Source organism: Bos grunniens, chromosome 28 (assembly GCF_055505025.1).
Source record: "Bos grunniens cultivar Pamir isolate PY7600 chromosome 28, Bosgru_T2T1.0, whole genome shotgun sequence".
NCBI classification, from domain to species: domain Eukaryota; kingdom Metazoa; phylum Chordata; class Mammalia; order Artiodactyla; family Bovidae; genus Bos; species Bos grunniens.
The window spans coordinates 44,698,692-44,820,435 of NC_141192.1; the positions used below are offsets into that span (position 1 = coordinate 44,698,692).

The window sequence follows — 121,744 nt, forward strand, 5'->3', positions numbered from 1 at the left end:
AAAAACGCAAAGCTGTGCCTTCTCTGGAGGATGCTCAATCCATCCAAGACCAAAGACCACCCGTCTGTGGTCTGAAAAGGTCTGAGCCACAGGGGCCCTCTTTCACTTGGATGGGTTCCATGCATGGCTTATCATGGTGGAGTCTGGCAAGGTTGCTGCAGCGTCATGTTGGGCCACACAGCCAAAGTTCTGGCTGTCCTGCCTGACCTTAGGATGAGTTTACTAACCCTGCCCTGCCCCAGCCTCCTCATCTATAAATGCAAATTATGATATTAAAATTAATAAGGCCCCAGGTGACTCTAGTGGTAAAGAATCTGCCTGCAATGCAGGAGAACTGGGTTTGATTCCTGGGTTGGGAAGATCCACTGGAGAAGGAAATGGCTACCCATGCCAGTATTTTTGCCTGGAGAATTCCATGGGTAGAGGAGCATGGTGGGCTCCAGTCCATGGGACTGCAAAGAGTCAGACATGACTGAATGACTGAGCACCCTTTATAGGGTTACTGTGAATCTCAAATGAGTTACTATACCTAAAACATGTCCAGAACATAGAAAATATAATGGAAGTGCTTGTTAAGTTTGTAGAGTACTGTCTAGTAATTAGGCACAAATGACCATTAGTTCAAAAAATGGTTGTAATCACCATTAATTTTACCCACTGACATGGTTCTTAGTTGCTCAGTCTTGTCCAACTCTTTGCAACCCCATAGACTGTAGTCCACCAGGCTCCTCTGTCCATGGAATTCTCCAGGCAAGACTACTGGAGTAGGGAGCCATTTCCTTCTCCAAGGGATCTTCCCAACCTAGGGATTGAACCCAGCTCTGCCTGTATTGCAGGCAGATTCTTTACCATCTAAGCCACTAGTTTTTCTTTCTTCTTTTAAAATTTATTTATTTTTAATTGAAGGGTAGTTGCTTTACAGTATTGCATTGCTTTCTACCAAACATCAACATGAATCAGCCATAGGTTCACCCACGTCCCCTCCCACCTGAACGCCCCACCCGCTTCCCTCCCCATCCCACCCCACTAGGCTGTTACCTTCTCAAGCCTCAAACATTCATTTTCAGACCCTTATTGAGTAGTCCCTCAGTGCCAGGATCTGAACTACTCCCTGGAGATTTCTAACCCAATGTGTCAGTAGGGGATAGCGGCAGTCATTTGCTGAAAATTTACTAAGCATCAGATCATGCGTTAAATGCTTGGCACAGGTGAGCTGGCATAACCCTGCCACATGATCACAGGATGTCTTTAGTCCCATTTTACACACAAGGGAGTTGGGGCTGGCAGGGCACTGCACTTGCCCACGTCAACAGTGATGTGGTCTGACCAATGTTGACCTGGGCACACATAGCATGGTGAATTTTACCCAGATGGGGAGACAGAACCTTCAAGGTTTCCAGGAAGTGTGACTCCTGACCTGAGTTTTGAAGAATGCACTGGTGTTATCCCAGCCAGCAAAGATGAATGCAGTCTGGGCAGAGGAAAATTGTGGGCACAAAGTGAAGTGCTGGGCAGCTGAATACCTGGATGACCCCAGTGTACCTGTGAAACCTGAGGGATGCTGCTGGAGAGGTGCCAGGGGACAGGCCATTCTCTAGAAGTTACCAGAAGAGTCCAGAATTCATTCTCAGGGGCCAAATTCTGTATACCTTTGTCATCTGAAATGGCCAAAATTCCAACCACAAACATATGAGACAATTTCCCATCACCTGCCTTTCAGATGACACAGACCAGATCTTGAAATAAAGGCCTGCCTTTGGTTTAATGGAAAAATACCAAGTGCTCTGACTCCATAGGACCAGATGTTCTTTGAATCTAAACGCCTCTCCCAACTTCACTGCTCAAGGGACAGGTTAGGCTGGGAATGAAGGGAGACCATAGGTGGCAAGGTGGCCCTGACCCAGCAGGAGAGCCCGGCTGCAGATCAATCCCAGCCTCACAGCCTGTGGGGCCACACCCAGCAGTTGCAGCTGGTTATTTGGGACAGCATCTCCCCAGTGTGATCAGCAAAGGTGAGGATGAGCTGGGGTATGTGCCAGTTGGGTGAGGTGGTTCCCACTGCCTCATCCTCCAGCTCTGATCTCACCATCCACCATGAGCCAACATAGGGCTGCCTCCCACAAGCACTTCCCCCAGCAGAAAAAGGGGCCCTAGATGAGCTCTCAGCCCTGGCTGCCCAGTATTACCCAGAAACTTCTGATTCAGAGAGACTAGGTGGGCCGTGCCCCTCAGAGGCACAGAGCTCCACTGCCGTCGGAAGTGCAGTCTGGACTCTCCTCCAACTGCCCTGCCTCAGTCTCTGACAGGACACACAGGAGGGAGCCAGCCCCTCTCAGCCCCTGTGAGCCAAATGCAGTTCCCACATGTCTCAGGAGGACACACCTGATAAGAAGCACAGCAAGGACAGTAACCACATTTGCATACTGGTCTAGACACACTCTCTCTAGTCTAATCCCACATCCTTGGAAGAGATATTTGAGGACAAGTATTTACCCATCAATTCCTCAACTATGGCTTAAGTAAAGAACAGTAATTGGCCTATATTAACTGTCTTTTTCTTGTCCAGTGACTGTAACAAGGGAGACATGATCACACACTGGAGGTAGCTACAGGATGCCAACATCATTACAGTGTGGATTTGAGGGACAGAAGAGATTAAAAAAAATAAGAGGTGTCCGCTATGGTGAGTGGGAAGCATCAGAATATAAACAATAACACTGTACTACTGTTCGGTGGTAAGCACAGGGGACGGTGCAGAGGGGCCCCGACGTCTACACAGTGGGACAGAGAGGGGCACACCGTTTTGAATAAAGCAGCTGCACACAAGCTTGGGCTATATACATTTGTTTGTTTATTCATTCATTGGTTCATTTGTTTGTTTTCTAAAGCCAGAACCAAGAAAGACAGTCCTAGCAAGGCAGTGATTGGAAACTCAAGACTTGAAGGTGGTCCATGGGAACCAGAAAGATTTACAGTTCAAGTTCACACAGCTGGTAACTTGCAGATTGAGTGCTGAGGCCAACCCTATCCAATTTCAAAGCCTATGCTCTTTCCTTTGCTCCTCACTATAGCTCTTTAGGTAGAAAAATATTTTGCCAGTCTAAGCAAGTACGAAAAAAAGCTCATAAAGCTATTCATTGGTTTGTTTGCTGATATAATGACTTGGTTTTTTAAGGTTTCTTAGAGGCATACAAAAACACATAATTTTCAAAAATTACTTATTAAGCATTTACCATGCCAGCAGGCACATGCTAGAGCTTTTACCTACACCATTGCATTTTATCTACAATAGCCCTTTGGTAGGCAGTATTATTATCTCCATTTTTGGGGATTAAAAAAATGGGATTTAAAGAGACATTAATTTGCACAATGTGATACAGTTAGTATGCAGTAAAGCTAGAATTCAAGTCAGGTCCAAGGCCTTAAGCTCTTAACTGTTAGATTAAATAGCTGAAAAGTCAAGGTAAAGGAAAAACATAATTAAGAAATTGCAGCCTGATTATACCCTAGAATTGCATTCCATATCATCCTGATTGGAAGTCAGGAATGAGCCAGAAATACTGAAGATTCCCAGCAGACAAAGCAAAAATGAATATTGATTATGAGTCACAATATCCTTAAGATAAAAACAAATTTAGGACAGCCCAACTTTTGTGATATTGTGAATTTTACCCACGAGTCTTCACAAAGAGAATAATAGTGTATGATGTCATGGATAATGTCCTGACCAAACCTTTGCAATGAATACAATGATAAGCTTTATACGTCTTACACTTGCAATTCACACACTTCACCACAGTTAGGATAAAACAAAAGAATGTGTGAGTTTGAGAAGTTCTGTGTGAGGCCAAACCATTGCAATCCAATTCACAGCTCTCTGAGGAACTGATCTGAGCCAGGGTGTGTGTGTGTGTGTGTGTGTGTGTGTGTGTTCAGCCTGCACTTCTTTCAAGGGATCCTCTGTATGTATTTGACTGGGAGTTATACAGGGAGCCCTTGTTGTGATTTCTGTTAAAATTAAGGTGCTAAGGAAGGTGGACCCGGGTGGATGGTCGCCCTGTCTACGTGGAATAATTTGGTTTTGATCACTGTTATTCTCTGGTGGCTCAGCGGTAAAGAATCTGCCTGCAGTGTAGGAGTCTCAGGAAGATTGCCTGGAGAAGGAAATGGCAACCCACTCCAGTATTCTTGCCTGGGAAATCCCATGGACAGAGGAGACTGGCGGGTTACAGTCAGTGGGGTCGCAAAAGAGTCAGAAACGACTTAGCAACTAAACAACAACAGTTTTATAAATATTGTTTTTAAATATCAATAAGCAATGTAAAGTCATTCACAGGAGACCAAATTTAAGACAGCAGTCACTGCCTGCTACTTCAGTAAAAGGCCCCGGGAGTCCACTTCTTGAATGTTTGTCAGAATGTCTTCTGATCCCTCATCCATCATTTCCCATTGAGAATATAGAAAAGTTCTCAAAGAATGAAGGTATTTTAAGAAAGGAGGTGCTATTGCATGTGTAGCTTCAAGCCTCGAATATCTCAGAGTAAATCACTTTCCTTTTTTGCCTTCACCCCTACCTAAGTGGGGCTTCTCCAGTAGCTCAATGGTAAAAGAATCTACCTGCAATGCAGGAGACCGGGGTTTAATCCCTGGGTCAGGAAGAACCCACGAAGAAGGAAATGGCAACCCGCTCCGCTATTCTTGCCCAGGAAATCCCATGGACAGAGGAGCCTGGCCGGCTATAGTTCATGGAGTCGCAAAGAGTCAGACACAACTGAAGTGACTAAGCAAGCAAGCAAAATTCTCTGAATTTTGAATTAATATGAATTTTTTTGAATTCTATGAAATTCTATGAATTGTTCTTTTAAGAACAATATATGAAATACAAATTCACATGCCAATGCTACTTTGTGTTCTCTCAATTGTTTTGAAAATAAAGTAGTGATTCTTACTGTTTAATTCTAAATAGAAAAGTATTTTAGGACTTCTCTCATGGTCCAGTGGTTGAGAATCTGCCTACCAACGCAGTGTACATGGGCTCAATCCCTGGTCCAGGAAGATCTCACATACTGTGGGGCAACTAAGCCTGTACGCCACAACTGCTGAGCCTGAGCTCCACAGTCCATGCATGACAGCTAGAGAAAGCCCATGTAGAGCAACAAAGACCCGGTGCAGCCAAAAACAATAAACAAGAAAAGAAAAAATAGCATTTTAATAATCTAATAAACAATGGCCAGTGTGAGCAGTTGAATTATAGATGGAAGCAAATGAGGCAGCTCCCTTTAAAGTATAGCTTTGATCATGCAATAAAGAATTGTTTGATTTTCCTCTCTTCTTTATAATGGAAACAAAGTGCCTTATAAATGAAGCTTTTATTAAGAATTGAAAGAAAGCAATGAGAACAAAAGGAACTTGGAATGCGGTGGAATTGGTGAGGAAGACATATTAGTAGAAAGTACATCAAAATATATGAAAATGTCAAATAAAATATGACTTGGAATGTCAGCTTGGTAGTATTCAGCATATAGCTTAAAACTGGAAACAAAATATTCTCATGTTTCTATTTAAGTCAGGAATGAAATGAAAAACTAGTAGGCCTATTAGCATGAAGTGAAGAATTTACAATTTGGCTCATCAAAAAGAATTTCTGGATTTCAATGTAAAAGAAAACTATTAAATTCATTTTAGAATCATCTGTGATAGTTTTTGCTCGTGAAATGGTGTTCATAATACAGACTGAATTTAATGGTGGCTAAGATCCAACTCTGCAAAAAATGAATGGCGTGTATATTTAATGAGAAAAAATGGGATAATGATTAGTGAAAATGGGCTGATGTCTTTATGACACCAATTACAGAAACCAGAAAAAATTCATTGAATAAAAATATGGAACTTAAAAACATCTTTACTGCTGTGACATACAGTTATATATTGATGTTTAAGTTAGGATGCACACTTTAGGTGAATTCATCCATTTTTAGTTTTTTAGTTCTAGTTTTAACTAGAATGAAAATAACTTGGTTAAACACTTTCCTTTTCTTTTGACCTCACTCACATTTGCCCTTGTGATCACAGCCGAACGGTATGTTGCTCCCAGTTGCACCACTGAGAAGACTTGTCTGTCTGATTCTCTCTTATACCCCCAGCACCTAGAACAGTGCACACAATTGCGGTTTAAGAAGCATTTGATAAAAGAATAAACCGTTTTGAATGAGTGAATGAATATCATTTAGATACAGAAGTAAATGCCTCAAAAACTTGGAAACAAATTGACTCTCTGAAAATGACATTAATAAGATATACAGTGGTAAAGAATTGCCTGCCAATGCAGGAGATGTGGGTTTGATCCCTGGGTCAGGAAGATGAAGGAAATGGCAACCCACTCCAGTATTCTTGCCTGGGAAATCCCACAGGAGCCTGGACACAGGAGCCTGGCAAGTTATGGTCCATGGGGTCAAAAAAGGAGTTGGACATGACTTAGCAACTAAACAAAAACAACAAAATATAATCAAGATATGGGTTATGTACTAGGGAGTTATGACATAACATGATGGCAGCCAAGAAAATAAAAGACTAATTTTTATATGTTGCTGTAAAAAATTAAGTAACAGAATGGGATCTGGTAAATAGGGGGTGTCAATGATTAAGAATTTTTTTTCCCCTGGCTACCTTAATAGTAAGAAAATAAGCTCCATGAGAGCAGAGACTTTTTTTGGTTTGGATGGATGGATGGATGAAGGGATATATGGGTGGGTGGGTTCATGGATGGGTAGATGAAGGAATGGACAGATGATTCATTCATCCATGTAGTAAAGAACTGTAGGGGTTTCCCTAGTGGCTCAGACGGTACAGAATCTTCCTGCAATGCAGACCTGGGTTCGATCCCTCAGTTGGGAAGATCCCCTGGAGAAGGGAATGGCTAACCACTCCAGTATGCTTGCCTGGAGGATTCCATGGACAGAGGAGCCTGGCCGGCCACAGTCCACAACATCGCAAAGAGTCAGACACGCCTGAGAGACTAACACTTTCACTTTTCAAAGACTTGTCCACACTAATCCAAATGGTAAGAGACTCACTGCATCCCAAGCCCCCTGTTCCCCATGCCTGCATCTCCACCAGCTGCAGGGGCCTCATAGGAGAGGTGCACATCCTGGAAGACTGAGCATGGCTGTGTCTCGCTGCCAGGGAAAGGCGGGCATGAGAACATGAGGTGAACTGTGACCCCCACCTTCCAGCTCTGCAAGAACAGACAGATGCTCACGGGCATCACCCAGCTCTTCTGCCTGGTCACCTGCTTACCCCCAGGTATATCTCTTGTCTACCTGGCTGCACTCCAGGTAACAGGAAAAGAACCCAGTCTACTTTCTCCTGGAGAATGACCAGGCAGATGCACATACAACTTCAGTTCGTGAGTCAGTAGCCACATGGCCACACCAAGTAGGCTGGGAAGCACAGTCTTTATGCTGTGTGGCCACATCCCTGGTGAATCTCTTCCTCTGCAAAGGGAAGATAGATACAGAAGGACAGCATCGGTCCTTTACTGGTGTGGTGGGGCCATTTGTGGGCTATTTTGCAGGGGAAGGTAATCTGGCACCAGTAAAATTAAAATGTTGATGTTTGTAAATAAGTTGTTGCAGTTTGCCAATTATATCTCTCCTTGATTGTCTTTCATTTCAACAGGACTCTGAATGATGATCAAGGCAGAGAGCTGTGGTTGGCACACCTGTGTAAATGAATAAGGCTTTGATGGCCCGTGGACTCCATCAGACAAGCATGTGACAGCAGGGATAGGGAAGGGGAGAAAGGCACAGACCACATTTTAATGCTGGGGTTGGGGGAGAGTGCAGAAGCCTGGGCTAGACAGCCAGGTGGGAGTCCAGGAGCAAGTTGGGACTGTCAGCATTTGAAGCTCAGAGGAATGATGTAAAGACCCATGTGAAGGACCTTGCAGATCCCTTTACACAAAAATCACCCACAGGATGAGAACAAGCTTCCCAAGGACTCTGAAACTGGGTAGGGGTTCATACATTCAGTAAGAATCACCATCAACAGATCTGTCCCCTGTAAACCTCTTCCAAGTTTGGGGATCATAACATTGTGAGTTAACTCAGAAACTAGCTGACACTTGGCTCACTGACACAGTGAAGGTTCCCAAGCTAGCATGAATGTATGTCATCAGATCACAGGGGAACCCTGGGTTAGGGGTCCGACCCACCGCAAGCCCTGCCCATACGAGTGACCTGCTTGTTACCACCTCAGCATTTCTATCACTGGCATGACTCATGGCAACAGAATTAGCCTAACACCAAGCATGTGACCTCATGGCTTAAACATGTGTGTTTATACCAGGATGACTGCCTACCAACTAGAAAATGCAACAGAATGGGCACACCTGGCCATACAGCCATCCATGTGGGACACAGGTGAAACTCTGGTCACCAAGAATCACAGAAACTCTCAGGGCAAATAAACACAGAAAATCCCCGAATACCTTTTCCCCAGCACTAAAAAATTAAGACTATTCCAATATTTCTGATTTAACATGGCTGATTTGAGATTCACATCTCAGGAGAGGAAAAAATGACAAATCTCTTGCCAACAGCTACAATGGAAATAAAATAACAAAACTTTACAAAAATATCCAAATCAGAAATACACTGTAAATATAATCAAAGGTATATAGTGCTCTGCCTATCAATTTGCTTAAGTGATCTTTTCATTTTCAGTGAAAATTATACACATAGCATTCTCAACAAATGTGTAATTTGGATGGAGAAAAGCCCAGAGCTAGTGTAAAATTCATCTCCATCAGTTGGTGTTTAGCTATTTCTAAAATGAAATAGAACAGAAACAATTTCAAAGCTCCCAAAAAGTTACTGGATTCAAAGAAGTATCAAATAAAAAGGAAACACGTGCAAAACCCCCAGCATCCAGCCCTCAGAGGATGTTCTGATTCCATTAGATTGTGTCCACTTTAGGAACCCAAATGTCTTTCTATCTACATATTAAAATATTTTGCGTTGCCTGGAGTGAAGACTATCAGTTTAAGTATATGACCTAAGGGCAAAGACCACTAAGATAGTAATGGCTATGAAGGTCAAGGCTTTTCATAAATTTTGCATTTTCTTTTACTGGTTCTGTTATTAAACCCCAAGTTCTGATACTTTCAAAAGCAACTTCAGTGTCCAAAAGGAAAACCCACCAAACTCCAACTTCATGCAAGGGGATCCCTCAACATAAACATCCTTTCCCTGTGCCTCTCCGGCCCAGGGATGGGATGGATCTTGTCTGGTCAACTCTAGGTGACCAAACATTAATATATTAAAATGTCAGCATCCCAGTTTCCAGTGGAAATCTTCAAAAGAGCCACAACAAATAACAAGCCCCTCTTAAACTCCCTATGTTGTCCTCACCAAATACAGAGCATGCCCATCACTACCCAGTTCTTGTTTAACTTTATTTTTTTTTAATTTATTTATTTTAGTTGGAGGCTAATTACTTTACAGTATTGTAGTGGTTTTTGCCATACATTGATATGAATGTATCATATCCATGGAGTGGTGGCTGCATGGGTGCAGGAGGGCCTAGAGGAGCTACTCCACATTCAAGGTCATGAGGGGCGACAGTGAGGAGATACCCCTCGTCCAAGGTAAGGAGCAGCCGTGAAGAGATACCCCATGTCCAAGGTAAGGGAAACCCAAGTAAGATGGTAAGTGTTCCAAGAAGGCATCAGAGGGCAGACACACTGAAACCATAATTACAGAAAACTAGTCAATCTAATCACACTAGGACCACAGCCTTGTCTAACTCAATGAAACTAAGCCATGCCTGTGGGGCCACCCAAGACGGGTGGGTCATGGTGGAGAGGTCTGACAGAATGTGGTCCACTAGAGAAGGGAATGGCAAACCACTTCAGTATTCTTGCCTTGAGAACCCCATTAGCAGTATGAAAAGGCAAAATGATAGGATACTGAAAAAGGAACTCCCCAGGTCAGTAGGTGCCCAATATGCTACTGGAGATCAATGGAGAAATAACTCCAGAAAGAATGAAGGGGTGAAGCCAAAGCAAAAACAACACCCAGTTGTGGATGTGACTGGTGATAGAAACAAGGTCCGATGCTGTAAAGAGCAATATTGCATAGGAACCTGGAATGTCAGGCCCATGAATCAAGGCAAATTGGAAGTGGTCAAACAGGAGACGGCAAGAGTGAACATCAACATTATAGGAATCAACGAACTAAGATGGACTGGAATGGGTGAATTTAACTCAGATGACCATTATATCTACTACTGTGGGCAGGAACCCCTTAGAAGAAATGGAGTAGCCATCATAGTCAACAAAAGAGTCTGAAATGCAGTACTTGGATGCAATCTCAAAAACGACAGAATGATCTCTGTTCATTTCCAAGGCAAACCATTCAATATCATGGTAATCCAAGTCTATGCCCCAACCACCAATGCTGAAGAAGCTGAACAGTTCTGTGAAGACCTGCAAGACCTTTTAGAACTAACACCCCAAAAGGATGTCCTTTTCATTATAGGGGACTGGAATGCAAAAGTAGGAAGTCAAGAAACACCTGGAGTAACAGGCAAATTTGGCCTTGGAATACAGAATGAAGCAGGACAAAGGCTAATAGAGTTTTGCCAAGAGAATGCATTGGTCATAGCAAACACCCTCTTCCAACAACACAAGAGAAGACTCTACACATGGACATCACCAGATGGTCAACACCAAAATCAGATTGATTATATTCTTTGCAGCCAAAGATGGAGAAGCTCTATACAGTCAGCAAAAACAAGACCGGGAGATGACTGTGGCTCAGATCATGAATCCCTTATTGCCAAATTCAGACTTAAATTGAAGAAAGCAGGGAAAACCACTAGACCATTCAGGTATGACCGAAATCAAATCCCTTATGATTATACACTGGAAGTGAGAAATAGATTTAAGGGACTAGATCTGATAGATAGAGTGCCTCATGAACTATGGACTGAGGTTCATGACATTGTACAGGAGACAGGGATCAAAATAATCCCCATAGAAAAGAAATGCAAAAAAGCAAAATGGCTGTCTGGGGAGGCCTTACAAATAGCTGTGAAAAGAAGAGAAGCAAAAAGCAAAGGAGAAAAGGAAAGATATAAGCATCTGAATGCAGAGTTCCAAAGAATAGCAAGAAGAGATAAGAAAGCCTTCCTCAGCAATCAATGCAAAGAAATAGAGGAGAACAACAGAATTGGAAAGACTAGAAATCTCTTCAAGAATATTAGAAATACCAAGGGAACATTTCATGCAAAGATGGGCTCGATAAACGACAGAAATGGTATGGACCTAACAGGAGCAGAAGATATTAAGAAGAGGTGGCAGGAATACACAGAACTGTACAGAAAAGATCTTCATGACCAAGATAATCACGATGGTATGATCACTCACCTAGAGCCAGACATCCTGGAATGTGAAGTTAAGTGGGCCTTAGAAAGCATCACTATGAACACAGCTAGTGGAGGTGATGGAATTCCAGTGGAGCTATTTCAAATCCTGAAAGATGATGCTGTGAAAGTGCTGCACTCAATATGCCAGCAAATTTGGAAAACTCAGCAGTGGCCACAGGACTGGAAAAGGATTTTCATTCTAATCCCAAAGAAAGGCAATGCCAAAGAACGCTCGAACTACCGCACAATTGCATTCATCTCACACGCTAGTAAAGTAATGCTCAAAATTCTCCAAGCTAGGCTTCAGCAATATGTGAACCGTGAACTTCCAGATGTTCAAGCTGGTTTTAGAAAAGGCAGAGGAACCAGAGATCAAATTGCCAACATCTGCTGAATCATGGAAAAAGCAAGACAGTTCCAGAAAAACATCTATTTCTGCTTTATTGGCTATGCCAAAGCCTTTGACTGTGTGGATCACAATAAACTGTGGAAAATTCTGAAAGAGATGGGAATACCAGACCACCTGACCTGCGTCCTGAGAAACCTATATGCAGGTCATGAGGCAACAGTTAGAACTGGACATGGAACAACAGACTGGTTCCAAATCGGGAAAAGGAGTATGTCAAGGCTGTATATTATCACCCTGCTTATTTAACTTATATGCAGAGTACATCATGAGAAACGCTGGGCTGGAAGAAGCACAAGCTGGAATCAAGATTGCCGGGAGAAACATCAATAACCTCAGATATGCAGATGACACCACCCTTATGGCAGAAAGTGAAGAGGAACTAAAAAGCCTCTTGATGAAAGTGGAGAGTGAAAAAGTTGGCTTAAAGCTCAACATTCAGAAAACGAAGATCATGGCATCTGGTCCCATCACTTCATGGGAAATAGATGGGGAAACAGAGGAAACAGTGTCAGACTTTATTTTTGGGGGCTCCAAAATCACTGCAGATGGTGATTCCAGCCATGAAATTAAAAGATGCTTACTCCTTGGAAGGCATGTTATGACCATGCTAGAGAGCATATTGAAAAACAGAGACATTACTTTGCCAACAAAGGTCCGTCTAGTCAAGGCTGTGGTTTTTCCAGTGGTCATGTATGGATGTGAGAGTTGGACTGTGAAGAAAGCTGAGCACTGAAGAATTGATGCTTTTGAACTGTGGTGTTGGAGAAGACTCTTGCAAGTCCCTTGGACTGCAAGGAGATCCAACCAGTCCATTCTGAAGGAGATCAGCCCTGGGTGTTCTTTGGAAGGAATGATGCGAAAGCTGAAACTCCAGTACTTTGGCCACCTCATGCAAAGAGATGACTCATTGGAAAAAACTCTGATGCTGGGAGGGATTGGGGGCAGGAGGAGAAGGGGACGACAGAGGATGAGATGGCTGGATGGCATCACCGACTCGATAGATGTGAGTCTGAGCGAACTCTGAGAGTTGGTGATGGACAGGGAGGCCTGGTGTGCTGCGATTCATGGGGTCGCAAAGCGTCGGACACGACTGAGTGACTGAACTGAACTGAACTGAACTGATATGAATCAGCCACGGGTGTACATGTGTTCCCCATCCTGAACCCCCACCCCATCCCTCTGGGTCATCCCAGTGCACCAGCCCTGAGCACCCTGTATCATGTATCGAACCTGGACTGGCGATCTGTTTCATATATGATAATATACATGTTTCAGTGCTATTCTCTCAGATCTTCCTACTCTCGCCTTCTCCCATAGAGTCCAGAAGACTGTTCTGTACATATTGTGTCTCTTTTGCTGTGTCATATACAGGTTTATCATTACCATCTTTCTAAATTCCATATATATGTGTTAGTATACTGTATTGGTGTTTTTCTTTCTGGCTTACTTCACTCATAGGCTCGTTTCATCCACCTCATTAGAACTGATTCAAATGTATTCTTTTTAATGGCTGAGTAATATTCCATTGTGGGTATGTACCTGTTTATCTTTAATCATAACGTTTTCTAAGAATGTTTCTTGTGACTTTCTGTTTGGTTATAGGAGCACAGAGCTGTTTGGTTGCTTTTGTCATGGGACCTAATCCAGATTCAAGGATTGCTTATTTTATTTCAGTAATTTCTTAATCTAGAATATCCTCTTTTTCTTTTTTCAGGACATTCACTTTTTGATGAGCTTTCTAGAATGTCCCAAATTCTTGTTTTGTCAGACTGTTTTCTTGCAGTGTCACTTAAGTTGTTCCTCGAATCCTCAACTTTCTGAAAGTTAGATCTAGAACAGTGCTGACCAATAGAAGTATGATGTGTATCACACATGATTCTAAATTTGCCTGTTTCCCCACTAAAACATTTTTTAAAACAGGTGAAGTTACTGTTAATAACATACTGATGTCCCATAACTAAACTCTTTTCATAACTAAAAATCATTTTAGCACTTAGTGTTTTTAGATTAATAATGAAATATTTTACATTATTTCTTCATACTAAATTTTCAAAACATGAAACATTTTTTAATTTATTTAATTGGAGGCTAATTACTTTACAATATTGTAGTGGTTTTTGCCATACATTGAATGAATCAGCCATGGGTATACATTACACGTGTTTTTTTATACTTAGAGCACATCTCAAGCACATATGACTGGCTTGTGGCTACCATATTAAATAGTACAGGTCTGGAGACTTGACTGGATTCTGGCAGCAATATTTCTCAGGAGATAACATGTCAGCAGGTCACTACTTAGTGGTGGTATGTTAACATGGCCAGATCTCTCTTTCACCAAAGACTTTTTTACCAGATCTCTTTACCAAAGATTCCTTCCTCCCTCCTGTACTCAGCAAGTAGTCCTTGGGAGGATATTTCACATCATTCTTGGGACAACAGGAATAATTTTAATATAGACTGACGTTAAATGATTTTATAGAATTATTTTAACTTTTCTTATGTGTGATAAGGGGATTGTGGCTATGCAGAAGAATCACATTATTAGGAGCAGGATAAAGTTTTTAGGAGTGAAACATCATGATGTTGGCAACTTCCTTTTACACTATATTAGCAAAAGTTTTATATATGTAGATACAGATAAATCTGACACATTTACAGAGAGATAAAGTAAATATGTCTAAATATTTACATTTTTCAATCCAGGTGCAGAGCATATGAGTGCTTATTGTACTATACTTTGATCTTTCTATAATTCTGAAATATTTTACAAGAAAGATTTGAGGGCAAGTTTTTTGAAATAATGATAATAGCACTTATTCTCTTCCGAGGACTATGCTAAAATGTACTAAAAGTCCATCGTCACATTTACTCCCTGAAACAACTAGACAAGGTAGGTGCTATTATTGTCCCACTTTTCCTGACAGGAGAACCAAGGAACAGAGAAGTTAGGTGATTTGCATAAATTCACTCAGTTTAATAAATGACAAGGATGGTTGAAATTAAGTACGTCTAACTTGGACTCTGTGTTCTGAACCAGAAAAATGCATTGTCTCCTCAGCATTCACAACAAAGAATCAACATTTGGAAAAGGCATTTTCCTAGGTATTTATTCTGAGGATCCAGCAGCAGTAGGATATGAACTTAGAAAACTCAAACCTTGATTCAGGACCCTGATGTTGACAGCACCCAAGGGCAGACCTGCTCACAGCACCAGAGGTGCCTTGTCCCCTGACATCAATGGGGCTTTGCACTTGCTTGGTCTATTGTCTCTAAGAACTATGATGATCATCTCCATCCTAGAACAGACACAAGTTAATTCAAATACTACTGGTTCTAAAGCTAAATCGGATTTCAGCTCATTTCTCTCTCATTGGTAGTAGAATAGTGACGATATTGAGAACAGTTACTGCTTACTGAACACTTGCTGGTGCCAATCAGTCTTGTGAATGCTCTCACATACTACCTAACTCAATCCTCCAACCACTCTGTGAGCTGTGTTCTGGGAGGAAAATGACGCACCAAAGCCTCAGGCAGTAAGCAAAGCCTTGGAGCATAGTTCCAGAACATGCTTTTCACCACAGCAGGGCAGGGTGGGAGGTGCCATCCCCAAAGAGCTTGTCACACAGAAACAGGGTAAAGGCAGGGCTGGCTGTGAGTACCCTGGCAGTGGCCATGGCATCATATTACTCTCTGAGGAGGAGACAGGGGATTGGCAGGGGAGAATACCCATACCTGTTGAACTTCCACGGCTGATAGCAGGTGTAGTCCTTTAATACCCATTGTCCTGCTTAAGATGCAGGACCCCTCTGGGGTAAATAATAATTATCTCCATGTCACAGAGGAGAAAATGAAACTTGGGAAATTAGGTCACTTCCCCAGAATCTCACCACTAAGAAATGGTTCTTGCTACACAAAGTTAACAAGTGTTTGCTGAATGAAAGCACAAATATATAGTTTCATAATTTAAAAATAAAAACACAGAAGCTGTCAGATTCCATAAGCTAGATGTATTGACAACCCTACCATGGGCACACTGGGAGGGTATGGTGGATGAAGGGAAAGAACTCAGAGCCAAATTCTCACATCTAAACAGTCACAGGAAACCCAAGGCAATACCAGCTGACTCTGAGAAGCAGGTTCTAGAACCAAACTTGGAGCAGTTGGTGCACACCCATGAGCACTCAGTGCAGAGTCCACTCAGGAGGAGGTGTCTGAGCTGGAGCAGAAGGCAAAGGCAGTCTGGGTGACCCCACTGGTCACTCTGGAAAAGCAGGTGAGGAGGATCCCCTCAGAGCTGAGAGAAAAAGGCTTTTAGCTGTGGGTGGGCACAGGTCCCTGGACACAGGCTCAGCAAACAGAACTCAGATCAGGAAATTTGGCGCAGTGCACCAACTGTACATCTGTACACAGTAGCCCTGAAGGTAGACAGATAGTTGGAGAATCTCTTTCAGAGCCTCTGGACCCTGGACACTACCTGTCTCCTGGTCCAGCTCTGTGTGGACTGTGACCTCCTGCTGATACAAGCTGGCCTCACTGAGCATCCTACCCCTGAGCTTCTCTGGACAGAGGCCTCCTCCCCATCTCCCACCTGAAGCCTAACAAAGCAGGTGCAGCCCAAGGGACAGGAGCAGACACAATTTCCTTTCTAATCTCTCTCTCTGCTTCATGGTCCTGCCCTAGCTCCTGCTCCCTGGATCATAGTCCAGAAATAAAGTAAGATCACACATGTCCTCTGTCTCACACTCTGCTTTCTAGTGAGCCCAGGCTAAGAGAGAATCAACAGAAGCCCCCTTCCCCAGAAAAATGCACATGCAAGCAAACTGAGGCATGGTGTCTCCGTGGGTTTATGGTTCCCCTGTGGGCCAGGTTAAGACCTTCCATCTTAGGGGGGTAGGTAGTAGTTTCAGTTTCTAAGTAGACACATACTTTGCTTCTCTTATTCATGAAGACACTCCAGGACTTCTGACACTGGGAAAGCTCAAGAGTTAATCATGGGAAGGGGAGCTCATCAAAGCACAGAGAAGCCTCAAAACAGCACAAGAAGCAGAAAGCAGATGGTAGTGAGGCTCCCGAAGAGCTGGAGGGAGGTTTGAAATGAATCTGAGATGGGAAAGTGTGTTCCTGTCCGACTGCTCAGCCCTTGACCAATCTCAGCTCACATGGTCTTTTCCCAAAAATGCCCTTTGTATCAGCAAGAAGCATCAACATTGTTCAATAAGATGAAAATTTCATTACAAAACTTTTCACGGTCCAGAAGCCCACCAACAGGAAGGGCTACTCGCCCAGACCACAGCTCCTCCAGCCATCCCACATGACCAGACACCTAAACCACTGCACCCCTCCCCCAACACCCTGTATCCACGCCCTACCACCTGGGATGTGGGTGGGTTTTGTTATTAGATGGCTGACATTTTAAGATATTGAGGTTTGGTCACCTAGAGTTTACCAGAGACATTGAAAGACCTGAAGGTTCTCCCTCATCCTAAGGAGGGAAGAAGCAGCCCCACGGCTAGGTGCCTGTCTCTACGAGGATGTGCTTGGAAGGAGCTGGAGGAAATTATCAGCAATTGCCAGACACACAGCTAATAGACATGCAGGCTAATCATTTTGAGAGCCTGTCACCAGCAGCAACATCCAAAAGCTACGCAGAGAACCTCCAAGGGGCAAGTAAGCACTCAGATCTGCCCGGTGCCCCTATTTTGTGCAAAGTCACTACAGACAGACAGGCCGGCTGCTTTTAACCCACTTCAGCTCCTCTGGATACGTGCTCAGCTTTTCACATCCCCATTGCAAAGTGAGCCACCAGCCCCCGCATTTCCAGCCCTGCGAGGTGACGAGCCAGCAGCAGGACGTGTGGCCAGGAGCCTCACAGGAATTCAAATTCAGCACAGCTGTCTTCTGCCTGGTCTCAAATCTAAATAACAGCAAAAACTAGGCACCTGGCAGACAGGTTCAGAAAACCTCAGCCTCTGCAGCTGAAAGCACCCTCCTGACATATGCCAGATTACAGATGATGGATCTGGAAATTGCAACAATTAAGAAGCTAAAAAATACAATGCTGGCATCACATTTCCAGATGTGACTAAAATGTAAGCTGTGGGTGGGCTTTAAGTGGAAGGAGGCTGCAGTAAAGCTTCCCTGTGGTAAATAGCAACCTCAGAGGTTCAAGCCACACAGCATCAGCCCACTCGCTCATTCTCTCAAATATTTATTCTACAAAGACACTTACATTGACATTTGTGGAAGCAGGAAGTGGGAGAGCAGGCTTTTAAACTGCTCTGCTAAAAACCCAGAATATCCAAGAGGCTTTCATTAACAAACATGAACCAAGCACCTACTATGTGCTGGCACTGTCCCTGGTGCTGAAACAGCAGCAAACAGCACAGTCCCTGTTCAAGTGGAGTTCAACTTCTACCAGACAGAATTAGCCCATAAAACACGTATAAATTGGGAGTAATAAATACTGAGGGAAAAGGGATAATGCAGCAAAGGGAACAGGACATTCAAAGTGGGGAGTCCGGAGCTCTAGTTTGGGTTCCTAGAGAAGGCTTCCCAGAGAAGAGACTTTCAAGTAAAGCTCTGAAAGAAAAGGAGACCCTGGTGATCCAATAAGGGTAGTAGGGGGAGAAGGAGGCAGAGCCAGGAAACTATGGGGTAGACGAAGGTGAGAGGAGGGAGGGGTGGGGAGGAAAGAACCAGAAAGGAAGGGCAGAGCCTGGGAAGGGGGAGGGAGGCTGAGCCAGAAGAAGCAGGGAACTGGGAAAGGAAGAGAGGGCAGAGCAAGCTGTGCCATGTACCCAGGCATTTCATTGTGGTAACCCTATTTTCATCTGTTAAAATTACAGGTGATTTTGCATTGGAAAATCATTCACTGTTAAAGGAAGGGAGGAACAGTTTGAAAACACCTTTCAGCCATGTGGTATGAAAGCCTTTGGAATAAGATGGTGCTGGGTTCAGTCCCCAGGTCTGTCATTCGTGGCCTGAGCATCCTGCAGCTCTGACTTACATCTGACCCTCCCTTTCTGCCCACCTAGTAGAGGGGGCTTGGAGAAAGAGCACCTGGCATAGAGTTTGCAACTTACCAGGACTCAGAGGACTGATTCCCTGATCCTCCTCTACCACGGTCAGGCTGGGCTTGAGAGATGCACAGATTGGGAACTGCCTTCAAGGAACCACAGCCAGGAAGCGAAGTGAGGGAGTACACAGGGACATGGTAAAAGGCAGCATCAGGCTGCTAGTGAGCTAGAGATCTAACCTACAGAAACCTGTTTTCAGCTACAGGGACCGGGAGAGGCAATGAATTAGGGAGGGCACTGGGGTGGAGGGAACGAGCTGCAGGTTTAATAAGTAGGGTGTGTTGGAGGACAGCAGACACCTTGCTGAAGGTCTGTCCTTGACAGCTAGAAAGGCTGTCAATGGACTGTAGTCAGATCACAGAGAACCTCTGGTGCCAGGATTAGACAGTGATTTTTAGAAGAAAAAGGGTTCTTAAAGGTTTTTAAGGTGAGGTTTTTAAGGTCTGAACCATTTAGACACAATGTGTGGGACAGATGACCAGAGGGAGTATGAGACAGGGGGATGACAGGGGCTGGTGTGTAGCGTGGACGCTGGTGGTGGGTGCTTGGGGCACAGCAGGGTTAGGTAACAGTCCAGGCAGCCGACAGAACAGCCGCCCTGCCCTCTATGGTCATCAACTCCAGAGAAAAGGCAACTCAAGGAGTAGAAACTGGAAATTCTGAGACGGACTTTGCTCAGAGCAAATTGCTGATAGAGGAGGGATGGAAAGGAAGCAGCTGAGACTGGGAGTGGCCCCTGGGGACATGGGGTCGAGGGAGAGTGAGCACCTGGGGCCCTGGAGCTGAAGGAGGCAGAAAAGCCAAAGGTGCCTGAAGATGAGGAAGAGGGGCCAACCCGGGAGCCCTAGGATCATCTCAAGAGCAGCTTCAGCAGGAAGGATGTCAAGGTAAATAGGAACCACAAGTGTAGACTACTCCTTATATCTGGTTAGTGGTCAGAAGAGGCTGGGGTGATTTGGGTGATTATTGGACTTCCCTGGTAGCTCAGACGGTAAAGCGTCTGCCTACAATGCAGGAGACCCAGGTTCAATCCCTGGGTTGAGAAGATCCCCTGGAGAAGGAAATGGCAACCCACTGCAGTACTCTTGCCTGGAAAATCCCAGGGACGGAGGAGTCTGGTGGGCTACAGTCCATGGGGTCGCAAAGAGTTGGACACAACTGAGCAATGTCACTTTCTTTCATAGGATCAGTAATCAAGTTTATTAAATTAAGGATATTCTGGGTCCATCGGTAAACAGAAAGGAAAATGCTGAGCAGAGAGACAGAGGATGTGGTGAGAAGATTGGGAAAAGGCTTGTTTGACTCATTTGTGTGTGTGTGTGCTCAGTCATTCAGTCATGTCCGACTTGCTGCAACCCTTTGGACTGTAGCCCGCCAGGCTCCTCTGTCCATGGGATTTTTCAGGCAGGAATACTGGAGCAGGTTGTCATTTCCTCCCCCAGGGGACATTTCTGATTCAGGGATCAAATCCATGTTTCCTGCACTGCAGGAACTCTTTACCACTGAGTCATTGGAGAAGCCCGTTTGACTAATTTAACCTGTGACAAAAGCTCAGAATACAGAAGATAGAGAAGATACCAGTCAGAGAAGATACCAGCCAGAGACCCAGGACACTGCATGCTGTGGGCACCCACATCTGAACACACAAGGGCGGTCACCTCAGTCCTGAAAGTGGCCTCGGTGGCCAGTTCAGCATGGCCACGTGCTACACACTGACTGCCATGGCTGCCCTCATGCTTGCTGTGGAGTTCATCACCACTGTGGCATCCACCAGGCATGCTCTGCTGGGAACTTCATGGTTCTGTTTTCCTGAATACGTTTCTCATCCCAAAGCCTGTGGAGCCTGGTCCAGCCGCCTGCAGCATGCCTGGCGCCCATTCTGATGAGTCGCAGCCTTGGCACTCCTTTGTAACAAGAACCCTGTCCTACTCAACTCAGCTGCATTCAGGATGAACCTTTGTCAAACCTTTCTCTCATCCATGACATTTATGTCCTACAATCAGCCTCAACCTCATACAGAATCATTACCACAGTCCAGGAACCATTAATTCAGACCACTGCAAAGCTGTGCTGCCTCAGACGCACATCTCCCTCTAAGGAAGACATTTTCCTCCCAACAGGTGGGCCCAGATGAGGATTGAGAATAGGATTTTGTGGAGAACCACTGTGCTTGTTACTTCCTCCTGCCACGGTTTGCTGCCCCCTGGAGTGGGAGTGGGCACAAGACAACCAGAGAACAACAAAGGAGAGGATGTTTGTGAGAGTATGGTGGGCACACGGGTGGAAGGACGACAGGCAGGCCGAGACAGGGCGTGTGGAGGGGAGGCGACACTGAGGACAAGCCCTTGGCGTGTGGAGGCTTCTGAGGGAGGGCAAACTGCTGGCGCCTGGTGGCCAATGGGAACAGACATGGCGACCCCAGAAGTGGGGCCAGGGGCTGGGGAGGATCCTCAGCTACAAAGAACAGTGGCAGGAAACCGGAGGGACGGGATAGAGCCACATCGCCGGCAAGTGGGAGGGGCTTGGAGGGAGCGGGAGTGGAGGGAGGGCAGAGTCCACAACAAGTCAACCAGGGTGCTCCAGCCCAGGGCCCAGGATGACACAAGTGACACCCATCAGAGAGAGAACTTTCCACACAGGGTGAGGAGAGACAGAGACAGGCGTGAAACCCTCAGAAAGGAAAGTGAAATGAGAAAGAGAAACAAGAGAGTTAGGAACACACAAGAGGGAACAGAGAGTCAAAAGTGATCTAGCCCTGGCCTCTGCAGTAGACATAAAACTCAAAGCATAAAGCTGATTAGACAGAAGAGGCAGGGTTGCAGCTGAATTATTTTGAAGATAACATGAGGAACCAGGCAAGTGAAACTTTTAACCCAAATCCCTCCCAGGAAAGCATGAGCCTTTCTTGACCTGATGCTGGGGAGCTGTGGAGGAAGAACACAGGTCATGAAGGCCCAGCTGCTTTGGTCCATAGGGTGTGGTACAGCCAGGGCTTTGCTCCCCAGGACAGCCAGAGCAGCCCCACAAAATCACACCCCAGGCAGAGCCCCCACACTAATCCTCTCTACCCAACTCCCAACACCTCTGACTCACCCTTCAGGTGCCTGTCTTTGGCCAAACCAGTGAGACAAGTGACATCTGTGCAGCCTCCTGAAGGCCCCTATTGGCTCCTAGTCATTCAGGCAAGTCTCAACTCAGATGTCACTTGCCCAGGGGAGCCTTGCCTCACCCCGTGCCTGCACTCATGCCCCCTGCAATGACCCTGCTTACCTAGTGGCGGGCTCAGTCATCCAGCTCCACAAAGAGCAGCACCACTTGGCACAGATGGACTGATGCCCGCTTGTTGGGGCCACCTCTCTCCCCATGAGGTCTAGTCTGTTGCTGTTTAGTCGCTGAGTCATGTCCAACTCTTTGGCAACCCCATGGACTGTAGCCCACCAGGTTCCTCTGTCCATGGGATTTCCCAGGCAAGAATACTGGAGTGGGTTGCTATTTCCTACTTCAGGAGAGCTTACTGACCCAGAGATCAAACCTGAGTCTCCTGCATTGGCAGCCAGATTCTCTACCACTGAGCCACCAGTGAAGCCCAGAAGTCTAGTCTACTAAAGTAAAAATGAGCACAGCTGAGCTCCCATGATTATCACTAAGAATGTGGTTTTCTCTTCCCTGTTATAACCACAACAGAGTGGAAAATTTTTCCTCCTCCAAGGAAGATTTAGAGTCCAAGCAGAGATGACTGAGGAAATGATGGGGCAGGTGGGAGTGGGGTCATTCGCTCCAGGGATACCTGGATCCATAGACCCCTCATCCCCTCTCCCAGACTGCAGGCACCTCTGAGCCTGGAGCGTGGCCCTGCAGTTCCACCACCAGGACGCCCATGGAACAGCTCCAGGCCTGAGCCCTCAGACAGTCCCAAAGCAGGAGGGATTCCTGAACTTCTGGCAGAGGAAAAAATAGGCGCAAATCTGTGAGGGTCTTGGAGACCAGTGACTCTCCTGCTGGGGTATTTGACCAGGAGGCTAAGCCAAAAATATGGTTTTAATTCCAGCTCTGTTTATAATCTGTGTCCTTGAAAGTTCCCCCACCAGCTCTAGCACACCATTTCCAGGTGTGAAGAGAAGTAACATCATCAACCCCTCAGAGGATGATGCAGAGAACCAGACACATGGACAGAATTCCGCCAACACAGAGCATGAAGTAAAAAATGGGAGAGCCCTGGACCCACCTCCAGTAAAGCACTACACAGGCTCAGTTACCCAACACAAGAAATACAATCAAATCTGAGGCCTGAACATGGGGTATTTCCGTTAGGCAGCCAAAAAATCCATTTTATACTGTCTGCTACAGGTGCTTGAAAAATTAGCACTAAAATAAAAAGCCTTTTGCTTAGTGATGATCCTTCAAATAATTCAAGTTTATATTTTGGCTGACTAAAAAAGGGATATCAAGAGAATTCCAACATAAATTCCACAAAGAAAATGTGTAAGAAAAAAAGCAAATATCCCAATTGAGAAATAGGCCAATATTACATAAGAAACATAATTGCATAATTTAAGATAATCACGATGGTGTAATCACTCACCTAGAGCCAGACATCCTGGAATGTGAAGTCAAGTGGGCCTTACAAAGCATCACTACGAACAAAGCTAGTGGAGGTGATGGAATTCCAGTTGAGCTATTTCAAATCCTGAAAGATGATGCTGTGAAAGTGCTGCACTCAATATGCCAGCAAATTTGGAAAACTCAGCAGTGGCCACAGGACTGGAAAAGGTCAGTTTTCATTCCAATCCCGAAGAAAGGCAATGCCAAAGAATGCTCAAACTACCGCACAATTGCACTCATCTCACACACTAGTAAAGTAATGCTCAAAAATCTCCAAGCCAGGCTTCAGCAATATGTGAACCATGAACTTCCAGATGTTCAAGCTGGTTTTAGAAAAGGCAGAGGAACCAGAGTTCAAATTGCCAACATCCGATGGATCATGGAAAAAGCAAGAGAGTTCCAGAAAAGCATCTATTTCTGCTTTATTGACTATGCCAAAGCCTTTGACTGTGTGGATCACAATAAACTGTGGAAAATTCTGAAAGAGATGGGAATACCAGACCACCTGATCTGCCTCTTGAGAAATTTGTATGCAGGTCATGAGGCAACAGTTAGAACTGGACATGGAACAACAGATTGGTTCCAAATAGGAAAAGGAGTTCGTCAAGGCTTATTTAACTTCTATGCAGAGTACATCATGAGAAACGCTGGGCTGGAAGAAACACAAGCTGGAATCAAGATTGTCGGGAGAAATATCAATAACCTCAGATATGAAGATGACACCACCCTTATGGCAGAAAGTGAAGAGGAACTCAAAAGCCTCTTGATGAAGGTGAAAGAGAGTGAAAAAGTTGGCTTAAAGCTCAACATTCAGAAAACGAAGATCATAGCATCCAGTCCCATCACTTCATGGGAAATAGATGGGGAAACAGTGGAAACAGTGTCAGACTTTATTTTTCTGGGCTCCAAAATCACTGCAGATGATGACTGCAGCCATGAAATTAAGAGACGCTTAGTCCTTGGAAGTAAAGTTATGACCAACCTAGACAACATATTCAAAAGCAGAGACATTACTTTGCCAACAAAGGTTCGTCTAGTCAAGGCTATGGTTTTTCCTGTGGTCATGTATGGATGTGAGAGTTGGACTGTGAAGAAGGCTGATCACAGAAGAATTGATGCTTTTGAACTGTGGTGTTGGAGAAGACTCTTGAGAGTCCCTTGGACTTCAAGGAGATCCAACCAGTCCATTCTGAAGGAGATCAACCCTGGGATTTCTTTGGAAGGAATGATGCTAAAGCTGAAACTCCAGTACTTTGGCCACCTCATGCAAAGAGTTGACTCATTGGAAAAGACTCTGATGCTGGGAGGAATTGGGGGCAGGAGAAGGGGATGACAGAGGATGAGATGGCTGGATGGCATCACTGACTCGATGGACGTGAGTCTGAGTGAACTCTGGGAGTTGGTGATGGACAGGGAGGTCTGGCATGCTGCGATTCATGGGGTCGCAAAGAGTCGGACACAACTAAGTGACTGAACTGAACTGAACTGAAGAAATAAAATGGTAAGACATAAAAAATGAAAAATCTCTTAGTAATTAGAGAAATTCAAAACAAAACATTGCACCATCAAAGAGGCATCAAAAGAAAGAAAATCAATAAAGTTGATTCACTGGAGGGAAAATAAATTTGTACACTTTCTGGAGGACAATTTGCCAATATTTACATAAATCCTTAAAAACCAACAGGATTTTGACAATACAACTTATGGGAATTTATCTTATAGAAATAATTAAAGACAGAAGTAAAGAATTGGCTGCAAGCATCATCTGTAAAAGAAAATTTGGAAAGAATCTGACATCTATCATCGGGGATTTATTAAATAAAACAGCTGCATCTGCTCAGCAGATTACTATGTAGCCTCTACAAAGTGTGTCTGGTATCTGTATAGTCCTCAAGATGTTACTAAAATATTACCCAGGAAAAAAAGCCTGGTAAGTACAACAAAAAAATACATTTATGATCTAATTCGGCAACTACACATTTACTTAAACACATATCTGCTGGTGCTGCTGCCGCTAAGTCACTTCAGTTGTGTCCGACTCTGTGTGACCCCATAGACAGCAGCCCACCAAGTTCCCCCGTCCCTGGGATTCTCTAGGCAAGAACACTGGAGTGGGTTGCCATTTCCTTCTCCAAAACACGTATCTACATATATATATGTGTGTAGGTGGAATGATGATTGTGGCTGTCCGGGAAGCTAAGACAGAGGATATTTCTACATTTTTTCCTTTATTTTTATTTTCTGAGGTTGCTACATATTGCTTAGGCAATATGAGAAAAAAGAGTATTTAATACTAAATTAAAATTTAAAAAATAAGAAAATAAAATTCCAAAATAAACTTCTGTGTGCGGAAGCAGGAAGAACATGGAACCCCAGGCCTAGAATCTTCTCACCAAGCATCCACTTGCACAGTAGGGGCCACTATCCCTGCCTGGAGCAGCCACCCGGCTGACGCCAACCACGTCTCAACGCTCCTATTTGCCCAGCTCCATCCAAGGGTGCAGGAGGAGGGCACCTCCTTGGAAGGAGGGCAGAAAAGCTGTGTTTTAAGAACATGCCCCATGTTTCTTGAAGAATGTAAAAGGCAAAGAGATTTAAATTGGACTTCATTATATAACCATGTACCTGAAGTGAAAAAAACAAGTTCTACATAATTCCTAGGGACTTCGCAGGTAGCACAGTGGTTAAGAATCTGCCTACCAATGAAAGAGACACAGGAGACGTGGGTTCGATCTCTGGGCTGGGAAGAGCCCCTGGAGTAGGAAATGACAACCCACTTCAGTATTCTCGCCTGGAAAAATCCATGGACAGAGGAGCCTGGCAGGTTACAGTCCATAGGGTTGCAAAGAGTCTGACATAACTGAGCAACTGAGCATACAGTTCCTAGTGGGAAGAGGGGACCTTAAACCACTGGACTAAGACAAAGAACCACATTTAGAACAGCCACAAGGGAGATCTGGCAATTTTTATTCAACCCACCAGGATCTATTTTCAGGATGCTATTGTAATGTTTTTGGAGAAGGCAATGGCACCCCACTCCAGGACTCTTTCCTGGAAAACCCCATGGGCGGAGGAGCCTGGTAGGCTGCAGTCCATTGGGTCGCTAAGAGTCTGACACGACTGAGCGACTTGACTTTCACTTTTCACTTTCATGCATTGGAGAAGGAAATGGCAACCCACTCCAGTGTTCTTGCCTGGAGAATCCCGGGGACGGGGGTTGGCTGACGTCTATGGGGTCACGCAGAGTCGGACATGACTAAAGCGACTTAGCAGCAGCAGCAGCATTGTAATGTTTACTGCATTAAAAAAATACGTTAGAAAATATTTGGTGTGAAAAAATCAGTGTAAAAGGCAATACATATTTTATAAACCCCAAAGGATTTTGCACACATTTCAATGCTGTGAATTTAAGCATCTGAAGCCCGACATCCTCCAGCTCGCCCAGGCCCAGGGCCACGGTGGCATGTCCTGGCGCAGCTTAGACAGCGTATCTTTTCTCCCCCTCGCGCTTGGCCTTATGGTGCTTCACATAGTCGCTGTGCAGCTCCTTGAAGACGTCTCTCACCCCCAGTTGCAGTGAGGCCCGCAGGAACTGGATGTCGGACTCAATGCACAGGTCCAGGATGAGGTAGATACCCTCTTGCAGGAGGACTTTCACCGCTGGATACAAAGTGACCTGGGATGAGGGAATACACTTGTCTGTGAGAGCAAACAGGCAGATGCCAGGCCCTAGAATACCTGATGAGGGAGTCCAACTTTGGCTGCCAATTTGAGAAAAGATGCTCCTTTTAAAATGTCATTTTGCACCTTAACTTAATTGAATATTCATATCTCAAAAGTTTATATTTGGAGGAAATAGAGGTCAATTCAAGCCAACAAAAACCTGTAGCAAAACATCATGAAATCACAGAGGTAGCTTTGCTATTCAGTAAATGATGCTTCTGTGCTTACCAGGGGTATTTAAAAACTGGAAGCTTTAGATTTAAAAATCTTATAGTAAAAGTCACCTTATGGGTCCCATTCTTCCATGTGGCCAATCTTACTGGAAGCTATCCTACCTGTGGGATGAGGGCAGCAAAGTGACCACTTTCCCCCAGAGCAGGGCAGGTGGGCAGCATTCTCCAAGCAGATCCCTGATAGATCTTGTCACAGGGCCCAACGTCAGATGTGATTTCTGATTTCTAATTACCATTTAATAGGTTTTTAGTTCTTTCAACAATAACACAATGGGCCCTAAATCCCTAAATGCCCAGAATAATTTAATCGGTCCCTATATTCAAAGAGGCAATCCTTCCAAAGAATCTGGGTTAACCAAAATCTGGGCTGCAGCAGGAGAAGTGGGCAGTCCAGCCCTGGTGTGACCACATCTGCTACTGGCACAAACTTTCAGATCAGAGATTCAGACTGGTATCTGGACAAAAAGGCCAAGACAGCAGGCACTGCTCACCCTGCAAGGGCCTCAGAGGCTTCAGCTGGACCTGGGCTGCACAGCATCTGCACACCACAGCAGCAGCAACCAGAAGCTGCAGGAAGGTTCGAGCCGACAAGCCTGGGGGGTGGCCGGTTCTTTATTAGTGTCCTGATGACCTAGCAGCTCATGCCTCTCTGCAGACATGCAGCTTCTAGCGAGGATACAGTTTATTAACTAGAAGAAGCGTGATTCACCAAGGTAACCTCTGGGAGGCATAGTCCTAAAGAGGCGATTTGTTTCTACTGCTAATGATGCTATTCTTCACAGTTATGGTTATTTTCATATGATAGCTCAAAAAGCATTTGACAGATGATTACCTTAATTAAATTTTACTATTTTATAGATGATAAGAACATTCAAGGACGGCAGGAGTGACTGGTCTGTGATTCCATACTAAGGTATTAGGGAAGGAAAGAAAAAATGAAACAGACAAACTAAAAACAGAAGTCTTTAACCTCACTAGCTGGGGTGAGGACCTGCTCACTCATTCACTGAATCATCACTCACGAAACAAATAATCCCCCTTCCAATGGCAAGAAGAGGCACAGTAATTTCCCCAGTGGCAGAACAGATATCTGAACTAAGTGCTGGAGTTCAGATGTCACAATCCTTTTACCTGGCGTCTCCTGGTGAAGGCAAAGCCCAGAGCACAGGGTGGGGTGGGGTGGGGGAACAGGAAGGCAGTAGGATCAGAACACCACAAGCCCTGCACACCTTTACTTTAGACAACTTATTTAGAAAACAAGGGGGGGAAGCCAGTTTCTACAACATTGGCCAATGAATGAAAACACTTCTAGGTAACTTTTAAAAGGCCCCTAGGCCAGGTGAGTAGGAGAAGGCAATGGCAACCCACTCTAGTACTCTCACCTGGAAAATCCCATGGACGGAGGAGCCTGGTAGGCTGCGGTCCATGGGATCGCTAGGAGTCGGACACGACTGAGCGACTTCACTTTCACTTTTCACTTTCATGCATTGGAGAAGGAAATGGCAACCCACTCCAGTGTTCTTGCCTGCAGAATCCCAGGGACGGGGGAGCCTGGTGGGCTGCCGTCGATGGGGTTGCACAGAAGTTGGACACAACTGAAGTGACTTAGCAGCAGCAGCAGGCCAGGTGAGTAGTGCAAACTATTTACCCAAAGCTATCAATAAAGAGGGAAAACTGTAAATCTGATCTACGGGTAAAAGAGAAGATAAAAGTGACCATAATTTCCCTGACACATACCCAGGGTAACACAACACTGCATGGAAGAAACAAGGTCTTCAGTAGCGGCTGCCTCCCCCTGACCGAGGCTGTCATCAGCCCCAATCACTGACACACCTTCACCCATGGCACCTGCCTCCAAAACGTGAGGGGAAGGCAAGTCACCCCACCATCCAGCTTGTAATTAAAACAACATGTCTTCCTGGTCACCAAAGATTTACGGTTCTCTCAGTAGAAGCTGCTAATGCACACAAAATACTTTCTTCATTACCAATTTTAAAAACAAATAAAAGGTAAAACACAGAGTGTCCTGCCAATGGATTCTGGGACACAACTCCCTAAGATAATTCCCAAAGCCTTTGGTCTTCAAGATTAAAAATTTAAAAATAACTGATAAGCATAAATTAGACATGTATAATGAGGCTGGGATGTGAAAGACTTTTCATACAGTAAATCTCAGGATGATAAACAGTGACTTCACACTTCAAATTAGACTCCCCTCTTGTCCTTAGGTAAGAGATACTGTGGTGTCTCATTCAGTTCTTCAGCTCATGTTCCAACAAAAGCTCACACAGTAATGACTGCTTGGGAAATATCAAGAGTCTATAAAAATGCTAAACAATTGCAAGGAAACCAAACTCCAAGCCCACATCTCATTCAAAGGATGACTTGAAGGGGCTCTTGCGTGCGGCTCTGGCTCCCATACACCTGCCTCCCGCCCACATGATGGGCATCTCCACTGACTGAGGGAGCAGAATCGGGGCTGTGGAAACGCCCTGAAACAGGGTCAGGACGGAAGCCAAGACCACGCCAGGCTTTCTGAGGAATCCCATTTAGATGACCCTCCTTGGAGGAAACACTGACTCCTCTAATTTAACACTTTACCAGCGACTCACCACCATTCTTAAGAGTCACAATAGGATATTCTATTGAGAGCAAGATATACTACACAAGTAGAGAGATATATACCTGAACATAGTGTACTCTAAGCCTCTGACTTTCCATTTAAACAAATAAGACTTATACAAAGAAGTCTTATAATGAACTTACTACACAGGTCACAGGGGGTCTTGTGGAATTACAAAAATAGCACATTGACACACCAAAGTGAGATCACTGTTGAAGAATGAATGAATTATCCCGAAGCCTAAAGTCAGATGAACTGGGATTACAGCCTTTAATCCAACTGAACAAGTCTACCGGGATCTTTCCCAGGTCACCTACTTGAGTGAGAGCAGCTGAGTCACATGCACAAAGAACCCTTGAGCCCCCTGCTGCTGAGGGACCCTAGGACCTCTTTCTGTCTCCTGCTCTAGGACTTGGGTAATATTTCATCTCCCTTATGACCCAAGAGACCAAGCAAAATAGGCCTAGGGTTTGTGCTGGAGCAAGAAAAGGCCTAACGGTGGCCGCAGAAGCCTGCAGGCCTCGCTGCCAGCCTCTGCATCTTTGTATGGCTCTCTCAGTGACCCTGCAGGGCTGCTGCACTCTCAGAGCAGCTGCCACCAGGGAGGACCACCAGGGCCCATGGGTCACACTGCCAGAAGGCCTGTGATCAAGGGCTGCGAACAGAAGCACCTGGGAAGGCAGGCGGCTCGGCCTACCTTCTGTGCCTCCACCACATACTGGGCCACCATGAAGGGGGAAAACACCCGGAACTCCTCGGCCCGCGCTGCCATGTGGCTGTACATCCTTTCCACGAGGCGGGCACACTCCAGTACTGCCGGCAGGTCCTCTGCACTTCCTGTGGAAGAAAAGTGTTTCCAAACTGATTAATTCAGAAACCATGTATTTTAACTCTCCTAATTTTACACTTTCAACATAGCCCCAATTATTCAAACCTTTTGTTTTTGTTTTGTTTTGTTTTTCCCTAGACGCTTTAATTGGCTCAATTTGAAGACAGAATTAGGGGGAGACAATGCATTCAAATATTTATCTATATTACAAAGAGAAGAAAACTTACAATACTCAAGAGTCCGTGATTGTTTTTTTAAGAGATGAACTAGAATAACCAAGATTTTAGGATGAATCTAGGATTGCTATTGTATTTAAAAAGGACATGAATATCTAAAAGAAAAATTTTAATGTGGAAAAAAAGAAAAACCATCTTAAAAAAAAGGTTTTTGATATCAAATGGTTCTAAAGATAAGATGGGTCTTTGCCTCATTAAGTTTCAGAAGTCGTCTAGGATTTTTCTTTCGTAGTCGGATATATATATATATATGTATATATGACTCAACTAACATTACTAGATCTACCCAGTTTTCCAGATTTATTTCAGACTCCTAGCTCTTCCCCTAGAGTGCCAGGATCACCCAGGCCTTAACAAACTCCTCCTCAGAATTCTAACAGTCTGAAATGTACCACAACCCAGGGTACATATGCCATCCCAAGTCTGTCACAGCAGGGTGGGCCGGGTACCCTGGCACAGCAGAGCAACCTCCCTGGTTTTCCCTCAGCAGAGTAATACACTGTTTTTATTAAATTCTAGAAAATGCAAATAAGCCTATAATGACAAAAAGCACATTGGCTGCTGCCAGGGGCTGGGGCTGGACCCCAAGAGGGCTCTTCTGTGGATGAAACAAATGCTGTTTTAATTGTCGTGGTGCTTTCCTGCATGAATTTATCCATCAAAACTCACTGAAGTATAAATTTCAAATGGATGCAGTTTCTCACACATATATATGCAACATTGAGCTTAATTTTTGGAATGCACAATAACCTTTTTTAAACATTGAATATACATACAAATATCTTACACATAAGCAATTTTTCTAGGTGAATGCTCTTTTATGAAAGTACATAAACTGTTAACATCACTCCACTGAACATTTCAATAAGTAATACTTATGAGTGAGCCTCTTTAGCTTCTAATCTATACCACATCTTCTCTCTTGAAACTCTGAAGACACATGCGGTTCACTCAGGAATTCCTGGCACCTGTTATTTCAGTCCAAATTTAACATGTGGTCATTAAAGAGTATTTTTTTTTTTAAGTCACTTGAGTTGTGTCCGACCCTGTGTGACCCCATAGACGGAAGCCCACCAGGCTCCCCCGTCCTTGGGATTCTCCAGGCAAGAACACTGGAGTGGGTTGCCATTGCCTTCTCCAATGCATGAAAGTGAAAAGTGAAAGGGAAGTTGCTCAGTCCTGTCCGACTCTTAGCGACCCCATGGACCATAGCCTACTAGGCTCCTCCATCCATGGGATTTTCCAGGCAAGAGTACTGGAGTGGGGTGCCATTGCCTCCTCCATAAAGAGTATAACCACCCACACACAAAAAAAATAACCAGCTAAGATGCTCTGCAATTAAGCCATGAACACATCAGAGAGCCCAGTCTGGCCTGATGGGAGGTGACTGGGCCACACCAGCAACGACGAGGCAGAACCCAGAGCCCAAGATCAAACTTGAGGCATGCTGATGACCACATGCTACACACACCCAATCCACCCTGACTGCCAGGCCAGGACCAGGTCTTCTGCCACAGTGGATGGCACAGCCAGAACCAGGCTCTTGCTCTTGAGTTCAGAACTGATCTCAGTGGCCTAAGCAAAGAGCTGGGGTCACGCCCAGGGGCAGGAACCTGTTTCCAAATCCTGTTGCCAGACAGACTCACAAAGCACAGGGGCAGGAACCTGTTTCCAAATCCTGTTGCCAGAAAGACTCACAAAGTCACATGAAAATGCAAAATACCTAATTGTGCTACTAGCTGACCCCAAAATTAGGCAAAATAATTTGGGAATTACAGTAATAACTCTACCTATTCTCTTTCTGCAAAAGGTAATTGGTTAAGTAGCTTAAATCTCCAAGTCTAAACCCATTAACCTGATTCACAAGTGGGGATTACCACCATATACTTGGGTGATTACCACCTATATATTTCTAGTTCAGAACTATTGCCTTGGGCTTTCCCCCCTGATGCCCTCCAAGCTGAGCTCTCAGGCCCTCCTTTGTAGTCCCGAGCACCCAGCACACCCACCCTTGTGCCAGGCACATCACATGGTATGTTCATGCCACACAAATTTGAAACAGCACAGTATAGAGCGCCTCACTTTATATGCAAATTTCTAAATAATGAGAATCTCCTACAAATTAGAAGTTTAGCAAGAATCAACCAACTTCAAGGCTGGAAAACCAGCTGTACACATAATTTATGCGATTGCCATATGGCAGTTTGCTTCACTGTTAAACAAACACGAACTTGCAGAGATACAGTGGGAATGGTGAGCTGCAGAGACTCCACCCTTTTAAAACATGAGTGATGAGCTGGCTCGGCCACTGCCTGCTCCCCTTTAATTTCCCCACTGACCTACGAGCTCCAGAAATAGTTCTTGAATCCACACACTTCTTTTCCTTCAGAAAAGAACTATTTCAATTAGGGGATATCAAATGCATTCACTGCTGTGGATATAGTAAAAACTGTGTTCTTGCCTGGAGAATCCCAGGGACAGGGGAGCCTGGTGGGCTGCCATCTCTGGGTTCACAGAGTTGGACACAACTGAAGCGACTTAGCAGCAGCAGCAATGACTTTTTTTTTTAATCTAACATTAAAAAAAACTGTTCTGAGTATTTCTTTAATGATCTGAACATGTATCTTATTTAAACTTCACTGGGTTGTTTAAGTTGGGTGGTTTTTTACCTTTGGTAACGTGTGGCCAGAGACTCCTGTAAAATAAACACATTTGAAATTGCGCATAATACCGTTTCTCTGAATTACCTTTATCTTTCTGCCGTCCTTCATGTATAATTGAACGCACCAATCTATGAAAACAGTTCAGGAAAGAAGGGATGGTTTTCAGCATTACCTGCAATAAGAGACAAAAGAATATAAAAATATGTAGGCAACTGTTTAAGTTCTACTTTAAAGGAAGTTGTATTTATTTCCTTCTTAACTTTATCCATCAGGATACTCAAAACAGTTGCAGCAACTCCTTCTAGCCAGGACTTTCTAGGGAAATGCTCACTCTACTTACTTAACTGCTTTACATCCTGTTTTCATGGTTGGAATAGGGCTCCCACACTGCCTAACTTTAGGAATCTAATGAAGCCATCCTGGTTTAGAATTTGCTGAATCTAAGTTGTTTCTGGTGCATTCTGGATATGGGTAGAAACAAATAACAAAAAGTACAGTAGCCAATGTATTCAAGTACAATGGGCACTAGAGAAAAAGGTTACATAAAGCAAACCCATTTAAAATGAGAAACAAAATTTCTCATTATTTAGCAATGAAAAGGTCTGGCTGAGACTTTATCTTGAAAAATGATATCTAAGTTATAAACAGGATTCTTTTATGCTCAACCATCCTGAGATCTCAAGGTTGCCAGGAGAAATATCAATAACCTCAGATATGCAGATGACACCACTCTTACGGCAGAAAGTGAAGAGGAACTAAAAAGCCTCTTGACGAAAGTGAAAGAGGAGAGTGAAAAAGTTGGCTTAAAGCTCAACATTCAGAAAACGAAGATCATGGCATCCAGTCTCATTACTTCATGGCAAATAGATGGGGAAACAATGGAAACAGTGACAGACTTTATTTTGGGGGCTCCAAAATCACTGCAGATGGTGACTGCAGCCATGAAATTAAAAGACACTTGCTCCTTGGAAGAAAAGCTATGACCAACCTAGACAGCATATTGAAAAGCAGACATTACTTTGCCAACAAAGGTCCATCTAGTCAAAGTTATGGTTTTTCCAGTAGTCACGTATGAGAGTTGGATTATAAAGAGAGCTGAGTGCTGAAGAACTGATACTTTTGAACTGTGGTGTTTAGAAAACAATCTTGAGAGTCCCTTGGACTGCAAGATCAAACCAGTCCATCCTAAAGGAAATCAGTCCTGAATATTCATTGGAAGGACTGATCTGAAGCTGAAACTCCAATTCTTTGGCCACCAGATGCGAAGAATTGACTTAATGGTAAAGACCCTGATGCTGGGAAAGATTGAAGGCAGGAGAAGGGGACGACAGAGGATGCGATGGTTAGATGGCATCACTGACTCAATGGACATGAGTTTGAACAAGCTCTGGGAGTTGGTGATGGACAGGAAAGCCTGGCGTGCTGCAGTCCATGGGGTCACAAAGGGTCGGACACGATTGAGAAAACCAAACTGAATTGAACTGATCCTGAGATCATAGTCAAAACAAGGCACTGTCAAATAAAGCAGCCAGAAGCCACATGTGGCTACTGAAATTTAAATTAAGTTAAAATTCAGTTCCTAGTCATACAATCTCTAGCCCAAATTTCACATGGTCAAGACATGGCCAACAGTTCCCCTGGGAGATGCAGGCACAAACACCGCCCCCCAGGAGAAGTTCTATTCGGCAGCACTGCTCTAAGGCTCAGGGTGAACAAAGAGTGAATCGAGTGCTGACTCTCTTCTTTGGTACAAGTTTATTCAAGCAAGGTCTGGAGAGCATAATATACCATTCTTTATGTCAAAACATCAACTTCCGCAACATGTTCAGAAAGAGGTCATCCTGCCAAGTCTTTCAGTGTGTCACCATGTTTCCTGAGGCCCTCGCTTCATCCTGACATCACAGTGATGAAAAGCACACAAATCCAAGGTCAGACCATCTGAGCTCACACCCCGCTTAACATGCAGTCCTAGACAGCGCTGAGTCTTTCCGCGCCCATTTCCTCATTTGCAAACTGAGGATAACAACAGGTTGTCATGAGGGTTAGATAAGGTAAAACATCAAAAGCTCAGAATGGCACCAGCTGCTGTACTGCTGGGTACCCTGGCTGGGCTCACTTTGTGCTGTTCCCTTCAGATTCACCCGAGCAGATTCTAGCCTGGGGTTTGTATCAACCCTTTTGTATCACCTACTGCATACATACATGACTCAACGCATGGGCCCTGCTCCCTGCAGTGTGCCCACAGGCTGTCACACGTCACGTCCTTCTTTATTGCAATGCCATGTTGTTATCCTTGCCAGCTCTCTTCTACTATTAAACGGTCTAATTCTGCTCAATGGTTTTTCATCATTGGTTTTGCAGGAGATGCACACAGCTTTCCAATGTTACTTTCAAAAACTGCATGAAACCCCACAGCTTTTGCAAGATCTGCAGTTCCAGTTTATAACTGATTGGTATTGACCTCTTCCCTGGTGGCTCACATGGTAAAGCGTCTGCCTATAATGCGGGAGACCCAGGTTCAATCCCTGGGTTGGGAAGATCTCCTGGAGAGGGAAATGGCAACCCACTCCAGTATTCTCGCCTGGAAAATCCCATGGACGGAGGAACCTGGTAGGCTACATTCCATGGGGCTGCAAAGAGTCGGACACGACTGAGCAACTTCACTTCCACTTTATTGTATGTATATTCTACAGTCACACAATAATCTAAGAATCAGCAGGGATCTAACAAACAAAGATGCTGACAAGATGGGCAGGGCCAAAGGTGATTGTTAAGTGGGGAGGACACTGGATGGAGTGCTTAGTTTACCAGAAAATAAATTTTTCAAAAACTACACTATTGGCAGGTCTCCAAACTTAGAGCATTAAAACATTTAAAAATATTTGAATGTGCCTATGAATATGTGCATCTGTCCTATTCAGAAGTTCCCATGTATCATGTTGAGCAGTGGCACAGCAAAATGAACATTGGTCAAAGAAATCCAGTCTTCTAGACAAAATTCAGACTCAGCGGGGTGACAGTGATCAAATCATTGAGCAGCCCTGAGCATCAGTTTCTCTGCCAATGAAATGGGATTGTCACTGACTACAGAAGTGCTGTAGGGGTGAAACAAGACACACAGAACATGTTCAGTAAATGTTAGCTGAACTGAAATCTTTTCTATGAAGCATTTGTTCCTAGTCTCATTTTATTTAAAAAGTGGCATACTATAAAACCAGAACTCAGGATGCCTCACTCACTATATCCAACTGAATTATAAACCCAAGATGATTATAAATTATAATTCATAATTTATATGAATTATAAACCTAAGCCAATGAGTGACATTTAAATATATGATCCCTGTGTCTCAGCAGTAATGAATCTGCCTGCAATGCAGGAGATGCAGGTTCAATCCCTGGGTTGGGAAGATCCCCTGGAGAAGGAAATGGCAATCTACTCCAGTATTCTTGTCTGGGAAATCCCATGGACAGAGAAGCCTGGTGGGCCACAGTCCAAGGGGTCACAAAGAGTCAGACACATCTTAGTGACTAAACAACAACTGCAAAAACAGAATAATTTCTAATGGGCTTCCAGAAACACCTACTACACAGACATGTTTCAAGTGTCAGATTCAACACAGCCTGATGTGAAGGTCACACACTCCTGTGCATGAGAAACCACTTGGGCCCTAGAAACCACTGGAAGCAAAAAGTTTGCCTTGCAAATCCTTACGCTCGTCCTCCTGCTGTTCTTCTGAGGGTTGCACTTCCCTGTCCACACGCACCCTGCCCTCCTCACCTTCGGGTGACACTGCAGGATTGAAAAGAGCACGTTGTGTGCCCTCGAGAAGATATGCCCATACTCAAGGGGCTTCAGGTGGTCCAAGGGCGCGGTCAGCAGGATGCTGAAGGCCAGGCTGACGTGGTGTGGGTTGCTGATGGCCCCTTCCCCCTGCCGCAGCAGCGCAGCCAGGACGTCCAAGACAGGCCCCACCAGAGCCAGGGCTGAGGGCTGCTCCTGACAAGCCTCTCGGGTCTGCAGCTACAGGGCAAGGAACAAGGGACAGAAAATGAAGGCAAATCTCCAAGGAAATAGCCCCAAACCCCAAGTGACAGAGGTAAGAAAGTCCAGACTCCAGCACTGACCAGGTCCCACCCTAATCTCCATCCACACCCCTACCCTCTTCCTCCTGATGCTCCCCCTACCCATACCTAAGTACAAATGGGCTTTGCCCACTAATGCAGGTTCCCAGTGAAACAATAAAGCAACAAAACAGAAGATCAGAGAGAAGGCTTAGACCCTATGCCCAGAGAATGTGCTAATCCAGGGCTATGCTCATGTAGCACAAGTTAGACTCGGAGCTGATAATGACGTAAGCACAAGCTGTGAGCACAGTGCTCACAGCTGACTTCAGGACACAGCCCCAGAAACACGCTCTGCATAAGAAAACCAGAGCATGACAGAAGCAGAAGCGACTGAAAGGCAGGGACAGGGGTATGCACAACCCAGAGGTACTCACCATCAGAGCCGTGACCATCTGCGGGCATGTGCGCCAGAATAAACTGGCCTTCTCTTCACTGCATGGACAGTTCAGGAGTAACTTAACCAATGTTGCAGCCGACAACACAGCCTAGGGGACAAGGGAAAATATTAGCAGTGGAAGGAGCTGGCTCCGGAAGGAGGCCCATCTCGGGAAGCAGGCCAGTCACGGTGCAGTGACAAAGCAGAGCCCGTTAGAGTCCCATGCTGGGGTGGGAATGAGACTTGGCTCTGGTCAAGTCCTGAGGGTGACGCCCTTTACACCACCTGAGGGAATACATGAACTAGGTGGGCAGAACTGTGGCAAAGGAAGAGCCTTCTCTGTAGCGCCTCACTAAACCAAACACAGAAACATGCCGGGACAGTGAAACAGAAGAGGTTGCAGACATTTTAATCAGAGGCCCAGTTCATCAAGGTGGTGTCAAAAGAGGAGGCCACTGTACCTTACCCAAGAGATCCATCTGTGCTCAGGGATAAAAAGCAGGGCCAGAAGAAAACACGGACAAAGTGTAACAATTAGACCAAGTGCCATGATGACAGGTGATGGTTTTAAACCATGAGAAGGGACGGAAAGTGACTATGACCCATATGGGCATCTCACACCGTGAACTCGAGCCTTATGGTGGCCCCTTCCTCCTCTCCTAATATTGTAGTCTCCCCCACCACGAAATCCTAGCTTCTGCGCTTTGCCCTTGCTCCCTCTGACCAGACACCCCCCTCTCTCTCTGCTGAGATCCACTCCCCTCTCCACCTCCCTGGAGGTTGTGTCTCCCCATCAAGGGTCTGCTCACTGCCCCAGCCCCTGCCATCCATCTCTCCACTCACATCCATTCCACCTTCCCCTGTCTCCACAGCAACATCCCCAGTTCCATTCAAATCTTCTTTATCTCTGAACTCAGCTCAGTCTTCACCTCTTCCACGACGTTCCTCTGACTAGCTGATGGGTATCTTTCTTTCTCTTTAATAAATAAATACTGCATGCAAGATCTGTTTCTTGACCAGGGATCAAATCCGAGCTCCCCACAGTAGAAGCACAGGGTCTTAACCACTGAACTGCCAGGGCAGTCCCTGACAGGTGTAAATGGAAATTCATGAGTTGTATTAGCTTGTTGGCTGAAGGAAAGCCCAGAGGCCTTCTCAAAGCTAGGCCTTCGGAGCTGCAGACAGGGGGCAGGGGGGCAGGGCTCACATGGAGAAGCAAGCTCCCTCTGTCGCCCCCAATCTGCCCCCAACCAGCTCTCCTCCCACTCACGTCAAAACCCACCTCTGGGTGCCAATTCTAACCAGGAGTCAAGAAAGCCCTCTGAAGCAGAGAGAGCCTGGGACCCAGTGAGCCCCTAGGTTTCCTCCTCCTGTGCAAGCGACAGCCTCCAGCCAGTCTGGTGCTCAGGTCAGGGGGCCAAACTCGAGCACTTTGGCTCTGCACAGAGGCTCCCTGGACACATTGACCTAGTGTGAAGTCAGGGCTTCGTTAGCAATGACCGAGTAGGCTGGGGGCAGAGGGCCCAAGGGCAGCTTGCTACCCTGAGAGATTCTCAAATGGGAGCTGGGCTATGTAACCAAACCAAGTAACATTTTCAAAAGTATGATGTGAGTGATATCAAACAATGGAGAGTAGAACTTAACTTTTTGTGTGTCAATATTATGCGTGTGTGCATGCTATGCATGCTAAGTCTCTTTAGTTGTGTCTGACTCTATGCGACCCTATGAACTGTAGCTTGCCAGGCTCCTCTGTCCATGGGATTCTCCAAGCAAGAATATTGGAGTGGCTTGCCATTTCCTTCTCCAGGGGATTTTCCCGACCCAGGGATGGAACTCACATCTCTTACATCATCTCCTGCACTGGCAAGCAGGTTCTTTACCACTAGCACCACCTGGGAAGTCCAATAGTATTCCATATGATAAGAACACAGTTGTAATTTGAAAGAGTTCCCCTTTGGAAAATACAGCCTCTGTGCATTGAGGACCTGGGCTCCCCTGAGTCCACAGCTTCGTCCCAAACTCCCGCAGTGCCTACAGTCGCTATCGGATTGATATTGCACATTTGTGTCATTTCAGCACTGACACAGCCATTTCTAACTTTTCCCATTGAAGCCAAAGGAGCAACCCACCTGCAGATCTGCTCTCCACAGGTTACTGACGTCCAGTCCCTGGAGGATACACTGCAGCCACATGCGGAAGTCCTCTGTCGTCCCAGCCTCTAACATTTGGGTGAACAAGGCTCCCAAGTGAGGCTCAATCTCCTCAACTATCTGAACCGGAATTGCAGGATCTGTGAGGGAAACAAGACTGCTAAGATATGGCAGACAAGGGGCAGGTTAAATAAACCATTTCAATAAGATGAAATGGTGTGCAGTCAGTAAAGGCCAGCATTTCGGAGACATGGGGACAGTTATGGTGCAAGTGAAAAAGCAGGGCACACTCACAGCCTGACACCACCCTCTCATACCCGGCCCTTGTGCCCTGCCCACAGCACCTGTGCACCCGTGTAGAGAGTCCAAGAGGATGATGATGGTGATGTTTAGCAGGGCTTATCTCTGGACTGTGGGAGACAGGTGACTGACAATTGCTTCATACTCTTTTCTACTTTTCTTATATTCTTTTATGAACTCAGTAGGGGCTCAGGGGTGGGGTGGTCTTTTACATAGATGGGGATGTTGAAGGGATGGAAAGAAGCCCAGGCTCATGGAGCCCACCTGCTGCAGTCACCCCAGTACCCCTATTAATGCAGGACAGTCTTACGAACTACACCCAGGGTCCACAGGTTCATCAGAGAGCCACAGTCAGTGGGCTCAAGGCCCTTTATGATCTAACCCCAGCATAACTGTTCCAGCCAGCAGATGAGCCCACCCTGAGCAAGTCCCTCCTGTGCCCCAATCTGTGTTTCCTACAGGCAGCACTGGGGGCGAGTGGACAGGCCCAAGGCTCATCCAGGTCCAAGTGTCCCACAGCTGCAGGATTCTGGAGGCACGACCTCCCTGAGCCTCAACTCTCTCGATCTGTGAAATGGGTGGGACAGCACCAACTCCTAGAGTTGGTCAAACACTGGACGGCTGAACGTCAGCACCGTGACCTCACTGCCCTCCCCTCACCCATCTCCCGCAGGAGGCCTTGTGTTGGGGGCCAGAGTGAGGTACTCCGCCCGTGACAAAGGTCATGAGGAAGGAGGCTCGACATACGCAAAGGCGGGATCGAGCCTCAGGAGTCCCCCTGGAAATCCTAGAGCGTCTACCCCCATAACCAGAGCCTGCCTACTTTACTACTTTGTGCTCTCACCTACATCTCTGACTTTACGGGGGGCTGTCCCCCACCACCTCTTTCGGAGAAGGAGTTAACCTAGAGCTCCAGTTAATAATAATTCCTGGGCGTGATAAGAGTGTTTTAACCTACAAACTCCTCTGAAGGTTCTCTAGCCTGCCTGACAGGCTTGTCCGGCCACATGTGATTGCTCACAGCCTCCCAACCGTGAGAGGCACGAGATGCTTTAAACCTTCTAAAAACAGGTTCCTTAGAAAAGTTAGAAAACTATTAGTATAAGTATAATGGGCTGATTAGAAATTGTATTGGTGAAGGGTTTTTCATTTGTTGAGCCAATGTTTGTTGCTAAGTCTCCACATCCCCTGCCCTTACACACATTAATGAATATATAGAAGAAATAAGTATTAACCTTTGATATTCATCACGTTAGACCTTAGGCTAAGTAAATTCTTTCCTTAACTAAAACCCACTACACCCTCACCCTGTAGGAATGTAACTTTATTTGGGTGGCGTCTGTTTTGAGAATAATCAGCCCTGGAGAAATAAGTGTCCTGATTGACTGACCGCTGTCACAAGGAGAGGGTCGTAAATTGTCAGCAGGCCCCCCTGGCCAGAAGATGATGTAACACCCCTAAGACCTCTGTATACATTTGTATGAAGCACCTGACTTTGATAAAAGTCAGGACTGCTGACCCCGCGTGACTTTTGCATAACATCTCAGTGTATAAAAACAGACTCTGGAAAATAAAGAATTGGGATCAGTTTCTCGAAATACTGGTCTCCCCATGTCGCTCTCTCTCTCACTCTGGTTGAGTCTCCATCTGGAGCGCGGAACCCACCATGCTTACTAATTATGCCTGGGCTTCTAAGATCCGACCGGGGAGGCCTCAGTGTCTCCTCTCCTTCGGGAGAACGGAAGGACGCCTGCGGCCTACGTAAGTGGTGCAAACTTCTTGTCTTGAAGTTTTATTGGTCTCCCGCGTAAACCAAGCTACTCAGCCTCTTTTCTCCACTGAATTTTCCTACTGAGCTATCCTTATTCTATTACTCTTTATATCCTTAATTAACGTTTAATTAAGCTATTGTTTCCTGATCTTCGCCTATGCCGTCTCTCCTTCGAATACCCTGGATCAGCCGGGGCTGGTCCCCGGCAGCCTTGCCTGCCAGAGTCCACTGTGCTGGTTGCTTCAAAGCCTTTCATCACCCTGTGACTCTGGTAACTTGTGTGAATGTCTGTTTACTAAATTAGGTCAAAGCCAACACCTCATTCATCTCCAGAGGAGGACACAGTTACACCCATATAGGAAGCATTTTTAAAAGTGATGGTTTTTTATAACTGAATCGAGGTAGTCAATTCTCCTGTCAGACAGCATTTCTTATAAATTCTCATTTTTCTGAGCTGAGACCTACTTGACTCACCCCCAAGGACCAAGGTGGTCACCTTAACCCTGTCTCTCCTAGCCCAAAGCCCCGGGCCACCCTCCTTGGCCTTTCCTCCAGACCTCTCACCACCCTGGTCCCTTCTAGAGGCGAATCTAGCAGCTCAGGTGCGTGAGGCCTGCCCCCATGGCAACACTGGCAATACTTAGGCCGGTGATCTGGGAGTGCAGTGGGGTATGAGGCCTCACCCCCTGACCCAGCTCTGTCTGGGGTACAAAGTACCACAAGTCCAGGGACACATAATTAGGACTCAGAGGCTGCCTCCAATCACAGGGGTCTCAGGGATAAAGGAAGACACTCCATTCTATTTAACAAAGGGGAAGGGGGCCAGAGCTTTAGACCACCAGCGGCCATTTCTTAGGACATTGGTTTTAAATGCTCTAACAGAACATGTTAAATGAGTTAACAGAAGACTGAATTTTACCCATTAACAAGGTGACACCATTCCCTGAGAGAGGCTGACAGAGTGAAACAGAACACGTGACCAAGGCCCCCCAGTCAGCCCATACCCAGAGCAGACCCTGGCCCTGCTCTGCCCTGGCCATGGCTCAGGAGGCCTCTCTTCCTACAAAGCCCAAGGACATCTGTGGGTGTGAGCATACCACAGCCCCCGCTCGCCACCACAGCCTCCCATCAGGGCACAGAGAGGTCGGTGTGCACTGAGGGCTGGGCTAGGCTGGCGGCCCCCGCCCCTCCTCAGACGATCCTAACCAGCCCCCACCTCAGGAACAAGCAAACGAGAAGCCAACAGGTCTATGGCAACTGGGACAGTGCTGCCCTGATGAGATCACGTTAGGGATGGACTCTGGTCTGCTGACCTCTGACCTGGGGACAGCAGGGAGTGAATTCTGCATGAAGACACTGGCCAGGTTTTTGGTCCTGATTAGCTGGCCTGCAAGGCTGACATCCAGCTAAAACACTGCAATGACATCATGGGCTGAGCCGCTGTCCAATCAGGACTCAGGGCCCCACAATGGCCAGGACCACAGAGACCTGGGGGACAACATCCGCCCTCACGGAATTTCATGAGGTTCCCTATAAATTAAGTCACCTGCAATTTTAAAAGGTTGGCAGGTTTAATCTTTCTTAAGTCCACTGGTGGTGCTGAAGATCTGATACTGGAGAGCCTACAAATAGGGATGAAGCTGTCTACGTTGACTTCTGGGGCCAAGACAGAAAGACTCAATCAGAGAAGAGTGACTCAAAACTATAAACTAGAACGACCTCCAAAATAAGTGAAGAACTAAAGCATGAAACAATACATCTAGAAGCCTGCTATTTGTGTAAAAAGCAGGGAAACAATTGTGAGTAACTGCTCACATGCACAAAGGGAGACACTAGAAATGAACACCAGAGAGGGCTTCTACCAGCTCCTGGTGTAGTACCCTCTGAAATGCATGCCTGTTTCAAAAAAGGGGGTGGGCAGAAAGTCACCTGGCTGCCACCCAGTGACCTTTCACCAAAAGCTCTACAGTACACAAGTAGCTCAAGAGAAAACATCTCACCTGCAAGGACTTTTCTCACAGAATGAAACACGGAGGTACACACAGAATCCTTCTGAGGATGTAGTTCTGGGACCAAAAAGAACAGAGTTAAAAACTGCACAGCTGCCTGGAAAGATGGGGGATCTCCCACTAGGGCTGGCAATTCCAACAGGATCTGAGCATAGATGGTCTGGTAGAGGGTGGTGTAGGCGGACAGCGCTTTGTCTGTCCCTTTCGAAACATCTGTCCAATTTTGCCTGGAACGCAGGGCCACATCGGCCTCCAAGAGTGAGCCCAAGGACGAGATGACAGCGGGAGGGAGGCGGCCCTGGGCCCCAGGGGCCATGCAGTGCTGGAGCAGGGCCCCCGCCTGCAGCACCACCTCCTTCAACAGCTTGGGCAGCACTTCTGGGGCCTCGTCCTGCTGCTTCTGCTCCTTGACTAAAGGCCCCAGCACTTGGCACACCTTAGATAAGGACACCAGCATGAGCTGCTGGCCCAGAGGAACCTGATCTTCTGACCGTTGGCCTGAAGTCACTTCATTGTGCAGTTGGTGCCCTGAGAGGAAGGCAAGGATTTTCCCAAAATTGAGCCCCAGACTGAGCTTTCTCTGGATAAGCATCTGCAGGAGCTGTTCTAAGAACGTTCCCACCACCTGGAGGAATTCCAGCCAAGAGGGGTCATTCACACTCACAAGAAACCTCCTACTGGCTCTGAACAAGGAGGTCAGTGTGACCTCAAAGATATCGCTAACATACATGACCCTAAGCACAGCCTGGGCACTCTTGCCTCTCTGCAGGCAACCGAGAAGCTGGTAGCACGTCCTCAAAACCCTGAGGGTGAGGGAGGAGGAGCAAGAGCTGCCTGGTGTGGTGACGGCCACAGACAGTAACAGAAGAAAACAATGCACATGATAGGGTGCCAGGAGGCTGTCCAGCTGTAGAGCAGAAAGAACTCCCAAAAGCTGCAGGATGCTCTCCAACTGCTCCCCCTCCAACTGAATGGGGGAGTCACCCCTGACCAACGAGAGTATGTTTTGGGCAATTTCTTCTCTTGGTTCTACACCTTCAGCTCCAACTTTGGCAAATCTGCTTTCCCAGTGAGCCATGACCATGTAATCCTCTTCAAAGAGCCAGGGCAGCTGCTGGCGGAGAAGAGCTGTCTCCCTCTGCGCAGCGGCACACAGGATGCTGCCGCAGCGTGCAGTCAAGCCCAGGAAGAACGCAGAGTGGAGGGACTGCATTTCGGGGAAGAGAGGGCTGTGGAGGACGGCCTGGGAGATCTTTCCAAGTGTGATATCTGGTTCCTCCTCCACTAAGCCTTCCTGGGCTTTGCTCACTGGTAAAGTTCTCAGCAGGATGCTGGCCAGGTACTGTAGGTCATCTGGACCAAGATATGATATTAAAATCATGATATTGGACATGACCAAGTGCCAGTGGGCAATGGGGTAGGTGAGCACACTCACTGTCCCGACCTGGCCATCCCAGGAAGCCGACATCCCCCGGGTCACACTCGCTCTCCCAGAGCCCAGGATGTAGGCGGCATCACGCCTCAGAGCACAGAGGGCTTCTTCAGACTGGAAACTGGCTTGCAGTAAGGTGTTCTTCATTCTCTGCAGGTGGAGCTGCTCCAAGCAGTACCGACTGAGGGAGTCGGACTGAACCGTGAACTCCTCTATCTCCTCCCAATGCTTGGCCTCGACGCCAGGGAGTAGCGGAAGGGGGCCTGAGGGCTCTGGGGTGGCGCCCGCCAAGGTCCCGGGCTCAGAGCGGTATGGGCTGCAGCTCAAGCGCAGCACGGTGTCCACCTGGGCCCAGGTGTGGGCAAGCAGAAGCGCAGAGTCGCCAACCTTCTGCTGCCAGAGCTCAGGCGTTGAGGGCCAGGGCTTGCGAAGAAGGTCCAGCAGGGGCTTCACGAGGCCCTGCAGCATCCCGTCCATGGCCTGCCGCATGCGCCTGACCATGGGCAGGGGTGAGCCAGCATCCAGGCTCCGCGCGTTGACCATGACACAGCACAGCAGCGAGCTCAGCGACAGGGACTTCAGGGCCATGTCCTCGTCACCCCTCAAGCCAGACAAGACCAGAGACTGGAACCGCTCCTGCACGAGGGCCCACGTGTCCAGGACCTGGCTCAGGGGCAGCTCCGGGAGGCACTCTTGGAGCACCGCAGCAGGGCCAGCAGTCAGCACTGGCAGCCTCAGCGCCTCGGCTGCGGGGCGACAGAGCACCCCCAGCACCTCCTCGAACAGCCGGGGTACCTGCCGGAGCTTGGCGTATGTCTGGAAGAGCGTGTGGATCAGTGCCTCCTGGGCTTTCTGGGTCCGCAACTCTGTGACTTCTGCATCGATCCATGCTGAAGCCAACAGGTCATCCAGGTCTGGCTCCAGGATCAAATGATTCAGGGAGAGCAAAACCTTCAGGCAGCGGAACCAGGCTGGCACAAGGGCCTGTGGGTGTTTTAGCAGCAACTCAGCCAGATGACGGTAAAAGTGGAACTGAGCCTCACCATGCCGGATTCGGTCAGCAGCGATGTTGTAGATAGTGTTACTGGCCACTGAGTTTAGAAGCTGTTCCACAACCAGGAGTTCTGTGGTCCAGTCGGACATGGACAGGGCTTGCCTCTGCTCCTCCAAGTGTGAAATTCTTAAGCAGCCAAAAAGTTGAGGGAGCACCTTGAAGCAAAGCAGTTGGTTCCCCTCCTTGAGGTAAGACTCAACAAAGAGTTTGTACAGCAAGGCCACAGAGTTGGCCACCACTGAAGCCTGAAGGGATGGGTCACAGTAGCCGGCATCCACCAGCCTGGCAATCATAGTGCCCAGGGGAGCTAGAAGATTCTTCATGGCCCCTATCTTTGAGTCGCCTTGCTGCTGATCCAAGAGCTCCTCTTTGTATGAAGGGAGCAGCTCAGGCTGAAAAGCTCCACCTTGAAGCACAGCCTCAATCTGATTCCTAATGTCCCGGCCTAGTGCTGGCCGCAGCTGGCCCTGGCCAGCCTGAGTCCATGTGCCCCCCAAGAGATAGTGTCTCAAGACCAGGCAGGGCTGGAGCAGGTGCCCAGTTACCTCCCCAAAGGCGCGTCTCGGGTTGACCTGCTGCTGCTGAAGTGAGAGGTAGTGGCTGAGGCTCAGGTGAATGACTTCAAACAACTGGGGTATTATGGCTCCTGGCTGCCGACAGGCCAACCAGCAGAGCTGGCTCAGCAGGTCAACTATCAGCTCCTGCCTGGCCGTGTAGATGACAGCAAGTGCAGGTGTCGAGAGGATACCCTGGCAGCAGCTCAGCACAACACAGATGTTCCTCTGGGATCCCAAAAGAGAGAACTCGGCTATCCTCTCATTGATGATCTGAGTATTGAGAAAGAAAGGAAACTTGTCACTGACCCTAAACCCGCAGACACTCAAAAAACACAACACAATGAGCAAACTCACTCCTTGCCCTGATTTTAATGAGAAAGAAATGCCCAGATTAGCACATCTAAATGAACCTGACTTTTCCTTAGCACATCAAAGTAAGGCAGAGGACCTGTCTTAATTCCTACACACATCCATCTCCTACCAATATAAATTAAGAAAAGGGCTCCATGCCTTTATATATCTGCTGACCCTTTCTAAATAGCAGAGTTTTATAAGGCTTAAAGTCCAAAGATTTCATGTTTTCTTAGAACCTAAACCTATAATTCAACTTAGATGCTACAGGTAGATGGGACAGTAGCCTTTGGTTATGATCCTGTGGTCCAAAACACATTTCTATAATCAGTAATACTGTTTGTACCTGAAAAAGCCAAAGCAAAAGGCATTCTTAAAAGAAGAAAACAAACGTTGCCAGTTACTACTTATGGTAATAGCAAACCCAGTCTATAGCTTTCAAAATTCTGAAATTCACAAAAAACAGAAATCACGAGGGCCAGGCAGATTCCAAAATTCACTTATGGGATATGCAACTTGCTTCCAGCCTCACAACATCTGAATATCAAATTTATCCCAGGTGCTAAGTTATGAGTAGCCCAATGACACACATGTGTTTATCTCCATCCATGTAACTGCTGGCTCCGGAAAAGCTGAACCAAAAATACTTTGTACTTAAATGCCAGCACTTTACTACAGTAATCTCCAAATATTTCTGATTATACAACTTTTTCCACTTTTATACCTGATAAGGTTATAAATTACACACATGCACCATAGTATGAGTATTTTATACAATTATAAAACATACATAAAAATTAAGGTGACCTTTTAAAAATCATATAAAGATGAAATAGTTTCTTCTCACATCCCCTAAGGACCATTCAGAATAATCCAGTTTGGTGACCACTGACCTATTATTTTATAAAGTGATATAATTCAGAGCATAATTTCAAGAACCACTAAAGCCTATAAACCATAAGGCATCAACCATTTAATTCCTCTGTTCCCAGCCTCTACTGCTTTTCTCCTGCCCACTGAGTCAAAAACCTTTGAGGAAATTCTCATCTAGATTTTGACCTTTGATTTCCCTCTAGTCCAGCAAAAAGGTGGGGGAAAAAAGTTATAAAGTAGCATCATTTGCTGGATACCTTTCGTAATTAAAAAGGTAATTAACCAGCTTATGAAAAATTTCTAATCTTTTATTCAATATTAAATAATATAAAGTGCTTAGTTCAGTCAGTAATGAAAGCCATGGCAGATGAAGCCTGCCCACCGCTCACCTCCTGCTGTGCAGCCCAGTTCCTAACTCCCAGGGGTTAGGGACACCTGGTATAGAGAATTTGATATGCATTCAATAAATATCAATCATTATTATAACTCTAAACATACTATTTTTTCTTCTCCCCTGCTGTTGTGCTGTGTGTGTGCTCAGTCGTTTCCGACTCTTTGCAACCCCAAAGACTCCAGGCTCCTCCATCCATGAAATTTTCCAGCAAGAATACTGGAGCGTGTTGCCATTTCCTACTCCACGAGATCTTCTAGACACAAGGATCAAACCTGAGTCTCATGCATCTCCTACATTGGCAGGTGGATTCTTTATCACTAGCACCACCTGGGAAGCCATCTCCCCTCCTACCTTGATATTTTCTGCATCTTGATATAATTAACCATAAGACAATTAAGCCTCTGGTATTAACAGGAAATCAACAGAGATACATGTAACACATACAGGATAACACAGGAAACTGTTAATTACCTTGATGAGGGAAATCTGAAGGTTAACTGTCTTTCCATTCTTGAGGAGGTTCTGCAGTTTTCTGCTATGTAGAATGTTATCTACATAGATCCAAAGCCTTTCAACAATGTCTTCCTTCAGTTCAAGTTTTTTCTTATAAAATGCAACCAACGACTGCCTTGCCCAATCAAGCAGTACCTAAATTTGGAAAAAAATATACTTAAAAATAAATGAATTTCTTTATCAAGAAAAACACTGGACATTTATAGGGACATCCCATGAATAACCAAATACAACTGCCAGGGGGAAAAACTTTCTTTAAAATTTATCTTTGGTAATATTATGTTTTGGTACCTTAAAATATGTTTATTAAACAATCAATTAAAAAAAAAACAAAACTAACTTTGGGGATTGCCCTGGTGGTCCAGTGGCTAAGACTCCATGCTCCCAATGCAGGGGGCATGGGTTCAATCCCTTGTCAGGGAATAGGATCCCACATGCCACAACTAAAAGATCCTGAATACTGCAACAAAGATCTTGTGTGCCCCAACTAAGACCCAGCACAGCCAAATAAATAAATTAAACAAAAAAGAAAAAAACTAATTTTGCCTTTACCTGGGGCCAATAAAAAGTTTCAAGTGAAACAGTTTCTTCTAACTAATCACTTCTAAATTTTAAAAGGTAAAAGCACAATTGCTCAGGATGGCCACAAAAAGAATGACACACAAACGCAAAGATGCAGAGTCAGGAGACCAGAGTTTGTGTCCTGGCTTCCTGAGTTACCTGCAGCTTCATCTCTAAACCTACTTATTGCATTCAGAAGACAGAGTCTTCTATGAATGACTCACAAATGCTGTATTAGGAGGAGGGCTGAACATGGATAGTTTTCATTATTGTGACATGATTCCTTATTCATAAACACAAGGAAAGGTGGTGAGGCCTCAGCTCAAGACACCAGAAATGTCCATGACAGCATGAATAGTGCAAATGCTAAAAGAAAAAAACTCTCCCGAGAAGGATAGGGGAAACCTTGATCAAATTGCCTGCCACAGCTGTCAGGTGACCCTCAGGCAGATTTAGACACTACTAGTTCTGCTGGTGCTGTACAAAATGGATCTCATCATTTCAACAGTGGTAATCCATCTTTGACACATTTTGAACTGCTTTATTGTTGTTGTTTAGTCACTAAGTTGTGTCTGATATCTTTTGCAACCCCATGTACTGTAGCCCACCAGACTCCTCTGTCCATGGGATTTCCCAGGCAAGAATACTGGAGTGGGTTGCCATTTCCTTCTTCAGGGGATCTTCCCAACCCAGAGATCGAACCTGTGTCTCCTGCATTGGCAGGTGACTTCTTTACTGATGAGGCACCAAATGACTGTATGTTAATCCAATTTAATGAGTTCATCATCCTGGTGTCTCCACTATATTAACAGTTTTTCTTAGTCAGATAAGTTTGAGAAATGTTAACAAAGAACGATGTCTTTCTTGCTTCCTAATCTGTTTCTAATCTATCACTTTATAATCTATTTCCCCTTGGGTTATTGCAAATGCTAAAGCTTCTCTACTTCCCAACCTTTGATTTATCAAGTTCCAAAGATGTTTAAAAAGCACCAATAAGAATTGCTTATGGAGCATCACTTAGGATTTACAAATAAATGAAACTGCCAACAGACTCAGAACCTAATTCCTGTAACCCAAGTCCAAATTTGTTCACTGATGCACATACTTAGGGCTTCCCAAGTGGCACCAGTGGTAAAGAACCTGCCTGCCAATGCAGGTGATATAGAGACGTGGGTTCAATCCCTGGGTTGGGAAGATCCCCTGGAGGAGGGCATGGCAACCCACTCCAGTATTCTTGCCTGGAGAATCCCATGGACAGAGGAGCCTGGCAGGCTACGGTCCATAGGGTCACAAAGAGTTGAACAGAGTTGAAGTAACTTAGCACACACCCACATAATTTGGAATATAAGAGATATTTTCAAACATAAAAGACATGCTGAGGTTTTGTAACAGAAAAAGTTTGTTAGTGAAATATCTATTAACTTTTTCTCACTGAAACTACTTTTAACTTTCTAACCATGCTTCCTTCTTCAGCCTTTTCCCTAATCTTTTAAAATTTTAACTAAACATCAATATGCAATTTAATAAGTGATCATTAGTTTAGGTCATAAAAATGTTACTTGTGCATTAAACTTACTTGTTCTTTATTTGGAAGAAGACACTGGTGGGAAATCCAAGCAAAGTGAGCTAGTTTTAGTTTATCTTCCCAGGACGTTGTCTTGCTTTTAAGTTTCACAGAAATGCCAGAATAAACAGCTGCCATTTCGGCACCTACAATTTAAAGCAATGGAAAATAATACATTATATAAAGGTCAAACTTAATAGGCACCAAAAATGAACATTATGTACCTTATTGTCTACATAACTTATACTCCTTTTAAAAAAATTCTTCAATGAATTAAAACACCATTGGGCAGAAGTCAATATATAAGATGCTTGAGTCCATGAGTTTTCTAGAAGAAAACTTTCATGCTTTTCACATGAAAGCAGACAGAAGATGGATTACACACACATGTACAAGTACTCCTGCTGTGATCCAATATGACATCCTCAGAAGTCAGTGTGCAGGAATTCACTGAAACAAAACCCAAAGTGTTCATATTACTTGCGAACACTCAAATTACTTTTATTTTCACACATGGCTTTAGATTGAAAGGGTTGTTACAGCAAAAATGTCCTAATACATACATACTGTAGAGTATGTATTAGGATCCACTCCTAATACATAGGAGTTTTAAACTTTAAACAGTTTAAAAAGATAAGCAGTATTTGGAAATGGTAATATTTCTCCAAGTTCAAAAGAAATAAAGTATAAACCCAGTGCCAATAGAAAGACTTATTTCAGTTGCAACAATAACTTCATTAACTTAGGAAAATACACTGCTTCTAAAGTCTCTACAGAATACACGTATACAATTAACGCTAGAAAAATACAATACAAAAAAATTATGACTAAAGCAGCAATACAAACATACCAACCACTTATAATCCTATAAAACTGAGGTAAATGTAGCTTTGAGTTTCCTAAAAGTCATAGTAAAAATGGAAAACATATCAGATTAAATCATTTTCATTATATAAAAGTAAACAAGTCAGTTACTCAAAGGAGAAAGTTTTTCATGATACTTAATACTGAAATAAAGAGATCCCAGGTGGCTCAGTGGGTAAAGAATATGCCTGCAATGTAGGACACACAGAGATGCCAAGTCCATCCCGGGGTCCAGAAGATCCCCTGGAGAAGGGCATGGCAACACACTTCAGTATTCTTGCCTGGAGAACCCCGTGGACAGAGGAACCTGGTGGACCACAGTCCACAGGGTCACAAAGAGTCTGACACGACTGAAGGACTGACCACAGCACTGCAAATAACAACAAAATAGGACCAATGAAATATGGAGAAAAAATCGCAGACTCACGATTCTATTTTAAATACTCTCAAACAAAAAGAGTTTGATCTACTGAGAGCTGGATCACTGGATTTTTTTAATCTAAGGGGTCCGAAATTCTCCAGACCTACCTTCAGAACTAATTCTCTATACGCATCTTTACAAGGGAATAGGAATGAAAGTACCCTTCCTCTGTTACAGAGACCAGAACAGTCAAAAGATGTCAGTCTGCCCGTGTGTCAAAACATCCAATATACATCCAACAGTTACTAACTTAACTGTTCAATTCAATGTTAGACAGCCATCACGACCGTCACGACAGCTACCAAGTACTTAAAAAGCGTCTGAAGAACTGGCTACAAAGACGCCCCAGACAACTCTTCTAGATCTGCCAACCTTGGGCTCCCGGTGACCGCAACGATCTCTGCGAACGCGCGTGGAAAGTCGGGTTGAGGACCACAAATCCACGAGGACAGCAAAGCCGCGTCCGTCTTTGCGCGTTCACACGCCGGAACCCTGAGGAACTCAAGGAAGCTAACAGCCGGGAGCCAGGCGAGAGGCCGCCGAAGGAGCGACCAGCGGGGAGGACCCTGCCTTGGTTGGGAGCTCACCTGGAGGGACGTGGTCACCTGGTAGGAGCCGCGATTGGGGCGGAAGGTCGGCCGGGAGGGGACTCACCTGTAGGCCACCCCAGGTGAGGAACTCACGCAGGCCCCGCCGGGAGGGGCAGCGGACTGGTCGGAGGGCAGTCCCCGAGTCGGGAACTCTCCCGGCGGTCAGTCCCGGATGGGAACCTCACGGGGACTGACAGCGACAACGGGACCCACTCCGGAGCTACCACGTGAGAGCCTCGCTTCTACCGCCCAAAGCCGGCCGCGCGGAGCTGGACGGCGCGGCGCTGGGAGGGGCGGAAGGAGCGCGGGGGCGGGGTGGCGCGCGCGCCAGGCATAGCCAGCCGAGCGCCGAGGCGCCGCGCCCATTGGCGGAGACAGCTGCGCGTCGAGGCCCAAACGGCCCGGCCCAGCCCGCGGCGGCTCCGCGTTAGTCAGTCATGGGGCGGCCGCCCAGAGCCGCCGCGGGGGCGGCGGGGCTCGGGGCTCGGGGGTCCGGCTGAGCCGGCCGCGGATAGCGAGCCTGCCGCGAAGGCGACGGAGGCGGACGCGGGGCGACCCCGGCGGCAGCGGCGGCGGGGGAAGCGAGAGCCGCCTGGGATGTTCAGTGAGTGCGGGCGGCGGGCGCGGGTGGCGGCGCGGCCTAGGCAGTGGGGGCGGGGCGGGCCGGCGTGGCTGCGGGCGGCGGCCCCGCCCGGAGCGCGGGCCCGCTCTCTCGGGCGTTTAAGCTGGAGGAGTGTCTCTAGGCCAAAGTCGGGCTGAAACTTGGCACATGGTGGCGGGGAGGGCGCTGACGAGCGCGGCGGTCCCCACCTGCAAGGGCGCCCTCGAGGCGGCCGCACCCCTGACAGCCGGCTGCGGGCTGTGAGCCGCGGAGCCCGGAGGCCGCGGAGCGCCTGGGCGAGGCGTGGGCGGGGAGCCGAAGGTGAGCAAGCCGGCATCCCGGGCTCGGCGGAAGTGCGGCCCTTCAGACTGCGGCGGGGGGCCCCGGGTCGGCCCCCAGCGTCGGCCCGCTGAGCTCTGAGCTCTGACCTCTCACCTTGCAGGTGGAGGTCTCGGAGCTGAAAGCGGGCCTGCGGGACCCGGGCCGCGCCGGGAGGGGCGTGCGGGGACTGTGTGCTCCTAGGTGACCCAGCGTTGCCGGGTAGGGGGAAGGGGACTGCGGTGGCCGATCTCGGTCTGGGTCCCAGCCCTGCTTGAGGGTGGAAGTCTGAAGAGGAGTTCGGGCCGTGTCCTTACACTCAGGGAAGCTTCTCGTAGTGGATGGGCTTGGTGTCTACATCGGCCTTCTGTGGAAACCATGTACCTACCTGTAATCTCTATGAGCATTCGTTTCTTCTTTTGGGGTATTGACTGATAACTTAAAAGTGGACTTTTTAAAGGATACCCCAAAAAGGAATAACGTATATGAAAATGCCTGACAAATAGGATGTGTTCTATTAATACTAGTTATCGGCTATTACAATTACTTTTTTGGTAGAGTACTTGGTAGGTTCCTTGTGGGCGTGGGTTTTTTGCATTAAATGTGAGGTATGCTAACTTTTGATTTTTATGAATTATAAATATTTCCTGCCTTAAGAATCCGTATTAAGCTGGGAAACCAAAAAGTGGGCTTACCTTGAGCATTTTTTTTGTTTGTTTTGGTCGTCAACAGTAAATCAGTGTGTTTGGGAGTGATTTTGATGCTTCTGCCTCTAAATGTGTTAATACTTGGTTCTGTCACTGGAAAATTAGGTAAAGTCCTCCCTTAACTATGCAGTCAACCAATTTTTTGGTTTTACTTTTGCAAACAGACATCCTTCATAATACCTATGAAGGACATGTTTGGAGAAAGGGTTTTTGTTTGATGATTCAGCTGGAAGGAGGCCCCAAAGATGCTGTTAAACAGCATTACCCAGGACAGTGCTAGAAGCCCTTCTAGCCTCTCTGACAGGTAGCTTCTCAGGTAGTAACTATTCTGATCATGCCTTCAACAAGCATGTGGTAAGTTCTCACTGTTCTGTTCCCCAAGAGAACCCTTGGAGCAGCAAGACATAAAGGGGAAGAGCTCAGACCCAGCAGCCAGGTGACCCAAGCGCCCCCCCTCAACCTGGGCACTGTGGACCCCACGGCACCTGTCTGACTTCTGTGAGCCTCAACTTTCTCATCTGAGGAATGTTCCCTCCCCTATGGTCAGTAAGTGCTAGGTATTAGTATAATGGTGGTGTAGGAAACTAATAGTGTGGTGATTCCCAGGATAGAAGTTTGTTCCAGGGTTTGGTGGACAGAGAGAATCAGGCTTGAGGAAGAGATGGCCAAGCTGGGCTGTGAAGCCTGAGTGAGACTTAGGTAAACCAGATAGGAGTGCCAGTTTGGGGAGAGGGAAAGGGGACGGGTTCCTCCAATTAAAGAAGGAGAATTTGACCAAAGCCCCTAAGGCTAGACAGCGGGGTGGTACCCACCTGTTTTGTAAACAGACAGATCAGAGTAACCTTGAGATGACTAGATGGAGATGGGATTTTTTTTTTATCTTCCCCACTGGTGGAGGAAGGAGAAAGTTTTTAAGCTCAGCACAGATGGCATCAGATTAGCTTTTTGGAAAGATTATACCTGTAGTAATGTGGAATTGAAAGTAGGGAAGGCTCAGCCACTTGTCCTGGTAGCTTTGTGTCTGCCTTTGACTCTGAAAGGAAAAGGACTGCTTACTGGAGGCAGGTATTTTAATCCAAATCTGGAAGCTTGGAGAGCACTTTGAGAAGGCATGAAGAAACCTGGAGACCATTCCAGGCAACTTTTTCTCTTGAAAAGATCTTCAGGGATATATTTTATATGCCTAACTACAAGACAGGATCTCCCCCCCACCTCCCCCATGAAGTTCAGTTCAGTTGCTCAGTCGTGTCCGACTCTTTGCAACCCCATGAACCGCAGCACACCAGGCCTCCCTGTCCATCACCAACTCCTGGAGTCCACCCAAACCTATGTCCATTGAGTTGGTGGTGCCATCCAACCATCTCATCCTCTGTCGTCCCCTTCTCCTCCTCCCCTGAATCTTTCTCAGCATCGGGGTCTTTTCCAGTGAGTCAGCTCTTCGCATCAGGTGGCCAAAGTATTGGAGTTTCAGCTTCAGCATCAGTCCTTCCAATGAACACCCACGACTGATCTCCTTTAGGATGGACTGGTTGGATCTCCTTGCAGTCCAAGGGACTCTTAAGAGTCTTCTCCAATACCACAGTTCAAAAGCATCAATTCTTCGGTGCTCAGCTTTCTTTATAGTCCAACTCTCACATCCATACATGACTACTGGAAAAACCATAGCTTTGACTAGACGGACCTTTGTTGACAAAATATCCCTGAAAGTATCCCACTTAAAAGAAAGTGTCACCACACGCTTAAGTGTCTCCTATTACAAACACTGTAATTACGCTTTCCAACAACTAAGGTGCCGTTTGGGAAATGTACTGGACTGAAACAATCTCAGTCAATGCTAGTTTGGGATTTTTTATACAATCAGTATAGTATTAATAAGTGATAAGTAAAACAGGTATACCTACCTGAATGGGTATTGATGGCTTTGTTGACATTTCCAGTGATGTGCGGGTTCAAGAAGTGCTCTGTCATAGGTGATTTGATAGATACGAAGGTGATGTGTTCTAGAAAATGGAATTGATGATTCAGGGTGGCTAAAGTGACCACAGAGGCATAGATGTTGAAGATATAAATGGATGCTTGCGTGCATGCTAAGTCGCTTCAGTGGTGTCTGCCTCTCTGCTGGTCAGTAGTTTCTGACTCTATAGACTAGAGCCTGCCAGGCTCTTCTGTCCATAGGGTTCTCCAGGCAAGAACACTGCAGTGGATTGCCATGCTCTCCTCCAGGGGATCTTCCTGATCCAGGAATGGAACCTTTTTTTTTTTTAAGTTAACCAAATATTTTTCTTTATTAATTTTCTTATTGCAAGGGTAAAGTTGTCTTAGGTTTGAGCTTGCTTTTATTTGAATGTTTTACAGACAGTAACTGCTGCTCTGTTTGTTTACTGAAACAAATTCCTTTTTCCTTTCTCATTTTTTTTTTAACTTGAAGATGGTTTAAAGAACTTTGTGTATTGGCAAGCTTTAGAAAATATTATAGAAAATTCCTATTCATAAATCTTTGTTTAGCAATCAGATAAGATATCTTTCTGGTAAGATGTATTTAAATGTATCTGTATCTTAGTAACCTTATAGGGTTTGATAATAAGAAAAAGGTAGTACCATTTTTACAAGCAAAATACTAAACTTTTGGAGATTTGGCAGTTCAGTAATCAGAAGTATTTTGCAAAACTTTGTGAATTGACATTTTTAAGTCATGATACTGCTGCTTTATTTTCACAAAATAATACCATGCTCTGGAACTGTGTTCAATACAGTAAGCATTGGCCACGTGTGGTTGCTTTAATTAAAATGAAAACTTCAATTCTTCAGTTGCATTAGTCACATTTTAATTGCTAAATAGCCCTTTGTGGCTGGTGGCTACCGCGCTGAACAGTGCAGAGGTACAGCATTTCCATCATTACAGGAAGTCCTATGGGCAGTACTGTTGTTGTAGTTGTTAAGTCATGTCCCAGTCTTTTGTGATCCCATGGACTATAGCCCGCCAGGCTCCTCTGTCCATGGGATTTCCCAGGCAGGAATACTGAAGTGGTTGTCATTTACTTCTCCAAGGGATCTTCCCGACCCAGGAATTGAACCCACATCTCCTGCACTGGCAGACTGGGAAGCCCATGGGCAGTACTATAGAATAAAAAAGTGATCTTTCCACTGAGACACACACGAGGGTTTAATGTCACTAAAGCATCTCCAGAACCTCATTTGAATCCTGTTTCAGAGAGAATGATAAACATAGGAAACTGTATCCCCCTTATTCTGAGAGCACAATATCCTGTTTCTTCTGTGTGCAGACGTTGTAAATGGAGTCCATGTGAAAAGTTTTCTTTATAAAATCAGACATGGTAGATATAGGTTGGAGAAGGCAATGGCACCCCACTCCAGTACTCTTCCCTGGAGAATCCCAGGGACGGGGGAACCTGGTGGACTGCCGTCTATGGGGTCACACAGAGTCGGACACGGCTGAAGTGACTTAGCAGCAGCAGCAGCAGCAGATATACGTAGCCATTCTATAGATTGTGCCATACCCTTCCACGTTAACAAACTTGTATAAAAATAAGTTTTCTGAGCCCTAAAACAAGTGTTGAAGTAGGAATTAAATATTTGTGGCTTTCTTGGTTCATAAAAATACAGAGAAATCATGTGCCCAAAGTAAACCGTTGGGAATTCAAGCAGGAGCTAGACAAAGCTCACTTTATTTTTAATGTGAATTTCCAAGATAAAAGCCCTGTTCTGGGGCAACTAAGAAACAGTGATGGCAGGAGAGGGCAGCTGCATTGGTTGTGGAGGATGGTTTGTAGCATGGAGTAGCATAATCAGATTTGTCTTTTTCTCTGACCACCTTCAAAAGGGTGTTTGAGGTAGGCCTAGAGGTGGGAGGGTATTGGAATAGTCCAGGTGAGAAGTGATTTGTGCTGTCAAAAAGCAGCAGTGAGGATGTAGCACAGTGGCTACAAGACAGAATCCTGTCTGGAATAGAAGGAGATGAAGACCGTTTAGAGGTCAGGTTGGGGGAGCCAAGAGAAGATGACCACTAGTTTTTGCTTGTTTGGTTGGTTTTGTTTGAAGGATGGAAGAGGGGAGCCAGAAGACACGCTTGCATGGGAGGTGGCGTATTCAGCATCCTGGAAACCATGCAAAGATAATAAGGGGAAAATGACTTAGATTTGACAAGAGTTGAGGAATCTTAAGTCTAAGTAAACAGCTCGCTGATGTTGGCTGGCTGAGTAAGGAGATTACTGCAGGTTTGGAGTGGCTGGGGGTAGGAAGCTATGGGAAAAGGAAGTAATTGACAAGAAAAGACTTCTGGGACTTTATGGAGGTCTCAGCTGATGTTAGAGAAGATCAATTTCTAGTGTCATCTGGCTGCCAGACTGTATGATTTCTGCTCCACCCTATCCCCTCCCAGATTGTACATTGCTTCCTAAGCCCCCAGCTGTGAGCCTTATTCTTGTGGCATATTATTTCCATGGGAAAGAGCACAGCTTTTAGTTATTCTGCAAGTTTTAAAATTATATCATGTATGACCAAAACCGAGGATAGTCTGGTTCATATATTTTTAAGCTATGATTTATATTTCCACAGAGTATTTAATCATGATGATTAATGAAAAACCTTAGGTTTTTAGATGCTACTTAGAATGATCTGTCGGAGAAGGCAATGGCACCCCACTCCAGTACTCTTGCCTGGAAAATCCCATGAATGGAGGAGCCTGGTGGGCTGCAGTCCATGGGGTCGCTAAGAGTCAGGCAGGACTCAGCGACTTCACTTTCACTTTCACTTTCTTGCATTGGAGAAGGCAATGGCAACCCACTCCAGTGTTCTTGCCTAGAGAATCCCAGGGACGGGGGAGCCTCGTGGGCTGCCGTCTATGGGGTCGCACAGAGTCGGACACGACTGAAGCAACTTAGCAGCAGCAGCAGCAGCAGCATTTTATATTTGTATATAAATATATGTATTTTTGTATATGCATATCTCCAGCCTTTACTGTTTGTTCTGTTGTATGACTTTTATGCAATTGAAAAATCAATCTTCAGATTATGTTTTAAAAAATCTTCAGATTATGTTTTGAAAGAGTCAACATGAATCAGTTTGCAAGGATTATTTGTCAGTGATTTTGGAACAGCTTGTTCGGTGCAGTATCTGGATAAAACAGTTATTTAGTTATTCAGTGAAAGAAATTTCAATGGATAAAAATTATATATGGATAAATTTTTTAATATTTAAAGAATAACAGATTTTTGGAATATGAGGTATTTTAAATCTTAAAACAAATGGAGGAAATCACAAAAGAGAAGTCCAATGCCTATAATTGAAACTGAAAACTTAAACATATCCAAATAAATTATCAAAAACACATCTTCCACATACAGACAAAAAAATTAGAAGCTCTTGATTTAGAGAAAGTTACCCTGATGGGGACAATCACTTGTGTATGGATAATGTTGTTTGCATTCCAGAGTGGACACCATGTTTTGATTCTGAAGAAGAAAATATTTTTTACATCACTGGAGTGAACCTAGAAAATTCATCCAGCTGTCAGTGTTCATCTGGACTGCAGTATTCTTCACTTCAGGCAGAGGAGTGTTTGAGGCCAATAGCATCAGGGGTTCCTGATATTCTGTGTGTGTGTGTGTGTGTGCGCGCGTGCGCGTGTGTATTTGGCTGGATCAGGTCTTAGTTACGGCATGTGGAATCGTTCCCTGAAGTGAAAGTGTTGGTCACTTAGTCATGTCCAACTCTCTGTGACCCCATGAACTGTAGCTCACCAGGCTCCTCTGTCCATGGAATTCTCCAGGTAAGAATACTGGAGTGGGTTGCCATTCCCTTCTCCAGGGGATCTTCCTGGCCCAGGGATCAAACCGGGGTCTCCTGCGTTGCAGGCAGATTCTTTACCATCTGAGCCACCAGGGAAGCCCCTAGTTCCCTGACCAGGGCTTAAACCTGGGCCCCCTGCCTTGGGAGCACATAGTCTAAACCACTGGGCCACTAGGGAAGTCCAGGGAGTCTCTGTCCTTCTTGATCATAAATTTAGCAGTGAAGGGAGATAGTCCTTTTGAAGGGGAAATTTCAAACTAGCTTGAATTACCACCTCAGATTAGTTTGAATATTACCCCTGCATTTCCTCCCTTCTAAGAATTCATGACAGGATTTCCCTGGTGGTCCGTTGAGAGTCCACATGCCAGTGCAGGGAATGTGGGTTCAATCCCTAGTCCAAGAAGTACCCATGTGTCATGGGGCATCTAACCCCAAGAGCCACAACCACTGAAGCCCATGTGCCCTAGAGCTGGTGCTCTGCAACAAGAGAGGTCACTGCCGTGAGAACCTGTGCTCTTCAAATAGCGAGTAGCCCCTGTTTGTCACAACTAGAGAAAGCTCACACAAGACAGCGGAGACCCAGCACAGCCAAGAATAAAATTAAAAGAATTCCTGAGAAATTTTCTAATATGTATACATATCCTCTTATTATTCTGATGCTTATCTGTACCTGGTGTTATAGATGAAGAGTGAAAGAGGTAAGCAACATGACTGAAATGTAAACACACTGATCTAAATGGAGTTTGTGGGGGGAATCTGTGGGGCTTCTGTTTTTTTAACCATTTTGTATTGGGGTATAGCCGATTAACAATGTTGTGATAGTTTCAGGTGAACAGCAAAGGGACTCAAGCCAACAGCCATGCATATACATGTAACCATTCTCCCTGTGGGGCTTTATTATTAGGTTGGTACAAAAATAATTGCTGTTTTGGACCATGAATTTTAAATCATTATAACTAGGTTCAGACACATCTTTATTAATCAAAATAGGAGCTGTTACAATCAACACATTTTTGCCAACAAGAAAAAAGTTTATTTCTGTAGCATAAAAATGCATGCTTTGGGATTTGATGAACTCTTCGAAAGCATTTTCTGCCTTCTGCTGGTTGTGGACACGTTTTCCCTGCAAAAAGTTGTCAAGATGCTTGAAGAAGTGGTAGTTGGTTGACGAGAGGTCAGGTGAATGTGGCGAATGAGGCAAAACTTCGTAGTCCAATTCATTGAAGTTTTGAAGCATTGGTTGTATGACTTGCAGTCAGGAGTTGTCATGGAGAAGAATTAGGCCCTTTCTGTTGACCAGTGTTGGCTGCAGGCATTGCAGTTTTCAGTGTATCTCATCGATTTCCTGAGGATACTTCCCAGATATAGCGGTTTCACTGGGATTCAGAAAGCTGTAGTGGATCAGGCAGGCAGTAGACCACTAAACAGTAACTGTGACCCTTTTTTGGTGCAAATTTGGCTTTTCGAAGTGCTTTGGAGCTGCTTCTCAGTCCAGTCACTGAGCTGGTTATATAAAACGTATAAATATATATATAAATAAATAATACATATATAAAATAAATATATATATATATTTATATAAAACAATCACTGGTTGTTATGTAAAATCCACTTTTTGTCCCACATCACAATCTGATTGAGTAATGGTGTGTTGTTGTGTATATTAAGAGAAGACAATACTTCAAAATGATGATTTTTTTTTTTTTTTTTTTGGTCAGCTCCTGAGGAACCCACTTACCAGGTTTTTTCACCTTTCCAATTTGCTTCAAATGCCGAATAACTGTAGAATGGTCGACAATGAGTTCTTCAGCAGCTTCTTGTGTAGTCGTAAGAGGATCAGCTTCAATGATTGCTCTCAGCTGCACGTTGTCAACTTCTGATGGCCAGCCACTACTCTTCTCATCTTCAAGGCTCTTGTCTCCTTTGCAGAACTTCTTGAACCACCACATTAGCTAATTGATCATTAGCAGTTCCTAGGCCAAATGCGTTGTTGATGGCGCAAGTTTTCTCCACTGCTTTATGACCCATTTTGAACTTTGTCACACCTCATTTCCACAGTCTAAAATAAATATAAACAGCAAGTAATAAAGTCATTAGCAAAAAAAAAATAATGTGAGAAAATGTCATTAAAACATAATATATAACCACATTTATAAAAATGTGGTTATATCAGATCAGATCAGTCGCTCAGTCGTGTCCGACTCTCTGCGACCCCATGAATCGCAGCACGCAAGGCCTCCCTGTCCATCACCAACTCCCGGAGTTCACTCAGACTCACGTCCATCCAGTCAGCGATGCCATCCAGCCATCTCATCCTCTGTCGTCCCCTTCTCCTCCTGCCCCCAATCCCTCCCAGCATCAGAGTCTTTTCCAATGAGTCAAATCTTCGCACGAGGTGGCCAAAGTACTGGAGTTTCAGCTTTAGCATCATTCCTTCCAAAGAAATCCCAGGGCTGATCTCCTTCAGAATGGACTGGTTGGATCTCCTTGCAGTCCAAGGGACTCTCAAGAGTCTTCTCCAGCACCACAGTTCAAAAGCATCAATTCTTCGGCGCTCAGCCTTCTTCACAGTCCAACTCTCACATCCATACATGACCACAGGAAAAACAGCCTTGACTAGATGAACCTTTGTTGGCAAAGTAATGTCTCTGCTTTTGAATATGCTATCTAGGTTGCTCATAACTTTCCTTCCAAGGAGTAAGCGTCTCTTAATTTCATGGCTGCAGTCACCATCTGCAGTGATTTTGGAGCCCAGAAAAATAGTCTGACACTGTTTCCACTGTTTCCCCATCTAATTCCCATGAAGTGGTGGGACCGGATGCCATGATCTTCGTTTTCTGAATGTTGAGCTTTAAGCCAACTTTTTCCCTCTCCACTTTCACTTTCATCAAGAGGCTTTTGAGTTCCTCTTCACTTTCTTCCATAAGGGTGGTGTCATCTGCATAGCTGAGGTTATTTATGTTTCTCTCGGCAATCTTGATTCCAGTTTGTGTTTCTTCCAGTCCAGCGTTTCTCATGATGTACTCTGCATAGAAGTTAAATAAACAGGATGACAATAAACAGCCTTGACGAACTCCTTTTCCTATTTGGAACCAGTCTGTTGTTCCATGTCCAGTTCTAACTGTTGCTTCCTGACCTGCATACAGATTTCTCAAGAGGCAGATCAGGTGGTCTGGTATTCCCATCTCTTTCAGAATTTTCCACAGTTTATTGTGATCCACACAGTCAAAGGCTTTGGCATAGTTAATAAAGCAGAAATAGATGCTTTTCTGGAACTCTCATGCTTTTTCCATGATCCAGCGGATGTTGGCAATATGATCTCTGGTTCCTCTGCCTTTTCTAAAACCAGCTTGAACATCAGGAAGTTCATGGTTCACATATTGCTGAAGCCTAGCTTGGAGAATTTTGAGCATTACTTTACTAGCGTGTGAGATGTGTGCAATTGTGCGGTAGTTTGAGCATTCTTTGGCATTGCCTTTCTTTGGGATTGGAATGAAAACGGACCTTTTCCAGTCCTGTGGCCACTGCTGAGTTTTCCAAATTTGCTGTCATATTGAGTGCAGCACTTTCACAGCATCATCTTTCAGGATTTGAAATAGTTCAACTGGAATTCCATCACCTCCACTAGCTTTGTTCGTAGTGATGCTTTCTAAGGCCCACTTGACTTCACATTCCAGGATGTCTGGCTCTAGGTCAGTGATCATACCATTGTGATTATCTGGGTCATGAAGATCTTTTTTGTACAGTTCTTCTGTGTATTCTTGCCACCTCTTCTTAATATCTTCTGCTTCTGTTAGGTCCATACCATTTCTGTCCTTTATCGAGCTCATCTTTACATGAAATGTTCCTTTGGTATCTCTGATTTTCTTGAAGAGATCCCTAGTCTTTCCCATTCTGTTGTTCTCCTCTATTTGTTTGCATTGATCACTGAAGAAGGCTTTCTTATCTCTTCTTGCTATTCTTTGGAACTCTGCATTCAGATGCTTATATCTTTCCTTTTCTCCTTTGCTTTTCACTTCTCTTCTTTTCACAGCTATTTGTAAGGCCTCCCCAGACAGCCATTTTGCTTTTTTGCATTTCTTTTCTATGGGAATGGTCTTGATCCCTGTCTCCTGTACAATGTCACGAACCTCATTCCATAGTTCATCAGGCACTCTATCTATCAGATCAAGGCCCTTAAATCTATTTCTCACTTCCACTGTATAATCATAAGAGATTTGATTTAGGTCATACCTGAATGGTCTAGTGGTTTTCCCTACTTTCTTCAATTTAAGTCTGAATTTGGCAATAAGGAGTTCATGGTCTGAGCCACAGTCAGCTCCTGGTCTTGTTTTTGCTGACTGTATAGAGCTTCTCCATCTTTGGCTGCAAAGAATATAATCAATCTGATTTTGGTGTTGACCATCTGGTGATGTCCATGTGTAGAGTCTTCTCATGTGTTGTTGGAAGAGGGTGTTTGTTATGACCAGTGCATTTTCTTGGCAAAACTCTATTAGTCTTTGCCCTGCTTATTTGCCTGTTACTCCAGGTGTTTCTTGACTTCCTACTTTTGCATTCCAGTCCCCTATAATGAAAAGGACATCTTTTTTGGGTGTTAGTTCTAAAAGGTCTTGTAGGTCTTCATAGAACCATTCAACTTCAGCTTCTTCAGCGTTACTGGTTGGGACATAGACTTGGATTACTGTGATATTGAATGGTTATAACCACATTTATTTAAAAATGTATTCCAGTATAAAACAGCAAATTTAACAACACAAAAGCTACAATTATTTTTGTACCAACCTAATATCTAGGGTATTCTCATTTTCCATGATGGAAGTTGGCCAGGTGGTCATTGGGACAGTATATAAGGTGGGAGAGACCATGAGGTTGGTCATGAAGGCCCTCAAGTCGGCTCGATGGCCCCTACCCATGCATGACATCCAGCTGTCCGTGTGACTCCCCTACAGGTCATGAAACGGGTCCGCACGGAGCAGATCCAGATGGCCGTGTCCTGCTACCTCAAACGCCGGCAGTACGGGGATGCAGACGGTCCGCTGAAGCAAGGCCTGCGGCTATCGCAGAGCACTGAGGAGATGGCCGCCAGCCTCACAGGTACCTTGCCCTTCTCCCAGAGGCAGCAGCTGGCCCAAGTGCCTCTTTGAAAACCCATCATAACACACCCTCCCTTGGAATCCCAGGGCTTTTGAGCTGTTCCTGATGTTGTGTGCAACTTTCTCCTTCCCTGAACGGGGCCAGGGTCGTCTCTTTCCTCTTGCATGGGCCCCTCCCATCTCACCTGGACCTCATTCATGGAAGGCTAGGTTCTCCAGAATGAGTCCTTTGGGAAGTGGTTGAAAGTGTTGGCATCATACACATATTCCTGAGACTTACAATGTGTTTTTGCTTTTGTTGTTTGAAATTGTTTTGAAATTGGATTTGGAGTTTTTCGAAAAAATTTTGAGAAATTTTTCCTGCAGTACTTTTAGATTGGTTATAAGTGTCTTTAAATGGCCAATGGTGAAGCTTGAGATTACAGTGCCTTCTCTCGCTCAGCCCTGGCTCCTCATAAGAAGCCCAGCAGGCATCTGCCTCCTTGTCTTCCATGTCAGACTCACTCACTCTCCCTCACCTTCAGACTCAGATGGGTTCCCCTGACAAAGGAGGGGCCAGGTGATGGACTTGGAATAGATTCCTCAATGCCTTACTGTTTCTAGTAAGATGGCCAGTGTACCAGACATGAGTAAGTCCTTCTGAGCTTGTCATCACAGTCTTGGGTAAGCGCCTGCTGCCTTGTCTTCTTTGGAACCTGTGCTGCTGCTGATAGACAGTAGGGCAACCACTGTAAAATTTGTGTTCTCAGTTGTCTTGATTTAGATATAATGGCATATCAGGAGAAATTCTAGAAAATTGCCAGGAAAAGTGAGAAGCATGAAATGTGATGACCATAAAATTTTATCCTGAATAATTTAATTGAGTAATCCGAATAATTATGTCTGCATTCAGCAGACCATCTTGAAGGCCTGCCAGTGGCCAGGTGCTGAGAAGTTCTAGAGAGAGTTGAGACTTGATCCTGGCTTCTGAGGTGCTTCATATTATAGTCGGGAAATGAGGCAGGTAAATCAGCATTCGTGGGAGAGTGACTTGGTGAGTCCTGTGAGGGGGATGCTCAGCCTCCATGAAAACAAAGAACATACTCTTTACAGGTAGATCAACAGGTCAAAAAGGCTTCCCAAAAGGTCTAGTGGTTCCCAGCATATAGTCAGGGGTCAGTAAATCATAGAAAGAATGAGCTGAGTTTCCAAAGAACCATTAGGAGCTTATCAGGGGGAGAGTTGAAGGGGAGCATCCAAGGTACCAAATGTGGATTTTTGGAAGATGACTCTGGCGTCCATGTTAACCGAGGAAGGGCCAGATGAGAACCAGGGGAGCTACTCAGAAGGCTACGGTATGATCCAGTCTGAAGTGAGGACAGCCTGAGCTGAAAGGCTCAGAAGAGTGAGGGGAGAATGTGGTGAGCACTTGTGACTAAGGACTCAAGACTGGCTTCCTCATGGAGGGGCAGCAGGAGAAGGAGGCTGTTCCTACATGTGCAGTCTTCCATCAAGTCTCTTGAGTTTCATAGGGGACACTGATTCTTCTCACCCATCTCTCCATCTCCGTGTGTTGTATGTCATGACTCTGCTTCCTCGTTGCATAAATTACATCCGTGCTTAATTACATGTGTGTCAGTGTTTCATCCAGATTGTTGCTAAAGATGGCTCCTCAGTCCCCAGCCACCTTTTCCCAGTCCTGAGGTTCCCACCCCCAGAAAAAAGGGTAGGAGAACTTTGCTTTTCTTTTTGGAAAGCATGAACTCACAGAATGGTGATGAAGTATATGTTTACATCCTGAGTATTGAGATTCCAGCCTTCTTCCTCCTCACATTACTGAGAACTTTGGCAGCCAAGCACCTACTGACCAGGAAAGTGATTAACTATCGCTTGTCCCTGGTGAATCCGCCCTGCCCAACAAAAGAGACCTAAAGACATCACCAGGAAGATGCCATCCACGTCCTCTTGGGTGATAAACCCACGCCCAGAGTTCTTATCAGCTCTGTGATGCTGACTTTCAGAAAACTAGAGACTGTTGGTTCAGACCTTGAAAGAAACTGATCTATTTCACGTGAAAAATGGAAGTGAAAAGAAATGATGAGAAGCATCTTGGAGAAAACAAACAGCAGAAAGAAGAGAAACCTCAGAAATACCATCACTGATAGTCTTAAAACAAGAGAATGCTATTTTGAGAGAAAAAAGAACATTCAAATGTTTGTGTTGTTGTTGTTCAGTTGCTCAGTCATGTCCGACTCTGTGACCTCACGAACTGCAGCACGCCAGGCTTCTCTGTCCATCACCAACTCCTGGAGCTTGCTCAAACTCATGTCTGTCGTCCCCTTCTCCTGCCTTCAGTCATTCCCAGCATCGAGGTTCTTTTTTAACGAGTCGGCTTTTCGCATCAGGTGGCCAAAGTATTGAAGCTTCAGTTTCAGCATCAGTCCTTCCAGTGAATATTCAGTGTGATTTCCTTTAGGATTGACTGGTTTGATCTCCTTGTAGTCCAAGGGACTCTCAAGAGTCTTCTCCAACACCACAGTTCAAAACCACGTATTTATGTATGTACATGTACTTACATGACAGTACAACTGAAAAATCAGTAGAAGAGTTGAAAGTTGAGAAAGCCTTCCAGAGAGTACAGCAGAAAGATAAAAAATGGAATCTGGGAGAGGTTAAAGGATCAGTTCTGGAAGCCTATCTAGAAATTGTAGGAGTCCCAGAAGAAAACACAAGAGAGAGTCAACAAAATGATTGAAGAAAATTTCTCAGAATTGCAAGATGTAAATTTCCAGATTGAAAGGGCCCCCTGAATGTCCAGCACCAAGGTTGAAGGTAGACCCATCCCAGGGCACATGATGGTGCAGTACCAGGTCCTAGGCTCAGATGCGTCCAGAGGAGTCTTTCATGAGTCTCTGCACCTCTCCTCTCATCCAGCTTGTGTATCCTGTGCTTTATACCTTTTGTTCCTCTGCTGTCACGTCACTGGGTGTCAGGAAGGGCAGGTAGATGTGTCAGTCATACTTAACCAGAAGCCCCAATGTCCTTTGAAAATGTACTAAGATGCCCGATGCTACTGATGCCCCTCAACACCAGCTGCCACCCATCCTGCCACATTTTAGGCTAATGATTGTCTTTCTGTACGCGTCTTGTCTGTCTCTTCCTCTGTAGTCCAATCAGAATCTGGTTGTGCCAACATAGTGTCCGCAGCCCCTTGCCAGGCAGAGCCCCAGCAATATGAAGTACAGTTCGGACGGCTGCGGAATTTTCTCACCGGTAAGTACTCAGCACCAGCACCCTTTTTTATCAAAAAGGGGTGATGCACATTTCCCTCAGAACCTGCTATGTTCCAGCTATGTTTTAGGTGCCAGGGATCCAAAGGTAGTTGAACACAAGTCTTATATTCAAACTTATAGTTTGTTGGAACTCCTGAGAGAGTTAAATCAGGAGGTTAAAGGGCTCTGAGCATGCTATTCACTAGTCCATGGCCTTCAGCACAGTGATTGTGACTTGTGCTGAATAAGTGGAGGCTCAGTCAGCCCTGTAAGGATGCCTCCTTACATGCAGCGGATGTGAAATGGACGTTGCTATCACTGCCAGTAAGATAGTACATCTCAAAATGGCCTTTTTCCCGTATTTCCAAAAGTGCAAGAGAGTAATAATACTCATGCATCAGCAACATAAAATTTAAAAGTTGTAATTTAGACCAGTTTGTGGGTGGTGTAATAACCGTGGAAATACAGAACCAGTAGAATTAATTATAATGAGGTTTCATAATTCACTGTTTGACTTTGTCACTTTTAAAAATGAAGTCATGTAGCCTGTTGGTGCCTTTAGTTCCTCATATGTAGCATAAACAAGGCTATTCAAAGACAAAACCAAGTGATTTTGACTAGTCCTAAGACAACTGATTATAATTTTAATGTTGGAAAGATGATTACAATAAAAGTGACTACGTTAATTCTGGTTATTAATCAAAGTCTTTTGTTGAGTACTTTCCTTACACAAAACGTCTTGAGGTACAAGAAATACAAAACTTTCTCTGTCCTCAACAGATGGAGAGTAATTAGCCACGTATTGGTTAGTAGAAAATTATAGTTCAAATACTTTGAAGTTTTTTTATTTTTCTTTCCTTATTTGAACAATCCTTGAGTTAATAATTTTAGTAAGCAATCAAGTATATAAACCAAAAATAATATACCTGATTATACACTGAGAGTTCTAATTTTACTTCACCCTCATAGTGGCTAGTGTTTTAAAGCAAAGAATCCACATTTCCTGCATTCTGTAGTTGGGCAAAATGACCAGTATGTTTCAGGAGATAAAGGTTACAAAATAAAACCCTAGAGAGGGTTATCTTATCAGTTTCACAGATGTTGAGTGATGGGATTCATAAATAGAGAATAGTCTGTTCAATTGTAACAGAAATTAAAAAATTGTGAAGATTAACAGTTTAATAAAAAGAATCTATTATGTTTAAACTGTAAAGAAAGAAACTCCAGTAAGATCATTATATCGTATGAATGTTAAATCTCTGAGAACAGCGATTAGTTGCTTTCTGTGTCGGCTAAAGATAAAAAAAGAAAAACTGGATTTATAAAAAGAATTTCAATCAGAGGTAAGCAAGAACTTGGAGATGAGATATTTTTAACTATTGGCATTGGTTTTTGAGGCTTTAAGCAATTTTTAAATTTTTTTAAAATCTGTTTTTAGAAAATTATTTCACTTGGTTTTTAAAATACAGCTATGATCTCCCCTTTCTAGATGAGTTCTCTCATCAATCTAGTGATGAGGAAGTTGGTTTAGAAAGAAATGCCTGGCCTCATTTAGCCCCTCTCTTGCATCCATTCAGACTGTATGTACATGAGGCACTGATTGCACTGGGGCTAGGGGGAACAGTAGAGTGTGTTGGTGGGGGGCCTGCCCTCTGATGACGGAGCCAGACAACTTGGGAAGCTCCAAATCTGTCACTGAGATAGTCTCTATTAGCCTTTTCCTGTGTAATTTCTCATCTTGTTTCAAAACTGAGAAAGTTGCCTGTTTGTCTATAATTTAATTCTTCAGTCCTTGGTCACAGGTTATTTTGAAAGGGAGAATATATATGGTTTTTCCTTACAGAATGCTTTTTCCTGGAACATTTTTCTCTACCATCAGGTCTCTGAAGAGTAGTCAGCCAAATCAAATGAATAATTATCTCCTGAGCCCCAGGATAGAAGTATAACATATAGTCATTAATCTGAATTGATGATTAATCCTAAGAGGGCTAAAAGTCACAGTTTTTGCATGAAATGTGACAGTAGGGGAAGTGTTTTCATGAACCAGTATGGAACCAGTCGTGGGGTATTGAGTCTGCATTTGAAGTGAAGGGAGAGAGAGATTGGGGTGTGGCAGTTAGAGGCGGCTTTCTTTAGGAGGGTAGGCTTTACATTAGCACTTGGATTTCAGACATCTGTGGAAGAGAAGTAGAAGGATTCGGGCTCTGTGCAGAGGCATGGACAGAGTGGCAGAGGTGGTGATTATGTTTTCAGGAACCTTGAAGAAGCCCTTTGTTGAAAATGGGCTTTCAGATTGAAGATAAAGACAGAATGGAGGCAGGATTTGACCACAGGCTTAGACGTGTGACCTTCATCCTGCGTGATGGAGACAGGCCTGGGTGTGACTGTGGATAGGGGAGCAGTGGACAGAGTGTGTGTTAACGGGGCGATGGAGGCCAGCCCAAGTGCACAGAGGCCCTGAGCAGGGAGACAGGGCTGCGGAAGTGGAAAGCGGTGTTTTGAGTCCATAGTTCTATCGTCAAGGTGAGATATCCAGGAGTAACGGAGGGAGAGCTGAGAATGACGGGCTTGGAGTGGGGGGTGGGGGGAGGTGTACTGGGCAGAAATAAGTCAGGTTTTACTTTTTAAATGGTTAGGATGATGGCATCCTGCTGCATAGCATGTAAGGTACATAACTCAGCATCAGCTATGGGAAAGTACAAATTAAAGGCTAGGAGATGAAAAATCCTAAAGGAAATAATGGAGAAAGTGAGTACCAAGGCTGTAGCACCTGCAACATGTTTCTTCTCTAGAAGCTATGGGGTGAGAGGTTCTGTGAGCTCGCCTGTTGAGGGCCTTTTCTCTAAGACACTCAGTAGGAAGAGCATAGACTGGAGTCAGTCACTCTGATCTGAACCTGCAGATACCTGGGACTCTTAGATACAGTTTGGGTGTAAGTGCCTGGCTCATAGAAGCCACACACGCAGTGTTAGTTCCTTAAAGTGAGGTGAGCCTTTGAAGAGCAAGGTAGGAAGAGGAGCTCACAGGCATGGATGGGAAGGGTCAGGTCAGTGGTGCTGCCTACAAACAAAGGAAGGTGTTGGGTTGTGTCTGAAGGCCCAACCCTGTGGAGAAAGGCCAGGGAATGAGAATTGGTGTTTGTTTGACTTAGTGTCCTTTCAGTAAAACATAAGGTGTATATTATGATTACAAGGGAACAAGATTAAAATTGAGCTAAAACTTCAAGTTAATCTCACCTTGTTCCAGATATGTTGATGGGAATTTTTAAAGTACCGCATCCCTATTTCTAGATGGCTAGTGTTTTGTGTTTTTTTTTTATTCTGAGCTTAGTAAATTAAAATACCTCTCATTTTCAAAAATAAGCCTGAAACTTAAGATTGTAAGGAGTTGAAAACAGCCCTTCACCCCAATAGAACATATTGAATGTCTAATTGATAAAATTGAATCTTTTTGTTAGTATTTTGAGATTGAAATTTTCCAGAGGTCTTCTAAAGAATTACAGTATTCAAAGAAATACCAAAATCTGTATTAGTCAGGGTTCTCTAGAGAAACAGAACCAACAGAATGGAATGTATATATAAAGAAAGAGATTTATCTTAAGGAGTTGGCTCATATGATTGCAGAGACTGACAAGTCCAAAATCTTCAGGGTAGGCCTGCAGACTGGGACCCAGGAGAGCCACAGTTCATGTCCAAAAGCAGTCTGCTGGCAGAATTCCCTCTTCTCCTCTTTGTGTTCCTAAGACCTTCAGCTGATTGGATAAGTCCCACCCACATATGGAGGGGAACCCACTATGCTTAGTCTACTGATTTAAATGTTCATCTCATCTAAAAAATTTCCTTCACAGAAACATCTAGAATGTTTGACGCAAAATCGAAGCACTGTGTCCTAGCTTCATTGACACATAAAATTAACCATCATAAGTCTACCCACTGAACTTGGCACCCATACCCAACTTCTTAAAAGATAATTAATCTCCAAATAAAGATGATTAACAAGGTCATAATTCTGCCTAACACTCGGTACAGCTATATTTGGCCACTGGGTGCGAATAGCCGACTAATTGGAAAAGACCCTGATGTTGGGAAGGATTGAAGGCAATAGGAGAAGGGGGCAGCAGAGGATGAGATGATTAGATTGCATTGTTGACTCAACAGACATGAATTTCAGCCAACTGTGGGAGATAGTGAAGGACAGGGAAGTCTGGCAGTCTGTGGGGGTACACAGAGTCAGACAAGACTTAGCAACTGAACAACAACCAAGAATTCCCCAATCACTTTCTCAGAAGAAGAAACAAAGTCCACAGGTAATGTTTACTCTTCTCGAAACTCCGTGATTTGAATACTGTGATACAGGGACTTCCCAGTGGTCCAGTGGTCAGGACTCGGTGCTTCCACTGCAGGGGACATGGGTTCAGTCCCTGGTCAGGGAACTAAGACCCTGCATGCCACGTGGCACAGCCAAAAAAAGGAGTAAATACTATGATGCAAAGTCAGTGTAACTTATATTCTATGGTAAGGGGATAAGAAAAGAAAGGAAACAAAGGTATTTGCTTCTGTACAGATACTCACACCAACATGTTCATAATAAGGAGGAGTACTCATGATAGGTACAGTTCTGAGGTCTGAAACTGGTCACATGGTCATAGCTGGTCTTTAACTACCTTTTTCTACTCCCTATTCAGTATTGCTTTTACCTTTAGTTAGCACCTCAGCTGGTCCTGGTTCTTTACATGGTGGGATGACACAAACCTTCGTTCCTGAAGGGTCTGGGCCACTACTAGTCCTGCCTTGGTTGGATTGCTGCATTTGTTTATTCACCTTCACCTCAGGGATGGTAGCACTAAGATGCCGTTAGTGACCTCCTCTGTTGCAGACGCGCTCTCCTTTCCCCCTGTGGAGCAGCAGTGCAGCTTCCTCTCGGCAGTCAGGCTCAGTCACCCAGGGCCAGCACCAGAGCACCCTGCACCTGTTGGCTCAGAGGCAGGAGCCTACAGCAGCTGGGCAGCAGCCCTGATTCAGTGTGGGATCGCTGTAATTGAAGTTCATCTTCTAAGAATGCGTTTGAGTGGGGGCATGTTTATCCTTAAATGCACATACTATGCAGTTAATTCACCTGTGGTAAGATGAAATAGAGCATTAAGCACAGGTAACATGCTGGAATCATCTCCCTTCTGATTAGAGAGATAAGTGCCCTAATTCAGTATTCCTGAGTCTTGAGACAGGTCTGGATTCCTTTCCATGGAATAAAAAAAGAAAATATCAGAATGTTATATAAGTGCTAACTTAAAGCATTTTTATATTAATTTACTTAGGTACATACAGACATTACACTAGATATGAAACTTTTATGCTTCCTTTATTTTGTTTGAACCTAAACTCATTTACAAATAAAGTACAAGTAAAATCACAAAAAATAAAGTTCAGATTAGCCAGTGAATGTAACAGATGGATTTTGCCATAAATAGCTCACTGCTCCACATGGCGGAGAAGGCAATGGCACCCCACTCCAGTACTCTTGCCTGGAAAATCCCATGGACGGAGGAGTCTGGTAGGCTGCAGTCCATGGGGTCGCTAAGAGTCAGACACGACTGAGCGACTTCACTTTCACTTTTCACTTTCATGCATTAGAGAAGGAAATGGCAACCCACTCCAGTGTTCTTGCCTGGAGAATCCCAGGGATGGGGGAGCCTGGTGGGCTGCCGTCTGTGGGGTCACACAGAGTCTGACACGACTGAAGTGACTTAGCAGCAGCAGCTCCACATGGACCGAGGGCTGATGTTCCCCTGTTGCCCCGAGGTGCTGGTGCACAGGCGTCCCTCCTTGCTGGCCACTTGCCTCTGTCCACGTGGCCGTGGAACCTTTGCTCTGTCACAGCTCTCTGCCCTCCCTCACTTAGGTGTCACACACACACACCTCTGTGCTATTCTCATTAGCCTGTGACAAAACTGGACACTTATTTGAACATTCTTTGTCATGTGGTTTCATGGTGTTTAAGTCTCACATTGGTAAATTATTTAGTTTTAATGACATGAAAATATTCCTCTTATAAATTATCACTGCAAAGAGAAGTTGTCCTTTTTAACCAACAAAATCAAAATAAGTACACTGACAGGTGTGAGACACTTAGGGATGAACAATGTCATCTTAGCATTGGGACATGCCAACCAGGGGGCTGTATGTGTAAGTGAACCCACTAAACTAAGAACTTTGATGTTATTGCAGGAGATGAGAGCACTAAAACTGTATGCCAGTACTTGCTAAAGACTATCCAGATAATTCTGAATTTACCTGTGTTTACTTTTTAAATTATCAAATTAAAGTTTCTGTGAAGAACTCGGTCTCCCCAGAATCCGCGTAAGGTCTCTCCAAGGCCTGAGATCCCAATTTAAGCAACGCTAATACATTGGGGAAAATACTAACCCAAAGGCCTGGATACAAGCTCCTTTGAATGTATGTGAGAAGAGGCACACTGTTTAGCCTCTGGGCATCAAATTCCAGGTTTGCTGGCCTTCTGGGTCTGATCTTCCTTCCTTGGTCCAAAGTCTTCGGCTTCAAGTTTCCAGAATTTTGTGTTGGGCTTATGCTTCAATCCATAGCCTCAGAAAGTAGGGTCCTGGCCAGAAGGGGACTGTGCGCTCCACAGGAGACCATGCTGATTATAAAGGCTTCACTTGTTTTTCCTTACAGATTCTGACTCCCAGCACAGCCATGAAGTGATGCCTCTCCTCTACCCTCTCTTTGTCTACCTCCATCTCACCCTGATCCAGAACAGTCCGAAGAGCACAGTGGAAAGCTTTTACAGCCGCTTCCATGGAATGTTTCTGCAGAATGCCAGCCAGAAGGATGTTATCGAGCAGCTCCAGACCACTCAGACCATCCAGGACATCCTGTCTAACTTCCGGCTGCGAGCCTTCCTGGACAACAAATACGTGGTTCGTCTGCAGGAAGACAGCTACAACTACCTTCTCCGCTACCTCCAGAGTGACAACAACACTGCGCTGTGCAGGATCCTCGCCTGGCACATCCATCTGGACGTGCAGCCCGCCAAGAGGACAGACTACCAGCTCTACACCAGTGGTGGCTCCTTCCGAGGCGAGGGTGGCGGCCTGGAGCCCGCCGACATGCCAGCGCCCATCCTGCAGAATGAGGCCGCGCTGGAGCTCCTGCAGGAGAGCATCAAGCGCGTCAAGGACGGCCCCCCCTCCCTCACCACCATCTACTTCTATGCCTTCTACAACACAGAGCAGCTGCTGAACACTGCAGAGGTCTCCCCGGACAGCAAGCTGCTCGCAGCAGGCTTTGACAACTCCTGTATAAAACTGTGGAGTCTGCGTTCCAAGAAGTTAAAGTCCGAACCCCATCAAGTAGATGTGTCCCGCATCCACTTGGCTTGTGATTTCCTAGAGGAGGAGGTAGGCATATCGATTTTTCTTCCCTGCACCTGCCTTACTAATGTGCTTCGAGTATTCTTACCAAACATGACAGATCTTACAGCAAATGGACTTCATTATATTCCTCATAATATAACTAATGCCAGACTAATGCCTAGTAACCTGTAACCAGTGAATTCCTGCTAATGGCCAACCTTGGCCAAGAGGGAAATGTTAATATGAGCTGAACATCATTAAGGAATGGTCAGTATGTATTACTACCTGAAATGTGGATACCATTGCTGAGCCTAAAGACCTTTAGCTATGTGTGTGAGTGTGCATGTGTACATATATAAGTAATCAGAAGTAGGTTTACTGGGTCAAAAGGTATATTGCTGTTTCCCAAGGGTAAACTAGGATGCGGTTTGTCTTTCCCCTCCCCCCAACCCTGGGTGCCCTTGGCCTTTCACAGCAGTGCAGTCCTCTGACTTCTCCCAGGGTGCCCTGTTTTCGTCCAGCAGTCTGTGTAATGATTTTGTTTGCTTTGATTGGGGGTGGTCATTGGAAAGGGCAGGCCTAGTGGCCTGAGTTTCAGGTCACTGAGAAGCACTGGTTCAGAAAAAGTGAGGGCAAAGGGAGATAGACATGGAACTTCACAGAGTTCACCTTGCCTGAGAGGTGCCTCAGAATTTGCAGGATGAATACCTTTGTCATATCACCATTGGAATTCAGGTAGCTCAGACTCAGCTTACTTTGGATAGAAAATTCTTTGCACTAGGTTGAAAGGTTAAGGGTTTTTTTAAAAAGTCACCCAAGTTAATTTCCAGTTGCTGATACGATGTCAAGAATATTGGATGTATAAAGTCAGCCTTTTTTACCTATTCCTGTTTTCTGAGTCATTTTCCAGTTAGCATGGCCTTTGAGTCTTTGCTTCTTGAAGCTGAGAGAGGAAAATTAGAGGAGTTTGTTATCATGAATAAAGAATCTAAATTCTGATGCACAAACTTTGATTTCTACAATCTGTAGTGCCTTCCAGAATACTTTTCATTGCATATTTGAATTATCAAGTTTCTTTTCATTGGGGACAGTTTTAGCTTCTTGGGGGCTCTTCACATGCAGTGAGGGATACTGCCCTCATCTACTCTGAATTTTCTATTTAGAAAAATTATTTCTGCTGACCTTACTAGTTTTGATGATATGATACTGGTTTGGGGATTAGTCTAGGCATTAAAAAATAATATAAAGGAAGATAGCAAAGGCAGAAAGATAGCTGCAAAGATAGAAAGAACATTAGATTAAAATAAAAATTTTTAAGATCCCCCCCAGCTACCACTGAATTTTATAATATGTGAATTTTATCTCATTTTTTAAAAAAGAGCAATAACCAAAATCTTCTGTGTAAGCATAAAATTACCCCCAATTCAGCTGGATTTACAGCACTGCCCTCAGCTTCTGCCGTTTGTACTGGAAGGTAATCTTGATTGGCCTCGGGAATCTGTTTGATGGCCCAGCACTGCTGCTTCTGTCACCCTGCTGCCGGCAGCCGCCTTGTGGTAGAGACAGGCCGAGTGGAGAGCAGGACTGCTCTCCCACTTTTTTTTTCATTTTATCAGTAATATTTTCTTTTCCACTTTATTTTTTTGGAGGCTGATTACTATGCAGTATTGTACTGGTTTTGTCATACATTAACATGAATCTGCCACAGGTGTACACGCGTTCCCCATCTTCAACCCCCCTCCCACCTTCCTCCCCATACCATCCCTCTGAGTCATCCCAGTGCACCAGCCCCGAGCACCCTGTCTCATGCATCGAACCTGGACTGGCAATCTGTTTCACATATGATAATATACATGTTTCAATGCCATTCTCCCAAATCATCCCACCCTCTCCCTCTCCCACAGAGTCCATAAGACTGTTCTATACATCTGTGTCTCTTTTGCTGTCTTGCATACAGGGTTATTGTTACCTTTTTTCTAAATTCCATATATATGCATTAGTATACAGTATTGCTGTTTTTCTTTCTGGCTTACTTCACTCTGTATAATAGGCTCCAGTTTCATCCACCTCATTAGAACTGATTCAAATGTATTGTTTTTAATGGCTGAGTAATACTCCATTGTGTATATGTACCACAGCTTTCTTATCCATTTGTCTGCTGATGGACATCTAGGTTGCTTCCATGTCCTGGCTATTGTAAACAGTGCTGTGATGAACATTGGGGTACACGTGTCTCTTTCAATTCTGGTTTCCTCAGTGTGTATGCCCAGCAGTGGGATTGCTGGGTCATATGGCAGTTCTATTTCCAGTTTTTTCAGGAATCTCCACACTGTTCTCCATAGTAGCTGTACTAGTTTGCATTTCCACCAACAGTGTAAGAGGGTTCTCTTTTCTTCACACCCTCTCCAGCATTTATTGCTTGTAGACTTTTGAATAGCAGCCATTCTGACTGGCGTGAAATGGTACCTCATTGTGGTTTTGATTTGCATTTCTCTAATAATGAGTGATGTTGAGCATCTTTTCATGTGTTTGTTAGCCATCTGTATGTCTTCTTTAGAGAAATGTCTGTTTAGTTCTTTGGCCCATTTTTTGATTGGGTCATTTATTTTTCTGAAATTGAGCTGCAGGAGTTGCTTGTATATTTGTGAGATTAATTCTTTGTCCATTGCTTCGTTTGCTACTATTTTCTCCCATTCTGAAGGCAGTCTTTTCACCTTGCTTATAGTTTCCTTTGTTGTGCAAAAGCCTTTAATTTTAATTAGGTCCCATTTGTTTATTTTTGCTTTTATTTCCAATATTCTGGGAGGTGGGGCATAGAGGATCCTGCTGTGATTTTATGTCGGAGAGTGTTTTGCCTTTGTTATGTCTCTAGGAGTTTTATAGTTTCTGGCCTTATGTTTAAATCTTTAATCCATTTAGAGTTTATTTTTGTGTATGGTGTTAGAAAGTGTTCTAGTTTTATTTTTTTTACAAGTCGTTGACCAGTCTTCCCAGCACCATTTGTTAAAAAGATTGTCTTTTCTCCATTGTATATTCTTGCCTCCTTTGTCAAAGATAAGGTGTCCATAGGTGCATGGATTTATCTCTGGGCTTTCTATTTTGTTTTATTGATCTATATTTCTGTCTTTGTGCCAGTACCATACTGTCTTGATGACTGTGGCTTTATAGTAGAGCCTGAAGTCAGGGAGGTTGATTCCTCCAGTTCCATTCTTCTTTCTCAAGATTGCTTTGGCTATTCAAGGTTTTTTGTATTTCCATACAAATTGTGAAATTATTTGTTCTAGTTCTATGAAAAATACCGTTGGTAGCTTGATAGGGATTGCATTGAATCTATAGATTGCTTTGGGTAGTATACTCATATTCACTATATTGATTCTTCCGATCCATGAACACGGTATATTTCTCCATCTATTTGTGTCCTCTTTGATTTCTTTCACCAGTGTTTTATAGTTTTCTATATATAGGTCTTTGGTTTCTTTAGGTAGATATATTCATAAGTATTTTATTCTTTTTGTTGCAATGGTGAACGGAATCGTTTCCTTAATTTCTCTTTTTGTTTTCTCATTGTTAGTGTATAGGAATGTAGGGGATTTCTGTGTGTTGATTTTATATCCTGCAACTTTACTATATTCATTGATTAGCTCTAGTAATTTTCTGGTGGAGTCTTTAGGGTTTTCTATGTAGAGGATCATGTCATCTGCAAACAGTGAGAGTTTTACTTCTTCTTTTCCAATCTGGATTCCTTTTATTTCTTTCTCTGCTCTGATTGCTGTGGCCAAAACTTCCAAAACTATGTTGAATAGTACTGGTGAGAGTGGGCACCCTTGTCTTGTTCCTGACTTTAGGGGATATGCTCTCAATTTTTCACCATTGAGGATAGTGTTTGCTGTGGGTTTGTCATATATAGGTTTTATTATGTTGAGATATGTTCCTTTTATTCCTGCTTTCTGGAGGGTTTTTATCATAAATGGATGTTGAATTTTGTCAAAAACTTCTCTGCTTCTATTGAGATAATAATATGGTTTTTATTTTTCAGTTTGTTAATGTGTTGTATTACATTAATTGATTTGCAGATATTATATTCCTGGGATAAAGCCCACTTGGTCATGATGTATGATCTTTTTAATGTGTTGTTTGGATTCTGTTTGCTAGAATTTTGTTAAGGATTTTTGCATCTATGTTCATCAGTGATATTGGCCTGTGGTTTTCTTTTTTTGTGACGTCTTTGTCAGGTTTTGGTATTAGGGTGATGGTGGCCTCATTGAATGAGTTTGGAAGTTTACCTTCCTCTGTGATTTTCTGGAAGAGTTTGAGTAGGATAGGTGTTAGCTCTTCTCTGAATTTTTGGTAGAATTCAACTGTGAAGCCGTCTGGTCCTGGGCTTTTGTCTGCTGGAAGATTTCTGATTACAGTTTCCATTCTCTCCCACTTTGCGCCATACCGGACAACGGAGAGAGCTTGTCGATTGTCACTTGCATATTTTTAATATTTATGCAGCATGATAAAACCACAGGACCAAAAAGGAGAACTTGCCCTCCTTTCCAGTTATGTGGATAGGACACCAGCCTCCCTGCAACCTCAGCCCAGCAGTGCAGCTCCTGTGTTCAGTTCATTTAATGTCTGGTCATTCTGCCCCAACCTGGTCATCTTTAAGTTTGAAAAGTAAAGTCAGTGTTGTCAGTAATACTCAGTTCTGTAGTTTGTGTACCAGACTGTCATAGATCTATGCTAGCCAATAGGAATATAGTGTGAGCCATATGTGTAATTTAAGTTTTTCTAGTCATCACATTAAAAAGGTAAGAAGTAGTTGGTATTAATTTTAATAATGTATTTTCAATTCATTGTAGCCAAAATATTATCATTCTGCATATAAGCAATATTTTCAAAATTTTAATGAAATCTGTTACATTCTGCCTTTTTGTCTTAAGCCTTGGAAACCGTTGTGTATTTACACATATAGCACATGTCCATTTACACTGCCCAGCAGCCACCTTTTCTCTCCTCCATCAGGCTGCTGTCTGCTCACACAGTAGCAGTGTCTCACCTGCTTCCAGGTGTTACCCACTCCCAAGCCCAGCCATATTTAATTTCTTTCGGCTCCATTGGTAGCTTATTGGAGACAACCCAAGGCGTGTTCAGATCCCAGAGCACCCTGACCTAGGACTCACTGCGCTGTAACGAGGGCACTGGGGACACACTAGTCAGAAGCAGACTCAGGGCTCCTTGGTCTAAGGCAGCATCAGCAGACTGTAGTATTCAAAGAGCTGTTTTTTCTTGTTCTTTTAAAATTTCTATTTTAAGCATATCTTCTAATGTATATAATACAGTTTATTATTACATGAATGTATTTTACAAATTAAAAATTCGTATTTGGGATGCATCTGGGGTAGAATTTACTGTGGTGGGGGGCGGGGTTAGACAGTTGTAGAACATTTGGGGTGTTGTCCTATTAGCGTGGGAGGGATGGGAGGGGTCTGTGTGGTCAGGCTTGGGTGACCCATTGCTTGTTTCAGGGTTTCAGCTCAACTGCACTGAGGCCATTGTGGGGCTGGCTGAGCCACAGAAGAAAATGTGGCCAAACTATTTTAAGCTGTGGTCCTGGCAGGGAGTTGATAGGGCTAGCCTGCAGGACTATTCTCGTTTCCTGATTTCTTGGTTTATAGAGTCAACAGGCACTTTACACAGGCTCAGGACAGTCATGGGGCCCCTGAGAAGTCCACCTGCCTCCCAGTGCATCCTCCTGTCTCTGCCCCTGAGCACTCAGAGGCAGGACCCACTGCCAGGACTTCCTGCTCCAAACGAAGACGTCTTATGCCTCAATAAACTCTGGTGTAGAGCAGTGAGTCATTCCTGAAATTTTAAAATATTATTGTAACCTCTTTGGAAAGGAAAATTACTAATATTCTTGGTAATGCTCAGTAGAACCTTAAGCTCCCAAATGCTTATGTGTTTTCAATGTTGATTATCTGGAATAGCCATTTTGAATATCCATGAACATCAATGTTTATTTTCTCATTTCTCAAAAATGTATACGTTGGAGGCATTCATTCTATTTTTAATTTAATAGTTTTCAAATAGAAATTAAAAGGATGGCTTTTTTCTGTACAAAGGCTCACAAAGGTATTTATTTCTAAGCCAGCAAGGCCCATTTGGTTCAGGAAGCTTCATCTTAACTCTATTCCTCCAGTGTATAACTGAAACTCATTTGACTTTATGAATTCCAGGATTGAGATAGTTGAAGTTGTAAGGAGCTTGTCTGCGAGAGAATGAAAGGAAAGTAGATTTGAACCCATAGAATATGCTTGGGCGTGTGTCAGAGGGCCCCCCCCCCCCCCGGCCCCTGCCCCTTTTACCAGGAGTTGTCTTTCTTATCCCCACACATAGGGGTTTATTTCCAGGAATCACAGGAGTCACTTGACTCTGAGAGGAATTCTGAATCCTTGCCTCCTTTTTTACTTTGGGGAAATATTTGAGCCCATCCAGAAGGTCACAGTTTCAAAACTGTTCTTTTTTTTGGGTACCAGCCGTTCATGTCTGGTTACAGGGCATGGGTGTAAGTTACTGATGACTGCACTTTCCTGGCCCACAGTTATTTCTGTGATATGTCCAGGTTTTATTTTTGGCTAAATTTTATTTAAATTTTATTTATTTATTTATTAAATTTATTTAAATTTTATTTAACCACCCACAGTGGTTCTGTATGCATCTTGAAGTGAAGCCACATCTGCCTCCATCATTATTTTATTTTTGGCTAAATTCCCACAGTGGTTCTGTATGCATCTTGAAGTGAAGCCACATCTGCCTCCATCATTGACCCCAGCTCTGGGGGTGATTTTTCTTGACTAGAAACAGGGAGCACTGTGGCCTACAAAGCAGTCAAGACTGACAGGGGAAGACATGCCTGTAGAATAAAAGAATCTAAGAACATAAAATCAAAAATAAAGTTTTTCGAGTGACTGACTTTTGAAGTCTGTCCTCAGCATAAGAGAAAGGTCCACGGTCATTACTCTGCAGTGGTAGCCTCGCTATAGTGTTAGCTGCAAGGTGAATTTAAAGAAAGCAAATTTGTAAGTTGTAGGAGACTTTTTATTCAGTTCTGCAATTACAAGGTGCTATCCTGGGGTCGCCCTGAAGGACAGAGCCATTTACTGGGTAGATGCTATTTCCCAAGCAGGTCTCTTTGTTTCTGGACATTTTGTTTTCCATGGCAGACCGCTAAACTCTCTTCTCTTGTGTGTGTCCCCACTACCCCCAGGATGACGAGGACGACAACTTAGGCACAGAGATGAAGGTCCTGCGGGGACACTGTGGGCCAGTGTACAGCACCAGGTTCCTCGCGGACAGCTCGGGGCTGCTCTCCTGCTCTGAAGACATGTCCATCAGGTACTGGGACCTGGGCAGCTTCACCAACACCGTGCTGTACCAGGGCCACGCCTACCCCGTGTGGGACCTGGACATCAGCCCGCACAGCCTGTACTTCGCCAGCGCGTCCCACGACCGCACGGCCCGGCTGTGGTCATTTGATCGGACGTACCCGCTGCGAATCTACGCCGGGCACCTGGCAGACGTGGACTGCGTCAAGTTCCACCCCAATTCAAACTACTTAGCCACGGGCTCAACCGACAAGACGGTGCGGCTGTGGAGCACTCAGCAGGGGAACTCCGTGAGGCTCTTCACGGGCCACCGCGGCCCTGTGCTCTCCCTGGCTTTTTCCCCCAACGGTAAGTACCTGGCATCAGCAGGCGAGGACCAGCGGCTGAAGCTGTGGGACTTGGCATCCGGGACCCTCTACAAAGAGCTGCGGGGCCACACGGACAACATCACCAGCCTCACCTTCAGCCCAGACAGCAGCCTGGTCGCGTCAGCGTCCATGGACAACTCCGTGCGTGTCTGGGACATCAGAAGCTCACACTGTAGCACACCTGCCGATGGCTCATCCAGCGAGCTCGTGGGCGTCTACACCGGCCAGATGAGCAATGTGCTGAGCGTGCAGTTCATGGCCTGCAACCTCCTGCTGGTGACTGGAATCACACAAGAAAATCAGGAACATTGATTTGGATCTTTGATATGACAGACTGGGGCGTGCGAAGGGCTCCAGACGGCAAGTCTTAGGACAGACAGATGGAATCACTGACAGACTGTGAAAGACTCCCCGTGTCCTCCCTTGCCCTGCAGATGTCCTGAAACCACCACTCTCGACTTAGCCCCGAAGTGTGGAAGGATAGGGGCAGGAAGGGTGGTGATGGGGAGCAAATGTGAGATAGGAATCACGGAGATTCCGCTGTGTCCTCGTGTGGCCCTCCCTATCTCTGGCGCCAAGGTGCCCTTGCCTCGCTGGGGCTGCACTTGACCTGAGGATGTTTGCCAGGCACCCTCCCTGGGAGCAGTGCCGCAGGGTCACTGGGTGGAAGGGACTCTATCCAGGTAGGAAAGTGGGAGTGAGAATTAGGAAAGGGGGCAGGGTCATCCTGGCAAATGTCTTTCCTTTTCTGTGATTACAGAGAACCAGGATTTTTTATTATTGTTATTATAATTATTACTGAGAAGAGGAAACCTAGCACTGGCAGAGGGGGCCTTCTCTGCTCTCATCTTTCAGGTTTTACTCCTGGCACTGGCTGTGATACTTGGAATTTTGAGGTTCAGGGAATTCAGAGAACTTGGTCATACAGTGTATTGGGAGAAAGGGAAAGTTCCTGGGTGACAGTCGGACCACTCCAGCCGGCGTGTTTCTAGAAGCGGGTGGGCACGTTTGACTGAGAAGGTCTTGGGCTCTTGCAGCAATGGTGGGAAAGAAAGATTCTTTTTGTGGCTGCACTTCTGTTAACAATTCTCTCCCCCGAAAGGACGGATTGTGGTAAAGAAATGAAAGTAATTAGAAGTGGAAAGTCTAAAAGTGAAAGAATTACAAAATGTTGAATTTCCAAATGATTCCGAGGTGTGGCTTTTCCAGCATCTTTTCCTCCTGAGATCATCCCTCCCACCTGCTTTGCAATAGCAGTTTAATAAACAGTCTGTGAAAAGGATTAAATATTTCTGTTTTCTGAAAAGAGTTATTTTGTATTTTGTTTTCTATTAAAATGTGTTTAGTTTCCAAAAAACAGTGTTGGCATCTCTTTTAACAGGCGGGTGTGTGGGCCGTTTTGGAAGGCACAGGTCACCTGTCTTTGGAGTGACAGCCAGTTGTGCAGACTGGACTCCCCAGCTGCCCTCCTGTCTCCCCTTGTATTCTGTTCAGCTGGCCTCAAATTGTGTTTCTTCTTGGCATTCACAGGGATTGTTGAAAGCATTTAACACTTTTTTACACATCCAAGCTTGCCAGTTGCTGACCAGAGATGACATATATTTTTTTATCTGTAGTTATTTGGTGAGATCCTATTTGCGTTTTCTTTAAAGACCCCATGATAAAATCCCTAAGGGGCATTACAAATGATGTCATTTAACTAACTCCAACCATTTATTGTACCATTTCAGGTAAAGGACTTATTTAAAGATGTAAATGATGTGTGAAATTTTTTAATGTACTTTTAAAACATAATTTTCTGACAAGGACACTAGAATTCTATGCCCAGAAAGTTTTTTTTTAACTTGAGCCTAAAATACTAATTAACAGGAAATGTTTCTTATTCATAAAAACTCATGTATTTGAGACATTGTAAGAAATCTTTGGCAACTTAGCCAGACAGCATCACCTTCCACATGGTCTACTGGTAAAGCCTGGGATTCAAATGTGTTCTTATCTATAATAAATGAGCTCTTAGATTGTGTGGTATATTACTAGAAACCATGAATTCCTAAATTGAGCTGAATCATTCTCAGAAGTGAAAATATCACTGATTTTAGGTTTCATGTTTGTTTTTTAATGCAGAATTTCTTTGATTAAACACATAAATGCCTTAGTTTGCCTTCATACTATGGATCTCATACACACTGTGATTTCATGTCAGGCTCTTAATGATCTGCATCTTTGGCCCTTTTCTTTTCTGGATTAATTTTAATGTGAACTAATTTAACTTTATAGAATGCCCCTCACTATTTTCCCAGAATCTTAGAAATATTGTAAGGGTCTGTATGTGTCCTTATGTCCACAAGCTGCCTAAGAACATGGTTACACTCAATTCTTTAGGTTCCTTTCTTGTATTATCTTCAGAGCAATCCTGTGAGGCAGATAGGACTAGAGATATTACCAGTTTGTAGATGAAATACTAAGATACCCGGAAGAACTGTTTTATCTATCTGTACCCAACATGGAATAGTCACGTCTCAGATGTGTTATAGAGAGGGTCTATATTTCAAATCTTCAAGTTCTAGATAAAGGATATAGCCCTGAAGATAGAAAAACTTAAAAAACTCTGGAAAGGAAACATAAATTATTTAAAAGGCATGTATATAGTGCCTTCTATCTGCCAGAAACTCCAATTACTTTATGAAAATTAATTTATCTCCATAACATCCCTGTAAGTTAAGTGCCATTTTTATCCTCATTTTACAGATGAAGACTGAGGCACTGAAGGGTTAAGTCACGTGCCAAGGGTCATTGCTTACAGCTAATAACTGATGAGGTCAGAATCTGAACTAGGCAGTCTGGCTCAGGGTCCATGCTTCTTGCAGTTTCCCTTCCTCCCCACAGAACCAGGTAAAGCGTGGCCTGAGGTCTATAGTAACAATGTTTCTGGCAATAGTTAAAAGACTCATGCTTCTCTGTCAAGTCAACAATAAGCAGGATCAAGAACTGGCAGTAAGAAAAAACATATAGATGAAAGACACCTGAGAATATTAAGTTACTTTAAAACACAATGATAAATCTTTGCGAAGTGTGTAAGGTGGGGGGAAAAAACAGCTGAAATTTCTTAGAAAAATCTCTGTAATTTAGCAATAGACTGGCCAAAAGAGCAAAAATTAGGATGAAGGAATGAAAGACATAAAACAGAAAACAATTTAAAATTATGTTCAAGATCCAGCTTCTAAGGATATCTATGATTCCTAGTTATTCATTTGTTTTATGCCTGTATTTAAAATGTCTTGGTTGTATTTAAAAAAAAAAAAACTTGCATATGTAGGCTTCTGATTTTGCTATTGCCCAGATTGGTATTAAGTATATGAATTAAAAGATTAGTCTGTACTTCAAGTCGTCTTTCAGTTGCATGTTTTAGAAGAGTGTTGGTTGTATCTCTGCCCGACTGACACCAAGACTCCAAACTGTTGTCACTACATAGCAGCCAGATGACTCAAACTGCTTTGTGGGGAACAGAAAATCTTCACTGTGGAGCTTAAAGAATGCAGACATTCCTTGTCAGTTTCACCCACTGAAGGACACTTTGGATCAGTCAGTTCAGTCACTCAGTCATGTCCAACTCTTTGTGAGCCCATGAACTGCAGCACACCAGGCCTCCCTGTCCATCACCAACTCCCAGAGTCCACCCAAACCCATGTGCATCGAGTCGGTGATGCCATCCAGCCATCTCATCCTCTGTCGTCCCCTTCTCCTCCTGCCCCCAATCCCTCCCAGCATCAGGGTCTTTTCCAATGAGTCAGCTTTTCGCATCAGGTGGCCAAAGTATTGGAGTTTCAGCTTCAGCATCAGTCCTTCCAATGAACACCCAGGACTGGTCTCCTTTAGGATGGACTGGTTGGATCTCCTGGCAGTCCAAGGGACTCTCAAGAGTCTTCTCCAACACCACAGTTCAAAAGCATCAATTCTTCAGCACTCAGCTTTCTTTATAGTCCAACTCTCACATCCATATATGACCACTGGAAAAACCATAACCTTGACTAGATGGACCTTTGTTGGCAAAGCAATGTCTCTGCTTTTTAATATGCTGTCTAACTTCCCTGGTGGCTCAGACAGTAAAGCGTCTGTCTACAATGCGGGAGACCCGGGTTCGAGCCCTGGGTTGGGAAGATCCCCTGAAGAAGGAAATGGCAATCCACTCCAGTACTATTGCCTGGAAAATCCCATGGACAGAGGAGCCTGGTAGGCTACAGTCCATGAGGTCACAAAGAGTCAGACACGACTGAGCAACTTCACTTTCTTTCACTTTAATATGCTGTTTAGGTTGGTCATAACTTTACTTCCAAGGAGTAAGTATCTTTTAATTTCATGCCTGCAATCACCATCTGCAGTCATTTTGGAGCCCCAAAATATAAAGTCTGCCACTGTTTCCAGTTTCCCCATCTATTTGCCATGAAGTGATGGGACCAGATGCCATGATCTTCGTTTTCTGAATGTTGAGCTTTAAGCCAACTTTTTCACTCTCCACTTTCACTTTCATCAAGAGGCTCTTTAATTCTTCACTTTCTGCCATAAGGGTGGTGTCATCTGCATATCTGAGGTTATTGATACTTCTGGCAATCTTGATTCCAGCTTGTGCTTCTTCCAGCCCAGCATTTCTCATGATGTACTCTGCATAGAAGTTATATAAACAGGGTGACAATAGACAGCCTTGACGTACTCCTTTTCCTATTTGGATCTGGTCTGTTGTTCCATGTCCAGTTCTAACTGTTGCTTCCTGACCTGCATACTGGTTTCTCAAGAGGCAGGTCAGGTGGTCTGGTATTCCCATCTCTTTCAGAATTTTCCAGTTTATTGTGGTCCACACAGTCAAAGGCTTTGGCATAGTCAATAAAGCAAAAATAGATGTTTTTCTGGAACTCTCTTGCTTTTTCAATACTTTGGATACTCCCCTGTGAGTGACTGAAATTCAAAAAAAATTACCCTAATGTGTCTGTTATGATCAAATGTGTTAGTGGGTGGAAATAAAACGGATACTGTCCCTGGCGTGAATTTAGAGAAGGGGGCAGGTATTAATCAAATGATAGCCAGAAACGTAATTTCAATCTGTAGTGCACGCTGTACTATACTATGGATGCTATGGAAGAGTATACCCAGGGATCTGAAGAAGTAGTTCAGCTCAGACCTGGAGAATGGCTGGGAGTTAGCCAGGTGGAGTTCAAGAGGGAACCCACTACACCAAGGAGTCCAGCAGGGCTGAGGCAGTGTAACAAGCCCACACATAACTGGCACAGCTTTGGGCACCATCAGGAGTTCAGCTTTTATCCCTGGTGTGGTGGGAGCCACTGCAGGATATAAAAGTTTCCCTCTTGATATCACTGGCAACAGGAGGCATACAGACATCACGTATACAACTGGAATTCAATGTCTGGGTAACTAGGCATCATTCACTGAACCCAAAATGCCAGGCACTGCAGGGCACCGCTGAGAGATGGAAGCCATCTGCCCTACCAAGTGGCCCCTGGGGCAATGAACTGAGAGCAGCCTCCAACCAAGAGCCAGTGAGGACCTAACTCTGCCAACAGCCACACAGTTGAGCTTGGGTGCAGACTCTGCCTGGCCAAACCTTCAAATAAGACTGCTCCTGGCTGACCTGGAGGCAGAGGCATTGCATAAGTGTACAGATTCCCAACCCACACTGGAGTTTGGGATGGTTTCTTGTGTAGCAGTAGATAACCAGCCCATCTGTCCCACTCCACAGTCCACTCTCTCAACTAGTACAGTACAGACAATGACAGAATTACTGATTTAAAAAGTGATCACTGGCAGGCACAAGGAACACAGAACAGAGGGCCCAACGAAGTTCACTGCAGTTGTGCAGGGGAGAGAGGCAGACGGCTGGGGCCAGAGTGGCCACAGAAGACATGGAGAGAAGAGGATACATGCACTGAGTGCTTCAGAGTGCGATTTGGCTGGACTCTGTCCTGGATGGGATGGGAGGAAAGAAGAAAGGATATGTGGCTGATCCCTGTGGTTCTGGTGGCTAGTGTTGCCACCCACTGTGATGAAACTACTAGAGGAAGTAGAGTTTCAAGGAAAAGATAGTTTGCACCTCTTAGGTTTGAGGTGCTTATGAGAGAACCAAGTGAAGATGTCAGACTGGCCTTTGGAGAGGGACAGATGACTGTGCTCAGGAGAGGTCGAGCCTGAGAGGCTAGTTCAGAGGTTGTCTTCATTACAGTGCTTTCTGCCACTTGGAACAGAAACAGGACTCCAAGTGGCTTTTAAAATAAGGAACCTTATTCATTCATATAACAAAGTGGAGAGGTCAGGTATCTCATGTGCATCTCACTAAGGATTCTGCTCTGTCTGTAATTCCACTGCTCTTCTTGGCTGCCTTCATCACAGGCCGGCTTTCCTCAAGGTTGTGAGAGGGCTACTGACAGCAGCCTCATCAATGTCCCGTGGGCATGTGACCTTACTTTGTAGATCTGACATCAAACCTCCAATTTAAATTAGGCCTGCTAATCACTGAGCCAGGCCTTGACACAGGCAAGAATCCTTGACATGTAGTTGGAAAGTTTGGAAATAGATGTGGTGGCCAAGAATACTCAGGAGGCAATCAGGGCTTAAAACGTGAAGTTCTTGACATTTATAGGTCAGAAAGGAGTTACAGCCAACTAAGGAAGAAAAACAGGCGTGGGCTTTTCCTCCAGAAACCTAGAGGAGAAAATGCTTCAAAATCAGAGTGGTCAGCTTACTACCAAGAATTCAAATGAGATAAGGATTCGAGAATATCCATTAGATTTGAGGGGTGGGGGCAGAGCACTAAAAGTTATGATTGAATAATGAATTAGAGCATTGAAACTGCTCGAAAAGTTAAAAGGTAATAGGAAGCAAATATGAACACTGTGAAGGTGACACAAAAGGGAAGAAGGACAGAACTGGACCACAGTGCTGAGACAACTGGCTATCCACAGGGGAAAAATTAAAATTAGACCCCTACCTCACTACATGTGAAAATCAATTTGAGGTAAGTGAAAACCTAAATGTGAAAGGCAGAAACACAAAGCATTTAAAAGAATATCCTCATGACTTTGAGACAGGAAAGAAGAAAAGGATTGATTAAGTTTAAAAACATCCATTCATCAAAAGAACCACAAAAAGAAATAATGGCCAGGGTATGAATGGAAGCTGGTACCTGTAACGCGGGAGGGACAGAGACAAAAGTCTAGAGCTGTACTTTGCAGTAGAACCAGCTGTGGGGCTGGGAATGTGCTCTGGTTCTGTCCTGTGGAACGTTCTGTGAGGCTGGGAATGTTATCCTGTTCTCTACTGTCCAGTAAGGTAGCTAGTAGCACATTTCAGCATTTGAAATAGTGATAGTGTAACTGAGGATGTGATTTTTTTTTAATTTAATGAATTTAACCTCTTGAGACTATCTGGCTAACATATTAGTCTGCAGAATTCTAAATTACGAAGAAATCGTGTAAACCAGTGAGAAAAAAAGCCTACAGTCAATGGGGAAGAAAAGCAAAAGTCTTAAAGAGAAACACTCCAGAAAAGAAACTCAATTGGTCAGTAAACAAATTTAAAATTATGCATCCTTGTATTACTCAGGAAAATGCAATTTAAAACAGTGAGATTCTATTATAGACACATCAGACTAACAACACCATAAAAGCTCAACAGTGCTAAGTGTTGGTGTTTTGGGACCCTCCTAACACAGGTTGGGAATGGATATTCCTGATGTCTTTCAGACACGGTCTGGAATCACACAGCGAAGCTGGAGAAAAGCAGACTCTGCCATCACCTACCATCCCACCGCTGTCTGGGCTGCAGGCTCACACTGCCCAGGAGTGGACCCTGAAACTCACACAACAGTGTTCTCCATTCCCCAGAGCTGAAAACAAACTCAGTGCAGCTGAGGAGAAAGGAAATGTTCATTATTGAGTAGTCACATGGTGATAAACTGCAACAGGAAAACCCGACAGAGCTACAAGCAAGGAAGTGGATGTCCCTCACAGTGCTGAGTGAAGAGAAAGAAAGTCCTCAGAATGTATCCATGTACACAGAGTTCAAATCTCACAGAACGAACCATAGTATTTTCTAATATGTGTTCAAAGACAAACTGTAAGAGGGCTGGAGTCCAGGTCAGAAGGGGCCACCAGCGTGCCGGGCGTGACTTAGGTAGCGGTGGCCCCCGCAGGCACTCGAGAACTGCCGCTTATGTGTTATGTGGCGCAGCTAAGCCTTATTTCCATTATGTTTAAAACATTTCCAAAAGAGTAAAAAGTTGAGGTGAGAGTGCAGGGTGGAGCTAGTGCAGGAGACGTCTTAAAAGGGGCAGAAACAGACGTGTGAAAGCAGACAGAATTCGTTTGCCTGCTTTTTTGTTTTTGTTGATTTTAATGAAAGTTCCCAAAGCAAGGCTTTTAAACTTTTAGACTTCAACCTGTAGGAAAAAAATACGTTTTATACTGTGACAGAGAACGCATAGATACAGGGTTTCATTGAACCTAAGACTCCATTGATTATGAGGCATTTTTAAACTCTCATCAAATGATGAACTATGCTTTATCATTGTTTGTAAGTTTTATTTTATGTTTATGTGATGCTTTTGAACTGTTGTGTTGGAGAAGACGCTTGAGAGTCCCTTGGACTGCAAGGAGATCCAACCAGTCAATCCTATAGGAAATCAGTCCTGAATATTCACTGGAAGGACTGATGCTGAAACTGAAACTCCAATACTTTGGCCACCTGATGTGAAGAACTGACTCATTGGTGGGACCCTGATGGTGGGAAAGATTGAAGGCAGGAGGAGAAGGATGAAATGGCTGGATGATATCACTGACTTGAAGGACATGAGTTTCAGCAGGCTCTGGGAGTTGGTGATGGACAGGGAGCCTGGTAGGCTGCAGTCCATGGGGTTGCAAAGAGTCAGACACGACTGAGCAACTGAGCTGAATTGAACTGATGTTTATTTGAAGCACTTTCAGACTTATACAGTCTTTGAAGTGAAATACATTGGTATCGGTTTTCCTAAAGCTTCCTCACCATGAGTCCCAACTTTCTGAGTCAATCATCAGTGTCTAAGTTTGCCCCTCTTTGACCTCAAATACACCTTGGATGGAACATCTCAGAAGACGGCAGAGTCTTGTCTCTAGGATTTCATTCCAGGCCATCAATACCCATCTGGCAAGGCTTGATGTTGGCACCTTCTTTATCTTGGTGTCAATAGAAGCTTTCTGAAAGCAAACAGGCTTCTTATTCCTTCCTAAATCATCCTTAAATATTTTGCTGGCAGAACTAACGAGTGACTGCAGCGTTGAGGGCCTGGCACCTGGACTAACAAACCACTTCACATGTCACAACTGCTACCTGGCCAAGGGCAGGTACGTTGCCATCCAGTTGTGAGGCCCATCCTCTCCTGATTCCAGAAATGTTCAAAAGTGTGTTTTGTAAATTCCATTGTAGACTCAAAAGAATACAGCACATAGAAAACCATTTCCATGTGTGATGTGCTGTGAGATATTAACTTTAATACTGGTCACAACACATGCATTAAGTTCATGGCCCACAAGGGGCTTCCCTGGTGGCCCACTGGTTGCGAGTTCGATCCCTAGCTGGGGAACTAAGGCCTCACAAGCCATGCAGCAACCCCACCAAAGACGTTCACAGCCCCTGAGTGGGGCCATCACAGGCAAATGGGTCAGTGCTGTCTAGGCCTCCTGAATGCTGGCAAGAGAAGCCCAGAGTGGAGAGAGGTGAGCAAGAGGCACGTCACTGGCAGAGAGAAGCTTGGCAGCAGGAGTCAAGGAAAAGAAAGGGCAAGGGAGACAGGCTGTAGATTAAAGAATGAGCTTCAGGACCCACATAGGTTTAATCACTGGGATTATTATTAAAACTGTATTAGGTTTTGTTCACATCATTCAGCTTTGATGACCGATATGTTTCCCAGAGCAAGTGACTTTTAGCCCCTCTGAACTTGAGACTATTTTTTTCAAAATATGAAGGAAAAAACAAGAGAACTAGAGAGTTGCCCTGATGCTGACATCTTGTCTGGGACAGCCCCAGTGACCCTGCTGCCCTCAGCCTGGACTTGAGCCCCCTGTAACCTCTCCACACTGCTTCCCTCTGGCTTCCATGAGAAGCAGTGCCCTTCTGAGACCCCTGAGGTGCCTTGGCAGCCACAGGGCATCCCTTCCTGGCCTCACCTGAGTCTGCTCTGCTCTGAGATATACTGGGATGGTTTTGGACTTATTCTCACACGGTCTTATGTTCTGATAACATAGTTCTTAAGAGTCAGTGGTTGCAGGCGTGCTTAGTCATATTCGATTCTTTGCAACCCCATGGACTGTAGCCTACCAGGCTCCTCTGCCCATGGGGATTCTCCAGGCAAGAATACTGGAGTGTGTTGCTGTGCCCTCCTCCAGGGGATCTTCTCAACGCAGGGATTGAACCTGAGTCTCCTGTGTCTTCTGCATTGGCAGGTGAATTCTTTACCACTGCGCAATTAGCTCGCTCATTTTTGAAGGTCCTGGAGAGCTTCCCTTACTCCCCCCATCCTTTCATCTTCTTGGTGAAATGCAAAGAGTGAACCCTTTGAGGAGATGAAAGGTGGTTCTTCTCTGTGGAGCCCCACAGTGCAGCAGCAGGACTGGGCCTTAGGTTGTAAGCAATGTTCAAAGCAAAGCTATGGTAAATAAGAAACTCTTTGGGGCAATGCTCTGGTAACTGAGACATTTGGAGGTGGGAGGGGAGAGGGGAGTAGATAAAAAAGAAGGGAGCAGGATCATAATAAAAGGTACCACTTATAGACTATACTCTGTGTGCCAGGCGTCAGGCTGGATACCAGAGACTCTGTGATAAATCAGATGAGCTGGCACAGGACCGGCACTTTCGTCTTCCAGACCAGAGAGGCCATGGTCTCAGCAGGCACTCAGACAGCACTGAGCTTAAATGTTCGCTGACAGGTGGAATGTCAGCACCGTAAAATCCATCTGCTTCTCAGACGTGTGCACAACAGCCCACGAAATTCCTGTGAGCCGTGATGCTGCAGATCTGACATCTTATCAAAAACAAATACCTAAAATACTTCCAGCAGGTCAGCAGGGGTGATGCAGCACAGGGCACTGTCTACTGGTGTGGTATCCTGCAAGTTCAAAGAGAAGAATGTTAAGTGTGTCCAGGAATTTTAAGATAATGTAAAAAAAAATGTATTACACTTAAACCTACATCAACTAAGCCTTTTCAATATTTGTGAGTGGTGCCCACTTCTAGAAGAGGTTATCAAGACTGTGTCATGTATGGTAACTATTTCACACTTCCAGATTTGCTTAACTACTACCTCAGTCTTTCAGTTAACAGAGAGGTCAGATGTGTGACTAGGTACTCAGATACCTGAAATGTTGGCGTGTAGGTCGAACACTAACAGCATTTCCTAAGCCTTCCTGGTAACTTGTTTCGTGTGGGTTTTTTGTACCCAGGCATTTAAGCAGTTCCAAAGAACTTGAATGCCCTGCTGCTGCTGCTGCTGCTGCTAAGTCACTTCAGTCGTGTCTGACTCTGTGTGATCCCATAGACGTCAGCCCACCAGGCTCCCCTATCCCTGGGATTCTCCAGGAAGGAACACTGGAGTGGGTTGCCATTTCCTTCTCCAGTGCATGAGAGTGAAAAAGTGAAAGTGAAGTGGCTCAGTCGTGTCCGACTCTTCGCGACCCCATGGACTGCAGCCCACCAGGCTCCTCCATCCATGGGATTTTCCAGGCAAGAGTACTGGAGTGGGGTGCCATTGCCTTCTCCGTGAAAGCCCTAGATCTAGCCTATTAAGTAAAAACAAATTTCTTCTGCAGGTCAGTTGATTTAAAACAATGCTCAAAATCGAATTTGATGACAAATTTCAACACTTTGTCTAAAACTTAACTCATTTTTTTTCATGTTATACGTTCTCTGACCTGATGATCCGGTCCCATACAAAAGCAGAAAATTGGCAAACTATTTTTCTTAATATTTCATTTACTGCTTTAAGACCACAGAGATGTAGGTCATGTGTTTCTAGCATTTTTTGTGCCTGACCCAACCTGTGCATATGCAGGTCAGGAAGCAACAGTTAGAACTGGACATGGAACAACAGATTGGTTCCAAATAGGAAAAGGAGTTCGTCAAGGCTGTCTATTGTCACCCTGCTTATGTAACTTATATACAGAGTACATCATGAAAAACACTGGGCTGGAAGAAGCACAAGCTGGAATCAAGATTGCCAGGAGAAATATCAATAACCTCAGATATGCAGATGACACCACCCTTATGGCAGAAAGTGAAGAGGAACTCAAAAGCCTCTTGATGAAAGTGAAAGTGGAGAGTGAAAAAGTTGGCTTAAAGCTCAACATTCAGAAAACGAAGATCATGGCATCTGGTCCCATCACTTCATGGCAAATAGATGGGGAAACAGTGGAAACAGTATCAGACTTTATTTTGGGGGCTCCAAAATCACTGCAGATGGTGACTGCAGCCATGAAATTAAAAGACGCTTACTCCTTGGAAGGAAAGTTATGACCAACCTAGATAGCATATTCAAAAGCAGAGACATTAGTTTGCCAACAAAGGTCCATCTAGTCAAGGCTATGGTTTTTCCAGTGGTCATGTATGGATGTGAGAGTTGGACTGTGAAGAAAGCTGAGTGCTGAAGAATTGATGCTTTTGAACTGTGGTGTTGGAGAAGACTCTTGAGAGTCCCTTGGACTGCAAGGAGATCCAACCAGTCCATTCTGAAGGAGATCAGCCCTGGGATTTCTTTGGAAGGAATGATGCTAAAGCTGAAACTCCAGTACTTTGGCCACCTCATGCAAAGCGTTGACTCATTGGAAAAGACTCTGACGCTGGGAGGGATTGGGGGCAGGAGGAGAAGGGGACAACAGAGGATGAGATGGCTGGATGGCATCACTGACTCGATGGACATGAGTCTGAGCGAACTCTGGGAGTTGGTGATGGATAGGGAGGCCTGGTGTGCTGCGATTCATGGGGTCGCAAAGAATCGGACACGACTGAGTGACTGAACTGAACTGAACTGAAATGACCCAACCTGTGAGAAGGCAACCAACCCTTCTAGGCATATAACAACATGCAGTGCTGGTGTCAAGCTGGTCCAGCTGGACAAGCAAGCAGTGGCCAGCATGCTGGAGCTGTGATAAGACACAAAGATAATCTCCATAAAGATTCAGGAGCTCGCCTATCAGGTCAGGGGCCTGCTGGGACACACGTGCAAAGTGAAAGACCAATTGCAGCTCCTGGCATTCCTCCCCACAGAGAGAGAAGCCTCTCTGAATTCTGGTGAAACATTCCACCCTCAGGACAACCCCTCTAGTCCACACACCCCATCACACAAATGTGCATGGGGCATGGAACAGGAAAAACTCTTCACCAGGCCCAGGCTGCAGGCAAAACAGTTCTGCTCGGGCCACATGATCCAACAGTCGTGAAGCTAGTGGAGATGAGGCTGTGAGGAGCCGATGGTCAGCTCAAGGGAGAGGCACGATGCAAGCCTAGCTCTGGAAAAAGGTTGTCCTATCTGCTACTTGAAAAATAGCTCCTGATTACATGACTCGAATGGTAAAGAATCTGCCTGCAATGCAGGAAACTTGGGTTTAAACCCTGGGTCAGGAAGATCCTCTGGAGAAGAGAATGGCTCCCCGCTCCAGTATTCTTGCCTGGAGAATCCCATGGAAAGAGAAGCCTGGAGGGTCTACAGTCCATGGGGTCACAAAGAATGGGACATGACTGAGTGACTAACATGTTCCACTTTTCATGCTACAGGCTCTGGGAGGGCTAAAGGGCCCTGCATCAGCACCGTCCAACACGTGCTACGTGGTGTCAGATGCCTCAGTTCACAGGGTCGGGGAGCCCAGAGACAGCCCGTCACAAGATGGTGCATCCAGTTTGAGCCCGAGCAAGACAAGAGGGCACATGTGAGCCATGTGAGCAGTAGCCAAACGCCCACCCACCATGGCTGCAGTGGCACCCCTCCCTCAGCTGACAGGGACGGCTACCTGAGGGGGCTTCCCTACAAACAGCTGAAGCGGGAAGAAAGTGCCCAGACTCAATTTATGAGGGGGAGGCTCAATGAGAAAATTCAAGTCAGAAAATGGATTGCAGCTTCATTGTAGCCACACTCAGGAGTGACCCTGAGAGATAGCAGAAAGGGGAAATCTCCTAGAGGACAGTGTACCTGGTTATGTGCTCTGAGCAAAAGAAAGGGGGCCCAGAATGAGAATATACAGGGGCTCACGGGCAGTGGTGAATGACCTGGCTGGCTATTTCAGTGCCATGGAAGACCAAGGACAAGGAGGTTGGAGATGGAGGACCCCTACGTGGATGGCCATCAGGGCCTGGGCTCAGGGTGGGAAGAAATGGGAAGAGCAAGCCATGCTCAGCAGAAAGCATCCACTGCGGAAGAGGCACCAATCAGCTACACCGATGACCAACTCAGCCTGTGGATGTCAGCCAATCTTCATCATCAGCCACCCCGGCAATGGAGAGATGGACACAAATATGGAATGACCACAGTGCCAGAGATGGACAGCTGACATGCAGCCCATCATGTGGACTCTCACTGGCCAAGCCTGATCTAGCTACCACTGTCTGGATGTCCAGCCTACCACCTCCCTGGTAGCACTATTTTTTGATACAACCAACCACCTACTTCGTGGCAACTTTACATCACCCTGGAAAGGCTCACAGTTTGTCCTACAGGAATAAACCCTGTTCCAAGCAGGATTGCCCTTCCTTCCCAGAGAACTACAGCCAGCCCCAAATTTGGGGGCTGTGAAGTGCCTGACCCACCTGGCGCTCACCCTAGAGACCCACTTCAGCATCCCATGTGTCCCAGCACAGGCAGGACCCAGGCACTGAGGGGAGGCCCTGCCTCAGCACAACAGAGGAGCCACCTGGAAACAACATTCTGCCAGAATGAGATGCCATCTTCCAGGTCTCATGTTCTGGGTCTGAGGCCTCTGTGCAGCTGTGTCTTCACTAGACAGGATCCAAGGATCCAAGAACCAAGGACATGGGAGTGGCCTGCTCACCATCCTTCTTCAGAGCCCACTGCCATCCCTACCCTTCTGCACTCTGCAGAGTCAGGGGTCCCAAAGTGAGCCCACCCTTGTCACAAAACAAAGTGTGTACAGAAACAAGTGGATACGGCTGCTATCTGGATGCTTGGTACCCATGTGTCCAGAGACCCAGAGGTAAGAGGACAAGCCCCCATCTTGGCAGGAGTACCTGGCTGTGAGCATCAGGAAGAAGCAGGGCTGCTGCCTGACCACAGGGCAGTGGTCACTCAAGTGGTCAGCCTGTGTTGGCCGGTGGACTCCCCCTTCCCCGTTATGCCCACACATGCTTGAGTGAAACAACCCCAAGCTGGGAAGAAGATTGTACCCTCAGAAATGAGGGCTTGGGGTCACACCAGCAAGCCAGTCTCCAGGACTAGCAGAAATGACAGGTGAGGGCAGGGGGACTAGAACAGCCAGTGGAGGAGGAGCCAGTGTGTGCTGGCTGTGGCCCCAAATCCACGAGCAGTGACATGCTACCCTCCAGGGGTCAGGAGCCGCTTTGGGGATGAACACACCCAAGTGCCCTGGAGCAGCTGCTCCCCAAACCACAGGTAGTGTGAAGCCCTGTGGCATGGGAGGCAGCCAGGGCTGCCAGGAGCTGTGTTCTTAAACCTCTCTCCGAGACAGAACTCACTGGCAGTGACACTGTAGCCACAGTGTCTGGGGGCTCCATCCAGCCTTCAATCTGCCATTATGCTCTTCCAGGAACTCCCAGTCAAGGACTGGGCATGACCTTGTTTGCCCAAAGTTGGACTCCTTGAAGGGACAGCATCGACCCCAGCATTCCCACTGAGCTGAGCGAGCCTTTGTCAGATGTACATCCTATGTGAAGGCCCGCCTGCCTGTTCTGCTTCCTTCCTCCATTCCTTCCACTTGTGTCAGGCCCCCATTATGACCCGCGAGCTTTCCCTGCTAAGTTTTGCTTCTGCTGATTCTCCTCAGTCTTTCCTAAGCTCCACCTCACTCCCCGCCTTCCGTGAACATGTGGCCATAAATTGGGTGTCTGTCTACAACAGTCTGTAGTGCCTCAGTTCTGGAGCCGGAAGTCCAGACTCGAGGTGTCAGAGGCATCAGTAGGCTGACGGAGGAATGGGCCCTTGCCTCTCTCCTATCTTCCAGGGCTCGGGTTCCAGCGACCCTTGGTGTTCCCAGCTTGGGTCACCCCAATCTCTGCCCCCAGCCTGAACACAGTGCTCTGTCCTGTGTGGTGGTTTCTTTTCTCTTGAGGGCACCAGTCATATCGGACTAAAGGCCACCCTGCCCCAGAGTGACCACCTCCAATTTACATCTTAATTATATTTGCAAATACCCGCTTTCAAAATAGTCGCGTTCACAGGTGTTGGGGGATAGGGTTTCAACATATCTTTTTTGTTGGCAGCCAGAACATGATTCAACTTACACACCGCTAGTAACTCACTTACGTTCAGTGTCTGCTTCCAGAGGCCACAACTGACACAAAAGGTAAAAAGGTGGGTGACATGTCAATTCAGTTTACACAAAGAATTACTCAGTCATCTAGCAGGATGTACCATGTTTGACTTTGTTATTTATCATTTCATTGAAGCCCCAATACTGTGAAGCAGCAATATATAGATTTCTATCAGACAGAAAAGGTCGGCCCAGAGGTTATTGTCCTCTAGGACATTAACCCATTGGCCAGTTCATTTCAATATTCCCTGGACTGACTGCAGATCTCTACTTCTCAAATTCCCTTCTGAACCAAGCATGTCATCTTGCTGGTTCCCCACTAATCTCAGGATGAATACAATCTCTGACAGGTGTTCCTTTTGTATTCATCTGAGAGTCGCACTGTATACCTGTTAACACTGTACTTCACCACCACCTTGGACCTCCTTGTGACTATGAATTCACCTCCTGGCACCTGCATCCCTCCTCCCAGGAGCCCTGGGCATCCCACACTGAAAGAACACATTTTTGTGGGTCAGCCTTGCAGAAAAACCATGAGCCCATAAAGTTGACACTAGAAATGCTTAAAGCTCAAAGGTGACAAATTTCCATTGTGTTTTCTCAACTGATAAATCTAGGAAGTTGGTGAATAATAGGAAACTGAAGAAGGCCACTAACAGAATTGTTTAAATTCAGATTTTGCACGTGAGAATAATGCATTGTCTGCAGTTTGAAAGGGCTCTAGTACCTAATTCAAACCTCACTATGATATTACACACATTTTTATGGATGAGAAAACTGACTCTCAAAAGAATGTGAGCAATCTTAAGCTATCACCTGGCATGGCTGGGAGTCAAGTCTACATTTTCAGTCTCTACAGCAGCCTTCTTCACACCTCAACTTCTGGAGAGAGTACTCTTCCTAAAAGTTACATCATGTGTGTTTTACCCATGTTGCCAATACATGTGAGTCTAATAATTATGCATACAAAAAAAGTAATGGGATATCTACCAGTAATTTCTAAAGTAAATATCACCATTATTTCTCTATATCTTAGCATAATATAAATTATTGAAAGTGAAAGTGTGTGTCCAACTTGTGTCCAACTCTTTGCAACCCCATGGACTATACAGTCCATGGAATTCTCCAAGCCAGAATACTGGAGTGGGAAGCCTTTCCCTTCTCCAGGGGATCTTCCCAACCCAGGGGTTCTAAAGTGAATCCAACTCTAAAGTAAATCATATGTATTCTTTTTTTTATTGAAATATATTTGATTTACAATGTCTTGTTAGTATCAGGATACACCACAGTGACTCAGTAATATATGTGTGTGTGTGTGTATATATATATATATGCTACACTAAGTCGCTTCAGTCGTGTCCGACTCTGTGCGACCCCAGAGACAGCAGCCCACCAGGCTCCCCCGTCCCTGGGATTCTCCAGGCAAGAACACTGGAGTGGGCTGCCATTTCCTTCTCCAATGCATGAAAGTAAAAAGTGAAAGTGAAGTCGCTCAGTCGTGTCCGACTCTTAGCGACCCCATGGACTGCAGCCCACCAGGCTCCCCCATCCATGGGATTTTCTAAGCAAGAGTACTGGAGTGGGGTGCCATTGCCTTCTCCGATATATATATATATATTCTTTTTGAGATTCTTTTCCCTTATATTAATAGACTATTATAAAATATTGAGTATAGTTCCTTGTGCTATAAAGTAGGGCCTTGTTGATTATATTTTATATATATATATATATATATATATATAAATGTGTGTGTTAATCCCAGCCTTCTAGTTTATTCCTCTACTCACTTCTTCCCCTACTTTGGTAACCATAAATTACTTTTCTATGTCTGTGAGCCTATTTCTGTTTTGAAAATCATTTTTCTGGATTCTACATATAAGTGATATCATATGATATTTGTCTTTCTCTAACTTACTTCATTTAGTATGATAACCTCTAGGTCTATTCATATTGCTGCAAATGGTATTAATTCTCTTTTATGGCTGAGTAATATTCCATTGTATATTTACACCATATCTTTTTTGTCTATTTATCTGCAGTGGACTTTAGTTTGCCTCCATGTCTTGGCTATTGTAAATAGTGTGGCTTTAAATGTTTGGATTTGTGTTTCCTTTTGAATTATAGTTTTCTCTAGATATATGCCCAAGAGTGGGATTGCAGGATCATATAGTAACTCTAGTTTTAGTTTTTTTAAGGAACTTCTGTACTATTCTCTCGAGTGGCTGCAATTTACAATCCCACCAACAGTGTAGGAGAGTTCCTTTTTATTTACACCCTCTCTCGTATTTATTATTTTTAGACTTCTTGATTATAGCCATTCTGAAGGGAGTGAAGTGATACCTCGTTATAGTTTTGATTTGCATTTCTCTAATAATTAGCAGTGTTGAACATTTTTTTCATCTGCCTGTTGATCATTGATATGTCTTCTTTGGAATAATGCCTATTTAGATCTCTCCATTTTTTGATTGGGTTGGGTTTTTTTTAATATAAAAAAGTTGCATGAGCCTGTTGGTATATTTTAGAAACTAATCCCTTGTCAGCTGCATCATTGGCAAATATTTTCTCCCGTTTTGTTTTTATTTTCATTAGGAGATGAATTCATTTTAGGAGATGAATCAGAAAAGATACTATTGCAATTTATGTGGACAAGTGTTCTGCCTGTTTTCCTCTAGGAGTCTCATAGTATACAGTCTTACATTTGACTCATGTTTCTTTAATACAAGGGTAAAATTTTCCCCTACCACCTTTCATTCTGTGAGTGTGTGGTATGGCAGTTATTGAGCCTGGAAAGCATACCCTGAATTTGGAGATGTGGAAGACCAGTGCTTGATTCAACCTAAATGCTCAAATGGGATGTGTGCGCAAGATGAGCAAAACTGTGCTGGGATTAGTCTCCACTCCCAGCGTTTGTCAGGATGGGATCACAAATGCGTCCTGTGGACCAGACGTGGGTCATGCCAGAGAGTTCCCTCATGTGGTCATCATGTGCCCTACAGATACTCTGTGAGGCCAGAGGGGACCCAAGCCTCAATTCCTAAGGGCTGAGGAAAGAGGACCAAGTGAGTACTTCTAATAGTGTTGCATCAGCCTGGATCACGGAACAAGGATCCCCAGTAGACTCTCCTGGGATCCCGTGGTACCACCTGTAAGAGGCAACTGACTCATTAAATGTCACTGAAACATCTACCCTGCCCAGAGAGCAGAAGGCAGCCTGAAGACTGTGCCAGTTCAAAGAGGGGCTTTCCTATTCCATATGCCTCTCCACCTATCACATCCTTTTCCAACACTGGAGGACCAAGAAACTGGATAGGATGCGGGTGCAGGAAGAGAGAATAAGAGGCTGACTGCAAGACAGGGAAAATGGAACAAAGCCTTGTCCTGATCCACAGGGGCCTGCCCTGATCCACAGTGGGGAAGGTAAGGAGGTTTGGTGCTTAGTTAGAATGCACTGTTACCTCTGAATAGCAGGAAATCCTTGTGCCTGCCTGCCTTTTCTTCTAAGAACAAGGGAAGTTTACCTCTGCTCAATAAACTTTATAAGGGCTGTGGAAGACGAAAATAAAATTGAATTTCAAGTATGTTACAAATACTGATTGTTTCACATACCAGTTATATGCATATCAACACCCAGTAAGAAGGAAACCTGTTTAGCTTTGGCTTAAGGTGCTTACTAAGTAATCCATTGTTGTGCAGAAGCTTTTAATTTTAATTAGCTCCCATTTGTTTATTTTTGTTTTATTTCCAATATTCTGGAAGGCGGCTCATAGAGGATCCTGCTGTGATTTTATGTCGGAGAGTGTTTTGCCTGTGTTTTCCTCTAGGAGTTTTATAGTTTCTGGTCTTATGTTTAGATCTTTAATCCATTTTGAGTTTATTTTTGTGTATGGTGTTAGAAAGTGTTCTAGTTTCATTCTTTTACAAGTGGTTGACCAGTTTTCCCAGCACCACTTGTTAAAGAGATTGTCTTTTCTCCATTGCATATTCTTGCCTCCTTTGTTAAAAGCTTCTGCACAACAAAGGAAACTATAAGCAAGGTGAAAAGACTGCCTTCAGAATGGGAGAAAATAATAGCAAACGAAGCAATGGACAAAGAATTAATCTCACAAATATACAAGCAACTCCTGCAGATCAATTTCAGAAAAATAAATGACCCAATCAAAAAGTGGGCCAAAGAACTAAACATACATTTCTCCAAAGAAGACATACAGATGGCTAACAAACACATGAAAAGATGCTCAACATCACTCATTATCAGAGAAATGCAAATCAAAACCACAATGAGGTACCATTTCACGCCAGTCAGAATGGCTGCTATCCAAAAGTTTATAAGCAATAAATGCTGGAGAGGATGTGGAGAAAAGGGAACCCTCTTACACTGCTGGTGGGAACGCAAACTAGTACAGCCACTATGGAGAACAGTGTGGAGATTCCTGAAAAAACTGGAAATAGAACTGCCATATGACCCAGCAATCCCACTGCTGGGCATACACACTGAGGAAACCAGAATTGAAAGAGACACGTGTACCCCAAAGTTCATTACAGTACTATTTATAATGGCTAGGACATGGAAGCAGCCTAGATGTCCATCAGCAGACAAATGGATAAGAAAGTAGTGGTACATATACACAATGGAATATTACTCAGTCATTAAAAAGAATGCATTTGAATCAGTTCTAATGAGGTGGATGAAACTGGAGCCTATTATACAGAGTGAAGTAAGCCAGAAAGAAAAACACCAATACATACTAACACATATATATAGAATTTAGAAAGATGGTAACGATAACCCTGTATGCGAGACAGCAAAAGAGACACGGATGTATAGAACAGTCTTTTGGACTCTGTGGGAGAGGGCGAGGGTTGGATGATATAGGAGAATGGCATTGAAACATGTAAATTATCATATGTGAAATGAATCGCCAGTTCAGGTTCAATGCATGATACAGGGTGCTTGGGGTTGGTGCACTGGGATGACCCAGAGGGACAGGATGGGGAGGAGGTAGGAGGGCTTCAGGATGGGGAACACATGTACACCCATGGCTGATTCATGTCAATGTATGGCAAAACCAATACAATATTGTAAAGTAAATAAATAAAAATAAAATAAATAAATAAATAAATAAAATAAATAAATAAATAAATAAATAAAAAATAAATAAAACTGAAAAAAAAAGAAAAGTAATCCAAAATTTGGAAAGAGGCAAAGAGGATTACTAGCTGCTGTTTCTGTGTCCAGCTCAAAGTTTCTAACAAGCTTCCTAGAAAAATCTTCTTAGTATTGATCAGGCTATTTTACAATTCTAAAGGAGATTAATGTGAAGAAAATTGATAATACAGAAAATGATATTTGTCTTAAGAGTAGAGACAACATCCAAAACCATTATTTATTGCTCTGTGGGAAATTATCCATGCTTGTAGTAATGGAGCAATCTCATTCTACATTAAAAAAAAGTCTTTCCTGATTAACATATGGACTCTTGTTCCTCAAATGCTCCTTGAAGCTTTACCACCCTGCCGGTCCCCTCATTAATGACTTAATCAATCCCTGACACATTGTGATTTTATATTTATATGAAATAGTCATACAAATGACTTTGTAACTTTTTGAAAATTAAACTTTACAACTGTTTCCAAAACTTACTTAGCTGTCAAAACCCTATAAGCTTTTTTCCTAATCTCATGAAGCCCATTGATGTCCCTGGGAACCATATTTCAAGGAATTTACTTTGGAAACAGCTGCCAAGGCAGTCTATTAGGAGAACACAGGCAGTGCATGGCTTGTAAATAGGCATGATGATCCTTGAGAGTCCCTTGGACAGCAAGGAGATCAAACCAGTCAATCCTAAAGGAAATCAGTCCTGAATATTCATTGGAAGGACTGATGCTGAAGCTGAAGCTCCAGTACTTTGGCCCCCTGATGCAAAGAGCTGAGTCATTGGAAAAGACCATGATGCTGGGAAAGATTAAGGGCAGGAGGAGAAAGAAGTGGCAGAGGATGAGATGGTTAGATAGCATCACTGATAATGTACATGAATTTGAGCAAACTCTGGGAGACATTGGAGGACAGAGGAGCCATGGGGTCGCAAAGAGTCGGACACAACTTAGCAACTCAGTAACAATGAACAATGATGATCCTCATTGATTAAGCAAAAGGAAGATTTCAGGCAGTCCAAAAAGACTAAAAATCAAGACAGTACCCCAATTCACACATTCCTTTCATCCCCCAATCAACCCTGATAGTAAGGTGAAGTACTACTGTTTGGGAAGATAGAACTAAAACATCCTCATGTCAAATATTTTATTAGGTATTTGAATTTTGGCATAGATACATAGATACATGTAGGAACATATGAGATTGCTTTTTAATTAAAAGGTTCTTATTTTATTGATGGCTACTTGGAGAAGACCAATAATCACAAAACTATATATTGGAATTACAGGTAACTGCACCCTCAGAGAAAACTGAGCAATGTCCACCTGTTTAACCAACTGATTCCATCTGCAGAATCAGGATCAAATCTAAGATGCTATTAATGTCATCTCCTTACTTCATTTAATAATTTGTCATAAATGTTTCCCTTGTCATGAAATATTGTTCTGCATGATTTTTAATGGGCTCAAAGTAGTCCATTCTAGGGAGGTACCAAAATTTATTTGACGAACTATGGACCATTGAATTATGGACTATTCAGGTTGCTGCAAATTCCTAACACTTTCTTTAGGCTGCATTCCTAGAAGTAGAATGTTAAAATGAAGTGTATTTGTCAAAAATTTTTTAACATGTTGCCAAATCGTCTTCCAAAAAGATTGTACAATTAAGAATTCCACCAATAGATTTATGAATGTGCTGTTTTTTTTTATTCTCCACAAAATGGGGTATTGTACTTTTAAATATTTTGGTTTATTATACTGATTAATATAACTGGTTATTTAACAGACTGATATCTCATAGATTTAATTAGCATTTGATTACTGGTAAGGTCAATACTTTTCCATAAATTTTGGTCAAGTTTTCCTACTTGTGTGTTTATTTTTCCACATGAACTTTAGTATCAAATTGATTAAAACTAGAAAGACTATTGGTATTTTTATTGAGGTTGTGTTAAATTTCTAAATTAACTTACAAAGAACTAATGTGTTTATGATACTCAGATGTTCTATCCAAGAACACTGGATGTATTTCCATTTGTTTAAAATTCATTTTTGTATCTTTTAGAAGTGTTTCAAAGTATACTTAAATTTATATTTATGTTTAATATTCATCCTTAAATACATTTACTATATTAAGTTGTCTAATTGTGTATCTGAAGGCTCTTTTTTTTTTTTGTATGCAGTTACTGTATTTTGTTATCTTAACGAAACCTTTTGTTGACTCAGTTTTATCATTGATTCTGAGGTTTTTTTAGGGATACTATTGTATTATCCCTAGTAATAAAAGTAAACTTCTTTTTACTTCTTTTTTTAACCAATTCTCCTACTTCTAGCTGATTTCTTTTTCTAATTAGCATTGGCTAATACCTCTAGTACAATGTTAAATACTCATGTAGATAATGGACATCCTTTCCTTTACTTGACCTAATAGAAATGCCTCTAGTATTTTCCCTTTAAGTGAGATGGCAGTTTAGAGCAAAGATATATGATATTATATATAAATATATATATATATGGAAAGTATCCATCAATTTATATTTTTAGGATTTCTTTTTTAAATCAGGAATAAGAGTTGAACTCTGTCAATGATTTTTCACAGTCTAGGGATATAATATTATTTTTCTCCTTAAATCTGTTAATATGATAAACAGTTGACCCTTTAACAACATGGTTTGAACTCCAGGGGTCCACTTACACTCAAATTTTTTTCAGTAGTAAATACTATGAAAGTCAGTGTTAGTCGCTCAGTAGTGTCCAACTCTTTGCAACCTCATAGACTGTAGCCCTCCAGGCTCCTCTGTCCATGGAATTCTACAGGCAGGAATACTTGAATGGGTAGCCAATCCCTTCTCAAGGGGCTCTTCCTGACCCAGGATTGAACCCAGGTCTCCTGCACTGCAGGCAGATTCTTTACCGTCTGAGCCACCAGTGTAGCACTACACAATCCATGATTGGATTCCTCCATATCCTCAAACGGGAACTGGGGATATGCAGGAACCTCAGACACAGAGAAACTATATATACTAAGGGTCAACTATAAATTATTGGATTTGCAACTGACAGGATCAGTGCCCCAAACTCACATGTTATTCGAGGGTCAACTATATTATATTAATGAATTTCCTAATACTGTACCAACCTTGCCTTTCAGGATTAAATTGTTTTTGGACATGATGCATTTTTTCTTGGTCATATTTTGTGGCATGTGACCAACCAGGGATCAAACTTGTGCCTCCCTGCAGTGGGAGGATGGAGTTTTAACCAGTAGACCATCAGAGAAGTCTTGATGCATTGTTTTCTTAATGCGGTGTTTGATTCTATCCACTAATACATTGTTTGGTATCTGTCAAGGACTGAACTGTGTCCACCTAAAATGCTGAGTCATAGCAAACACCCTCTTTCAACAACACAAGAGAAGACTCTACACATGGACATCACCAGATGGTCAACACCGAAATCAGATTGATTATATTCTTTGCAGCCAAAGATGGAGAAGCTCTATACAGTCAGTAAAAACAAGACAAAGCGGACTGTGGCTCAGATCATGAACTCTTTACTCCAAATTCAGACTTAAATTGAAGAAAGTGGGGAAAACCACTAGACCATTCAAGTATGACCTAAATCAAATCCCTTATGATTATACAGTGGAAGTGACAAATAGATTTAAGGGACTAGATCTGATAGATAGAGTGCCTAATGTACTGTGATGGAGGTTCGTGACATAGTACGGGAGACAGGGGTCAAGACCATCCCCAAGAAAAAGAAATGCAAAAAATTAAAATGGCTGTCTGAAGAGGCCTTACAAATAGCTGTGAAAAGAAGAGAAGCCAAAAGCAAAGGAGAAAAGGAAAGATATACCCATTTGAATGCAGAGTTCCAAAGAATAGCAAGGAGAGATAAGACAGCCTTCCTCAGTGATCAATGCAAAGAAATAGAGGAAAACAATAGAATGGGAAAGACTAGAGATCTCTTCAAGAAAATTAGAGATAGCAAAGGAACATTTCATGTAAAGATGGGCTCAATAAAGGACAGAAATGGTATGGATCTAATAGAAGCAGAAGATATTAAGAAGAGGTGGCAAGAATTCACAGAAGAACTGTACAAAAATGATCTTCACGACCCAGATAATCACGATGGTATCATCACTCACCTAGAGCCAGACATCCTGGAATGTGAAGTCAAGTGGGCCTTAGGAAGCATCATGACAAACAAAGCTAGTGGAGCTGATGGAATTCCAGTTGAACTATTTCAAATCCTGAAAGATGATGCTGTGAAAGTGCTGCACTCAATATGCCAGCAAATTTGGAAAACTCAGCAGTGGCCACAGGACTAGAAAAGGTCAGTTTTCATTCCAATCCCAAAGAAAGGCAGTACCAAAGAATGCTCAAACTACCATACAATTGCACTCAACTCACACACTAATGAAGTAATGCTTAAAATTCTCCAAGCCAGGCTTCAGCAATATGTGAACCATGAACTTCCAGATGTCAAAGCTGGTTTTAGAAAAGGCAGAGGAACCAGAGTTCAAATTGCCAACGTCTGCTGGATCATGGAAAAAGCAAGAGAGTTCCAGAAAAACATCTATTTCTGTTTTATTGACTGTGCCAAAGCCTTTGACTGTGTGGATCACAATAAACTGTAGAAAATTCTGAAAGAGACAGGAATACCAGACCACCTGACCTGCCTCTTAAGAAAACTGTATGCAGGTCAGGGAGCAACAGTTAGAATTGGACATGGAACAACAGACTGGTTCCAAATAGGAAAAGGAGTACGTCAAGGCTGTCTATTGTCACCCTGCTTATTTAACTTATATGCAGAGTATATCATGAGAAATGCTGGGCTGGAGGAAGCATAAGCTGGAATCAAGATTGCCAGGATCAATAACCTCAGATATGCAGATGACACCACCCTTATGGCAGAAAGTGAAGAAGAACTAAAGAGCCTCTTGATGAAAGTGAAAGACGAGAGTGAGAAAGTTGGCTTAAAGCTCAACATTCAGAAAACTAAGATCATGGCATCTGGTCCCATCACTTCATGGCAAATAGATGGGAAAACAGTGGAAACAGTGGCTGACTTTATTTTTGGGGGCTCCAAAATCACTGCAGATGGTGATTGCAGCCAATAAATTAAAAGACGCTTACTCCTTGGAAGGAAAGTTATGACCAACCTAGACAGCGTATTAAAAAGGAAAGGCATTACTTTGCCAACAAAGGTCCATCTATGGTTTTTCCAGTGGTCATATATGTATGTAAGAGTTGGACTATAAAGAAAGCTGAGCACCAAAGAATTGATGCTTTTGAACTGTGGTGTTGGAGAAGACTCTTGAGAGTCCCTTGGACTGCAAGGAGATCCAACCAGTCCATCCTAAAGGAGATCAGTCCTGGGTGTTCATTGGAAGGACTGATGCTGAAGCTGAAACTCCAATACTTTGGCCACCTGATGCGAAGAGCTGACTCATTTGGAAAGACCCTGATGCTGGGAAAGATTGAAGGCAGGAGGAGAAGGGGACGACAGAGGATGAGATTGTTGGATGGCATCACTGACTCAATGGACATGGGTTTGGGTGGACTCTGGGAGTTGGTGATGGACAGGGAGACCTGGCGTGCTGCAGTTCATGGGGTCGCAAAGAGTTGAACCTGACTGAGCAACTGAACTGAACTGAAAATGCTGAGTCCTATGCCACAGTACCTCAGAATGTTTGGAGACAGAGTTTTTAAAGAGGTGACAAATTAAAATTAGGTCTTTAGGGTGGGTCCTAATCCAATGTGACTGGTTTCCATACAAAAAGAGGAGATTTGGACCCAGATAGGCATGCATATGGAAGAAAGGCCAGGCCGTGTATGGACTAAAGGAGAAGGTGGCTGTCTGCAAGGCAAGGACGAGGCCTCAGAAGAAATCAGACTTGCTATCCTCCAGGACTGTGAGAAAATAAATTTCTGTTGTTTAAGCCACCAAGTCTGTGGTATTTTGTTCAGGCAGCCCTAGCAAATAATAAAGTATCTTAGCCTTGATAATCATAAGTGACATCAATCTGTAATTATTTTTGCTATCATTTTAAGCGGAAACCAGTATAAATGGTATACTGGCTTTACAAAAGATTTCCCCAACATCTCTTTGTTGAAGTTAATCCTCTAATAGACTCCTCAAAAGGAACTCATAAACTCCATATCTCCCAAGCTTTTGCATACTCAAAACAATTTTTCTATAGTTTTAAGACTTGAAGGACAACATAGTGGGTTGAATGGTGTCCCACAAAAAAAGATGTTCAAGTACTAACCTCTGATACCTGTACATCACCTTATTTGGAAAATGGATTTTTGCAAATATGCATGTGTGCATACTCAGTCACTTCCGTCATGTCTGACTCTTTGCAACCCTATGGACTGTAGCCCAACAGGGTCCTCTGTCCATGGGATTCTCCACACAAGAATACTGGAATGGGTTGCCATGCCCTCCTTCAGGGGATCTTCCCAACCCAGGGATCGAACGCATGATCTTATGTCTCCTGCATTGGCAGGTGGGTTCTTTACCACTAGCGCCACCTGGGAAGCCCTTTTGAAATAAATAAATAAATATCTGCAGTCTTGGGATCAGAGTATCCTGGGTTTAGTATGAACCTGAAATGCAATGACTGATGTCCTTCTAGAAAAAAGAGAGTGAGATTTTAAACACAGAGACACAGAGGGAAAGGCTTTGTGAAGCCAGAGACAGAGATTGGAGTCATGCAGCTACAAGCCAAGAATATGGAGAGCTGCTGGCATCTGCTGGAAACCAGGAAGGAAGCTGGAACAGATTGTCCCTCAGGGCCACCAGAAGAAGCCAATGCTGTCATCACCTTGATTTCAGATTTCTGGCCTCCAGCACTCTGAGAGAAAAAATGTCCAGTGTTCTAAGCCATCAAGTTTGGTAATTGACTATAACAGCTGGAGGCAACTAGCACGGACTGAAATCTTCGTTCACATTTTGTTCAGTGCTGTTCCACGATTGCCTGCCTTGTGTGTTACTTGGGAGAAGTCTGAAGTCCGATGGCTGTCTAATTGTCCTGCCCTTGCAAGTTATTTAACATTTTTGCCTGGAGGCTCTGAGAACTTTTTCTTTAAGGTATAATTTACTATACTAGGTCTCAGAATTGACCATTCTGTGTCAATTTTCTCAAATAGTTGTGGGTTCTTTCTTATAAAGAATGATGGAGATTAGTATTTTATTTGTTTCTCTTTTTGGCTGCATCATAGCCTGCAGGATCTCCGTTACCCGCCTAGGGATTGAACATGAGCCACAATAGTGAAGGCCTAGAAACCTAACCGTGAGGTCAGCAGGGAGCTTCCACGTGGGTTCTTTATATAGTAGATTCAAGTTATTTTTATTTTGGAATTTTTCTTGGATTATAGGTTGAAATATTAGTTCTGGTCTATTGTTTTGATATGCTTCTCTAATTATAGAAATTTTGGACCTTTATTACCTACCTTCCATTTCAGCCATTTATTCTCTGGCCCTTTATACTTCTTTTTCTCATTTTTATCCTTTGAGGTTTTTCTGACTTTTAATACTTCTCATCAGATTTTTAAAATTTAAACTATTCTCCCTTGGGCTTGGGCACTTTGGCATTTTTTCTTTAATTTGAGATGAGCTTTGAGTTCAATCAACTCATTTCCTACTTTTTGTGTATTTTGTTCTTAGTTCATTAATCTCTTATTCAATATTTTCTTCATATCCCAAATGCTTATTTGGAGATAATTCATTTGCTTTTCTTTGTTGTATTATAATTTTCTTATGCTTTGTGCTCATTTAGGGGGGAAGGAGGGCTTCCCTGATGGCTCAGACAGTAAAGAATCTGCCTGCAATGCGAGAGACCCGGGTTTGATCCCTGGGTCCAGAAGATCCTCTGGAGAAGGGAAGGGCAACCCACTCCAGTATTCTTGCCTAGAGAATTCCATGGACAGAAGAGCCTGGCAGGCTATATAGTTCACAGGTTCACAGAATCAGACATGACTGAGCAACTAACAATTTCACTTTCAATTTTTATCAGTTGAAATGAATTTATTTTCCTTATCTGTTTCCTACTTAAAATAATTTTGTGTTGATGAAAATTCTCCATTCCATGAATGGTGGTTTAGGGTTATATCACAAGATCATAGCTCAGGACTGCCCTCTCTTGTCAGTGTAACAAAGTTCAATTTCTTTAATGAATGACTTTCTTTAGGAAAGGAAGAGAAAAAAATTGTATGACCTTTGATTTCAGTTCTTATAATACCAAATTTCCTTCTCTCTTTTTTTCTCTGTACCACCAAATCTTCAAAGAACACTTTTCCTTTCCTTTTAAACTTTCTTCCCCTCTTCTCCTTTTCCCTTTTTGAGCCAATTACCTTGGTCCAGCTCACTTTTAGTTTCTTGCCTTGTAGTCAGTGTTTGATCCACTAGAACACTGTCTCTCTTTTAAAAACTTAGTTTCATCCTTAGGTTCTCCTTTCTCTTGTGATCTTAGGTTGACTTTTTTTAAAAAAAGACAGTTGGTGATCAGAGTTTTTTTCCACTTGTTTACTTTCATTTTTCGTTGTTCTGGATCAGTGTTGCAATGCATGGGTTTAGTTGCCCCGTGGCATGTGTGGTCTTAGTTCCCCAACCAGGGATTGAACCCCAGTTCCCTGCACTGGAAGGTGGACTCACCACAGGATCTGGTACTTATCAAGAGACTAATTACATTATAATCATATCATCATTCAGTCTTTACTTCAGGAAAATTTTTATTTCCTATTTCATTTGTATCTTCTTGTTTTCCTCTCAGTAAAATTTTATTATCTTCACAATTGTCTTGCCTGTTGCTTTTGACTCCTAGGTGTTTTATATTTTTATTGCAATTCTTAAGCTATTTTTTGCAGTGTATTCTTTACCTTCATAAAGGAACACTATTGTTTTTGTCAATTTTGGATTCAACTACCTTGTAGAATTCTTTTACTATTTTTTCACTTGACTCCCTTAGTTTTTGAAGGAGACACAACTATCATTTGCATATAATGATATTTTATCTTTTTTTTGCTGATAATGACACCTCATTGATTGCTATCTCTTCCGATGGCTGGGACCTCCAGCACACATGTAACAATAGCAGGAATGACCAGCATCTTTGTCTTCCTTCTGTTTTAGATAAGAAATACCTCTAGTATTTCACTACTAAGCATAACTGAAGCTGATGATTCGACATGCTGTTGTTGTTGCTTAGTCACTAAGTCACATCCAACTCTTTGAGACCCTGTGAACTGCAGCACATCAGGCTTCCCTGTCCTTTACTCTCTCCCTGAGTTCGCTCAAACTCATGTCCATTGAGTCAGTGATGTCATCTAACCATCTAATCCTCTGTCGTCCCCTTCTCCTTTTGCCCTTAATCCTTCCCAGCATCAGGGTCTTTTCCAATGAGTTGGCTCTTTGCATTAAGTGGCCAAAGTATTGGAGCTTCAGCTTCAGCATCAGTCCTTCCAATGAATACTCAGGACTGATTTCCTTTAGGATTGACTGGTTGGATCTCCTTGCAGTCCAGGGGACTCTCAAGAGTCTTCTCGAACACCACAGTTTGAAAGTATCAATTCTTCAGTGCTTTACCTTCTTTATGGTCCAATTCTCACATCCATCACTACTGGAAAAACCACAGCTTTGACTATACAGACCTTTGTTGGCAAAGTGATGTCTCTGATTTTTAATGAACTGTCTAGGTTGGTCATAGGTTTTCTTCTAAGCAGCAAGCATCTTTTAATTTCATGGCTGCAGTCACCATCTGCAGTGATTTTGGAACCTAAGAAAACGAAATGTGACACTATTTCCACTTTTTCTCCATCTATTTGCCATGAAGTGATAGGACAGGATGCCATGACCTTTGCTTTTTGAATGTTCAATAGATTCAACAGACTAGATCCATTGAATGACAGAGTGCCTGAAGAACTATAGACAGAGGTTTGTAACACTGTACAAGAGGTGGCGACCAAAACCATCCCCAAGAAAAGCAAATGCAAGAAGACAAAGTGGTTGTCTGAGGAGGCCTTACAAATAGCTGAGAAAAAAAGAGACGCAAAAGGCAAAGGAGAAAGGGAATGATATACCCAACTGAATGCAGAGTTCCAGAGAACAGCAAGGGGAGATAAGAAAGCCTTCTTAAGTGAATAATGCAAAGAACTAGAGGAAAACAATAGAATAGGAAAGACTAGAGATCTCTTTAAGAAAATTGGAGATACCAAGGGAAAGATAGACATGATAAAAGACAAAAATTGCAAGAACCTAACAGAAGCAGAAGATATTAAGAAAAGGTGGCAAGAATACACAGAAGAACTGTACAAAAAAGCTCTAATGACCCAGATAACCACAATGGTGTGATCACTCACCTAGAGCCAGACATCCTTGGAGTGTGAACTAAAGCGGGCCTTAGGAAGCATTACTACGAACAAAGCTAGTAGAGGTGACGGAATTCCAGCTGAGTTATTTCAAATCCTAAAAGACGATGTTATTAAAGTACTGCACTCATGCCAGCAAGTTTGGGAAACTCAGCAGTGGCCACAGCACTGGAAAAGGTCAGTTTTCATTCCAATCCCAAAGAAAGACAATGCCAAAGAATGTTCAAATTACCATACAGTTGCACTCACTTCACATGCTAACAAGATTATGCTCAAAATCCTTTAACCTAGGCTTCAGTAGTACGTGAACCGAGAACTTCCAGATGTACAAGCTGGATTTAGAAAAGGCAGAGGAACCAGAGAAAAATTGCCAACACATGCTGGTTTGATATAGTATTTTTTAAATCAGGTGTGTGTTGTACAAAGTGGCAGTTCTATTTTTATTGTGTTAGTTTAATACTAATAATATTTTCTTAAGTCTTTTAACATTGTACTGGATTTGATTTGCTGTTAAGAAATTTTCCATTTGTCTGTGTTTTGATTTTGTGGATATCTTTAACAGCAGTTATGAATAAAGCTGCTATTCATAATGGCTAATGAATTCCATAAATTGAATTAAGAAACCTATCTTTTTCTATGATTTGATACGAGAATTAATTACTCTTTAAAAATTTGGAAACAACTTGCCACATTTTCTTTTCTTTTGTTCTTTTTTTATTTTGCCATGCTGCCCAGCTTTCAGAATCTGTTTCCCATCCAGGGATTAAACCTGGGCCACAGCAATGAAAGCCCTGAATCCTAACCAGTAGACCACCAGGAACTCCTCCACATTTTTCTTTTAGGTACTCCTTAGTATCTTAAAAATTCTCTTTTTCCTTTATCTCTACATAGATTATCTTTAATTGTTTTCTTTGATTTTTGAATAATGGTGAAAAATCCAAGTTACAGAAGGACACTTACCCTTATATACCATTCACTTCTCCCCAGAAGGAATCACTGCTTCTTGTGTATCCTTCCTAACATATTCTGTGAATGTGAGTATAAGTAGCTGTCAGTGTATTTATATTTTATTTTTTACAGAGATATACTATACTACACATGCAGTTCTGCACCTTGCTGTTTTCATCGTATATCTTAGGGTATGGGTCCAAACTGGTCCATGCAGAGCTGTCTCTACATGGTCTTCCATTGCCTGAATGTACCTCAATTTAATTCATTTAATTAATGTCCTGATGCTGGACCAAAATGTACAGCCTTGCTATTGTAAACAATACTGTAATAAATGTTTTTGTACACATCATTATTCTAAGTGACACACCTATTAGAAAGGCTAAAATCCAAAACACTGACAACAGCAAATGCTGACGAGGGTGTGGAGCAACAGGAACTCTCATTCATTGTTGGTGGGAACGCAGAATGTACAAACACTTTGGCAGGCAGTTGGATGGTTTCTTACAAAACTAAACATACTCTTATGATCCAACAATTGTTCTCCTTTATGTTTACTCCAAGAAGTAGAAAACTATATGCATACAAAAACCTGCCCACAGATGTCTACAGCAGCTTTATTTATAATTGGCAAAATTGGGAGGCAACCAAGATATCTTTCACTAGGTGAGTGGATAAATTGACTGTGGTACAAACAGGCAATAGAGTGTTAGTCAATAATAAATATAAATGAACTATCAAGCCATGAAAAGACATGAATGAAACTTAAATGCATGTTATAAGTGAAAGAAGCTAATCTGAAAGGCTACATACTACATGATTTCAGCTGTATTGTATTCTGGGAAAGGCAAAATTATGAAGACAGTAAAAAGATCAGTGGTTGTTGGAAGCTACAGAGAGAGAGGGATGAATAGGCAAAGAGTAGAGGATTTTTAGGGCAATGAAAATACTCTCCATGATACTATAACAGTGGATACATGTCACTATACATTTGTCAAACTCACAGGATGTACAACACCAAGAATGAACTCTAATGTAAACTATGGGCTTTGGATTATAATGATGTGTCAGTGCAGATTCATCCTTTGTAACAAATGTCCCATCTGGTGGGAATGTGGTGGTAGGGGAGGTTGGGAATGTATGTGGACAAAGGTGGTACATGGGAAACGTTTATACTTGCCACTCAATTTTGCTGTGAACCTAAAACTTCTCTAGAAAAGAAAGTCCACTTTTGAGGTCATAGGGGAGATATTTCAGGGTTAAAGGACACATACATTTAAGTTTTTAATATACATAATGCTGCTGCTGCTAAGTCACTTCAGTCGTGTGCTATTCTGTGTGACCCCATAGACGGAAGCCCACCAGGCTCCCCCGCCCCCGGGATTCTCCAGGCAAGAACACTGGAGTGGGTTGCCATTTCCTTCTCCAATGCATGACAGTGAAAAGTGAAAGTGAAAGTGAAGTCGCTCAGTTGTGTCCAACTCTTAGCGACCCCATGGACTGCAGCCCACCAGGCTCCTCCATCCATGGGATTTTCCAGGCAAGAGTAATGAGTTTTCCATAAATAGTGCAACAGTTTTCATCAGCATTGCCTATATTTCCACTCACCCTCATCAATACAATGTAACTGAACTTTTCGATCTTTGCTAAATTGGTAATGGACTAGGGTAACTGCTTATCATTTTAATTTTCATGTTTATTATAAATCAGATAGAACATCTTTTTTTTCTTGTATTATGTCTGAGTCACTTGAATTTCCTTTGGGGGTGAAGTGTCTGTTCATTTTCTTTCCGTATTTTTCAATTAGGTCTGCATCTAATTTTAGAGTTAGAATCCACAAATTGGAATGGGAGTGATGATATTGAGATCTTACATTTTGGATCAAAAAAATATAGTCATCATATACCCCATAGTCAACTTTGCATCTTTAAGCATGAGATGGAATTAGAACAGAATGAAAAAAGTTATAGGGTATGGGTACTTTTTCTATATATCTGGATACAATATCAGCCTCTTAACATAAGAAAAAATACTGTACCTAAATGTTACAAAGAGTATAGAATCAAGTGCACTGTCTACAGTCCTGACCTTTCCTTAGGTCATGCAAGGTTCTTCGTGTAGCCTAAAATCTGGAGAGCTGCTAAACATACTTTTAGTAAAACAAAGTTAAGCATTGTAGCATATGGGATCTGCAAACTGATGGTTTAAAGTAGCCTGAATAATTCAATTGGGTTTTGGGGAGGCCCAAAATGAGGAAATTGACAAATAGTGAGCGTGTACTGCAGTATCAAATGAGACACTGACTTTTGTATTACTTTCCTAGAGCTGCTGCTGCTGCTGCTGCTAAGTCGCTTCAGTTGTGTCCGACTCTGTGACTCTGTGCGACCCCATAGACGTCAGCCCACCAGGCTCCCCCGTCCCTGGGATTCTCCAGGCAAGAACACTGGAGTGTGTTGCCATTTCCTTCTCCAATGCATGAAAGAGAAAAGTGAAAGTGAAGTCGTTCAGTCGTGTCCAACTCTTCTCGACCCCATGGACTGCAGCCCACCAGGCTCCTCCATCCATGGGACTTTCCAGGCAAGAGTACTGGAGTGGGGTGCCATTGCCTTCTCCGTTCCTAGAGCTACCTTAATACAAAACAACAACAACAACAACAACTGGATAGTTTAAAACAGATTTACTGTCCCATGGTTCTGGAGGCTAGAAGTCTGAAATCAGGCTTTTTAAGAGCTATGCTCCCTCTGATACTTGTGAAAGAGTCCCTCCTTGCCTCTTGGCAGCTTCTAGTGGCTTGGTGGCCATCTCTGGCATTCCCTGGCGTGCCGGCGTGTAACTGCCATATCTGCTTTGTCATCACAGGGCATCTTCCTTGTGGGTCTCTGTCTTTGCAGGGACATCTTCTTAAAAGGATACACCACTCCTAATCCAATATGACCTCATCTTACATCTGCAATAACTCCAAGTAAGGTCCCATTCTGAAGTCCTGGGGTTTAGGATTTAAACATACCTTTTATGAAGGGACACAATTTAATCCATAACAACCTTTCACTAGATTATTTTGGTAGAAGGTGAGAGAAGATGAAAGTCAAAGATTTTGACCCCTTCTTTATCCATAGCATTCAGCCTACCTGAGCCACATGGGCATTGGCTGTAAGCACACAGTGCGGAAGAGTTACCAAAAGTTTAGATTTCAGAGGAACTTACAAAGCATTTCTGCCCCTGGTGGATCCTACCCCTTTCCTCGTTTGTGATTCACTGAACTGCATGCTCCTCCTTCAGTCATCACCCTGCCACCCTGTCCCTGACAGGATGAGCTGCAAGCTGAAGAAAAAAAGAAATGAACTAAGAAAGGTGAAATGACCACCCCCTCCCCCGCCCCTGCAATCAGATTACAGATCAGACTGTCGGCCCGGGGATACTTTTGTCCACTTCCTGGGCTATTGTGCCTCCTGCTGTCCACCTTGCCGCCTTTTTAAAAAGACAAGAACCCACAGGTAGAGCTGTCCCTGAAGTAATCTCAACTGATCTCAAGTTTCGACCAAAGGACATCCTTTTTGAATCTGACACCTGTTGGCCACCTAATCTATTAAGAGTCTATTCATCAAAGGCCAGATTTTGCTACTTGGTTCAGTTACCTCTCCACCAAGAGTCCTCTGTCTCACTGTGGGTAGCATTTGAACTTTTGCTTGTTTTCTCAGAATTAATGTGCAGCCTTTCCCTGTTTTCCTGATGAATTTTGTACTATTAATCCACTCACATCTAAGTGGTTTGTTTTCTTTTTTCCCGAACACATTTTAGAACATTTCTTGCCTTTTTCAGCGGCCAAGGGATTTTATGGTAACTTCTGAAAAGGTAATGAAACGCTATTGTCATTTTTAATTTACTTTAGTTGCGCTAGGTCTTAGTGCTCTGGTTGGGCTTTCTCTAGTTGTGTTGTAGGCTTCTCTTATTGCGGCCCGTGGGCTCTAGAGTGCACAGGCTCAGCAGTTGCAGCACAAGGGCTCAGTAGTTGTGGCGCCTGGGACTGGTTGCTCTGAGGCATGTGGATTCTTCCAAAACCAATGATCAAACCCACGTCCCCAGGATTTGCAGGCAGACTCTTAACCACTAGACCACCAGGGAAG

General features: G+C 44.1%; 2 protein-coding genes across 9 annotated transcripts; one reads left to right on the top strand and one right to left on the bottom strand.

Annotated features, from left to right (window-relative positions):
• Positions 1–26,467: 26,467 nt before the first annotated feature.
• Positions 26,468–54,048, bottom strand: URB2 (URB2 ribosome biogenesis homolog). Of its 2 annotated transcripts, none has more exons than XM_086381658.1 (10): positions 53,796–54,048; positions 51,869–52,002; positions 49,690–49,866; positions 44,549–47,870; positions 40,457–40,617; positions 38,326–38,436; positions 37,605–37,847; positions 33,909–33,996; positions 30,794–30,933; positions 26,468–27,193 (listed from the first exon to the last, which is right to left on the bottom strand). In XM_086381658.1, exons 2-10 carry the CDS (start codon positions 51,992–51,994, stop codon positions 26,996–26,998), a joined length of 4,566 nt encoding a protein of 1,521 aa, XP_086237784.1. In that variant the 5' UTR covers positions 51,995–52,002; positions 53,796–54,048; the 3' UTR covers positions 26,468–26,995. The 2 variants fall into 2 exon arrangements, with proteins under 2 accessions (XP_086237784.1, XP_086237785.1); XM_086381659.1 differs by having other exon boundaries at positions 53,729–54,046.
• Positions 54,049–54,149: 101 nt separating this feature from the next.
• Positions 54,150–85,976, top strand: TAF5L (TATA-box binding protein associated factor 5 like). 7 transcript variants are annotated; one of them, XM_086381660.1, is made up of 7 exons: positions 54,150–54,335; positions 55,740–55,899; positions 60,808–61,145; positions 66,115–66,259; positions 69,406–69,510; positions 76,199–76,923; positions 84,134–85,976. In XM_086381660.1, exons 3-7 carry the CDS (start codon positions 61,101–61,103, stop codon positions 84,929–84,931), a joined length of 1,818 nt encoding a protein of 605 aa, XP_086237786.1. In that variant the 5' UTR covers positions 54,150–54,335; positions 55,740–55,899; positions 60,808–61,100; the 3' UTR covers positions 84,932–85,976. The 7 variants fall into 7 exon arrangements, with proteins under 7 accessions (XP_086237786.1, XP_086237789.1, XP_086237788.1 ...); XM_086381661.1 differs by lacking the exon at positions 54,150–54,335 and adding an exon at positions 54,780–54,872; XM_086381663.1 differs by lacking the exon at positions 60,808–61,145 and having other exon boundaries at positions 55,742–55,899.
• Positions 85,977–121,744: the final 35,768 nt, after the last annotated feature.

What these genes read in the sequence shown, in the direction of transcription:
- URB2 (XM_086381658.1), bottom strand. Translation starts at nt 51,994, where the DNA reads ATGGCAGCTGTTTATTCTGGCATTTCTGTGAAACTTAAAAGCAAGACA. An exon ending in TCCTGCAGTGTCACCCGAAG is followed by an intron (nt 33,997 to 37,604) that starts GTGAGGAGGGCA and finishes CTCTTATTGCAG; the next exon opens with GTAATGCTGAAAACCATCCC. An exon ending in ATGTGGTGGAGGCACAGAAG is followed by an intron (nt 27,194 to 30,793) that starts GTAGGCCGAGCC and finishes CCCTCATCCCAG; the next exon opens with GTCACTTTGTATCCAGCGGT.
- TAF5L (XM_086381660.1), top strand. Translation starts at nt 61,101, where the DNA reads ATGAACTGTAGCTCACCAGGCTCCTCTGTCCATGGAATTCTCCAG. An exon ending in CTGTCCATGGAATTCTCCAG is followed by an intron (nt 61,146 to 66,114) that starts GTAAGAATACTG and finishes ACTCCCCTACAG; the next exon opens with GTCATGAAACGGGTCCGCAC. An exon ending in GCTGCGGAATTTTCTCACCG is followed by an intron (nt 69,511 to 76,198) that starts GTAAGTACTCAG and finishes TTTTCCTTACAG; the next exon opens with ATTCTGACTCCCAGCACAGC.